General features: G+C 39.6%; 1 protein-coding gene across 2 annotated transcripts; it reads right to left on the reverse strand.

Annotated features, from left to right (window-relative positions):
- Positions 1-39,999: 39,999 nt before the first annotated feature.
- SPAG6 (sperm associated antigen 6) lies at positions 40,000-114,659 on the reverse strand (the record flags this gene model as incomplete). Of its 2 annotated transcripts, XM_081228449.1 has the most annotated exons (10): positions 114,576-114,659; positions 96,719-96,885; positions 92,867-93,050; positions 77,992-78,197; positions 76,935-77,108; positions 75,161-75,313; positions 64,756-64,947; positions 57,550-57,666; positions 53,848-53,993; positions 40,000-40,164 (listed from the first exon to the last, which is right to left on the reverse strand). In XM_081228449.1, exons 1-10 carry the CDS (start codon positions 114,628-114,630, stop codon positions 40,095-40,097), a joined length of 1,464 nt encoding a protein of 487 aa, XP_081084575.1. In that variant the 5' UTR covers positions 114,631-114,659. The 2 variants fall into 2 exon arrangements, with proteins under 2 accessions (XP_081084575.1, XP_081084576.1); XM_081228450.1 differs by lacking the exon at positions 53,848-53,993 and having other exon boundaries at positions 40,102-40,164.
- Positions 114,660-122,187: the final 7,528 nt, after the last annotated feature.

Consider the following 122,187-nt stretch of genomic DNA (forward strand, 5'->3'; position numbering starts at 1 on the left):
GAGCCCAGAAAATTAGGGCATGAGGAGCCTCTGGTGCAGACTCTTGGAAGAAGCCACCTAAATTCTCACTCTGTCACCTGGACTTCATATGGAGTAGTTCAGGTGAGGGCCACTGGTTGAAAACAATGAGTTCTCCGTAGGAAAACAGACCATCAGTGAACATCAGTTCCTTTCCTTTTATGCCCTTTCCCAACATGTGCAGCTGGGTCAATAAGAATCCAAGCCCAATCCCAACTTCCTGCACAAGAGATTCTGTTTCCATAGAGGCACACTATGCACTTTTAGAATCACAAGGAAACCATCACGTGGCCAGGATCTATGGTCATCATTAAGTCCATGGCCCTGCCCTCAGAAGACTTTCTCTAAATCATTCCATATGTGACCTGAACAGCAACACAAGGACAGAGGGACACCAGGCAAGGGGCAGGAGGGTTCATTCTACAATACAGAATGGGCCCTCTTGGCTTTGCTCGTTGGAGAGATTGACTGTGGTTCCCACTCCTCAATCTGTTGGCCGCTTCAACGTGGGCAAGTCATATAACCTCTGTGTGCTCATTTCCCTGCTAAAAAAATGGTTCCCTCAAGGTTGTGATGCGAATGAAACAAGATAAAATATGAGGGAAAGCCCTGAAGAATGTATGGGTGATCGCTACTCATGAGAATGGGGGGGAATTACAAAGGCACTTAAATCATTGTTTTTTCCCCTTTTTCTTCCTCTCTCCTTCCCTATTTCCTCCCTCCCTTCCTCCCCTCCTTCCTCCCCTCCTTCCTTCCTTCCTTCCCCCCCCCCTTTCTTTCTTAAAAATTCCAAAAACCACCCTGAGATTTTTAGCATGTTCCTTGGAAAGAGTCTCCTCACATTTTCAACAATTCGTTTATTTTTAAGTTTCTGGGCACTGTTAGTAAAGCACCCAGTACAGGGCACACTAGTCCTGGATGGATTCAAGCATCCATCAAATTCCCTGCTAGGGCCTATCACACTAACTCACAGTGCTGTCTTTCTCCTTCAATCTCCCTCTAGCCAATCAAATTCAATACTTTATCATGCATGTTATTATGCTGTGTCTCTAAAAACTGCCTACACAGACAACCTGGAAAGCTAGCTAACTGGAATTTCATCTACTCAATCGAGAAGTCATCTTTATTATGGGAGTAATGAAATGTTTATTTTGGCTGCGTCAACATGGAGGGTTTGTTTTTTGTTTTTTGATGTTTCCTCAACACTTGGTGCTGGCTGCAAGAAACCCCCGGCATCCTGCTTGGCATCAGGCATTCAAAACATTTTTAAAGTGATAGAACGTCTGTGCTGGTGTGTATTTTAATATAGCTCTGTGGTTTTGAACAGGCTGTTTTTCAAGAGGCTGCTTCTGTTCTCCGTTTTTTTTTTTTAATTATTATTATTATTTCAGGTAGAAATGCTGACAAATGTAAACAGTTCTTATTTAAAGCCTTTTTTTTTTTTTTTTCTTTTCACTCTTGAAAACAGTCCTTCCCAATCCTGTCTTTGGTTTTCAGAATGTGTGATGCTTGTCAGGCCTTTGAATGGTATGTTAATTACAAATTGATTGAGCATGTCTTCATTTAGTTACCGCAGCCTGCTGGCTGTGAGAAGGGAGACACATTCTCCTGAGAGCTCCCCATGGGGCAGAGGCCCCAGAGCAGAGAGGGGCTGAGGCATGAAATGTAGTACACATGGCAGGGGAGCCTGCGTGAGGGAGAGCGGGGACCAAAGTCTCCGGTGAATCCAAAAGGCAATAGGGATCCACTGTAAGTCCTAGAGCAGTGACACGAGAGCCTGTTGAGAGCCATCATCTTTCGGTCTCCTCTTGCTACTTAGGTTAAGTCTATAACAATCCAATCAGATCATAAAGCAATCTGCTTGATGGCCAGGCAGTCAAATGGCAAATAATGGTCTAGATGGGGCTCAAGCCCACTAAATCTAAGATGTGTCCATATTAGACAAAGGAACTAACACACTGTGAACATACTCAACCCAGTTATTTAAAAATAGCAGTGGAACACCTCCCTCATTTCTAGGAAAAATATACCAAGGATTTGTTAAGGAGAGGGTCATCTGGAACTAAAGAGCTTTGTGAAGAAGATTCCTCTCTCAGTCATATTTGCCATCATGATAGAAAACAGACAAATCGTTGAAATTCATGCAACACTTTGCAAAATCCTGTACAAAGAAGGGGAAGCCTTTGCATGAAAGAAGCTTGAACTCCAACTCAGAAAATACCTATATAGATGTGAAAAAGATACAAGACCCATCAACCAAGCAAACTATTCCCACGCTGTAAATGCAGGACTGACTTCCCAGGCCCACCAGTTTGGGAGTAAAAACAGTGTCCAGTCAACAGTCGAAATCTCCTGTTTCTCAAAACACAGTATCACTCACTCAGCAGGGGCCCCAGCCCTCCCCTCAGACCCCCAGAATCCTCCCAAACACTTCCAGGACTTGGGGATGGGGGAGGGATGGCTGGGGAAAGTGGAAGTTCTCTGTCTTGGTTCCCGTGCCACTTGTACAATTTTCCTTCTCTTCTGACCTCACAGCAGGCTGTCATGTATGGCTGGGTGTGGTGGATGCTGGGAGCTGCAGGGCCAGCTCAGTCCACACGTGGCTCCCTGAGGCTCTGTGTTAAGTGTGCCTCCACCTCCATAGCCACTGACACTGTTTTTTTTTTGCTCTCTGGTTTCCGTGGAAACTTTAGTGAAGCAGCTCTTCATTTTTATCCCCTCTTATCATCTACTCTAATTATTATAAGCAAGGGCTCTGAAGCCAGACAGACTGGGGATTTGGGTCCCAGATATCCTTCTCTCTCTTTGTGGTCTCTTTGTGAAGTCACTGAGTCTCGGTTTTTCCAGCTGTAAATTGGGGATTATCATAATAGTGCCTCTGTAATCGGGATGTCCTCAGGGCTGAACTAATTGATCCATGAAAAAGCTAATCCTGTGCCTGATCTTGGTCAAGCTCTCAGTAACGTTACCTGTTTCTGTCCATGTTGCTGTAGTTTGATGCTGCCGTGGTTGTTGTTCGGGTGACAGTGCCCTTCATGCGGGCATTCGGCTGAGTCCAGGGGCACAGGCAAGAGAATGATGTGTGTGACCCCCACTATGCTATTGGAAAAACCCAGCCCCATAAAGCACCCAGCACAGTGCCTGGCACATGGCATCTGCTCAACAATGCTGATTTCCCCAGTGGAAATGGTCCTCCCCTTCCTTAGATCATGTCTGTCACCTGTGTTCTGAAGGGCACACTTGATTATATATTCTCTCCTTGGGGTCTTTCTTTCTTTCTTTCCTTCTTCTTCTCCTCCTCCATTTTTAAGCTTTTCGGAAAGCTTTCAAAATATCTATCTGTGTTGTTGTTGTTTAACCTTTGTGTCCCTTGAGCACCTCGCTTGCTCTTGGAGAGCTCCCCCTACCCTGGAAACAGACCTGCTCTGCACTGTGTGAACATCTGCCTTCCGGCTCCACCAAGGCCACCGGAAGCGTGTAAAGTCCTCAGCCCCAGCAGCATCTACATCGGCCTGCTCCGGGCTCTCTGCTTCCCAGGTTCTCTTCTGTCCAACACACCAGGCCCCAGCTTGTCGAGAGTCTTCATGACACTGAAAGGAGTCCTCAGACTTTAAAAAATATCTCCCAAAGTCCAACAGCCTTCAACATGGACCTGCTGTAAGAACCCTGTGTCTGATTAAAATGCCATGAGCCATGGCATTTGGCTAGAACAACATCAGTAATTTGGGATAATATTTGTTCTGCCTGCTGATCAGGTGCTCTGAACCTAAAAAATGGAAAACCAATTAATGAATACTTCTTTTTTTCTGTGACACTAAAAAGAGTACTTGGTGGTAAAAGGCTGGATGCCTCTGCTCTAGTCAATTTCGTTTTACAGATTTTCACGAAAATTAAACCAGAGGGGGCAAAACAGGTTATACAAGAATGTGAGAATATGATGAGCCTTTAAGGGCGATGCCTGGTTTCCCGGAAACCCAAAAATCTGTTGCTGTTTTTTTTAGGCTGGGAGCTCCTAGGCACCAATGCTTAGCTTCCTGGGGAAAATGCACTGTTGCTTTCCAAGAGCAGTATACCCCAAAGTCCTTTTTAGATTTTTGGCCACCTTGTCAGTGGAGGGCAGAGTATTCCCCAGCTCTTTTCCACTGCCCTCTAAACCCAGGTCCACTTCTGCCTCACTCTTGCTTGCCAGCTGGCTCCTCTGTGCTTGGCCAGTTATGGCAAATGTGTGGAAATCCTCTCCCGTCCCAGAGCCCTGTGGGGAGCAGGTGGGGACCAGACTCCTCATCCATCCCTAAACCACAGAGTAGGGTATAAGATAAGCTATTCTGACCATACTGGAACCTTCTGTACAAAAAACTTTCATTATAGCTTTATATTTTTTCTATGATGACTCTGACCACATTGTTTGACGAGCCTTAGAATCAATACCATGGTCAAACCACGGACGAGGTGGGAAGCCTGGAGGGACTATTTCACAGTTTAGGCAAAGTGATGGCTATTTTTTTAAAAATAAATTTATTTATTTATTTTTGGCTGTGTTGGATCTTCATTTCTGTGTGAGGGCTTTCTCCAATTGCAGCGAGCGGAGGCCACTCTTCATCGCGGTGCGCGGACCTCTCACTGTCACGGCCTCTCCCGTTGTGGAGTACAGGCTCCAGACGCACAGGCTCAGTAGTTGTGGCTCATGGGCTTAGTTGCTCCGCGGCATGTGGGATCTTCCCAGACCAGGGCTCGAACCTGTGTCCCCTGCATTGGCAGGCAGATTCTTAACCACTGCGCCACCAGGGAAGCCCAGTGATGGCTATTTTTAATTTTGTGCCCTAGGTCTCATTAGTGCTCATTCTCTTAATACTTTATTATTCTCTAGATTGGTCATATTAATAAATATTAATATTAATAAATAAAGCATGTGTAGGGAGGGATCTCTCCTAAAAGAGGAGTTCATTCATCCTTGAAAGTGTGTAGGATTTTTTTTAAGTGTCTACTTGGGGAAATGCTGTGGCGGCATTAATAGACAACAGCATTTTAATTATGAATCTGATATATTTGTATCACAAAACCTGGTAATTTCAACAATAAAGCACTGTGATTATACGAAGAGTTTTAAGAAACTGCTGAATATACTCATGAACCACATTAAGATTCAATTTCAGCTCTTGTTAGCCATATCAAATAATATTGGGTGAATTGGTTATTTTAAGTGTATTTGATGTGGACTGATTTTGTATTATCAGAAAGAATATTGAGGGATGTTCTGTAATTGCCATTATGCATCCTGCCCTGGATCCTGACCTGTAGGTGTCTAATCATGAAAGATTTATATAGCATTTGATTTTTATTACGTGTTATCTTGAATGACGGATAGATACTTGCTATACTTTCCTTCCCACCAACCTTGGACTTGTCTGTTCAATATAAGCCAGGGTCCCAGAGGGGATAAACACTGTGTACCAGGCCCAGGGCAGAGCTTGGGAGACTGCGGCAATGTCCCAAGTGCACGCTCATCAGGGGCTGCATGGCTTCCAAATCCCTTTCCTCACATGATCACTGGTTCTGCTACCACCAGTGCATCTAAGTCGCAAATATGAGTTTGTCATGCAACATGAGTTAAGACTTTTCAGACACAACTTTATTCCACTTTTGGATGGATCACTGAGCACTGATTGCAAGTTTCCCTGGGACCTGCAGCAACAGATCTGGGTATCTGAAAACAGAGCTACCATATGATCCTGTAATCCCACTCCTGGGAATATATCTGGAGAAAAACATAATTCAAAAAGATATGTGCATCCCTATGTTCACAGCAGCACTATTCACAATAGTGAAGACATGGAAACAACCTAAATGTCCATCAACAGATGAATGAATAAAGAAGATGTGGTACATGTCTACAATGGAATACTACTCAGACGCAAAAAGAATGAAATAATGCCATTTGCAGCAACATGGATGGACCTAGAGATTATCATACTAAGTGAAGTAAGTCAGACAAAGACAAATATCATATGATATCACTTATATGTGGGATCCAAAAAATGATACAAATGAACTTATTTACAAAACAGAAACAGACTCACAGACATAGAAAACAAACTTATGGTTACCAAAGGGGAAAGGTGGGGGGGAGGGATAAATTGGGAGATTGGGATCAACATATACGCACTACTATATATAAAGTAGATAACCAACAAGGACCTACTGTATAGCACAGGGAACTCTACTCAATAATCTGTAATAACCTATATGGGAAAGAATTTGAAAAAGAATGGATATATGTGTATGTATAACTGAATCACTTTGCTGTATACCTGAAACTAACAGAACATTGTAAATCAACTATACTCCAATAAAAAAGAGAGAGAGAGAGAGAGAGATCTGGGCATCTGTAACTCTTAGGTTTGCTCATGAAATGTACTTCAGGGTATGTTTAGTAAATATGATACAAAAATCACATGCCTCCTAGAAGCTTTCCTATTCTTAAGTACTTGCATGAATATGCAGAAAATGAAAGCACAGGAGAAATTAGAGCAGAAGGCAAGACCTTAAAACATCAACGTATAGCATAGAAAACACTTGTCAAGGAGGACTGGGGAATGCACTGAGATGAGGAAGAGAGAAGCACTTTCTGGGCAAGAGAACAGCACATGCAAAGGCCTGGAGGCAGGATGCACTGGAGAGCAGGCTGGGCTAAGGGAAGCGGAGCAGTGTGGGAGCAGAGGCGAGGCTGGGCCCAGCTGAAAATTGCAGCAAATTTCAGGGCTTTTTCTGAAGGCCCTGAGCAGCCAGTGAAGGAAGGAGGTGAAAGAGAAACACATTTTATACATAGTTTATTTTTTTTAACATAGTTGCCGCTGCCTATACTCTGTGTTATAGCCTGCTTTTTCATTTAGCTGTATATCATAAACCTTTCCACTGTTCTTCATTAGAGCCATTTTTCATTGCAATATGGCCAGTCATTCCATGAGTCTCCTTTAATCAGATATTTAGATTGTTTTCAACTTTTTTTATTATTATTATAAAGTAGAGTAGTGCTGAGTAACTTGTACATAAAACTTTCCCTCCTATTTAAAAGTAATTCTGTGTTGGGATACATTCCTAGATGTCACACCAGCAATAAGTGGCAATATTAGTTTCTTTGCTATGATGACTCTCTGATGGGGGAAAATCATTATCTTCGAGTTTTAGTTTACATTCCTTTGATGACTAGGAAAATGTAAAAGTTCTCCATATTCATCAACAAATATTCTTAGGGCAATAGGTAAAGTCATAAAGTAATTTAGTGAACAGATAAAGAGAAGATCAGTTTACCCCAGTAAATCTATGGAATGTGCAGAGAAGCAAAACAATTTTAGACTAAGCTAAAGTTATTTTATAAAACAATACTATTACTTAAAAATCAATGTGTTTTCTAAAGGCTAAATAAATTGTTCTTTGGAAGAAAGGCATTAAGACAAGCTAATAAGTTACATATATAGACAAGTATAGATAGTGAAATCAACTTATCTATATGGCTTAGATACCAGAGTAATCTGTTCATGTGGTTTAAGCACAAATCTATGCCTAAATCAGTGTCCAAGTATCTGAGAACTTGTCTATTCCACTAAAAGAAACACAGGCTCAGCTTCTTTTTATTGACCTCAGGAAGTGTCTGGAGCGACCTCGCTGGAGGGGGTCTCTGTGTGGGCCTCCACTGGTTTTTAAAATAGCTGCTTCACTGAGCCACCCCCCACAGGAAAGCTGTGTTTTCCAGCCCATTAGGAGAAACTCCCAAATCAATGTACAACTGTGTTCCTGAAAAGCCCAGAGCAAGAGAGCCGGCAGAGTGCACTTCAAAGCTCACATTCTAAGAGGAAATCTGTCCCCCTCCAGCTGCCCCCAGGATAGGACCCTACTCTTAAAAGATTTGTTTAAAATCTATGCAAAATCAGACTGGTCCTCAGTGAAATAATCACCACCATTGAGCCTCAGATGGCGTAGACGCCTGAGGTCTACCTGACTTCATCACAAGGAAAGCTGTCGGCCAGGAAAGGCTCTGGTGCTGGGTAGAACCACCCTCTTCCTGGGTCTTGTTTCCCAGAGTTAAGTTGACACATCCCAGAGGCCAGCCCTGGAGGGAAAGCCCTCGCAGACCGGTATAGAGCTGGCCACTGGTGGGCACGCCCAGTACAAATCAGAAAGTGGCTTCTCAGGGACTGGAAGACTCTGTGCTGAGGGCACTGACTGAGTCATGGGCAGGCAAAGCCTTTGGAAACCACAAATTGCTGTGGTAGGAAGTACCCCTCAGCCCTGATATTAGCCCAGGCTGTGCAGAAACACACATGGGCTCGTCTCTGTTGCTGGGCTCTTCCCGTAGGTGGTGTAGACCAGAGACCATACCCTCCTGCCATCAATGCTCTGCCCTGCAGTCATAAGTTCAATGCCTATTTAATACCCTTGTGAAAGCCAGTCGTTTAAAACTGGTTTTAGAAAAGGCAGTCAGAATTCTGTGTGTCACTCCAAGCTAAAACCCTGAGGATAATTACTTAAGTCCAGTCAGCATAGAGCTACTGGGGATAAGGTTTAGTCTCTTAGCCACAGCAGTTTGTTCTTATCTTGGAGCCTCTGTTGTACTATTTTGGGCAACCTCCATATGCATCATATTGAAGAACAGAGAGCATTTTGCTGAAACCCTCCATGTGGAAAGCCAGTGTGACTGGACCAATGATTTAATTATTGGTCCTTGATTTAATTATTATCTTCGGTAGAGTCAGCAAGTGGGGCAGTGAGCAAAGGACCTGAGGAGGGATGAGAAATCTCTCTGTAGTACTTTCTGCCTCAGGAAAGAGGGGCTTTTCATTTGTGGGGGGGGGGGGCTTACTATTCTCTTCCAAGCTCCTGAAACTGGACACCACTGTGGTGAGGGAAGAAGATGGAGCGCTGGGACAGCACAAATAAAAGGATAATTAATCAGGTTGCTATTTGGCTTACAGCCATAGCTTCCTTGGCAACATGGATCCTTCAGCTGTCAGCAATCAGTCTACAGGCAACTTTCAATTATCAACGCTCTTGGAGGGGGCAATGATGTGGATCATCCAAGACATCAGACAATCCCTCCAAATCATTTAATTTATCTTTTGCATGGTTTTCACATGTACACACACGCAAACACACATGATTCTTTCCTTCCTCATTATGTTCTGCTTAGGCCAAAAATCAAATTGATATGCATTCCTGGGCGTACACCAGTTGATAAGAAGGTTGACTGAAGGAAGCTAGTCCTCAGATTAAACATTTTCTGTGGATCATCCACTCATGGATAATCAAGGGTTTAATATATTGATTTCATTCATAGACTCATAGGACTGGAAGGAAACAGGAAATTATTCAAGTCAAACCCTTTGCTTTGCAGATGAAAAAACTAAGTCCTGAGGCATTTGCCTAAAACCTTTTGGCTGGCTGATGCCCATGAGTCGTCATTATTTCATTCACAAGATTTGTCCTTCCATTGACTTTTAACCAATTTGTACCCAAAGGGGAAAATCAAGTTACAGTGTCTCCTCAAGAGTTTTTCATGACTGCATAGGAGGATGCTAAGATGCCAGGCGCCAGACCAGAGGCCCAACCCTGGCCACCCACTAGAATTGCCCAAGGAGTATTTTTTAAATCCCTGAAAAATTAAATTAGGATCTGGAATTGGGGTGGGGCATGGGGTGGGGACACTGCAGTTGAGACCCAGGCATCAGAGTTTAAAAAGGTCTCCAGGTGAATCCATCATGCAATCAACGTTGAGAATCACCGTCCAGAGCCAGAATCCTGACTCCTTCACCTACTAACTACACAGTCTTGGACAAGTCCCCTCCCCTTTCTGTGCCTCAGTTTTCTCCCCTACAAAATGGAACAATGATGATGATGGTTTAATAGTTGCCTTTCTGTGTTGTTGGCAGAATTAAATGGTTTAATATATAGAAAACACCTACAACAGTTCTGTTATGGACTAAATGTTTGTAGCCCCCCAAAAGTCACATGTTGAGGTCCTAACCTCCAGTGTGATGGTATTACAAGGGGGTCTTTGGGAGATGATTAGGTTTTGAGGGTAGAGCCCTCATGAATGGAATTAGTGCCCATATAAGAAGAGACATAAGAGAGTTTGCTTTCTCTCTCTCTGCTCCCCGACACATGAGGATACAAGGAGAAGTCAGCTGTCTGCACACCAGGCAGTGGCATCTCACTAGACCTTGATATTGGACTTCCCAGACTCCAGAACTGTGAGAAATAAATCCTTGTTGTTTAAACCACCTACTCCATGGTATTCTGTTGCAGCAGCCCTAAATGACTAAAACAAGTTCCCAGTACACAGAAATCATTATATAAATGTTAGCTGTTATCGTTGCTGTTGTCATTACTACCACTACTACTACTACTGTTATGACAGAAGGAACATGCTGAGGGTGCTTCTGGAAACACTGGGCTTTTTTTTTTTTTTTTTCTTTGCGGTACGCAGGCCTCTCACTGTTGTGGTCTCTCCCGTTGCGGAGCACAGGCTCCGGACGCGCAGGCTCAGCGGCCATGGCTCACAGGCCCAGCCACTCCACGGCATGTGGGATCTTTCCGGACCGGGACACGAACCCGTGACCCCTGCATCGACAGGCAGACTTTCAACCACTGCGCCACCAGGGAAGCCCGAAACACTGGGCTTTAAAAGAGGCCCCTTTTGAAAAGTTGGCTTGGGACCTTGAGTTTTAAGGTGACTTCCCTACTCAACAAAACATCCAAGGAGAGGAACATAAGTGCAAGGCCTGGGAAGAAATAAATCAGCTTCTGAAAACAGATTCACCATTCAACTTGCAGGAAAGGAAGAATATTCTAATGGGTTGGATTTGAGTGCTATCTCTGTTTTTTAAATTTTAAATGCCATTTGGCCATTTTTCACTTAACACTTACCATATTGATTTTAACCATGCAACAGTATATGGTCAGAGTCTGAATTTAAAGCATTACAGAATCTATATTACATGTAGTCAGAGCTCCCTTTGAGCCCCTGTGAGGCACCCTACATTGGGATGAATATTGAAATGTGTATTTGCTTCCCTAGACTCACAGTGTCAGGGAACACTTTTGATATCCGTGTACTGGTGGTTTTAAGAAGTTTTATATTATAAGTTCACTCCGATGCCAAGAATTTTTGAATTTCCTGTGCTTGATTTTATTAGCAAACTAATGGGTTAGAAATTATCAGCTACTGGCCTTCAGAAATTGACCTACTTACTGTTCCTTAAAAAACTGGCAATCAGGGGCTTCCCTGGTGGTGCAGTGGTTAAGAATCTGCCTGCCAATGCAGGGGACACAGCCTGCATTGTGTCCAGGGTTCCAGCCCTGGTCCGGGAAGATCCCACATGCCGCAGAGCAACTAAGCCCATGTGCCACAACTCCTGAGCCTGCGCTCTAGAGCCCGCGAGCCACAACTCCTGAGCCTGCATGCCACAACTACTGAAGCCTGTGCACCTAGAGCCCATGCTCCGCAACAAGAGAAGCCACTGCAATGAGAGGCCCGCGCACCGCAACGAAGAGTAGCCCCCCGCTCGCTGCAACTAGAGAAAAACTCGCATGCGGCAATGAAGACCCAACGCAGCCAAAAATAAATAAAATAAAATAAATGTATTTAAAAAACTGGCAGTTTTGTTCTATGGAAACAGAAGATGTAAAAGCAGTTTCAGACTAGATGAAACTCATATGCTTCTCATTAAATGATTCCTACGTAAGTGTTGGCAAACGGGCTTCTTTCTAAATAGAAAACTACTATTTTACAGAACATATTTGAGACTAAACATTGCTAGTAACACAAAGCGTCATGATATTTGTGTATTATAAATGATACAAGAGTTCAGAATTGAGTTCACTTCTTGTGAAGAAACAATGTCAATTGAGTTCACTTCTTGTGAAGAAACAATGTCAATTGAGTTCACTTCTTGTGAAGAAACAATGTCAGGGTTAACCCACAATTTAAAAGACTTTCTTTAGTAAAGAAGTTTCAAAGAATTCACTGCACTTTTTTTTTTTTGGTAAATTGCATTGACGTATAACACACATAGAGAAAAGTGGACCAATCATAAGTGCACAGCTTGACGAATTTTCACAAAGTGTATAAAGCCATGCAACAAGCGACTTTATCAAGCAGCAGAGCATTCCCAGCACCCGAGAGTCCCGCCGCACCCAGTGCCTCCCCCCACACACCACGTAACTATGACCCGCAGTCGTAATGCCACAGGCTAGTTTATCTTTAGGAAATGTTTTCTTTTTTGCGGTACGCGGGCCTCTCACTGTTGTTGCCTTTCCCGTTGCGGAGCACAGGCTCTGGACGCGCAGGCCCAGCGGCCATGGCTCACGAGCCCCGCTGCTCCGCAGTATGTGGGATCTTCCCGGACCAGGGCACGAACCCGTGTCCCCTGCCTCGGCAGGCGGACTCTCAACCACTGCGCCACCAGGGAAGCCCTGTTTTCATATTTTAATGTAAACATCTTACTGTTATAGAAATGGAATCACAGAGTATGGATTCTCTTGCATCCGGCCTCTTTTGTCCAACATGTGAGATTCACACATACAGTTGCACGTAGTTGCAGTTTCTTCCTGTCATTGCCGTGTAGTATTCCCTTGCATAAAAATGCCACAATTTACTTATCCATTCTACTGTAAATGGACACTTTGTTTCTAGTTTGAGGCTAATACACACTGCTGTGAGGATCCTAGTACGTGTGTACACACTTCTGTTGGTCTGTACACCTAGGAGTGGAATTGCTGGGCCTTAGGGTAGAGGGCATGTATGTGTTTAGCTTTACTAGGTACACTCAGTTTTCCAAAGTGGCTGCAGTAGTTTATACTCCCACCAGCAGAGTATGATCATTCCAGTTGCTCCACGTCCTCACCAACCCTTGCTATTATACACCTTTTTCATTTTAGCCATTCTCCCATTGGACGTTTTAAGAAAAGACAAAATTAAAGGACCTTATGAATTACGATACTGGGGAAAGCTAAGCGTGTCCTCACACCAGGCCACGTTAGTCCATCTGCAGTAGGAGTGAGAAAGGAACTGGCACAGCAGGATGGCAGCCCTTGTCCCACACACTCCATGGCAACGGGAAAAAGAGGATAACGAAGGTGGCCCTAGTTCCCACTCAGCATGCTCGGGTCCCTGGAACAGTCGGCAAAATTTGCTGAGACTCTCCCAGATCGGAGTCTCATCGCGACCCCAGGACCTGCCCTCAAGGAGCCTACAATAGCCTCGGTTCTTTGGAAGAGCGAATCTGCTAGCTGTGCTGAGTTATCACAGCACAGGGAGGAGCTGAGGCAGGAAGTCTAGACATAGAAGAGCAGGCGCTAGAAACAGCAGGGCAAATTTTCCAATAGCTTCATCTACTCAGCTTGCCCCTTTCCTGAAAGTGCGTCTCCGTTCTTTGAAAATGCAGACTCCACCTTGAAGTTAGTTTACTGTTTGGCTTTGTATTCTGAATGTTAAATAGTGAGCTGCTGCTCAAGAGCTCCTTGGGGGCCTTGCGCCAGGCCTCTGTTCCTAGGCCTGTCACCTTCACGGTTTTCTCTACGTCTTTCTAGGGCACAGCTCCTCAGTAACTTTGAATGCTTACAAACTTTTGCCACAAGAGCTCGTTAAACACAAATCCACTTTCATGGCACGGCTGGTCATCCTCACCCAGCATCACAACTGCAAGAAAAGGCCTGGGCTCTAGAGTTTGACAGACCCAGTTTTGAAACTTCTAGCTGAAAAGTCACAACTCCCTGAACCTTAGTTTCTTCATTTGGTTCTTTAAAGATTACATGAGATAACTTGTGTAAAATGTTTAGTACTGCCCCTGGCAGATACTGGCATGCAATAAATGGTAGGTAGTATCATTAGCTATTATTTAACATCTCACCTGTTGTATTGGTCCTGGGTTTTCCAGGATAAACAGAACCAATGTGATATATACAGAGTGAGACAGAGAGAGAAAAAGAGACAGAGACAGAGATTTATTATAACTAACTGGCTCACGCAATTATGGAGGCTAAAAAGTCCCAAGGTATGCAGTCTGCAAGCTGGACACTCAGGAGAGCCCACGGTATAATTCCACTCTGAGTCCAAGTCCAAAGACAGAAGACCAATGTCCCAACTCAAAGACAGACAGAAAGAGAGAAAGTTCTCTCTACACCCTCTCCCTTTGTGCTCTATTCAGGCCTTCAATGGAGGATGAAGCTCACTCATACTGGAAGGGCCATCTGCTTTACTCGGTGTACCAATTCAAATGCGAATCCCATCTAGAAACACCCTCACAGACACACCCAGAATAATGTTGAACCAAGTATCTGGGCAACCCATGGCCAATGAAGTTGACACACAAAATTAACCATCACATTTGTCAAAGCATACGGCAGTTTGAGTTAAGTGCCTCATCTCTGATGAGGCTGCACTGATACCATAGATAAGGCCACATTAGGGAAATATTCCTTCTTGGCCAAGGGAAGTCAGGTAGACACCCACGGGCTGAGGAAGGGAGTTCAGGGAGTGATCTATTGTATTTTTACCTCTGAAAATCCTGTCTTCCAGAACCATCAGGTGTATTGACTTGATCCCAGTGTTCCAGGAATTTTCTTCCATAGGTTGTTAATTTCTCTACTTGTTCTGAAGTAAAACTATAGAGTGAAGACCAAACTGTATCAACCTTTCTGGTCGATTTGTCATTTTCCAAATTTAAACCTCAATGTTTTTCAACCTGGACCCTATTCTTTGGAATCATTCCTTTTTGCACTTTTTCTTTATGTAGGTTTAAGCTTCCAGGTATATTCTCAAACATTTTTCTTAGGTGGTTATTGTATAATCATACACAGTCCCAAAGGCCAACTTGGAACATATGGGCCAAGAACCCCAGCTCCTGGCCTAAGGAGGTTACAGCTGTATGGTGTTGACACTTGGATGACTTGCTGAGATCATCTAACAAATATTTATTAAACATCCACTTCCATGTTTAGACTAATGAAAGACTGCTCTCGAGGGGCTCACAACCTTGAGGAGAAGATAATTAAACAGAGCGCAGGGCAGAAGAGTATAAACCAGGGTAGCCAACACTCGACGCCCTGCACTGCTTACAAGCTGTGACCTTAGACAAGTCTCTTAGCCTCTCTGAGTCTTACTTTTCCCATTTGCAAAGTGGAAACAATAAAACTCTTCCTGAGGCGTATGGGGAGGTTTAAATGAATGAGTTGTGACTTTTCAAAGCAACTGAGCATGTTAGGGGGCACAGGAGACATTCAATAAACTTCCTGGTCATACAGCAATACTCACAAACACCTTAAAAAATCTCAAGATACATTAAAAACTGAGGAATGTTTTTAATTAACTTAAAAACTAAACTTTTACATATAAAAGTGCTATGTTAACTAAACACATACTTAATGGCGACCATTGGTTCCAAGGACCAACTGACTGAGTGTCCGTAATTCACAGGGTGAGAGTTGCAGAAGGAGTAGGAAAATGACCCCTCATCCCTAGATTATATTAGGCAAATCTGACAAAAAAAAATCCAAATTTTTATTTATAATATTTAAGTTTCAGAAGATATTTCTCGAAAAAAATTGAAGGCAATATTATGTTGAAGATACAGATAATAAAATGTTCTCTCTAAGTAACCAATATTGTGCAAGCTGACTCAATGAAGGTTATTTTCTTTTTCTTTTTCTTTTTTTCAAAAACTTCCCGTCTGAGTATCACCACACCTTGTTTATTCACACCGATAAGCACCCTTGGAAACTCACTGTTTAACTTATAGAACTTTGGACTTTATGGAAGTGAACAAACTTTAAAATCTACTTATTGCTAAAGTTGTTGGAGATTGTGCTTAGAAACTATTTTTCCAAATTTGCTTTGCACCTGAGAACTGCCTGCAAGTGGCAATAAATATTAAAATAATATAGTTTAGTAGTTGATTCAACTATATATGTTGAAAAACAGATGTGTTCCCAAAAATTGGCTAAGAAAGTGAATTTCTGAAGGGAACCCTCCTACACTGTTGGGAACATAAATTGGTACAGCCACTATGGAAAACAGTATGAATGTTCCTCAAAAAACTAAAAATACAGTTGCCATATGATCCAGCAATCCCGCTCCTGGGCATATATCCAGAGAAAACTATAATTCAAAAAGATACATGCACCCCTACGTTCAGAGAAGCACTATTCACAATAGCCAAGACGAGGAAACAACTAAATGTCTATCGACAGATGAATAGATAAAGAAGATGTGGTACATATATACAATGGAATACTACTCAGCCATAAAAAAGAATGAAATAATGCCATTTGCAGCAACATGGATGGACCTAGAGATTATCTAAGTGAGGTAAGTCAGAAAGAGAAAGACAAATACTATACGATATCACTTATATGTGGAATCTAAAATATGACACAAATGAACTTATCTACAAAACAGAAACAGACTCACAGACATAGAGAACAGATTTGGTCACCAAGCAGGAGCGGGAGTAGGGGAGGGATGGATTGGGAGTTTGGGGTTAGCAGATGCAAACTATTATATATAGAATGGATAAACAACAAGGTCCTACTGTATAACACAGGGAACTATATTCAATACGCTGTGATAAACCATAATGGAAAAGCATATGAAAAAGAATGAATATATATGTGTAACTGAATCACTTTGCTATACAGCAGAAATTAATACAACATTGTAAATCAACTATACTTGAATAAAATAAATTCATAAAAAAAGAAGAAAGAAAGTGAAGTTCTCAATATAAGCCCTCTACTTTCTAACTGGCTTTACTTATTTTTTTAAAATAAAGATGTTCCTTTGGAAAATATTCTAGCACAAATACACAATAAAACCACAGATACGCATACATTAAACAAATTTTTTTTCACACTGAAGTGAGGAGTAATCATTTCAATTCTGTTATTTAAAATAGTTACTGTACAGCAAAGTGTACAGCAAATAGTTACTGTACAGCAAAGTATAAACGCAAAACATTCAAGAATTTTAAAGACTTTTTATTGTTTTTAAAAAATGTAATAACAATTTCAGGCATACATAAAAATACGTATAGGGTGATTCTTTCTGTGTCCACCCATCACTCAGCCTCAGCCCCATCAACCCCATGGCCAAACCTGCCCCATTCACACTCTCATCCACTTCTTCCCTCCCATATTATTTTGAAGCAAATTCCAGACATATAATTTCACTCATGAACATTTCAGAACTTATCTCTAAAATATAATGACTACTTTCTTTTCCAAGTAAACATATCAACACATCACCATTATCACATCTGAAACAATTAACAATCAGTCCTTAAAGTCATCAAATGTCCCACGTTCAAATTTCCAAGGTCTCATACGTGTCATAATCTAATATTTTTAAAAAATCAAGATCTGAGTAAAGTCCATACTTTGCAGTTGTTTGATGGGTCTCCTAAGTCTCTTTTAAATTATTGGTCCTCCTCCAACTCTCTTTCCCCCTTTGTAATTTATTTTCCAGGAAACTGGGGTATTTGTCCTAAAGGGGCTCTCCTCTCAGGATTTTGCTGATTATATCCCGGGGTGGCAGGAAAAGAAAAACATCTTTTTCTGTACTCTATTTTCTATAAATTGGTAGTTGGAAGCTTGATCCATATGTATGATTTTTATTTTAATGTTTTCTTTGGCTTTTTATTCATTTAAGTTTTACCGAATACCTACTATGTACATGTCTGTTATGGCTGGTTGTTATGGAAACAAAGATGCCTCAGGAATTTAGATAAGAGTGAAGAAAATGCATGCAAAGAGAATTATAATCAATTCTTCCTTCTGGCACTCCACCAGAAGGAAGAAACTAGCTTGCCAGAGGGAGGCTTCTTAAGGAGGTGACTTTTGAACTAGGTTTTGAAAGAAGAGTAGGAGTTTTCCAGATGAGAACCTAGGGAGAGATGAAGGGAAGGCAATTTCCAATCCAAGATATCAGCACATGTGAAAGCAGAACATTGTATAAGAAAATGAATACAGCTTGAAGATCTATCCATCTAAAGTAGGACTGCTGATGGCAGAGTTCCTGAACTGGATAAAAATACCTTTAATTCCCTCTACCTTATTTCTGCTCTGGGAAAATTAGCTGCTTGGTTCCCGCCTCCTCAGTCTCTAGAGGAGTCTGTGGCTTTTACAGAGTTGACCGTCATGGCCAAGGAGAGCAGGAGCAGAGCGTGGAGAAGATGCCAAGAGCAGCAGCAGGAGAGAGAGGTCAGGTGACCCGAGCGCTCGTGACAGAGCTCGGGCAGTGCCCAGCTAGCCTGGCCTGTGCCTGGGACCTTTGGCACAATATGCTGCACATGTATTCAGAGGCAGCCTTTGGCGAGATGGTCAGGAGCGTGAAGTTTATTCTGGTCCCCTTAGCACACGCCTCTCTTCGCCTCTCATCTTGCTCCCATCACCCCCGCCCCCAGTAAGATAAGGGCAGAATCTGATTCTGCAACAAGATGACAAGATGCCTGCAGGAGACAGAGGACTGGAGGGAAATGTGGGGAAGGAGGGTGACAGAAGCAGAAGCTTCCAGGGCGGCCCTCGCAGTACAATGTTCCTGCCTATCCCAGGCTGCCTCTCTGAGGCTGTGTCAATCCTGTCCCAATCACTAGGCTAACAACACCCACCCCTCCCCCTGCTTGCGGGACTATGTGTCACTTATTTTTACCATGTCGTGACCATTTCCACCTTTGGTCATGCTGGTCCCTCTGATAGGAAGCCCCCATCTCTCCCTTCTCTGACTGGCAAACCCCTACTCATCCTTCGAGGCCAGCTCAGGGGCCACGGGCCCTCGTCCCTGGATGACCTGCCCCCATCACTGTGCTCTCACAGCACAGGCACAAGTCTTGGCTCCTGCATCTGTCGCTCAGTATGACCATCTGCTCATGTCCTCCGTTTGTCCTCCATTTGACTTTTTCAAAATAGGACTGGGCTCCATTCACCTGTAAGTCTCAAGGCCTAGTCTAGCGCTGGCACATGAAGATATTCAGTGAGCATTTGCTATGTGACTAACTGGAAGTATTAACTAGAAAGATTTGGCTTGCACCCTTTGCCTCACTCCATCTCTTTTTTCCCTCCCAGTTATAAGAGGACATTGTAGATGGTGGTCTAGATTGAAATATCTGGATTACCCAAAATGTAGTAACCCTTGTAGCTTTTACCGAGGTCCATGCACATTTTGGTAAGGTTTTTTTGATAGCACTGGGAACCACGGACAGATCATGGCTATTGTGGCATAAGGCCTAAAATTAAGGCCCAATATTATGCATGTCTTGACATCTGGGGAAAAATGGGAGACCTCAAATGGCCTAACCACAAGTTCCCCTCCCCACTCTGCTCCAGAGGATAAGGTCCCCCAGCCAAACAAACCTCCTTATTAAATGGACCAGGAGCTAATCCCTGAGTGGTGGGTTTCAGTTCCCTGCCAGCCCTCAGAATTCAAATAAGCCAGTCACATCCTCCCATGGGAATCAGGGGGCACTTCACCCTCTTGACACTACAAAGAAGTCTGCCTTACCCACACAAGTCATGGTTGTTCATTCCATCCTCGAGTGCAACCTGCACGTGGCCCTGTGCGCAGTGTCCTCCTCCTCCCAGCTGTGAGTGTAGGTGACCAATAAACTACTGTCAATCTCTTCTGTCCAGTGTCAGGGGTTGTGTGTCTGGCCATGCTCATAACTCTAGGGTGCGAACACCTCCCTCACCAATGGCGTGAATAGGAGGTGATTAAAACCACCATGGGTTCCAGAGGAACAGTGGTGATGGTGGGAAGTGGAGCCAGGTTGGCAGGGATGTAGAAGACCTAGCAGTCTTGGTTGACCTCCCTCGTGAGTTTCCTATCATGCTGGGTTCCTGAGCTCTTACGGTAGTACTGGTGATCTGTCCATGGTTCCCAGTGCTATCAAAAAAACCTTACCAAAATGTGCATGGACCTCAGTAAAAGCTACAAGGGTTACTACATTTGGGTAATCCAGATATTTCAAAACATGGCAATCATGGAGTGAACGTGTAACTTTTAAAAAGGTCTTTAGTTGAGAATGCCTGACCTAGACCAAGCTAAGTTTTATAGGATTGCTGAGGTTAAACTCTAAGAGAGCCCTGGGCTGATTCCCTTATATCCCATATTGTTTTGCCCTCTTTAACCCAACTTAGCCCAAGGGGAATCCATTCAGGAGCAAACTGCTGCCCAGCTGGGGTAATCCAAACGAGAGTAGATTTCTTTGGCTTGAATTCTTTCCATAAATGCATCACTTTCCACCTGGCACTAGTGTTAGGCCAGTGGAGGTATTCTGCAACTGCCCTTCAAGTCTGTGAAAGAACAGGCTCCTCTCAAACAGCAGCTCTGAGAGAGGAACCACAAGTTCAAGATGAAAATCAGTGTCCCTTCACTTAATAAGATGCTTACTATATAATAATTTTTAAGATACAGGTAACAGAAAAATGGGGGAAATGACAACTTAAAAGTAAAATGAAGAAAACTCCAAGCTTCAGAAATCTATCAGAGTGATGTTCTCTTGAAAAAACTTCCCTTGCTGAATCATTCATTTTTAGTGTTATGGTAACTAATTCCAAAAGTGACTTAGTGTTAGCAAAAAGTTCAGAGTCCCTCCACAGTTCAAGTCCGTAGTTCTCTGGGTAACTGCTCAAGATCAGCAGGGTATTACTCTCTTATGTACCAGCCACAAATCATTTCAGGCCACAGCATTCTGCCGTCTCTCACAGATAATTTTTAAAAGGTTCTTTGGCATCCAAAGGAGTTGGATACATCTGATAAATGTCTGAGACACTTTGGACAAGGTTTGAAATAACTTTTTCCGAGTAAAGACAGTAAAGGTAGAGCATGAACTGTATTCATTTTTTCACATTCCCTAAATATGTTCTAATATTTGCATATTACTACGAGTGGCAGTACTATTTTTTATTATTTCAACCTTATCTTACTCTGTGGAGCACTTTATGAAAGCTAGCAATAATTCTTACCTTACAAGCCTAAAAGGTGGGTTTATTACTTTAGTAAGATCTAAGTGAATAATAACGTTTCTCTTGCTCCACAGACCTCCTTGCCCTTTCCCAGGCAGCAACCTCGCAGAAAACCCAGAGGCAGCACAGTAGACAAAGCTAGCTGTGGCAAAGCTGCTCTTCTCTTGTTTCTTCCACACAGTGTTCATGTCTATGTATAAATATTGCTCCATTCATCTTTATTACAGGCGCTGACTTACAGAGGACTTACAGGAACTTGTCCATAGTCTCTCAGAACTAGGAACAGAGTGCAGAAATCTGAGCACTGGAGACTCCTGGAAACTTTTCTGGAGTACAAAGGGATACTGACAGCTCTCACGGTACAGCCTTCACTTTCAGACATGCTTACGTCTAAGTGAGCCTCAGTGGGACACAGGCCTGGGGAATCCTTTTCCCCAATTTGATTAGAGGAAGACTGTGGTCAAAAGACTGGGTTGCAATCCTGATGTTGTCACTAACAGAGTATCCTTTGGTAAGTTCCTCTTTCTAGGCCTCATTTTCCTCCTCTGTAAAGTGAAGACGCTGGCTCAGATGATCTTCAAAGGTTCCTTCAGATCTCAGCTTTTATATACAGCAGATTATTTCTGAAGATGGCCCCACAGTCCCTCCTACCTCCTACTTTTTTGCTATAGTTTACCAAATAGTTGTCATAAAATGCACACATTTTGACAAATGTTCCCTGTGTATACACCACCACAATCAAGGTACAGAACATTTCTATCATCCCCAAAAGTGCCCTCATGCTTTTTTGTTGTCACCAGCCTTCAGCCACAGGCAACCAGTGATTTACTTTCTTTTCCTCTAGATCAGTTTACCTTTTCCAGAAATTCACATAAATAGAATCATACAGAATGTACTCTTTTGTGTCTGGCTTCTTTCAAACAGCAGAACCACATCCCCTTTGCAATGTGCCTGTATCATTCTCCCACCAAGAGTGGAATCCCAGGGCTTCCCAGGTGGCGCAGTGGTTGAGAGTCCGCCTACCGAGGCAGGGGACACGAGCTCGTGCCCCGGTCTGGGAAGATCCCACATGCCGCGGAGCGGCTGGGCCTGGGCCCGTGAACCATGGTCGCTGAGCCTGCACGTCCGGAGCCTGTGCTCTGCAACGGGAGAGGCCACAACAGTGAGAGGCCTGCGTACCGCAAAAAAAAAAAAAAAGAGTGGAATCCCAATCTTTTGACTCTGTGCTGGCCCTTGGACTTGCTTTGACCAACAGAACACAGTGAAATTGATGCTGTGTAATCTCTTTCACTCCTTGGAAGACATCCACCATGTAAAAATGCTTGGGCTAGACTACTGAATGATGTGTGACCACATGGCAGGGAGAGGGAGAGAGAGAGAGAGAGAGAGAGAGAGGAAGCATGTGGAAGAGAACCAAGGTGCCCCACCCAGGTATCAGCACCAAGGCCCAGACAAGTGGATGAGGTCACCTTGGATCCTCCAGCTGAGGCACCCCAGTCAAGAGGAAATGGAGCAGAGAAGAGCCATCCTCACTGAGCCCTGCCTGAATTCCTAACCCAAAGAATCATGAGCAAGTAAAACGGTCTTTCTTTAAGTCACTAAATTTGGAGGTGGCTCGTAACACAACAGTAGTTAACTGAAAACATTAGTCTTCTGCCCTGTTTTCTTTCAAGGTCCATCAGAATTTCTTTCAGGCTCCAGGACTATTAGCTACTATACACGTGTTTTACCTTAAATCTCTTCTACTTCTCTTACTCCCCTTTCTTCCTTCCTTCCTCCATCCCTCCCCCCTTCTTTCTTTCTTTCTTTCTTTTTTCTTTCTTTCTTTCCTTCTCTCTTTCTAATTGAGGCATATTTGGCAAACAACATTATATTAGTTTCAGATGTACAATATAATAATTCTATATTTGTATATATTGTGAAATAATCACCACAATAAATCTAGTTAACATCCATTACCACACAGTATAGAATTTTTTTCTTTTGATTAAAACTTTAAAGATTTACTATTTAGCAACCGTTAAATATGTAATACAGTACAATTAACTATGGTCACCATGCTGTACATTACAACCCCTGACAATTACTTTATAACTGGAAGTTTATACCTTTTGATCTCCTTAATCCATTTCTCACACTCCCCCATCCTCCACCAATGGCAACCAATTTGTTCTCTGTTTCCATGAGGTTGGTTTTTGTTTGTTTCTTTGTTTTTTAAAGATTCCACCTATAAGTGAAATCATATAGTATTTGTCTTTCTCTTCCTAACTTATTTCACTTAACATATTGCCCTCAAGGTCCATCCACGTTGTCATCTTACTCCCGTTTCAGATTGTTCTTCCCTAAGGTATCATAAATTGCATCTAAATTCTTTCTAACTACACATTAACCCTGTTACTTACACGGACTTGAAAAATGTAGGGTGTTTTTCTTAGATTTCACTTCTACGTGATAAAAAAAAATCTCAGATTCTTTCCCTCTTTCCTTCAGATCCAGTGTTCTGGCATTTGAATTACAGCATATTCTAGAGAAAAGAATGCAGAGCTTGGGAGCAAAGAGCTCTCACTTCAGACCAAATGAGCTGTATGGTTCTGGGCAAGTTTAAAAGCTTCCTGCACCTGATTTTCTCCATATAAAGTAGAAATATCTCATGTGCTGGTAGACAGAAGATAAAGTGCAAAAACAGATGGAAGAGTTATTCAAAAGCAAAAGTACCTTTCATTTCCATAACTCTGACAGGTCCTCTTGCAATGATATTTGCATGCCCTCCATAGGTCAAGTTCTCTGTCACAGGGTTGAACATGCAAGATACATTCACCTATCACCTGGAAGACAAGATAAATACTATTTCAGCCTTACAGCTTTTTGTTGGGAAAAGTGAGGAGTGTGTGTGTGTGTGCGCGCGCGTGTTTTACTTTGCTACTCTCCGTAAATGCTTTATGGTGGGCTATGACTCATTATGGTCAGGGAAAATCTGGTGAAGGAAACATTCTCATGGAAGGGTGAAAGCTGTGGTTTACATGAAGAGATGCATTGGCTTGTGGGGTACTTAACTGTAGGGCTTAAGACTTTTAGAAGTCACTTCTAGCAAAGAAAGAATTATGGGAGTCCTATCTCCCCAAGTACAACTCTAAATCAAAAATAATACTAGACATAAAATAAAGGTAAAGAAACTAAGAAAGGTTCTGATTTGCACCGTGATAGTTACTTAGAAGCTTCGTTTGAAGTATCAGATACAATCCATCTGGTTTTTTTCCCCCTCATTTTTTCTTGGTGCCCCTGTTTTCCTCGGTGTCCTAGGACAGTGGTTCTGAAAGTGTAATCCCTGAACCAGCAGTAGAGCAGCATCACTGGGGAGCTTGTTAGAAATGCTAATTCTCTGCCCCAACCCCTAATTTACTGAATCAGAAACTCAGGGTGCAGGACCTCGCAATCTGCGTTTTAACAAGCCCTTTCAGGTGTTCTGAAGCACTGAAGTTTGAGAATAGCTGCCTTAGACAGATGCTTGAGCTGCCCACTGCACTGTTTCTCAAACTAGCTTTCATTAGAATCTCCTTGAGAGCTTTATAAAAGTACCAATGCTGGGACTCTAACTCCACAGATTCTAATCTCATTGGTCAGGGGTAGGCCCTAGAAGTCAGTACTTTTTAAAAGTCTGATTCTAATATGCCAACCAGGATTGAGAATCACTAGCGTGTTGGGTAATCCAGCTCTAACCCCCAGGCTTGAGCAGTTGGGGGTTGGCAGTGGGGATGGGGGGAGGTGAGGGAGGACAGAGAGGTCTGCTTCCTCAGTTCAGGCTGAAGGGAATGAGCAGGAATATAGGGATTGTTCAAAAGAATGTTTAAGCAAGTTTGAAACACAACAGATTTAAATGTGAAACGGGGAAAGGGAAGTATTATAGTTAAGCCATTGTCTTCAGGTAACGTTTGGGTCAGTAAGCATTTTGGATTGAATCAAAGGGAGAAAATTTAGAGAAAACTGCTGAAAAAGAGTAGAGTTAGTACAACTAAGAAAATTCCTTCTGGTGCTGTGTTGTGCACTAGAAACTTCTTGCACCTTTATATTCCAAATCTCTAGGCCAACATTCAGTTTACTCCTTTTAAAAACATCTGGAAAAGGAACACCTCTATTTTTAAAAATTTAATATTGCTATTCTCCACATAATGTTTTACTGTATGATTTATTGTAAGATTAGTATGGTCAGGCAAAGTCTGGGTGAAGGAAACATTCTCAGGGAAGGGTGAAAGCTGACTGAATAGTAATTATCTTTACTTATACAATAGTCAACTGAAGGAAACCAGGAAAATCATTTTTAAACTTTTAAAAATTATAGCCATAAAAGGAAAATTTTAGAAATGAATTCTTTTCGGTAAAAGTTAGGTTTTTTAAAAGACTTGATTTTTAAAATATATTTCATCATGTATTTTTATTTGATATGTTCATATTTTGGATGAAGTGAGGGGCAGAAAATAGAAATGTTTTGAAAAAAGTGGTAAAGTAGATGGCAAATGAAAGGTGAAAACAAGTAAAGAAAAAAGATGTAGTGAAAAGACAGAAGGGGTCTGGGAGTAGAACAATATAAAACAGGAAAGGGATTTTTGTCTTTTTTTTTTCCCACTGCTATATCTGCAGCATCTAGAACAAGGCATGACACATAATAATATAGTATACTTGTTGAATGAATGAATGATCTTACAGAATACCTCCAGTTTTGCATACCAGGATGATATGATTACTGGTTGGTTGAGGCATTAATATATGAGATCTTAAACTTATTTTTTTTGTGTGAAGGACTTTCCAATCTGTCAGGTATACTTTGACATATATTATAAACTTTCCTGGCCAAGGTGTGGCTCTTTCACAACCAAAAGTTCCAAAGAAACAGAGGTTGAGACAGGGGTAATTCCTTACAGCAGCTGGCTGTTCTGATCCTCTTCACTCTCAAAACACCCCATTTTCACTTCCTTCAAAACTAATCCATCATTTATGCATCAGCATCCTGTGGGGATGAAAGGGTGTTCAGAGAACAGAAGGATTTAGCCGGCTAATTTTCATGTGAAACACACTCCCCAGGTGTGTCTTCATGTACTAGACATGACATTGAGGGTCCAGCACAGAAACATAGTTACGTGGGGCTCACTGATGTCCGTCTTGTGTTCTGAATGTCCCAGAGCCCCATGTCTTGCTCAACAGACTGGCCACCTAAACTCCCAGATGGGGTTGAGCATGTGTCCGAGGGTCACCTACGACTAGTTTAAAAAAAAAAAAAAGACTTCCATTTTCCTCACAGATTTTTGTTGGGCTCACCTCAGAGAATTAATCTCTAGAATGAAGTGGAAAGCACCCTAGACATAAAAGCTCACTTCTTTCATTATTCTCCTTTGGAAAACCTAATAGTGGGGTATCACTATCTCTTGGCTATTCCTCACCAATGATTGCTCCGAAACGAAAAGAGCAGGTCTGAAGAGATCAATTTTTCTTTTGTCACGTGGCTTGTAGTTCCGTGCTTCTCTCACGATGCCTTTAAATAATGTGCCATGTGTTTTTCATTCACTGAGTCAGTAACTATTTAAGAAGCGCCCCCCCCAGTACTTTGCCAGGCACTGTGCTAGGCTCCAGGGAACCCCAGTGAACAAAACACCTCCCGGCTCTCCCAGGTTTAGATCAAGTGGCGGAGAGAAGCCAAACAATAAGTATGTAAAGTATGCAACGTCTAGCAGGTGGCAAGAAAGGCTACGAAGGGAAACAAGAGGGGAGATCAGCAGTCACAAGCTGCGAGCCCAGGCTGGACTTCGGTGCTCTCAAAAAATACCCTCCTGCCCTCTCTTCCGTCACTGAGGACTGTCGCGTAACCAAACAATAGACGCCTTCGCCGCGGACTGGAAGCCCCTTTCTGAGGTTCAGCTGCCTCCACCTTCTCTGGTCAGGCAGTTTCCCTGGATATTCATAAAAAACCACAGACTAACGGGATCCCCAAATAACTTTAACCCGCACAGCCCTCTCCTGAGGCCTGCGTCTGAGGTACCAGGGTGGACTCAGCAAAACATATCTCAGGACTGTAAGCACGGGTGAGCCTCGCCCACCTCCACGGTTTCCCAATTCAATTCTTTCTGAGGGACGAGAACTCGGTCTCATCTGGTTTCAGAATCGCTAAAGGAGATGGAGTCAGTTTAGGCGGAGGGCAGTCCTCAAACTCCAAGACTCCAGTCAGAATGAAAATGTCGGGAAGGAAAAAGCAGACTTCCCCGGGTTTAACTGACACGGAAAACATCGCCAGCGGAGCCCGCGCGGGGGCGGCCCGGCGGCCATTAAAGGGGCGCCGCTTCGCCACAGCTCTTTTCCCGCAGACAAAGCCTCCTCGTCAGTCCCTCCGCTGCCGCCGAAGGGGCAGCACGTTCGGCAGAAGAAAAGGAGAGCCACTGCTCTCCGTCAGGCAGCCAGACAATAGCGGCGGCCAGGCCGCGCCTCGCCGAAGGGCAAAGGACCGGCATCTTTGTTTCCACCCTATCCTTCAAACCCGGTCTCCGCGGGCTGTCGTAGCGAGGAGAGCGCGGAGGAGGAGAAAACGACTCGGGACCACTCTTCCCGCTCGTTCCTTTGCAGCGGCAGGGACGGGGCGGCCTCGCCGGGCCGTGGCGAGCACCAGCCGAGCCCGCGCTCCCCTCGTCCACGACACTACCCCTCCGGCCCCGCGGGAAGTAGCGCCGTCCGCGCGGAGGGAAACGGCTCCCGGTGAGACGCCCGGCCGCCGTGACGCGTCCGCGGAAACGCGGCTTCCTCGCGCTCGTGCGCGTCGACCGCCCGCGGCCCAGCCTTTGCTGGTGGTCGGAGGTCCCGGCCCGTCCCTCGAGAGCAGGCGGCCCTGGAGGCCGGCGGCTGGAGGGGTACGGCCTCTCCGGCCTCACGGGCGCCCTGGCAGGGCCTCCGTCCCGGGAGTGGGGGTTTGTCTGGCCCGCGGCTGTACACGGCCGGCCCCGCTGTCCCCCTCTCCAGCCGGACAGCAGGTGCCGCGAGTCGGGCCCCGGACCGCGGCGAGCGTGGCAGCCTGACTGGCCGGGGTCGGCCCGGAGCCCCCTCCCAAGCTCCCCCGCCGGGCACCGCCAGCCTCGTGTCCCTGTGCTGGGAAGCAGGGTGGTTGTGATGGCTCCCAGTGAGCGAATGCAGGTAAAATGCCCTGCGTTTAGCACACAGAGTGAAGTTCTCCAACAGAGCGAGCGGTGAAAAGGGACCCAGTATTAATACATGCGGCAACGCGGATGGATCTAAAAAAACATTATGCTCGGGGCGGGAGGAGAGGTAAACGCGGAAGACCTTAGCGAGTCCGATTGCGTTTATCTGGAATTGTAGAAGAAGCAAAACTGTGGTGATGAAAGAGGCGAGAGGATGGGAGGCAGAGGAGCAGGAGGGAACTGTGGGCGTGATGGCGCAGTTCCACGCCTTGATGGGAGTGGATGTTGAGGACGTGTGCAGCTGCCAAAATTCAACGCTCTGCAGCCTTCACATGGGTGGATTTTATTACACTCAAATTACACCTCAAACGATCTTGGGCGGGGGGAGAGTTAAAGTAGTGGGTAAGGGTAGTCGAGGAGCATGGGACCGTTTGGTGGAAAATAATTACATTTACAAAATCTGAGAGCTGAACGCGTGCTACCTCTGAACTGAGTGGCTCCTCCTTCTCCAGGAGGGAGTGAACATCAGCACAGGACCAGCTCCGGCCCTCGAAGGAGGCACGGTACCAGACCCAGCTTGTGCGCCTCGCCGCTTTGCTCAGTCCCACCTCCACCCTCTAGCTCGGTGCGGAGGCCTGGCCTCCACTGCTGTGGTTTCCTCTCAGAACAGCCTCCCCGTGGGTGAGGGTCAGGCTTCAGCACCGTCTCCCCCGCAGCCCCATTCTGACGGTCGGTCGGTCGGTCGGTCGGAGGCACTGGCTCCTCCCACCAGTCCCAGACTCAGGTGAAAAACCCTGAGGTTCGGCTTGTTCCTGTCTCCTTGGCAATTGCTGGGAGGGTCAGAAGACACACCCAGAAAAGTGGGGCATTGGAGCCCCACGAGGCAAACTTACACCACAGAGGACAACCTAAGAGGGCAGAGAGCAAGAAGTAGCAAACATATAAACTCCTCTCCCCTTTTCTCCATAGGCAGATGGTCCCAAGGCGTGATGGTTCTGCATGGCTTGTCGGGAAGGTGTCCCTGGGGACTGAGCAATCAGCTGTACTTCTCTCGCGAAGCACCGCTTTCCATTTGCTTTCCTTTGCCCTTTCCCCTCACCCTTGCTGCCCTGGAATTGCACCTCCTAATAAAATCTTAGCGCTTAAACTTGGCCTCAGGCTCTGCTTTCTAGGTAATCCTTTAGCAGCCTTTGGTCTTTCACTCTGTGCTTTACTGAAAATTTCACAGCCACAATAGCAAACAAAATTAAGATTCTTTTTGGCTTAGGACAGGACTATTAGTCCTGAACTGCTACTTGAAAAAGCAACCAGCTGAAACCAATACTAAGTACATACATTTATATACACATACCTCTGTGTGAGTTAGTAGATTAAAAATTTGTTTTTCCATTTATAGGTTCCTAGTGGTTCCTCTCAAGAGTAAGTTCCTAGAGCACAGGCACTTGTATGTTTTGAACATTTGGAAGCTTAAAAAACTTGAGATGCATATGAGTGCAAAACCAAGAAAATGCTTTTCAATCATGATCATAAAGCTGTCATTTTGTCGGGGGGAGGTCTGGTTATGTTTTTTGGTTCATTCATAAAGCCATGTTCTATCTTTGCTAAAATCTTATTATTAGGGAAGGATATGTTAAAGCCACTTGCAGGAACATCTTCTGTTCCTGAATGCTTTGCAGAACAATTTTTCTTTGCCTTACTTTAAATACTGAAGACGAGTAAGTTTGTATTTTTAATGATAACAGCCACTGGCTTTGTGGCCTCCTGTTTCTTGCAGGGTTGTCAGACCTTTTTCTTCCCTCCCACTTGGCTTGCCAACCATCTGTAACTTGATCAACAGTAATTTGAGATGAGACTGGCCAGGGTCATATGTTAAATAGGACATTTCCACTTTCTTGACCACAAAATCCTCCCTTTCCTGGCCACTTAAACACTGTTACATAATCTACAAACATGTGGCTCTGATGATGATCTGCTACATATGCTGGCAGAGGTCACACCTGCAAATCTACCTTTCTATTGGCACAATATTTTTTTTATTAGAGACATTTTTATTGCTCATAATATGGTGTACCAGAGCATTTAAAAGTTATTTTTAAAAACATGTTCTGCCTTATCTACATCATCATAATGAATTGATTTTTGCAGAGTAAACTTTGTCATCCTATCGTGAACAATTTTTAATCTTTACATTTGAAAAATGTTTTATCTGGGGTTAATTTCAATCACAAACAAACACAAAGCCAGGCCGTACACATAATGTATTTAAATAAATTTTCACAGAAAGAAAAAAATATCTTAGGTTATAGACATGCGGTATCAGAGGACATCCCATTAAGCAAACGTGAGAGCTTCTCTTTAAATTCTAGCACTTGATTCTTTCCGAATATATGAGGGCAGATAACGTTCTAGGTTTTATATATACAAATAGGTCTTGGCCTTTTCAGAATAGGTCATAAGCTTTGCTGCAGTTGTCGTTACTCAAGCATTTTTAGAATTCTTTAGAGTTCTGAAAGAGACTGAGTCACATTCTTTTAAATAACATCATCAGTGATAGCAAATCTTTCTCTTTTGAGAGTGGATTTAATTTTTAAAAATAACCCTACAGTCATTTGAAACCAGACCAAGCTGAGGAACATTGTTTAGCAGGAGAAAACTGAACACGAAAAAATAATAAGTGAACGGAGTGATACTTTTTTAAAAATTAAACTTTTAGAAAAGGAGAATTAAGGAAAAGATTGAAGCAGAAATTAATGAATGAGAAAACAAAAAACACAATTATTGATCAATTCCAAAAGTAATTCTTTGGAAAAAATAAGAAAGTAGAGAAATATCTGGCAAATCTATTTAATTAAAAAAAGAAAATATAAATAAAATTATAAAGGAGAAAGGAGACAACAGATATGGAGACGTCTGAGGGGATTATATGAGAATACTATGTATAGTTAGCTACATGCCAATATATGTTTTTTCCAGGAAAAACATAAATCACCCAAATTTAATCAAGAAGAAGTTAGAAAAACTAAGTAGATCAAAACTAGAGAAGAAGTCAAAAAAGGCTCACCCTAGAGATTTTATGGGCAAATTCTTGGAAATTTTGAAGGACATGTAATTCCCTTTCTGCATGCATAAATATATTAAAATTTAATCCATTTTATGAAGCAAATATAATTATTATAAAACCTATCAACTGTGGTACAAAAAGAATAGCCAAAAAATATAAAGTCACATAAGAAATCAAATGCCAGAATTCCCCCCAGAACTATCAGCAAATTACATTCAATGAAATAAGTAATTTTTAACATGATCAAGTAGCTTTTATCCTAGAAATGCCAAGATATTTTAATAATGGGAAAATAATTGAAATAACAAATCATACATTTAGGCCATATAAGAAAAAATTTTGTTATCTCAATAGATGATAAAAATCTAACACCTACTCCTGATTAAAACAACTAAAGTTTTTAAAAGACCTCTTAGTAAATATTAAACCAATAGCCAGCATCATATATTTTAATAAGGTTTTATAAAAATAATAATGCTAATGGTAAGAGAGCCAAACTGTAAGGAAGAAGAGAAAGTGTATAGTAATTCCTCACCCTCCCATCATCACTCCTTATTCTCCTTCCCAGACACAACCTTCATTAACAGTTTCTTACATGTCCTTCCAGAAATCTTCCATGAACATAAAAGCATATGACCATCCCTTTGAAAAAAATCAAATAGAATCTTACTATACGTATTGTTCTGCACTTGATTTTTTTCATTGTATACAATAACTTGGACACCTTCCCATATCAGCACATAGATCTACCAAAAATTTTCATAACTTATTATATGAATATGTGAATTATGTAACAGTTCACATATTATATGAATGCGCCATAGTTTTTCACTCTCCTATTGGGGAACATTTTCTAGTTTTCTGCAATTCTATACAGTTACACTGAGCATCCTTGAGTATAGGATTAATGCCTAGCAATGGAATTGCTGGATCCATTTCTGAATAGATATTTCCAAATTAGCATCTAAAAATTAGTCTGGATTAATTTATAATCCCTCTAAAAATGTTTGCAAAAATATCGATAATTGTTGAGGGTAGGTGATGAGCACGTGAGAGTTCATTTTACTATTCAATCTACTTTCGTGTGTATTTTTAAATTTCCATACTCAATGATATGACAGGAGAGACATTCTCATTAAAATCAGGTATAGGGGCCTCCCAGGTGGCGCAGTGGTTGAGAGTCCGCCTGCCGATGCAGGGGGACACGGGTTCGTGCCTCGGTCCAGGAAGATCCCACATGCCGCGGAGCGGCTAGGCCCGTGAGCCATGGCCGCTGAGCCTGCACGTCCGGAGCCTGTGCTCCACAACGGGAGAGGCCACGCCAGTGAGAGGCCCGCGTACAGCAAAAAAAAAAAAAAAAAAAAATCAGGTATAAAGATGCCCGCTATCAGCACTATCCTTTAAAATTATGCTGAAATAATTCTGACAAGAAACAGAAATAGGTAAAATATTGAAGGCAGAAGAAAAGTTACCTTTATTTGCAGATGATACTTTTGCCTAGCAAGACATGATTAAAAAGCTATTATAAAATAATTAGTAAAAACCAGTAACTTTTCCAGATCCAGTAATAACCTGTAGGGAAATATGTATTTTTAAAAGATTCTATTAAAATATAAATAATATTGGCAACACCTGGAAGGGATTGATACAAAAAAAGAGAGGAGAAAAAGCATGAAAGCAAAAAGATTTAAATAGTTTGAGAAATCTGTTATGCTTCTAGATAAATGTATCTATTCCTTTATTTGTGATTTTAACCCAAATTCTAATAAGATTTTTTTTAAGTTGAAAAAAATTAATTTCCGTTTGGAAGAAAAAGCAGGAGTAGCCAGAATACTTTTGAAAAGGAAGAATAAATAATAGGAGATTCACTGTACCAGATGTTAATACATGTTATAAAGCCACAGTAATTACAATGATTTTGAACTACTGAGAAAAGCTTGACAAATAGATTAATAGTTCAGAAAAAGCCCTGAAAGAAAATTTAATATGCCAATAAATGAAGCATCACCAACGAGGAGGACATAGATTATTCAAAACTGGCCAGTAATTTAGTCGATTAGATGCTCACTTCATACAATTTACTGAAATACATCCCAGATGGATCAAAGGGACAAATGTAAAAACGAAACTGTGAAAGAACTAAAAGAAAATATGAGTCCCTTAAATAAGGAATTTTGTGTGGGAAAAAAACTACGAAATAGAAGATATATAGATGTATTTGCATAAGCATTTAGACCATCTGTGTGTCAAAAATTACAAACAATATTAAATAAAAAGTCAAGAAGTAGAAAGATATTTGCCATAAGAGTTAGTATTTGCAACAAGGTCCTTAAAAGCCCTTTCAAAGAAGAAATCCCAACACCTTTTGGGCAAAAACAGCATCACTGTATTATGGGTTATGTCTTAATGAGTTCAGAGGGAACCACTTTGAAGAAGAGAGTTCATTCGGAAGAATCATTTGTCCCAGTTTTAGAATGCAAGGTATTTGCTTTTGGTATGTTTTTTGTTTGTTTCCACCTCATTTCATGTGTACAAAGTGATGATACTTGGATTACAAATGCTTTTTTTTCCATTTTCTTTTTCAAAAGCACCCCTAGAATATTGTGCTTCCCTCTCTCCTCTGAAGGGCTTCACTTGATTTATCTCATTGCAAACGCAGGGGTAGATACTCTTACTATCCCCATTTTCCAGATTAGGAAAGATGTATCTTTGTGGCTTTAAGTACAAATAGGCAGCAAACTGAAATATCGACATAAACAAGTCATTAGAAGAGAAGCGACGCCGAGGGAACACGATTTAGAGAAAGAGAGGCAGTTGTTAAAAGTACCTGCCGATCCTCAAATGCGTGTGCTCAACCAGGAAGGATTCTTACATCCTGCCCCAGCTTTGGCTGTCACAGACCACGCCCAAGGGATACAACCTAGCTTTCTGCAGTGCCTGAATGAGAACAGGTCGCAGAGGCCCCGCTGGAGAGAGGAGGCTGTGAGGAAGCTCACAGATGCCTGCACTTGTGCTAACACCTTCTGGGGGCTCAAAACAGAGACTGTTTTGAGCATGTACCGACTTCACAATATGCATGAATCGTCTCATGTACCCATCACCAAACAACCTCAGGACTTAGGTACTTTACAATCTCCATTTTCCACATTAGGAAACTGAGGCACGGAAAACGTTAAGCAGCTTGCTGAAGCTCACACAGCAAGGGAGTGGTCAAAACTGTATTTGAGCCAGGCAGCTGGGGCTGGAGCCCAAACCCCTTGGCCACAAGTAACCATGTATAAAGCCCTTTCATCCACAGGAGCACATTTGTCCCTCACAACTTTGTAAGGAGGTCAGGAAATATTCTCCCTGATTTACACTAAGGCAGTGGGAAGCCAGAAATGGGTCACTGGAATTAGTCATCTTTTTTTTTATATATATACTCTGAAGAAAGAGCATGGATGGACATGTGATAAGGAATGACTGGAGGGAAAACAAAGACTTAGCAAGGCTTGGATCAGAGAAAGAAGTGCCCCAAACTTTAAGTAGATTAAACGCAAGCTGCAAGGAGGGGAAGGGAGCTGGGGAACAGGCAAGGGGAGGTTATCCTAGCATGGGGAGAATGAAAATCATTCTAGCTCACCAGCCATCAGGTGTGTCATGATGCTGGATGATAAACAGTGAAAGAAATCACACCCACGGCATTCTCATCATGTCGAACTCGTTTACCTTCCTGAAATACTAGCTCTACTCTATGTCACTATTTGTCTAAGAATACTGTTGTTAATTCATGTCTCTGTTTACTTACCTGGCCTTCGTTAGTTAACAAGACTAGAAGTTATGTCTAAACAGCCAAAATGAAGGTCCATTGCACAATAGGATTTTCATGTAGTTTTCAAATACAATCATGGTAATAAAGTTTATGCAAATACTTTTAGAACTTGCTCTCATAGAACTAAAACAGTATTATTAGTTAACCTCTGAACTTGTTGCTTGTTTTTTGATCACCTTATTTATTTCCCAGTGTTGTGAACACAAAGGAACTTCGCAAGAAACTCTCATGTTCTGATAAACTTACATCTATAAAATGATCCATGTTAATTAAATGCACTGGAACTAACTCTATTTAAAAGTAGGAAAATAAAGAATTCTTTTACTCTAAGACTGTTACCCACTCATTTATCTGTTTTTGTTCATCTCAAATGATAGATATCAGAAAATATATACTCTGTACTCATTTCAAAATGTTCCTAAAATTGATATGTGTCATCAACTGCAAAGGGAATTCTTTAACCTATTGTAAATTACAGCATTAACCTCAAGTTGCATGTAATGTTATATCAGTGTAAGATTTTTCGTAAGAACATTGTCTAAGTATAAACGTTTTCATAAATAAATCTGTCTAAGTCCTCTCTCAAAAGTGAGTAAATTTCATGTAATAAGTCCTTCCTAACTTCCTTTTCCTGCTCCAAACCCACATTCTTTCGTTCTATAACTCTTGGCCATCAAAATCCTTCAGTGAGCTGTAGCCACCAAACAGGTTTCCAGGATTTGATCTCAAATAGTTTTTAAAAATGGGGGGATTGTTCAGACTGAAATATTTGGCTATGCCTCAGGGGAAAAAAATAAAAGGCACTCTTAATCCCTGGTTCTGACAGCACTGTTCTGATTTTTTTTTAATTGCCAGTGCTGGCATGAATGACATATAGAATGATTCATCCAATGATAATTTGAATGCTGGTAGAAAACCGTACAGAAAATCCAGGTGAGTTGAAGGAGAAAGAGATCAGGGACTTGTGAAGAAAATGCAATCAGAAAACGAAAAGAGAGGTTCTATGAACGCAGGCAAACAAACATAGCAGGTTTGAACTCTAATATTTAAAGCCTGCTAAAGGCCAGTGACAGATGACACCAGGATGGGAGAGGAGCCAAGGGTGACAAGTTTCTAAGCTGACTGTTAAATAGATGTAACTCACTGATGAGAGTGCCCATGTGGGATTTTAATTACTCAGACATCTGTTTAGTGAAGTGTATAGTAAATAGGGATCAAATACAGAGATCAAATTATGTGGGGAAGAGAGTGGAGATGACATTCATGACTCAGAAAGGAGAGCTATCAGCCAGGGGAAAATCAATCCCGGCTTTACATCTCACCAACAGAGAAGCAATTATTTTAGATGTGGGGCTGGTTAGCATCCTAGGTCATGAATTTAATTAAATAACCCTCGAGAGGCAGAAAACAGAACAAACCACTGTATTTAACTGTCAGTAAGACACACTGCAAATCAATGGTCCAAATTCCTCCTCTTCTTCTTCCCTCCTTACAGCTGTCAGGGACAAACAAGGTAAAAGAAGCTAATAGTTGATGTAACAACATGGATGGACTTGGAGGGCATTATGCTATGTGAAATAAGTCAGACAGAGAAAGACAAATACTGTATGATCTCACTTATATGTGGAATATTTAAAAAAATAAAGAAATAAATACAACAAAACAGAAACAGACTCACACATATAGTGGTTACCAGTGGGAAGAGGGAAGGGAGGAGGGGCAAGTTAGGGGTAGGGAATTAAGAAGCACAAATTACCATGTATAAGACAAATAAGCTACAAGGATATATTGTACAGTCAGGGAAGATAGCCAATATTTTATAATAACTTTAAATGGAGTATAATCTGTAAAATTATTGAATCTCTATGTTGTACACCTGAAACTAATATAACACTGTAAATCAACTATACAATTAAAAAAATAATTAAAATAAAAGCCAGTTTTAACCTAAAAAATGTCCAAAGTGCCTTAACCAATGGGTAAATGCAATAGTTACAATTAAGACTGTCATTTGATCCTTTTAATCTCTGAAACAGAAGAGCTACAAACCGGTATTTTCTATACAGTGAATTTTGTGGCAAAATAAGCCACAGTATACATAAGCCTCAACATTTGCTAGCACCTATCTTAAAGTTAGATGATTTGAAAACACAACAGACAAATCCTTCATGCTTTCAAGGTCAGTTTCTAAATTTGACATCTTAGATTGGAGATGGCCTTACCCAGGAATTTAAGGTCAGGGTTTATGAATTTAAGGAAAGGGTTGGAGATCTAAAAACACAACAGACAAATCCTTCATTCTTTCAAGGTTAGTTTCTAAACTTGACATCTTGGATTGGAGATGGCCTCACCCAGGAATTTAAGGTCAGGGTTTATGTTAAGCAGGACCTCAAATCAAGTTTAGAAACAAGCAGATCTTTAATCCTGTCTTTAAGGGGATAATTCAAGAGAAAAGGTTAGAAAAACAGGTCAACCTCCTGTAACTATGAGGTTGTCATTTGTTTTTACATACCGAATGAAATATGCCTGTTTGGTGTTCAGTGTCTTGTGCCTATTTTATTCCCTGTGTCTGGGCAAATGTGTTTATATTAGAAAACTCCATGAGGGCAGGAAATTTAGCTTTTCTTTATAATAAATCATCTGGAATAAACTCCACTGATCTAAGAGTATGGGGCCTGGTGTGCCCAACTGCTGGCCAAAATGTATAATCTGTCACTGACTGTCAGATTGCCCATAAATCACATATTGGTTTGCACAAAAGAGTTTACAAAATTGTTACATGCATCATTGCAAGTTATCTTCATAAGCATCTTATGAGTCTGCTGAGCAAGTATTATCACCTTTACTATTTAACAGACATGATCAGAACCCAAACTTTCACCGTCTCCTTTCAGGTACCACTGATACACACCTATTTCCACAACAGGTGAACTGAATGAATAATAATAAGGTTCAACGAATAATAAGATTCAACCATTCTATTCCTGAAATGATAAAAATAAACTGTTGTTCATGTAAGCTAAATGAGATATCCTAATGATAGTTGAATTTTAAATAAACTGCAGGGGGTGGGGAGGGGAAACAGAGGATTGGAATTGACAAAATTCAAACCAGGAGTGAAAATAACAAGGAATACCATCAGTGAGAGACACTATTTTTCCTCTAGCACAAATAGAAAATATTTTTTTTTAAGTCTCATAATAGACGTTGCAAAGAATAAAGAAAGCTTCATTCTGCTTTAAGTGTTTTATGTCAAGAAACATTTCATAGCATATATTTTCTAAATTGCATATGAACAACTTAAAGCACCCATTCAAATTCCACTAAATATTTTTATTTTTCTTAGCTTAAAACTATTTGATAAGTATGAAATGATTTAAGAAGTGAAAAATTTCAAATACAACATACAATAGCAAGAAGTACCTAATAGGAAATTCACCATTCCCATAACATTTGAGGAGATCTTATAGCAGATGGACTAATTTCTGTCATTATTAATGAAGAAAGATGGAAACCACCTTTATTTTCTCAGTTTGTTAAAAGGTTCATAAGAGAAGCTGGGCAGGCAGGAAGGAGAGAAAGGGAAGCTACAAAACTGAGGATAAAGATTACATTTTCTTATGCAATGGATCTAAGAGATTACTGCAAGGAAACAAAATAGGCCCTTTTCAAAAAAAACTGCAGGCAATTCTAGACTGATACAAGGCAAAACGAAATGGGGTAATCTTGGGTATGATGAAATTTAAAAATATACAACAAAGCTATGTACCGTTAGGAAATGATGACAGAGATGAATCCAGAAAATACCAAAAATAAATGGGTAGGCTTCTTTTGAGAGGGGGAAAAAAAAAGAGTCTGAGAAGGAAACCTGAAGGCCAACCAGACTGGAAACAGTGTGTCCAAGGGGCTCTCTGGTTACCATTTACTTCCTCTCAAGGCCTCCAGGGGAGATCACTGTAAGGAATGTCCTTTAAATTAAAAAAAAGACACAGTTGCCAACTAACCAAGACTCCTCAGTCTAATCACATATTCCCCAAGGTCAGAAACACTACATAGGAAAAATGAAAAGGACAGTTCTAGTGCTGTTCTTATTTAAAATTTTATCACAACTCCCTTTTACCCTCCTTTCAGCTCTGTTTGTGAAAATGTAAAGTCTGAGTCGGATAGTATTCTTTTCAAATTTTTCCTTAAATCCCTGAAAATCTGACTTTTGAAACCTGGGAATGTGAAGCTAGGACAAGGGAACACTGAGGACCCATTTTATTTGCTTGCTTCCTTGTTCATTCATGAGCAGGGCTAGACTAAGAAGAAACCTTTCAATGAAAATGGAACGCATGCCTGCAATAGTATAGTGTTTAATATTGACTTCTACCCCGTCCAGCCCCAGGAAAGGTAAGGAACAGTTTAGGCAGGGTAAGAAGAGGTTTAGGAAGCTTAGGATGAAGGGGAGACTTCCTAAATTTTAGGAAAACCTGGCAGGTTATCGATAGATTCCATGTGTTCGGCTAACACATTTGTGTAACCAGCATCAGTATGTCTTTCAAATGCCCTGTACTTTGTCATCAGTGTCCTCTTTCAGCTAGTACTTCCCTTGGATATCCCACTGTGGAATTTGCAAGGCAAGCCTTCCCTGCCTGTGCCTGTGAGGAATTGGCAAAATAAGAGTTTTTGAACACCATCTTTCATCTGTATCTAGTTGGAAGGGTGTGTGTGTGTGTGTGTGTGTGTGTGTGTGTGTGTGTGTGTGGTCTTTAATGGAACAATAACTAATGCCTTAGATCCTTTAATGTCTTTTTAAAACTTACCTTTAGAGCATATCCTATGCAAACGACCATGAATAGTTAGTTCCTCATACATTCAAGCCACTAATTTTTAAAGTATTCCATAAATATAGAAAATATCCAAAGGCTTTTCACAGTGAATAAATCTAGAATGAATTTAATTCAAATATTTAGAAAGAGCTTTAACAACTGTCATTCATAAATACTCTGTTGTGAATTTGAGTATAAAAATGTAACTTTGCTCAGTTATTAAGTGGTTGATAGCTGTCCACTCTCTGCAGAAGTGTATCTGAATATCCAGGGGAAAAATACCTGAAAAAGAAAATGTTCTATTAGATCTTTGTGAAAAGATTTGGCACAGTAGGCAAAAAAGATTTAATATAAGGTATTTATCTGAAATAATTCTCTGAGTGAAACCTCTAATACACTGACCAGGTATGCTCCAGGAATGCTTTGTGCATGAGGGTAGAGATGATCAAGGAAGAGAACAACAGCTCACAAGACTGCCAGATAAACAGCAAACATTTAAGGGATATCAGTGCAATGACAAAGAAGGTGTATTTTCAAAGCCAGGAACTTGGATCCAGTAACAATATTTTATTACAGAGACTGTTTTCATTATGTCAAGTGACTGATGTTGCTTTCATGATCATAGCTAATGGGTTTTTTTTGTAAGTTAGACAACACAGTCTATCATTACTAATCAACTTCCACATTCTGACTACCCTACAGATTATTCTCAACGTATGTTTTTTTAAATTAATTTATTTATTTATTTTTGGCTGTGTTGGGTCTTCGTTGCTGCATGCAGACTTTCTCTAGTTGCGGCGAGCGGAGGCTACTCTTCATTTCGGTTCACGGGCTTCTCATTGCGGAGGCTTCTCTTGTTGCAGAGCATGGGCTCTAGATGCACGGGCTTCAGTAGTTGTGGCACAAGGGCTCAGTAGTTGTGGCGCATGGATTTAGTTGCTCTGCGGCATGTGGGATCTTCCTGGACCAGAGCTCGAACCCATGTCCTCTGCATTGGCAGGCGGATTCTCAACCACTGTGCCGCCAGGGAAGCCCTCAACGTATGTTTTAATCAGATCTGGCTACCCATAAAAACAAAAATTTCTGGGAGTATAATTCACATTAAACAGCTATTTAATAAATAGTTTACAAATACTTCATTATACTAACCTAGGAAATAAATCCTTTTAGTTGGTTTTGGGCATCTATAGTACTATAAATTTACATTTATAAATTTATCATTTTATAAAATATACAGTATAAAAGTATTATATATATTGATTAATGCATTGTGAGATGCTTCATATACCATGAAAAGAATTTATATGCATATAAAAGTATGTCAAATAAAAATTGGCAGACATTCTGGAATACACTAAAAGGATTAAAAAATCTAGTAAGTGTAATTTAAAATTTTCTAAAACATTCAAAATAATTAAACCTCCTAAGGTGTTTTCTCCAAATAAAACCTAATGTTCAAGACTTGCTTTATCCTTTGTTAATAATCTTTATCTATCCTCAGATGCTTGACTTAAAAACTCATAATTTATATTACATTAATTTCTTCCACAATTTGTCAAGTTAACGTGGATAAAACTGTGTTTTATCAAGTGGTTTCTCAACAGTGTGCTTATAGGCGGTCATAGATAAACAGATACATACATGCATACATAAAGAGCTACCTTAAAGAATGTATCTCCACCAAAGGCCTCCTACCCTTGAAAAAAATTGTCCCTCAACAGTGAGTCTCTTCAAAGTATTCCTAAACCAAGGAAGTTACAACTGTTTCTCTCTGAGTTAGTCACAAATTTTAAGCAGGCCTCACCTTCCTGGGTCTTATAAATGTGTTAGACACGAGATAGGTAGTACTTTTTTTTTTTTTTTTCTTTTCTGCGGTACGCAGGCCTCTCACCGCCACGGCCTCCCCCGCTGCGGAGCACAGGCTCCGGACGCGCAGGCCCGGCGGCCATGGCTCACGGGCCCAGCCGCTCCGTGGCACGTGGGATCCTCCCAGACCGGGGCACGAACCCGCGTCCCCTACATCGGCAGGCGGACCCCCAACCACGGCACCACCAGGGAAGCCCTAGGTAGTACTTTTTATTGAAATGGTAGAAAGTGGATTTAGAAAAACCAAAACTTTAAAAATTGTGCTGTTTCATATGGTAGCCACTAGCTACATGTAGTTCTTGAGCCCTAGAAATATGACTGAGGAACTGAATTTTTATATTTAATTTTAATTAAAAATATTAATAACTGATATTCAATTCGTTATTAGAAAAATTTTAGGTGTGTTTGGAACAACCTGTGAATCTACTTTTTCAACTGTAAACTTTATATAATCTAAATACATATCATGTATTTCCAATGAAATTTAATATCTGAATTGAGATGCACTAGAAGTAATAAAATACCCACCAGATTTCAAAAACTTAGTATAAAAATGTAAAATAGCTGATTGATAATTTTTATACTGATTACAAATTGAAATTATAAAGCTTAGATATATTGGGCTAACAAAAATATATCATTAATATTTATTTACGCTGTTTCATTTTACTTCTTAAAATGTGGCTACTAGAAAATTTTAAATGACACATGTGGCTCATATTATATTTCTGTTGGACAGTATTGCTTTAAAATAAAGGTCCCCAATAAATAAATTAGGACCTACCTATAATTCTTGAGGTTTTACCTGGCTAATTGCCAGGCTAATTGCCACTGTATACCTGTCTCCCCAGGGACCTCAGCGATGCCACAATCTCCAGGATTCCCCACGGGGAGGGAAATGTGCTCAGGACTTATACTTCTCACCCCTTCAGCAGGGTGTACACTTATCACTACCTAACTTCTCATAAATGCATACAGACCACGTATGTAACTCAGTGTATGGACCCATAAATAAGTACATCAAGTTACCCATTAACTGTCAGAAATCCCATTCCAGCTAGAATCTGTCTGATGCTAAGGAATTCCTTTTGGTTTTTTTTTTTTTTTGGTCTATTTTTATTTAAGGAAACCTCATACTGTTTTCCATAGTGGCTCCACCAATTTACATCCCCACCAACAATACACGAGGGTTCCCTTTTCTCTACACCCTCTCTAGCATTTATTATCTGTAGACTTTTTTTTTTGATTCTTTGTATATTTATTTGTCTTCAGAATGTACTCCAAAAATGGATTTATATTTAAAATATTGTATTCTTAAGTCACTTAAGATAATTACTTTTACAAACAATAAGAAATTAGTAAAATTGGCTTCTGTTCTAAATTCGTAGGAATTCCTGGGATTTTTTTTCTATTTGATTTAATTTATTTTTAATTTTTTTAAAGTTTTTAATTTAATTTTTTTATACAGCAGGTTCTTATTAGTCATCAATTTAATACATCTCAGTGTATACGTGTCAATCCCAATCGCCCAATTCATCACACCACTACCACCACCCACCCGCCACTCTCCCCGCTTGGTGTCCATAGGTTTGTTCTCTACATCTATGTCTCAAATTCTGCCCCACAAACCGGTCTACCTGTACCATTATTCTAGGTTCCACATATATGCATTAATATACAATAGTTGTTTTTCTCTTTCTAACTTAACTTCACTCTGTATGACAGTCTCTAGAACCATCCACATCTCAACAAATGACCCAATTTCATTCCTTTTTATGGCTGAGTAATATTCCATTGTATATATGTACCACTTCTTCTTTATCCATTCGTCTGTCGATGGGCATTTAGGTTGCTTCCATGACCTGCTTATTGTAAATAGTGCTGCAATGAACATTGGGGTGCATGTGTCTTTTTGAATTATGGTTTTCTCTGGGTATATGCCCAGTAGTGGGATTGCTGGATCATATGGTAATTGTATTTTTAGTTTTTTAAGGAACCTCCATACTGTTCTCCATAGTGGCTGTATCAATTTAATTCCCACCAACAGTGCAAGAGGGTTCCCATTTCTCTACACCCTCTCCAGCATTTGCTGTTTGTAGATTTTCTGATGATGCCCATCTTACTGGTGTGAGGTTATACCTCATTGTAGTTTTGATTTGCATTTCTCTAATAATTAGTGATGTTGAGCAGCTTTTCATGTGCTTCTTGGCCATCTGTATGTCTTCTTTGGAGAAATGTCTATTTAGCTCTTCTGCCCATTTTTGGATTGGGTTGTTTGGTTTTTTACTATTGAGTTGCATGAGCTGTTTATATATTTTGGAGACTAATCCTTTGTCCGTTGATTCGTTTGCAAATATTTTCTCCCATTCTGAGGGTTGTCTTTTCATCTTGTTTATGGTTTCCTTTGCTGTGCAAAAGCTTTGAAGTTTCACTAGGTCCCATTTGTTTATTTTTGCTTTTATTTCCATGACTCCAGGAGGTGGATCAAAAAAGATCTTGCTGTGATTTATGTCAGAGTGTTCTTCCTATGTTTTCCTCTAAGAGTTTGATAGTGTCTGGTCTTACAATTAGGTCTCGAATCCATTTTGACTTTATTTTTGTGTATGGTGTTAGGGAGTGTTCTAATTTCATTCTTTTACATGTAGCTGTCCAGTTTTGCCAGCACCACTTATTGAAGAGACTGTCTTTTCTCCAGTGTATATCCTTGCCTCCTTTGTCATAGATTAGTTGACCATAGGTGTGTGGGTTTATCTTTGGGCTTTCTACCTTGTTCCATTGATCTATGTTTCTGTTTTTGTGCCAGTACTATATTGTCTTGATTACTGTAGCTTTATAGTATAGTCTGAAGTCAGGGAGTCTGATTCCTCCAGCTCCGTTTTTTTCCCTCAAGACTGCTTTGGTTATTTGGGGTCGTTTGTGTCTCCATACAAATTTTAAGATTTTTTTCATCTAGTTCCGTAAAAAATGCCACTGGTAATCTGATAGGGATTGCATTGAATCTGTAGATTGCTGTGGGTAGGATAGTCATTTTCATAATATTGATTCTTTCAATCCAAGAACATGGTAAATCTCTCCATCTGTTGGTATCATTTTTAATTTCTTTCATCAGTGTCTTATAGTTTTCTGTACACAGGTCTTTTGTCTCCCTAGGTAGGTTTATTCCTAGGTATTTTATTCTTTTTGTTGCAATGGTAAATGGGAGTGTTTCCTTAATTTCTCTTTCAGATTTTTCATCATTAGTGTATAGAAATGCAAGAGATTTCTGTGCATTAATTTTGTATCCTGCAACTTTACCAAATTCATTGATTAGCTCTAGTAGTTTTCTGGTGGCATCTTTAGGATTCTCTATGTATTGTATCATGTCATCTGCAAACAGTGTCAGTTTTACTTCTTCTTTTCCAATTTGTATTCCTTTTATTTCTTTTTCTTCTCTGATTGCTGTGGCTAGGACTTCCAAAACTATGTTGAATAACAGTGGTGAGAGTTGACATCCTTGTCTTGCTCCTGATCTTACAGGAAATGCTTTCATTTTTTCACCACTGAGAATGATGTTTGTGGTGGGTTTGTCATATATGGCCTTTATTATGTTGAGGTAGGTTCCTTCTATGCCCACTTTCTGAAGAGTTTTTATCATAAATGGGTGTTGAACTTTGTCAAAAGTTTTTTCTGCATCTATTGAGATGATCATATGGTTTTTATTCTTCAGTTTGTTAATATGGTGTATCACATTGATTGATTTGCATATATTGAAGAATCCTTGCACCCCTGGGATAAATCCCACTTCATCATGGTGTATGATCCTTTTAATGTGCTGTTGGATTCTGTTTGCTAGTATTTTGTTGAGGATTTTTGCATCTATATTCATCAGTGATATTGGTCTGTAATTTTCTTTTTTTGTAGTATCTTTGTCTGGTTTTGGTATCAGGGTGATGGTGGCCTCATAGAATAAGTTTGGGAATGTTCCTTCCCCTGCAATTTTTTGGAAGAGTTTGAGAAGGATGGGTGTTAGCTCTTTTCTGAATGTTTGATAGAATTCACCTGTGAAGCCATCTGGTCCTGGACTTTGTTTGTTGGAAGATTTTTAATCACAGTTTCAATTTCATTACTTGTTTGTTGGAAGATTTTTAATCACAGTTTCAATTTCATTACTTGTGATTGGTCTGTTCATACCTTCTATTTCTTCCTGGTTCAGTCTCGGAAGCTTATACCTTTCTAAGAATTTGTCCATTTCTTCCAGGTTGTCCATTTTATTGGCATAGAGTTGCTTGTAGTAGTCTCTTAGGATGTTTTATATTTCCACAGTGTCTGTTGTAACTTCTCCTTTTTCACTTCCAATTTTATTGATTTGAGTCCTCTCCCTCTTTTTCTTGATGAGTCTGGCTAATGGTTTATCAATTTTGTTTATCTTCTCAAAGAACCAGCTTTTAGTTTTATTGATCTTTGCTATTTTTTTCTTTGTTTCTATTTCATTTATTTCTGCTCTGATCTTTATGATTTCTTTCCTTCTGCTAACTTTGGGTTTTGTTTGTTCTTCTTTCTCTAGTTCCTTTAGGTGTAAGGTTAGATTGTTTATCTGAGATTTTTCTTGTTTCTTGAGGTAGGCTTGTATAGCTATAAACTTCCTTCTCAGAACTGCTTTTGCTGCATCCCATGGGTTTGGGATCCTCATGTTTTCATAGTCATTTGTCTCTAGGTATTTTTTTATTTCCTCTTTGATTTCTTCAGTGATCTCTTGGTTATTTAGTATTCGTTTAGCCTCCATGTGTTTGTGGGTTTTTCCCTGTAATTCATTTCTAATCTCATAGAGTTGTGGTCAGAAAAGATGCTTGATATGATTTCAATTTTCTTAAATTTACTGAGGCTTGATTTGTGACCCAAGATGTGATCTATCATGGAGAATGTTCCGTGCACACTTGAGAAGAAAATGTAATCTGCTGTTTTTGGATGGAATGTCCTGTAAATATCAATTAAATCTATGTGGTCTATTGTGTCATTTAAAGCTTCTGTTTCCGTATTTATTTTCATTTTGGATGATCTGTCCATTGGTGTAAGTGAGGTGTTAAAGTCCCCCACTATTATTGTGTTACTGTTGACTTCCTCTTTGAGAGCTGTTAGCAGTTGCCTTATGTACTGAGGTGCTCCTACGTTGGGTGCATATATATTTATAATTCTTATATCTTCTTCTTGGATTGATCCCTTGATCACTATGTAGTGTCCTTCCTTGTCTCTTGTAACATTCTTTATTTTAAAGTCTATTTTATCTGATATGAGTATTGCTACTCCAGCTTTCTTTTGATTTCCATTTGCATGGAGTATCTTTTTCCATCCCCTCACTTTCAGTCTGAATGTGTCCCTAGGTCTGAAGTGGGTCTCTTGTAGGCAGCATATATATGGGTCTTGTTTTTGTATCCATTCAGGCAGTCTGTGTCTTTTGGTTGGACCATTTAATCCATTCATGTTTAAGGTAATTATCGATATGTATGTTCCTATGACCATTTTCTTAATTGTTTTGGGTTTGTTTTTGTAGGTCCTTTTCTTTCCTTGTGTTTCCCACTTAGCATTTGTTGTTGAGCTGGTTTGGTGGTGCTGAATTCTCTTAGCTTTTGCTTGTCTGTAAAGCTTTTGATTTCTCCATCGAATCTGAATGAGATCCTTGCCAGGTAGAGTAATCTTGGTTGTAGGTTCTTCCCTTTCATCACTTTAAGTATAGCATGCCACTCCCTTCTGGCTTGTAGAGTTTCTGCTAGAAATCAGCTGTTAACCTTATGGGAGTTCCCTTGTAGATTATTTGTCATTTTTCCCTTGCTGCTTTGAATAATTTTTCTTTGTCTTTAATTTTTGCCAATTTGGTTACTATGTGTCTTGGGGTGTTTCTCCTTGGGTGTACCCTGTATGGGACTCTCTGCACTTCCTGGACTTGGGTGGCTATTTCCTTCCCCATGTTAGGGAAGTTTTTGACTATAGTCTCTTCAAATATTTTCTCTGGTCCTTTCTCTCTCTCTTCTCCTTCTGGGACCCCTATAATGCGAATGTTGTTGGGTTTAATGTTGTCCTAGAGGTTTCTTAGGCTATCTTTGTTTCTTTTCATTCTTTTCTCTTTATTCTGTTCCGCAGCAGTGAATTCCACCATTCTGTCTTCCAGGTCACTTTTCCGTTCTTCTGCCTCAGTTATTCTGCTATTGATTCCTTCTAGTGTAGTTTTCATTTCAGTTATTGTATTGTTTATCTCTGTTTGTTTATTCTTTAATTCTTCTAGGTCTTTGTTAAACATTTCTTGCATCTTCTCGATCTTTGCCTCCATTCTTTTTCCGAGGTCCTGGATCATCTTCACTGTCATTATTCTGAATTCTTTTTTCTGGAAGATTGCCTATCTCCACTTCATTTAGTCGTTTTTCTGGGGTTTTATCTTGTTCCTTCATCTGGTACATAGCCCTCTGCCTTTTCATCTTGTCTATCTTTCTGTGAATGTGATTTTTGTTCCACAGGCTGCAGGATTGTAGTTCTTCTTGCTTCTGCTGTCTGTCCTCTGGTCACTAAGGAATTCAGAAGTAGCTTCTCATCAGGAAAAAGTTTGGAATCCCTACCTTAGCAATTAAAAGCAATTTAAATCTAATCAGAACAATCTTTATTTATGTCTTTTATACTTGCAAAAATGAAACAAATATTTGCTTGCTATGCATTTATCATCAAAACAAATAGTGAAAAAATGATAAGTGGCCATGTGCTGCTACATAAGTTTCTCCAGTATTATTATAATGTTAAGTTTGATCTAGCTAATAATGTGACTTAACATGGATAGAAAAAAGAACAAGAATAATATGCCTTGGTGTAGGTGTGTGTGGGTTCATCTTGTTTGGGACCCTCCTGTACCTGAATATCTGTTTCCTTGGTGTTGGGAAAGCTGGACAGCCACATGTAAATCAATAAAGTTAGAACACTCCCTCACATCATACATAAAAATAAACTGGAAATGGCTCAAAGACTTAAATATAAGACATGGCACCATAAAACTCCTAGAAGAGAACACAGGTTAAACATTTTCTGACATAAATTGTAGCAATGTTTTCTAAGGTCAGTTTCCCAAGGCAATAGAAATAAAAGCAACAATAAACAAATGGGACCTAATCAAACTTATAAGGTTCTGCAAGCAAAGGAAACCATGCACAAAATGAAAAGTCTATGGACTGGGAGAAAACATTTGCAAACGATGCTACCAACAAGGGCTTAATTTCCAAAATATACAAACAGCTCATATAACTCAATAACAAAAAAACAAAAAACCCAATCAAAAAATGGGCAGAACACCTCAATAGACATCTCTCCAAAGATGACACACAGGTGTCCAACAGGCACATGAAAAGATGTTCAACATTTCTAATTATTAGAGAAATGCAAATAAAAACTACAATGAGATATCACCTCACACTGGTCAGAATGGCCATCATTAAAAAGTCTACAAATAACAAATGCTGGAGAGAGTGTGGAGAAAAAATCCTCCTACATTGTTGATGGGAATGTAAATTGGTGCAGCCACTGTGGAAAGCAGCATGGAGGTTCCTTAAAAACTAAAAATAGGGTTGCCTTACGATCCAGCAATAACACTCCTGGGCATATATCCAGACAAAACTATAATCTGAAAAGATACATACACCCCAATGTTCATAGAAGCACTATTTACAATAGCCAAGACATGGAAGCAACCTAAATGTCCATTGACAGATGAACAGATAAAGATTTAGTACACACACACACACACACAATGGAATACTACTCAACCATATAAAAGAATGAAATGATGCCATTTGCAGCAACATGGATGGATCTGGAGATTATCATACTAAGTGAAGTAAGCCATAAAGGGAAAGACAAATACCATATGATATCACTTACATGTGGAATCTAAAATATGATACAAATGAACTTATTTAAAAAACAGAAACAGACTCACAGACATAGAAAACAAACTTATGGTTACCAGAGGGGGAGGGGATGGGGAAGGGATAAATTCAAAGTTCGAGATTAGCAGATACAAACTACTATATATGAAATAGATAAACAACAAGGTTCTACTGTATAGCACAGGGAACTATATTCAATATCCTGTAATAAACCATAATGGAAAAGAATATGAAAAAGAATATATGAATATATCTGAATATATATATATATGAATCACTTAGCTGTACACCAGAAACTAACACAACATTGTAAATCAACTGTATTTCAACTTCAAAAAAAAGAAAAAGAAAAAAAGAACAAGAAGAGGGACAGATATAACAGATATTTACTGAATTGAATTCTTCCTATCTGTAAACCCTGTGGCTAATCCTAATAGCCTCTCACTTAATCCTAATAGCAACTCTGTGAAGTAGGTAATTATTCACATTTTACAGATGAGAAAACTGGTTAAGAGGGTTAAGTAATATCTTCAAAGTCACAGTTAGCAAGTCGTTTGGACTGAGATAGGAACTTAGATCTGTTTGATACCTAAGTCCGAGCTTTTAGCCATATTCCTCATGAAAGAACCAAAATGAACCTCCAAAAAAGAAGTGGAAATGCCTTTCCTCTGGCTATCACCCTACTTTTTCCTGGCCTTTAAGAATATAGGGGAGTTAACTCATCCTAGACCCATGTAGAATTTAGGTTACTGTAATAGCTGTTATCACACCAGAAATGTGCTGAATGGAAGACTGTATGCATGCCTTGCACCCCAGTTTAGGCAGAGATCCAGAAGACAACAGCTGTGGAGTGGCCCAGGATTAGAACTTAGGTCTTCTAACATCTCGTCCTGGGCGCCTTCCCTCTCATCATACCAACCACCTTTATTAAACATTTTTAAAGATTACTAAAATTAGAAGGCAATGTGAAATAAATGTTTAGGCTAAAAACAGCTGAGAGAAAGTATCCACTGATAATCTGTCTTATAAAGAATCATTCTAAAATAGTCACCAAGTCATTTTTGAGAATTATGATAGCAAAAATTAAACAATTTTGAGATTATATTTGTCTGCTTTCATAGAAAGGCAAATTTTCAGAGATTTCTATAAAACTCCTCTAAGTTCTATAGAGCTCAATGCTTTAAAAAATATATGTCAGAAACTTGAAAAAGTTAGCCAGCTAACCAAAATTCTTCATGATGATTAGCCAGTTTTCAAAATGAAATCCCAGATCCCAGAATATGAAAAGTGGAAATTTTACAATGGTATTTTGACAAAGAACCAGGTCAAATTCTAACATGACAGAGTTTTTTATTTCCCCTGGTGCCCTGTAAAATAATCCTAGAAATTAGTGGAAAGAAGACTTCTGTTCAAGAAAGCACCTTACCATTGGTTAATTCTAATAGGTCACTCCATTTGGGGGACCAGTTAGTTTGCTTTTTCCATTTTTCTATAATTCTGTTTATGTTAGAAAATTGCATAGAAAGTTATTTTAAACTTATATAAGATAGCATTCTTCCTGAAGGGACATACATTCTATGCACAAAAATTAACTTTATTTTCTTCATAAAAGGTTTTCACATTTCCTTCATTTAGTGGGTTCACACATATTTATGTTATACAACCTTTTTGATATGTTATTTTATTTACATATTATACATAGTGTATATACATGTTATGATATACTACTTCTTTGATGTATTTTATATATATTAATATTGTCAAAGCTAATTTATTGGAACTCTTTTGGTCAAGAAGTTCTCATAAACCTCCCCAAAGTGAATGAACTTGTACACCTCTGGAAAGAACTTACTGGCAGAGTATATGTGAATATAAAACAAATTTCAATATTAAAATTATTTTCGTGCTTTTGAATCAATGTTACCATATGTATTAAAAACCACTGATATTAAATAGGAAGAATACTCCCAGAGTAATGGAAACAAAAACAAAAATAAACAAATGGGACCTAATTAAACTCAAAAGCTTTTGCACATCAAAGGAAACCATAAACAAAATGAAAAGACAACCCACAGATTGGGAGAAAATATTTGCAAATGATGTGACCGACAAAGGATTAGTCTCCAAAACTTATAAACAGCTCATGCGGCTTAATATCATCAAAACAAACAACCCTAGTCAAAAAATGGGTGGAAGGGGCTTCCCTGGTGGCGCAGTGGTTGGGAGTCCACCTGCTGATGCAGGGGACGCGGGTTCGTGCCCCGGTCCGGGAGGATCCCACGTGCTGCGGAGCGGCTGGGCCCGTGGGCCATGGCCACTGAGCCTGCGCATCCAGAGCCTGTGCTCCGCAGCGGGAGAGGCCACAGCAGTGAGAGGCCAGCATACTGAAAAAAAAAAAAAAAAAAAGGGCAGAAGACCTAAATAGACATTTCTCCAGAGATGACATACAGATGGCCAAGAAGCACATGAAAAGATGTTCAACATCACTAATTATTAGAGAAATGCAAATCAAAACTACAATGAGACATCACCTCACGCCAGTCAAAATGGCTATCATCAAAAAATCCACAAACAATAAATGCTGTAGAGGGTGTGGAGAAAAGGGAACCCTCCCACACCATTGGTGGGAATGTAAATTGGTACAGCCACTATGGAGAGCAGTCTGGAAATTCCTTAAAAAACTAAAAATAGAGCTACCATATGATCCTGCAATCCCACTCCTTACCATATATCCAGAGAAAAACATGGTCCAAAAGGATATATGCACCCCAGTGTTCACTGCAGCACTGTTTACAACAGCCAAGACATGGAAGCAACCTAAATGTCCATCAACAGAGGAATGGATAAAGAAGATGTGGTACATATATACAATGGAATATTACTCAGCCATTAAAAAGAATGAAATAATGCCATTTGCAGCAACATGGACCAACCTAGAGATTGTCATACTGAGTGAAGTTAAGTCAGACAGAGAAAGAGAAATATCGTATGATATCACTTATATGCAGAATCTAAGAAGAAATGACACAAATAAACTTATTTACAAAACAGAAACAGACTCACAGACTTAGAGAACGAACTTATGGTTACCAGGAGGGAAGGGTGAGGGGAAGGGATAGTTAGGGAGTTTGTGACTGACATGTACACACTGCTGTATTTAAAATGGATAACCAACAAGGACCTACTGTATAGCACAGGGAACTCTGCTTAATATTATGTAACAACCTAAATTGGAAAAGAATTTGAAGAAGAATAGATACATGTGTATGTATAACTGAATCACTTTGCTGTACACCTGAAACTATCACAACACTGTTAATAAACTATATGCCAATAAAAAATAAAAAGTTTAAAAAATAAATAAATAAATTGAAGAAAAATAAATAAATAGGAAGAATAGTTTACATAACATATAAATTATAACAAATTTTAAAAATTGGAATTTGTAATCTCTAATATTAAGAGAAAATAAGAAATGAGTGTAGTATTAGAAAAAATATAGATAAATATAGCCTTTAATTCTGCATGTTTTGTGGACATTTTTCAAGATTCAGTTGCTTAATAATTCTATTTGTACTTGGTAACTTTGTTTTTATTTCTTTGGGGTTTAGTGGTATAGTTCTCTTTTAGGCTTACAGGGACTGAGGCTTAGGTTTAATGCTCTGAAACCAACCTCATTAAAAAAATTAATCTTGAGAAAATCTTCCTGCTACATTACTATGAAGCATCTGCATTTCATAAAAACATTATTTATTTAATTATTTCAAATATAGATAGTAACTTTCTTTTTGCCATTCAACATCTCCTTTTTATTTGTAATACTCTCACCGATATGAATGGAGCTTAAGGCAGAGAAATAATATGCAGGGAACTATGAAAATCAGACTCTTTCTAAATCAGGTTCATATTAAAGATTGTTAATTTACTTTGAACTCTGTATTTGGGTACTCTTTAAAAAGAATGTATTAAATTAGTACAGAAATATCTCAAATGGCATCCCAGTTTGATGTGGAAATGTATGTGTCAATCAGAACATCATTTAATTTGAGGGATAAAAGAGATCAAGAGAGAAGCAGAAGTATACACTGGTCTTATGTGCTATTTCAAAGTCCACATTTTGACACAGTAGATATAAAATCTAGGTTTGAGAACAGAAAAACTACATTATAACTTTGACCTTCTCAAAGTCCATTTTTCCCACCTTACTATTTCTTCTGGGTAACAGTTGTTAACACTGTTGATGTATTCTTGAAGGAGAGATCCAGGTTCTGCTTTTATCTCTTGAATCTTTTTAAGTCCACCACTTGTTACAAAAAGTCGTCGAGCTTTGCTATCATGTGGCAGCACCTTGTAAAGTGAAGCACATAAAAATGTCAGCTTTTCTTTTCCAAGTTGGATTTTTACTACTGAAAAGCAATAATATATCTCAGGAAATATATAAGAGAATTTATGTCCAATATACCTGTAACATAATGAGCCTAAATTTGCTGATCATTGGAAGTAAAATGCAGCCTTTTTAGAAATTTGTTAACTTTTTATTTATGTCGTGGAGATGGAATAAAGGCAATGAACAGGAGCAAAGATAATGGAGAGCCACTCATATACATACAAGGTAAAGCAGTATCCGTTCTTCTCTTATACAAACTGAAGGTCTCTCCAATCTCCTTAACAAGGCACAGAGGGCCTTCTGTGACTCAGGTCCTAAATACCTCTCCAGCATCCTTCCCTACCGATCTCTATGCTAAATTTTATTTCAATAATCTCAAAGGGTGTGTCCAAACCATTTCTTGCCTTTGCCTATGCTGTTTCCTCTTCCTAGAATACCCTTCCACCCTCCACACACCTCCCCCATTACTGGCTCACTCTTGCTTATCTTTTTTTTTTTTTTGGCCACGCCACGTGGCATGCAGGATCTTAGTTCCCCAACCAGGGGTCAAACCAGTGCCCCCTGCAGTGGAAACTGGACCATCAGGAAATTCCCACTCTTGCTTATGTTTTAAGACTCAGCTCAGATGTCACCTCCTTTAAGAAACTTTCTCTGGGATACCCCTATTCTCTTTTCCCAGGATGAGTTGGGTACTTTTCTTCTCTCATGGAATTCTGTTAAACCCCTATCAGTGCACTTGCCACATAATATTTAAATTATTAGTTTATATGTCTATCACTCATAAATGTCATTGAAGGTAGAAACTATTCATTCATTAATTTCTCTAGTGCCTGGTGCCTAATAGATGCTCAATAAATGTTTAGGAAATGAAAGAACATACTAAGGAGTAGGCAGAGAAAGGAAATGGAGGAGGTGTTAGACACAGAAGAAAAACCAGGGAAGTAAAGAACCAACAAATGAGAGAGAAGACTTTAAGAAGCGACCAAGGAGAACTAAATAAAGTCACTGGGTTTGACAATGGATGTTAGTGTGTTGAAAGGAAAGAGCCAGTGGAGATGAAGAGGTTAATCATGCAAGACAACACGACCACCAGACAAGGAACAAATAAGGAAGGTCCTGGGGGCTGGGGATGCGGTTCCTGCTTTCTTCCTTCCGTGGCCATTGCTACCATTCCCTCTGACAGAAACACCCTTTCTTTCTTCCTCCATTCTTACTCTTTCTTTAAAGACCAGCTTTGTTTTCACTTGTACTTCTTCCACTGAAGTCCTCCCTGAATATCTCAGGCTGCATTCACTCATTCTTCTCAATTTTTTTTTTAAGTTTATCATGAAGTCTAGTACATAGAAGTGTTTTCTGATTGTTCCATCTGGTCTCCCAGCTGGATTATAAAATTCCTTGAAAAAGAACTTGGTCTTATTCTTTTTTTGCCTATCCCTTAATGCTTAACAGAGTGCTGGGTACATGTAGGCACTTTAATACTTAAAACTACAAAAGGATCTTGCTAATAGAATGATAATACGCATCAACTGGACAGTAAAAGCTGGCACTAGTGTGTATATCTAAAAATGGAAAAGCCTATAGATGTGTCGGTTTTAAATATTTTGTTTGGCCTGGAGGGTTTTTATTACCTCCTATCTGTCTGCAGCCACGTTAAATTCATACCTTTTTACCTTCTGCCTTGCTTTCCCATCTCTTTTCTAGTGCTCTGGATCCTTAGATTAAGAAAATGCAAAATTCTGCCTGAAGAAATATTCCCAAAGGCACATTTATAAGAGTATGTGATATGCAGTATTGTCTTTATTTTATCTTGGCTGTCTAACTTCCACAAATCCCACTGATTTACTTTAAAACGTGACTTATTTTGAACTCAGTTCAAGCTAGTGTTCATTTTCATAAAGTTTAGTAAAATTCAAGTTCAAGTTCAATAAAACCAGAATATCTCACTCCCTGTAGCCGAAAAGATTAGATGATAAAATGAAGCTTTCAGAAATCATGTCAACTACTCACTTTCAAGAGCTGATGACTGTGAATGATCCACTCATCTCCTTACATCTCCCTCCCTCTTAGCTGATCGAATTAGCTGGTCACTTTCTTACTTAGCACCAAGAAAACAAAGTTCAATTATTTTCTTAGAAGGAGGAAGACAGAGCATAGGTGTTTGACACACAGAATTGTATCCTGAGGGACCTTCAGCAACTTACAACCTTCTACCATCCAGTGACTATGGTGCTTGAGGGGCAACCAAGCTGTTGGAGATCATGGGAAGGATTCAGAGAACTGAGGGCTGTTAGCAGACAGTATGATCTTTCAGATGAGTATCTAAAACTAGACCTATTTAGCTGTAGGGCCTAACCTAAACATTACAGCAATATATAGTTTTTGTTCATTATTTGTAGAAATACAATGTACAAACAGTGGTACCTCCTTTATATAGCGTTATAACTGACTATTCAAATGAATTTGGCCTGCCATTCATTTTTATTATTTTTTAAAAATCAGCCTTAACCACCTCCATGTTTTATTTCTTAAAAACAACTTTTTGGGATTTTGTGGGGTTTTTTTTTTTTTGAGTGCTTAGTATATGCCTGGGATTAGGCTAAACTCTTTATATATAACATCTCATTAACCTTTACAATGACCCTATAAATAGGTTCTTTTATTAACCCCATTTATGGGTAATCACACTAAGGTTTTAGAGAGGTCAAGACTTGCTAAAGGCATTGCTGCTGGTACATGGAGAATCCAGGCACCCCAGCTCCAGAGCCTGGGCTCACGGACACAGTGGGATACTAACTCCAAAGACCCTGTTTTCTTAAAACCAACCTCCTGAACACAGTTGACAGCTCAGGGTCCCCCTCCTGGCCATCCACAGCTGTGAGAACCCACTCACTCTCTCTCAGCCTCTGCTTTCAACAGTCAGTCCCACTGCCTGAGCCCCTCCAGCAGCTTGACCTTTCTACCTTACTACCTTGAATCTGCAGTGGTCTAAGAAATATGACAGCCACGTTTGTTAAAACTGTTCACAGAATAAGTCAATACACTCCAAGTGACGTCTCAAAGCATTGCCGGTAAAGTGCATGCACGTTGCAAAAAATATTTCAGTGACTCAGAGACCTTTTTCCTTTTCTTTGTAATATCTTCGCAGTGTTCCCAGATGAGTGAAACTAACAGACACTGGGAAAATTACCAAAAGTTACTTCTCAGTATAAATTATCTGCGCTATGAGGTTTTTATATGTTGACTCTTTACTCTCCAAGAACATAAAAAAGACAGTACAGAGGCTGTGAGGAAAATGTGAGGAAGAAGAAAGTGTGAATTATTTATGTGTGAATTTTATTAGCTTATGTTAATTTTATTAACCTATATTACCTTCCATGTCAATATGATAGGTGAAAGTTAACTAGTAAAACCCTGCCCCCATCTTATAGAAGAAAACATTGACCCAGCAGAAGAAACAAGTTAATACCCCATTTCAATTTTCTTCCCCCACTTGTAGGCTAAGAGAGCATGTCTTACCTTACTGAACTGTCCAACCACATACTTCAGAATATTGGGAGGAGCACCATACAGAAATGGCTCGAGAGCTGGTAAATAGGTGCATTTTTGTAGGATATTCTTTATGGCTTTTTTACTCTATTGAAATACAAAGCAAAATACATACCAAAGTAAGTAATCAATGAAAGCTTGACAAGAATTCATGTCTTGTGTTCCTGGAATTTGAAAATGAAGTGAAGAGCTTGTGAGGAACTTAACTGCTGTTGGTGACAAGGTCTACCAGCGGCATCCACTGTATCATGCAGACAGCCTTACTCCAATTTTAAAGGTTCCAAGTTGGTGATAGACTGCCAACTTATTAATCAAGAACTCTAATTACACTAGAAATCCACTGAGCTTCACTATCCTTCATCAAGAAATATACTTGAGGGCTTCCCTGGTGGCGCAGTGGTTGAGAGTCCGCCTGCCGATGCAGGGGACGCAGGTTCGTGCCCCAGTCCAGGAGGATCCCACATGCCGCGGAGCGGCTGGGCCCGTGAGCCATGGCCGCTGAGCCTGCGCGTCCGGAGCCTGTGCTCCGCAACAGGAGAGGCCACAACAGTGAGAGGCCTGTGTATCGCAAAAAAAAAAAAAAAAAAGAAATATACTTGATTTTTTACTATAAACTTCTAGATCAGGATGTATATCATGATTAATAATCAGTTGTATTATCCAGCATGAAAGAAATATTAGCATATTAGTTAATTAAGATTTTGTTTACTTGTCAATTTCTGGGTTTAAGATTTTTTTAACAACATTATTGAGATATAATTTACATACCATAAATTCACTCATTTTAAAATCCATAGATTTTTAGTAAATTTACAGAGCTGTGCAACCATCACCACAATCTAATTTTAGAACATTTTCATCACCCCAAAAGAAACCTTGTGCCCGTTTATAGTTACATTCTTGTGGGTGTAAAGTAATATCTCATTATGGTTTTGATTTGCATTTCTATAGTCACTAATGATGTTGAACATCTTTTCATGTGCTGATTGATCATTTGTTGGTGAAATGTCTATTCAGATCTTTTGCCCATTTTTTAGTTGGGTTGTCCTCTTGTTGAGTTTTAAGAGCTCTTTATATATTTTGAATACAAGTCCTTGCTTGAATATATGATTTGCAAGTAATTTTTCCAAGTCTGCGGCTTGTCTTTTCATTTTCTCAGTGATGTCTTCTGAAGCATACAAGTTTTTCATTTTGATGAAACCTAATTTATCAATGTTTTCTTTTATTACTTGTGCTTTAAGTGTCATTTCTAAGAAATCAATGCCTAATCCAAGGTTAAAAAGATTTCCCTCTATGTTTTCTTCTAAGAGTTTTATAGTCTTAATTCTTATATTTAGACCTATTATCCATTCTTAGTTAATTCTGGTATATGGTATGAGACACGGGTCCAAATTAATATTTTTGTCTGAGGATATAATAATTATCCTAGTACAGTTTGTTGAAAAGACTAACATTAAATTGCCTTGGCACCTTTGTGAAAAATCAATTGACCATAAAAGGGTCTATTTCAGATTTTCAATTCAATTACTACATTGATATATATATGTCTTTCTGTAAGCAAGTACCACACTATCTTGATTCCTGTAGCTTTATCATAAATTTTGAGGTTGGGCAGTGTAAGTCTTTCTTTTTCAAGATTGTTTTGGCTAGTCTGAGTCCTTTGCATTTCCATATGAATTTTAGGATCAGCTTCTCAACTTCTGGGGGGAAAAAAGCCAGCTGGGATTTTGACAGGAATTGTATTGAATATGTAGATGGTTTTCACAATATTGAATTGCCATTTTAACAATATTGAATCTTCCAATCTGTGAACATGGAATGTCTCTTCATTTATTCAGATCTTCTTTCATTTTTTTCAGCAACGTTTTATAGTTTTCAGTGTACGAATCTTATACTTCTTTTGTTAAACTTATTCCTAAATATTTTATTCTTTTTGATGCTATTGTGAATGAAACTATTTTCTTAACTTCATATTTGAATTACTCATTACTAAGATATGGAAATACAATTGATTTTTTTTTTTTTTTTTTTTGCGGTACGCAGGCCTCTCACTGTTGTGGCCTCTCCCATTGCGGAGCACAGGCTCTGGACACGCAGGCTCAGCGGCCATGGCTCACGGGCCTAGCCGCTCCGCGGCATGTGGGATCTTCCTGGACGGGGGCACGAAGCCATGTCCCCTGCATCGGCAGGCAGACTCTCAACCACTGCGCCACTAGGGAAGCCCAATACAATTGATTTTTATATTGATCTTATACCTAGTGATTTTGTTGAACTCTTATTAGTTCTAGTATTTGTGTATGTGTGTGTCTGTGTGTATTCCTTAGGATTTTCTACATATAAGATCACGTCATATTTTGGATTTAGAATGAATAAGCCTTTAGAAAATGTGCCTTATATTTGGTTATTTATGGCTCTGAGTGAAATAAAATTGTTCCTACAACTTCATTCTGTGAATTGTACAGAAATTACATGGGGTCAACAAACCCTTTTATTTACCTAATTCAGGAAATCAAGTAATATGTTACTTTGAAATAATGAATAGGAGATTATGAATTTTGCTAAATGTCAGAGCATTTAGTAGCTAGTGCTTATCCTTAGACATATATAATACATGATGATGTGAGGGAAGGAGTCATGGGCTATCTACTTATGGCAACTTGAGTTTGAGCCTGGTTTTCCTATGAACTAGCATAGCATCTACAGTTCTACATTCATTAATTTTTCTGATATTTCTAAAAACTGACTTTAGCCACACTGATCAAAGCTATTGTAAAAACCACAGTAAGTGACTAGCAATACTATTTTTTTTTATCTCAACAACACACATAAGTGTAGTAATTAACAAAATACAATTGTCAATTCTAGGCAAACACTTGGTGCCACTTCAGTTGTCTTTCACAGAAAATGAAAGGAGTAACAAAAAATTATTCACTGTTGCTTTCCTTAATGAATGATCTCTAATGAAAATTGCTTAAAATGAAAAATGTTTCTTATTCAAAAGTTAATTTTATTCTGAAAGCATTCTGACCCAAAGAACTATAGTTATTTAAATGAGGGGGGCACATAGGAGTAAATCTTCATGACCTTGTGTTAGGCAAAGTCTTCTCAGATATAGCTCTAAAAGCACAAGCAGCAAAAGAAGAAAAATAGACTGAACTTCATTAAAACTTTTTTTTAAATGTGCTCTAAACAATACCATCAATAAAGTGATAAGACAATCCACAGAATGGGAGAAAATATTTTTAAATCATACATTTGATAAGGATTTGTATCCAGAAATATATAAAGAACCCTTACAACTCAATAATAAAAAGATAAATAGCCCAATTTTAAAATGGGCAAAGGGTCTGATTAGACATTTCTCCAAAGACGATATACAAATGGCCAATAAGCACATGAAAAGATTTTCAGCATCATTAGCCATCAAGGAAATGCAAATCGAAACCAGAATGTGATACCAATTCACACCCACTAGGATGGCTATAATAAAAAACAAAGACAATAACAAGTGATGGCAAAGATGTGGAAAAATTAGAACCCTCATACATTGCTGGTGGGAATGTAAAATGGTACAGTCACATTGCAAAACAGTTCGGCAGTTCCTCAAAATGTCAAAAAGAGTTATCATATGACCTAGCAAATTCCATTCCTAGGGACATACCCAAGAGAAATGGAAACATACATCCACACAAAACTTGCACAGTAATGCTCATAGCAGCATTATTTATAATAGTCAAAGAGTAGAAACAACCCAATGTCTAAGCAGTGAACAGAAAAATAAAATGTGGTATATCAATACAATGGAATATTATTTGGCAATTAAAAGGAACAAAATATTGATATATGCTACAACATGGATGAACCTTGAAACTTTAAGTGAGAGAAGCCAGGCACAAAAGGCCACATATATTGTATGGTTCCATTTAAATGAACTGTCCAGAAGAGGCAAATCCCCAAAGACAGATAGTAAATTAATGGTTGCCTGGGGCTAAACAGGAAGGATATGGAGTGACTGCTAATGGGAGAATGAAAATGTTCTAAAATTAGACTGTGGTGATGTTTGCACCTGTGAAGATACTAAAACCATTGAATTGTATAGTTTAAATGGGTAAATTATATGGTATATGAGTTATATTTCAATAAAGCTGTTAAAAATAAAGGGAAACAACCAAGACAATAAGAATACAATAATTAAATCAAATAATTATCTTAGAAATAGTTTTATAACTATTTGAATAGTTTTATAACCATCCAAATGCCAAACTAAGATGATGCATTTCGATATGATACCTCTGAATCAAAACAAATGAAAATGTAGTTGCCTGAATATTATCAAAATATATGTAGGTAAGCTGATTATATAAAAGATATATATATTTTTTCAGTTTTTATAAGGTATTTGAAATTACATAGGTGTGAAAATGTGCACGAAATTCCAAGGGGCTGCTCCTTGGCTCTCTCTCATGGATCAGAACCAATTAGAGAATGCATACAGAAGCTGACATGCCTTTGGGACAAAATGAACTTCAACATGGCCTTATAATTTGAAAGCTGCTACAGAGTAACAAATGAGAAACACCATTAGACAGTTCCTAAAGCTCTTGTATACATTTTCCCTACTGAGATAGTGTCACATCAAACAGATTTGGGCTTTCACTCTAAAGCCTTTAAAACAACAACTGAGAATCCAAGAGACCTTGGGGAAGAAAAAAAAAGGAATGATTAAGTCCCTACAATAAGAAAATATCTGGATGGATTTAAAGCCTTGGAAAGATTGTTGACAGGATAATGATTGATAAATCACTTTTAATTTAATACCCACTGTATTTCCTGAAAGTAAATATTATATTAAATAAAGGCAGAAGGAACCTTCTATTAGTAAACCTAAATGTTTTAATAAAACCACTTTTATTAAACTAATACAAGATAAAAATTATCTGACTTCAAAAAGTAAAGTTATCAAACTTATTTTACTCTGGTGATATTTATACAATATAATATCATAATAACTCATTAAAAACCAAGTTATATAAACTTGGTAGTATGTAAATAGTATATAGTACTCCCTCAGAGGCTATTTGCAAGGGTTTCTCAACTATAATTACTATTGACTCCACTATTAATTATTCATGCTCTAGCTGATGTATTCTTTTATTTCCCTGGATTACTAGAGGTAAGGGTGGGAAGGATGAAAAGTGAGGAGGAGGGAGGAGGGAAGAGGAGGAAGTGGGGAAGGGAAGAGGGAGGAAGAAAGACAATTATGATAATGGGTTAAAGAAATATGCCGCAAAAAGAGAACTACATACACAGGCTAAAATTATATGTAGGGCTTCCGTGGTGGTGCAGTGGTTAAGAATCTGCCTGCCAATGCAGGGGACACGGGTTCGAGCCCTGGTCCAGGAAGATCCCACATGCTGCAGAGCAACTAAGCCCATGGGCCACAAGTACTGAGCCTGTGCTCTAGAGCCCATGAGCCACAACTATTGAGCCCTCACACCACAACTACTGAAGCCCGTGCACCTAAAGCCCACTCTCCACAACAAAGAGAAGCCACCATAGTGAGAAGCCCACCCACTGCAATGAAGAGTAGCCCCCGCTCACCGCAACTAGAGAAAGCCCGTGCACAGCAATGAAGACCCAACACAGCCAAAAATAAAATAAATACATTTTTAAAAAATAAAATAGGGCCTCCCTGGTGGCGCAGTGGTTGAGAGTCCGCCTGCCGATGCAGGGGATACGGGTTCGTGCCCCGGTCTGGGAGGATCCCATATGCCGCGGAGCGGCTGGGCCCGTGAGCCATGGCCGCTGGGCCTGCGCATCCGGAGCCTGTGCTCCGCAACGGGAGAGGCCACAACAGTGAGAGGCCCGCATACCGCCAAAAAGAAAAAAATAAAATAAAATAAAATAAAATAAAATAAAATTATATGTATGTAAATCAGATGTACTTGGACAACTCAAAACTGGAAATGGAGTTGTGGTTTCTCACCAGAAAGTCAAAGAATCACACAATTGTTAAACAGGAAAAGACCTTAGCACATTGTCAATCTTACTCTCTACCAAGCATTGCCAAGGAATGGAGTCAACATTGGAGACAAGTAAGGGAAAAGCCCTAAATCTACTAAATCATTGCTTTGATCTAGGAAGTCTTATAAAAACGGAAAAAGCGTTAATCTTAGAAATCAACTTCCCCCAATGAATCTGTAGAGAAAAAAACATGTAAACATAACCAAATCAACATAAACTCACTTTTATAAAATTTATAAACCAAATAAATGACTCACTACATTGCTTTCAGAGTCTCTCAACTGTAAGTTCAAGCAGACTTCCTGCCTCGTTAGAGCATCTAAAGTTGTTCCAGCAAATCTGTTTTCCTATTTGTTACTTTAGTGTTTTAATTAAAATTTAAAAGTAATTTAATTTACTGTTATTTTGATTGTCTTTTCTGTGTACTTCTCTCAACCCAAGTCAATTCTGAAAGCTGTTTTCCAAAAGTTGCATGTTTTCCTAATTGGGAGTATGCTGGGAAGCATTTTTCTTTCTTTGAAATTCTAAAATTATTTCACAAACCCATCCTACTTTATATTCATGTTTTATGAATCATGTCAGTAGCTAGTAACATTTTTTTTAGAAATCTTTATTTTTTTTTAAATACATGATTTAAAATGTTTAATTTAGTGAATCTTACAGTCATTCAGTCACTTTTCCTTTTAGGAACAAATGTAAGACATAATTAAAAGATCAGGCAGACTTGGAGTTAGGAGAGGTAGCTCATGCTTCAGGAATACCTTGAGAAAGCAGCTTAAATTTCTTTAGACTCAATTTTTTAATGTAAAATGGACTAAAGTACTCTCTGGCCAATTCCACCTCCAAAATCCTATTATTCAATAACCTATTTCATAACAAAAGTCAATCGAAATGTAGAAGGCAACAACCAGACATTCATTTTACAAACAACTTTGTACCTACAGAGAACTTTCTTTAAAATATATCACTGATTTTTAGAGACAAAGGTAACTCATTTTCAAAGAGTCACCTCACTTCTGATAAATTAATTTCTTGACTCAGAAAAGCGATATTGTCCGTGATGAAAATTAAAACATTTTAAATTACACATTTTAAAGAATGAGTCAAAATCTAACAAATCTTCATTAAAACAGTCAAGAATTAAGCACTTACTTTCATTTGAAGATCCTCAGAACTTTCGGTCGACATGTACAAAGAAAGCAGGACAGGCAAAGTGTTTGTGACCGCGACAGCCCGGGCGTGCTCCGGAGTGTGCCTCCCAATCTGTCCCAAGGCCCAGGCAGCAGCAGCCTTAATATGATCTTCTGGCTCTTCCGACAAGCAGACTGACAGCTGGGGCACACCCTGCAGCGTTGATCAAAAGAGCAAGAGTTATGAATCCAGAGCAGGATTAAAGAGTCTTCCCTGTCTCTCAAACATTAGAAGGAATCATTTTGGTCTTGATCCTTTTCTTAAACGGTTCAATAAATGAGCACTTCACAGGGGCTGTCATTTTTCAAGTCAATAAAATGACTAGAACTAATTTACCTTAATTATCTGTAACAATCCAACTAAACTAAATATCTCCACTAACGTTTACTCCCCAAACAGAGGCGTTTAACCAAAAAACAGATGCCACAGACTAGTATTTAGGCAAAACCAGATTCCACTGTGACAAATTAAAAATGTGTAGGATTTTAAAACCTTTTGCTTGAGGGGAGGCCGGCTGGGGCCGGCGCACACATCCCAGACGCAGCCGGGCGGGTGACTCAGCTGCAGGTGGCGCCCCAGAGTCCCGGGAAGCGGTGGGGGGCGCAGGATGCTCTCCGAGGTCGCCCCCGGGGCAAAGGGTTTCCAGATCTGATCAGGGAGCTGGACTCCTCTGTGTCACCACTTAGAACACACATCTTTTCTTTGTTATCAACATCACTGATCATCAACCACCCCAGACATCTGCATGTGTGACTTTAAAAAGCCAATGCAGCAGCATTTTGGTTGAAGGAGGAGACCTTCAAGATGACAGAAGAGTAAGACACGGAGATCACCTTCCTCCCTGCAAAAACATCAGAAGTACATCTACATGTGGAACAACTCCTACAGAACACCTACTGAACGCTGGCAGAAGATCTCAGACTTCCCAAAAGGCAAGAAACTCCCCACATACCTGGGTAGGGCAAAAGAAAAAAGAATAAACAGAGACAAAAGGATAGGGAGGGGACCTGCACCAGTGGGAGGGAGCCGTGAAGGAGGAAAGGTTTCCACACACTAGAAGCCCCTTCACAGGCGGAGACTGCGGGTGGCGGAGGGGAGAAGCTTCGGAGCCACGGAGGAGAGCACAGCCACAGGGGTGCGGAGGGCAAAGCAGAGAGATACCCACACAGAGGATCGGTGCCGACCGGCACTCACCAGCCCGAGAGGCTTGTCTGCTCACCCGCTGGGGCGGGTGGGGGCTGGCAGCTGAGGCTCGGGCTTCGGTCGGAGTGCAGGGAGAGGACTGGGGTTGGCGGTGTGAACACAGCCGAAAGGGGCTAGTGCGCCACGGCTAGCCGGGAGGGAGTCCGGGAAAAAGTCTGGAGCTGCCGAAGAGGCAAGAGACCATTGTTTCGGGGTGCACGAGGAGAGGGGATTCAGAGCAACACCTAAACGAGCTCCAGAGACGGGCGCGAGCCGCAGCTACCAGCGCAGACCCCGGAGAAGGGCATGAGACGCTAAGGCTGCTGCTGCCGCCACCAAGAAGCCTCTGTGTGAGCACATGTCACTATCCACACCTCCCCACCCAGGAGCCTGTGCAGCCCGCCACTGCCAGGGTCCCGTGATCCAGGGACAACTTCCCCGGGAGAACACACGGCGCGCCTCAGGCTGGTGCAACGTCACGCCGGCCTCTGCCACCGCAGGCTCGCCCCGCACTTCGTGCCCCTCCCTCCCCCAGGCCTGAGTGAGCCACAGCCCCCGAATCAGCTGTTCCTTTAACCCCGTCCTGTTTGAGCGAAGACCAGACGCCCTCAGGTGACCTATACGCAGAGGCGGGTCCAAATCCAAAGCTGAAACCCAGGGAGCTGTGCGAACAAGGAAGAGAAAGGGAAATCACTCCCAGCAGCCTCAGGAGCAGTGGATTAAATCTCCACAGTCAACTTGATGTACCCTGCATCTGTGGAATACCTGAATAGACAACGAACCATCCCAAATTGAGGAGGTGGACTTTGGGAGCAATGATATATATATTTTTTTCCTTTTTCTCTTTTGGTGAGTGTGTATGTGTATGCTTCTTTGTGTGATTTCGTTTGTATAGCTTTGCATTTACCATTTGTCCTAGGGTTCTGTCTGTCTGTTTTCGTTTGCTTTTTTTTTTTAATTAATTAATTAATTAATTTTTTTGTTTGCTTTTAAGTATAGTTTTTAGCGCTTGTTACCATTGGTGGATTTGTTTTTTGCTTTGGTTGCTCTCTTTCTTTTTTTTTTATTACTTTTTAATTTTTTAATTTTTAATAATTATTTTTTTGTAATAACTTTATTTTACTCTCTCTCTCTCTCTCTCTCTCTCTCTCTTTCTCTTTTTCTTTCTTTCTTTCTTTTTTTCTCCCTTTTCTTCTGAGCCATGTGGGTCTTGGTCCTCCAGCCGGGTGTCAGGCCTGTGGCTCTGAGGTGGGAAAGCCGAGTTCAGGACACTAGTCCACCAGAGACCTCCTGGCTCCACGTAATATCAAACGGTGAAAGCTCTCCCAGAGATCTCCATCTCAATGCTAAGACCCAGCCCCACACAATGACCAGCAAGCTACAGTGCTGGACACCCTATGCCAAACAACTAGCAAGACAGGAACACAACCCCACCCATTAGCAGAGAGCCTGCCTAAAATCATAATAAGGTCACAGACACCCGAAAACACACCACCAGACATGGTCCTGCCCACCAGAAAGACAAGATCCAGCCTCATCCACCAGAGCACAGGCACTAGTCCCCTCCATCAGGAAGCGTACACAACCCACTGAACCAACCTTAGCCACTGGGGGCAGACACCAAAAACAATGGGAACTACGAACCTGCAGGCTGCGAAAGGAGACCCCAAACACAGTAAGTTAAGCAAAGTGAGAAGGCAGAGAAACACACAGCAGTTGAAGGAGCAAGGTAAAAACCCACCAGACCAAACAAATGAAGAGGAAATAGGCAGTCTACCTGAAAAAGGATTCAGAGTACTGATAGTAAAGATGATCCAAAATCTTGGAAGTAGAATGGAGAAAATACAAGAAGTGTTTAACAAGGTCCTAGAAGAACTAAAGAGCAAACAAACGATGAACAACACAATAAATGAAATTAAAAATTCTCTAGAAGGAATCAATAGCCAAATAACTGAGGCAGAAGAACGGATAAGTGACCTGGAAGATAAAATAGTGGAAATAACTGCTGCAGAGCAAAATAAAGAAAAAAGAATGAAAAGAACAGAGGACAGTCTCAGAGACTTCTGGGACAACAGTAAATGCACAAACATTTAAATTATAGGGGTCCCAGAAGAAGAGAAAAAGAAAGGGACTGAGAAAATATTTGAAGAGATTATAGTTGAAAACTTCCCTAATATGGGAAAGGAAATAGTCAATCAAGACCAGGAAGTGCACAGAGTCCCATACAGAATAAATCCAAGGAGAAACACACCAAGGCACATATTAATCAAACTATCAAAAATTAAATACAAAGAAAAAATATTAAAAGCAGCAAGGGAAAAACAACAAATAACACACAAGGGAATTCCCATAAGGTTAACAGCTGATTTTTCAGTAGAAACTCTGCAAGCCAGAAGGGAGTGGCAGGACATATTTAAAGTGATGAAAGGGAAAAACCTACAACCAAGATTACTCTACCCAGCAAGGATCGCATTCAGATTCGAGAGAGAAGTTAAAAAACTTTACAGACAAGCAAAAGCTAAAAGAACTCAGCCCCACCAAACCAGCTTTACAACAAGGGCTAAAGGAACTCCTCTAGACAGGAAACACAAGAGAAGGAAAAGACCTACAATAACGAACCAAAAACAATTAAGAAAATGGTCATAGGAACGTACATATCAATAATTACCTGAAATGTAAATGGATTAAATGCTCCAACCAAAAGACACAGATTGCCTGAATGGATACAGAAACAAGACCCATATACATGCTATCTACAAGAGACCCACTTCAGACCTAGGGACACATACAGACTGAAAGTGAGGAGATGGAAAAAGATATTCCATGCAAATGGAAATCAAAAGAAAGCTGGAGTAGCAATTCTCATATCAGACAAAATAGACTTTAAAATAAAGACTATTACAAGAGACAAAGAAGGACACTATATAATGTTCAAAGGACCAATCCAAGAAGAAGATATAACAACTGTAAATATTTAAGCACCCAACATAGGAGCACCTCAATACATACGGCAAATGCTAACAGCCATGAATGGGGAAATCGACAGTAACACAATCATAGTAGGGGACTTTAACACCCCACTTTCACCAATGGACAGATCATCCAAAATGAAAATAAATAAGGAAACACAAGCTTTAAATGATACATTGAACAAGATGGACTTAATTAATATTTATAGGCCATTCCATCCAAAAACAAGAGAATACACTTTCATCTCAACGGCTCATGGAACATTCTCCAGGATAGATCATACCTTGGGTCACAAATCAAGCCTTGGCAAATTTAAGAAAATTTAAATCGTATCAAGTATATTTTCTGACCACAACGCTATGAGACTAGATATCAATTACAGGAAAAAGTCTGTAAAAAAGACAAACACATGGAGGCTAAACAATACACTACTAAATAACCAAGAGATCACTGAAAAAATCAAAGAGGAAAAAACACCTAGAAACACATGACAATGAAAACACAACAACCTAAAACCTATGGGATGCAGCAAAAGCAGTTCTAAGAGGGAAGTTTATAGCAATACAATCGTACCTCAAGAAACAAGAAGCATCTCAAATAAACAACCTAACCTTACACCTAAAGCAATTAGAGAAAGAAGAACAAAAAATACCCCAAAGTTAGCAGAAGGAAAGAAATCATAAAGATCAGAGCAGAAATAAATGAAAAAGAAATGAAGGAAACGATAGCAAAGATCAATAAAACTAAAAGCTGGTTCTTTGAGAAGATAAACAAAATTGATAAACCATTAGCTAGACTCATCAAGAAAAAAAGGGAGGAGACTCAAATCAATAGAATTAGAAATGAAAAGGGAGAAGTAACAACTGACACTGCAGAAATACAAAAGATCATGGGAGATTACTACAAGCAACTCTGTGCCAGTAAAATGGACAACCTGGAAGAAACGGACAAATTCTTAGAAAAGCACAACCTCCCGAGACTGAACCAGGAAGGAACAGAAAATCTAAACAGCCCAATCAAAAGCAATGAAAGTGAGACTCTGATTAAAAATCTTCCAACAAACGAAAGCCCAGGACTAGATGGCTTCACAGGAGAATTCTATCAAACACTTAGAGAAGAGCTAACACCTATCCTTCTCAAACTCTTCCAAAATATAGCAGAGGGAGGAACACTCCCAAACTCATTCTACAAGGCCAATATCACCCTGATACCAAAACCAGACAAAGATGTCCCAAAGAAAACTACAGGCCAAATCACTGATGAACATAGATGCAAAAATCCAACAAAATACTAGCAAACAGAATCCAACAGCACATTAAAAGGTTCATTCACCATGATCAAGTGGGGTTTATCCCAGGAATACAAGGATTCTTCAATATATGCAAATAAAACAATGTGATAATGCCATATTAACAAATTGAAGGATAAAAACCATATGATCATCTCAATAGATGCAGAAAAAGCTTTCAACAAAATTCAATACCGGTTTAAAATAAAAACCCTCCAGAAAGTAGGCACAGAGGGAACTTACCTCAACATAATAAAGGCCATATATGACAAACCCACCGCTAACATCATTCTCAATGGTGAAAAACTGAAACCATTTCCACTAAGATCAGGAACAAGACAAGGTTGCCCACTCTCACCACTATTATTCAACACAGTTTTGGAAGTTTTAGCCACAGCAACCAAAGAAGAAAAAGAAATAAAAGGAATCCAAATCAGAAAAGAAGAAGTAAAACTGCCACCAGTTGCAGATGACATGATACTATACATAGAGAATCCTAAAGACTCTACCAGAAAACTGCTAGATCTAATCAATGAACTTGGCAAAGTAGCAGCATACAATATTAATGCACAGAACTCTCTTGCATTCCTATACACTAATGATGAAAAATCTGAAAGAAATTAAGGAAACACTCCCATTTACCATCGCAACAAAAAGAATAAAATACCTAGGAATAAACCTACCTAAGAAGACAAAAGACCTGTATGCAGAAAACTGTAAGACACTGATGAAAGAAATTAAAGATGATACAAATAGATGGAGAGATGTACCATGTTCTTGGACTGGAAGGATCAACATTGTGAAAATGACTATACTACCCAAAGCAATCTACAGATGCAATGCAATCTCTATCAAACTATCAATGGCATTTTTCACAGAACTAGAACAAAAAAATTCACAATTTGTATGGAAACACAAAAGACCCTGAATAGCCAAAGCAATCTTGAGAAAGAAAAATGGAGCTGGAGGAATCAGGCTCCTGGACTTCAGACTAAACTACAAAGCTACAGTAATCAAGACAGTATGGTACTTGCACAAAAACAGAAATCTAGATCAATGGAACAGGATAGAGAGCCAAGAGATAAACCCATGCAATATGGTCACCTTATTTTTGATAAAGGAGGCAAGAATATACAATGGAGAAAGGACAGCCTCTTCAATAACTGGTGCTGGGAAAACTGGACAGCTACACGTAGAAGAATGAAATTAGAGCACTCCCTAACACCATACACAAAAATCAACTCAAAATGGATTACAGACCTAAATGTCAGGCCAGACACTATAAAACTCTTAGAGGAAAACACAGGCAGAACACTCTATGACATAAATCACAGCAAGATCCTTTTTGACCCACCTCCTAGAGAAATGGAAATAAAAACAAAAATAAACAAATGGGACCTAATGAAACTTAAAAGCTTTGGCAGAGCAAAGGAAACCATAAACAAGATGAAAAGACAACCCTCAGAATGGGAGAAAATATTTGCAAATGAAGCAACTGACAAAGGATTAATCTCCAGAATTTACAAGCAGCTCATGCAGCTCAATATCAAAAAACAAACAACCCAATCCAAAAATGGGCAGAAGAGCTAAATAGACATTTCTCCAAAGAAGACATACAGATGGCCAAGAAGCACATGAAAAGCTGCTCAACATCACTAATTATTAGAGAAATGCAAATCAAAATTACAATGAGGTATCACCTCACACCAGTCAGAATGGCCATCATCAAAATATGTACAAACAATAAATGCTGGAGAGGGTGTGGAGAAAAGGGAACCCTATTGCACTGTTGGTGGGAATGTAAATTGATATAGCCACTATGGAGAACAGTGTGGAGGTTTCTTAAAAAACTAAAAATAAGGCTTCCCTGGTGGCACAGTGGTTGAGAGTCCGCCTGCCGATCCAGGGGACGCGGGTTCGTGCCCTGGTCTGGGAAGATCCCACATGCCACTGAGCAGCTGGGCCCGTGAGCCATGGCTGCTGGGCCTGCATGTCCGGAGCCTGTGCTCCACAACGGGAGAGGCCACAACAGTAAGAGGCCCACGTACCGCAAAAAAACGAAACAAAACAAAACAAAAAAAACTAAAAATAGAATTACCATATGACTCAGCAATCCCACTACTGGGCATATACCCTGAAAAAACCATAATTCAAAAAGAGTCATGTACCACAATGTTCACTGCAGCTCTATTTACAACAGCCAGGACATGGAAGCAACCTAGGTGTCCATCAACAGATGAATGGATAAAGAAGATGTGGCACATATATACAATGGAATATTACTCAGCCATAAAAAGAAACAAAATTGAGTTATTTGTAGTGAGGTGGATGGACCGAGAGTTTATCATACAGACTGAAATAAGTCAGAAAGAGAAAAACAAATACTGTATGCTAATACATATATACGGAATCTAAAAGAAAAAAATGGTTCTGATGAACCTAAGGGCAGGACAGGAATAAAGACACAGACTTAGAGAATGGACTTGAGGACATGGGGAGGGGGAAGGGTAAACTGGGACGAAGTGAGAGATTGGCATGGACTTACATATACTACCAAATGTAAAATAGATAGTGGGAAGCAGCCGCATAGCACAGGGAGACAGCTCAGTGCTTTGTGACCACCTAGAGGGGTGGGATAGGAAGGGCGGGAGGGAGACGCAAGAGGGAAGAAATATGGGGATACATGTATATGTACAGCTGATTCACTTTGTTATAAAGTAGAAACACACCACTGTAAAGCAATTATACTCCAATGAAGATGTTAAAAAATATATATATAAATAAAACCTTTTGCTTTCCCTTGTTAAAAATGTTAATTTAGAATCCTTCTGAAAATTGACTTTTCACCAAGTATAACAGATCTGAGAACAAAATACCTACTATAGATCTAAAATCAAATGAATAATATGAGCAAGAATCCTATTTAAGTAAATTTTAGGTGAAATATAGTCACTAAAATCTTTTCTGAAAGAGTAAATTTCCATTAATTTTGGTCAACATTTAAATGATAGTTTTGCCCATTTTAACATGATTGAATGTCAAAGTAGGGATGAGTACTTTTGTTACACGGATGGCATATGCTTATATCTTGCGCTTCAAACTTCAATTGTATCTAAATAATCAAAACAGAATTAACTAAAGGGCCTCAAATGCATCACAGTTTATATACCCAAGGAAGAGCCAAATAACCAAATTGAATTATAATTCATTCTGTATAGGCATAATTTTCTAACTAACTTGAGCCTAGAAGAATTATCACCTTGAATTTAGTACCACAAAAGCCACTATCACATGGGTCATGCTACCACAGCAAAGGCCAAATGATCATATATACTTTTTTTCCCTCCACCATTAAATTAGGTTTTTAAGACCAATTTCTTAAAGAAGAGATCTGCCATATTTCTTTGACTTCTTTCTTACGACTGAAAATGTGTCTGCCCATACCAAAAAAAAAAAAAAAAAAAAAACAACGGTCAGAATCTTTCTATCTTCAGAATGAGGCAACTCTCCAGGAAGTCCATACTTCTGAGACATACCAAGAGTGAAGAAACAGGAGGAAAAGAAGACAGCCCCCTTTACCCCATGCCCAACACTCTGACTTACTGGTCTCAGTTGTTTTGAACAGCAAATGAGACAAGGAGCGTTGGATGTGCTTTGCACATTAGAAAGTATTATTTAGATTGGAGGTGCTGTGAGTCCTGAGAGTACTACACGGAACGGGAAAGGATGAGGCAGTGTTGCGTGGTCTGCCTCAAACTGCTGCTGCCCCAACCTTGATCTTCAGTTAAGTGGAAGACAAACCCGATGGGAGAGGCCAGAAGCAGCCCCAGACCAAAGGCAGGGAGCACCTCCTGGTTAGTCTGGGGAAGAAACACAGGAAGCAAAAGCAATTGCTGCTTCAGCAAAAGCAATTGCTGCTTCCTTCCTCATCCTTCCTACAGTAGGCTTTCTGACTATCCACAAAAGAACCGAGAATCAAGAATCCTGATCACATCCCCATGGTGACCCTTCAGAAAGCAGCACTACTGCTCTAGTCAGTATCAGAGTCTTTGCTAATAGAAGAACAAAAGGAAAAGCTAGAGATAAAAAGGGAGTGAAGTAAAGAACTATCAAGGAATAGGTAGAAAATAAAGATCTGAGGCTCATTTTTATTCTGAGGATTAGCAAAGATAAAAAAAAAATCCACACTTCTGTTTAACATACAGCAGCAGATTTTCCATGCTGATAAGAAACCCACATCCTAGAGGGTTGCCAGAGACACTGGGAGCACACAGCCTTTGAAGCATGCTTCAGGAGATCAATATTCATTCATTCAACAAATATTTTTTGAGCACCTACGATGAGCCAGGGCTACATGATCTGGTGGGTTAATTCCAAGTTGTAAATTGAGATAAGGCCAAATCCCTAGAGCAAGGACACAGCATATCAGAAACATGCTATCCAACATGTGCTCTGAATTGCCCATGTCTAAGAAGAGAAATTAGCTCATGGAAGCTGAAGGAGAGATGGCCATCCATTGTCATATCCTGCCCAAATGGCAGGAAGGGAGAGAGTGTACGGAATAATAAAAATGACCACTGGGCACGTCATCTATGACAGCTGTCTTTAATCAAAGTATGCTTTACATACTTGTAAAGCCAATCCTTCAAGATACAAATACATGGTATTTAGATACAGGTGATACTAACACTCAGAGGTGCTGACATTTTATTGATATTAAACACTGAGTAAAACTTTAAACTTCCTGCCAAGTAAACTTTACTTCAAGCACTGCTTTGGGAAACTTACTAAAAAGCCTTGAAGAAAGCTGGTAGTTCTTTGACTCTGGTCAGCTATATTTTACACTCTGTGGGATAGTATTAATCTGCGGTTCTGCCTTAAAGTATCTCTCTGCAATAACTAGAGGAAAAGGAGGCAAGAACAAACCTTGGACGTGATGACCGCCATTGCCAGGTTCTCAGAATGAGCTGCCACGTAGCCAAGAGTCATGATGCCTGGCAGCTTTACGTTTCCTTTGCAGGACCCAATGCAATCGATCACGGCAGCAACTCCCCCCATGTTCACCAGCAGCTGAGAAAGCTAAGAGAAAAGAAGGGGAGCTAGATCACCATGGCCCTAAAGTGTATGATGATCTTTAAATATTACTTTAGCATTGCCAAATTTTAAAATTTAGGACCTAAAAAGTGTCTGGTAAAATCTGAAATATCATTTAGTGAAATTATTATATTTATCAAAGAAGTGTACAAGGGTAACAGTCCTGCTATTTCTAATGTACACAACATGCTCACTGTGAGGACCCTCTCTGTGGTTCAATTTTTCTTGCACAACTCTATCCTTATCATAATGGATGTCAAAATTCCTCACCTAAACACTAAGCCTAGGGCTAGTTCATAACTAGCTAACTGCTGAAACCCCCCATCACAAGGTGTGAGTAAGAACTGGATTAATCACTGAATGCTGAAAGGTGAGATCAGACTTGAAATAGTCTAGCCTCATTATCCTTCCTTTGCTAGCAATGATCTCTAGCTGACTGCACTCCAGTCTTGAAAAATCTCAACCAGATAAAGATGTTGGGTGAAATTAAGAATGAGGACTTGGGACTTCCCTGGTGGTCCAGTGGCTAAGACTCCGAGCTCCCAATGCAGGGGGCCCGGGTTCGACCCCTGGTCAGGGAACTAGATCCCATGTGCCGCAACTAAAGATCCCCCACGCCACAACAAATATCCTGTGTGCTGCCACTAAGACCCGGCACATCCACGTAAGTAAATAAATATTAAAAAAAGAATAAGGACTTAAAAGTTTAGTGAAATGAAATTGATTAGTGAAAATTTACACAGAAAAAGACATAACTTCAGAAGCTACCCAGGTTCGCTTCGTCTCTATTCCTTCGTCTCTATTCCTTTCCCACCTCACACCTCAGAGCAGGAACCACTGTGCAAGAGCAGCTGTTAGAGCAGTTACGCCAGGTCAGGGGGCCTGATGGTCTCTCCCAACCTGGAGGGGCACCATCTCTCACTACGCCCAGCTGACCTAGAGTGAGAGGACAACAAAGGTCCACGGTCCCTACAATCTAGAAATGGAGAGCAGAAAATGATTAAAACCTGAGATTTCAGACTCAAAGTCCATCGATATAACCCAGTGGTTCTCAACTGGGGCACTCTTGTACCCTAGGAAACATTTAGTAATATGTGGGGACATTTCTGATCGTCACTTGGGGGAGGGGTGCTACTGGCATCTAGTGGGCAGAGACCAGGGATGCTGCTAAACATCCATCCTACAGTGTACAGGACAGCCCCTCAAAACAAAGAATGATCTGGTCCAAAATGTCAACAGTGCTGAGGATGAGAAACTCTCAGAACATGTGACACTGCCCCTGAGCCCTGTGAACAAATTGATGTTTTACTTTAAAACTAAAACTAACTGCATACTGGTTGTTTTTTTTTGTTTTTTTGGGTTTTTTTTGCAGTACACGGGCCTCTCACCATTGTGGCCTCTCCCATTGCGGAGCACAGGCTCCAGACGCGCAGGCTCAGTGGCCATGGCTCACGGGCCCAGCCGCTCCGCAGCATGTGGGATCTTCCCGGACCAGGGCACGAACCCATGTCCCCTGAATCGGCAGGCGGACTCTCAACCACCATGCCACCAGGGAAGCCCCATACTGTTGTATTTTGAAGCTGTTTTTTTTTTCCCCCTGTTTTACCTCAGGTGTATGTTTCACAATCTCTCTAATTAAAGTGGAAGCATTTTTCTTCACGTGTTCATCTTTGTCCTTCAGACAGGTAAGTACAGCTGGAAAAATCTCTGCTTCAACCACCATTTCTGCTAGATCCACAGAATGTTTCGCAATCTGACTGAGAGCTGAAAGGACCTGACGCTGTTGAGCAAAAACCAAACCCAAATGTTACACAGACTCCACTGTGGAGTTCAGACATAATTTAAACAGCTTCATACACACTCAAATTCCTTTATAAAGAGGAAAAAACAATCACACATCCAAAATAATCTAGGAGTCTCGAGGCATTCACATCCTAGTCTTCTTATACCTAAATACTCAATTTCTTAAATTCCCTAATTTCCAAGTTAAACATCTTAGTTCACACTATTGACTATTTAAATCTCTTATCAATTGAGGCTGGTCAAAGAATATGACCCTGGGATGAATACTATTTCTTAATTATGCAATACTTAAATTGTTAATTTATGATAAACACAGTAATGTAGTACAGTAACAATCAAGCAGAACTAACATTTTGGGATATTGCCAATATCATTTTTAAAAACTTTACATTGCTTAATTAACATTAACAATTTTTAAATCTTATAGAATATAACTATTAGAATATAAAAGTATAATTGGTGACTATTAACTGAAAATTAGATTTTAGAAAGCTATAAAAAAAGACTACTATAAATCTGGCAATTTTTACAGGAAACATACACAACGGGCTAGAAAACCTTTAGGTCCCTTCTAACCCTGAGATTTAATCATTACATGATTCCTTATTTTAATTATTAGTATTAATTCTGATGCTACTTCTAGTTTTCAGCGTTGCACATACTTTTTCCCAGTCACATCTTTATTGTCTAACCCTTACAGCACAGTTTTCACATATTAAACAACCAAATACATAATATATTCATATGTTTTCCATGATAATTTACTAATTATTTTAAAATGTATAATATTAATCTGCACACATTTCCATCTGCTTAGATTATCGAAATCCTGGTTTGTTTTTTTCTTTATTTTTAAATACCTTCAACCCAGCATTATGGTTCAGGATCATCTGGGCTAAGTGAGCAATTGCTCCTGCATCCACCACTGTCTGTGCCAACTCTGGAGAATGCTTTGCAATATCACTGAGGGCCAAAGCACCAATCCTTTTCAAAGCAGTTTCTGGCTCTTGGATATAGAGCACTAAAAGAGGAATGGCTCCCGTGTCCACCACAGCTTGTGACAGCTCTGTGGGTCCAAGAAAAGTAATTAAGTGAGTATGGGTGACTGACCCTTGTACAAGCCACTTTTCACCCTGACAGATACAGCAAAGGGAAAAGGGGAGGGTGTACTTCACTGTCTCGACATCTGCATTTCTAATCAGGCTTCCTGGTTTCATGAACCATGTGGACCAATCCTGAGCTGAAAAGAATACAGGTCAATAGATGGACCTCCATTTACATGAACACATTTGAGGTAGATTAAGCTGAAATGGCTTCCTATTCTTTTTCCTTTTTTAAGAGAGTAAGCAGATGTCAGCTGTTTAAGCTCTGACAATTCTGCACTTCTCAATAGGCAAGCATTTTATGCATGGTTTACAATAACAGAGAAAATTAAAGTACCAAAAATTTACCAACCACACTAATTAGGCAGTATTTTGTGCTATTTACATGAGTAAACATTAACATGAATCTTGTGCCAATAATGTCGATTTTTAAATTCCTTTCCTCTTACTGTACTTTTAAAAGATTTTTTAAAAAACTTTGTACAATATTAAAAGGTGTATTTTCATTGTACATACAAAAACACTTTCAAAAATGAGAACTACAACTGAACAGGCTTTAATATATATAAATGTTAATGTAAGATAAAGAAATAAATTTATCTTAAGCATTTTACATGTCAGAAATAGTATCTTTTGTATATACATGTTGATTCACTTGTGTGCCCAAAAATAACAGCTATTAAAAAAACACATTTTAAAATTATAGAAAACAGGAGACAAGCAGGCAGACCCATATAATATACGTGTAAAAACTATCTGTTGAGAAGCATAAAACAGTGCATAGTTACAGATTCTACTCTCATTGTACTCATGGCCTTTCTTGCTGAATCACGTAGACCCATTTCTATAATCTCTTCCTTTCAAATTATGCTCTCATTTTCTCAGATTTATAGTGCCTTGGCAATTTATATCTTAATAGCCAAGCTATCAATTCAGCATATCTCTTAGTCTTTAAAGAAAATACAGTCTTTAATTTTTCAAAAGATTGGTAATATCACATTTTCTAAAAGGAAATAATGTTAGAAAATACAGGTTAGTGTCCAACACTTGTTTTCCTTCAATTATTATAATTATCTTAAAAGTCCCGATATTGCATAAACGATTCATTCATTCTTTCATTAAACAAGTATTAATGGAAGGTTATTATGTGTCAGACTTATTCAACACGGGTGCAGATGAGACACTTCTACAAATTAACACTACACTGATTAGCAAATATGTTTCAATTAAAAAACCCAAGTGTGAAATATGAAATACAATGAGAAGTTCACCTATTTATGTATTTTCACTTTTATACAGTTTCTAAGAGTAAAGAATCTGCAGTAAGCAACTGTTTAAAAAACAGTTAATATGGGCTTCCCTGGTGGCACAGTGGCTAAGAATCCGCCTGCCAATTCAGGGGACACGGGTTCGAGCCCTGGTCCGGGAAGATCCCACATGCCACGGAGCAACTAAGCCCGTGCGCCACAACTACTGAGCCTGCGCTCTAGAGCCTGTGCTCCACAACAAGAGAAGCCACCAGAATGAGAAGCCCGCACACCATGAAGGCTTCGAAGAGTAGCCCCCGCTCTCCACAACTAGAGAAAGCCCGCACACAGCAACGAAGACCCAATGCAGCCAAAAATAAATAAAATAAATAAGTTTTTTTAAAGTTAATAAACTATTAATAAACAGTTAATAAAACGATTAATGAAAACAAAGTATTAATAAAACTATTAATAAAAATAAAGTTCTTTTTAAAAAAATTTATCATCTTTGTAATTCCCATACATTTTATTCTTTCCTTGAGTAACTGAGTACCGTATCTTCCTTTTCCTGAACTCTATAATGTTAATAATAAAGCAAACTCAGTTCTTCTGACTTGTTACCCATTTCCATCCAAAGCTGTTTTCCATTCTTTCTGGATCAGTGATGCTAAATGAGGGGAAGGCTGGGGAGGGTACCAAAGAAAGGATTGCCTGAAGGTAATGAAGCTTCCAGGGACCTGGATGGGGCCTAGCAATTTTGTACTTGCAGTTTCATATACCTTACATCTCCAATTTATATGGTCCTACAAAACCCAGCTCTGTTCTTGGGTGGCACACACTGTAATTCATAAATGATACTGTTCTACCACTTTCATTCATATATTGGGTATAAGACAGTGTATATAGAGGTAAGAGTATAATAGACCTAAATAATGCACACCATACTATATTACTATATTACTATATTACACATTCCACATTCACAGGCTATTTCATCCTGCCTCTTTTTCCTGTGGTATACCCTTCTCCTCTTCCCTACCGTTGCTTCCTCTGGTATTTCTGTGCCAGTCACCGTTGATGTCTACCCCATAGCCTTTGTCGGTCAGGGTGTGGGCTTGTTAATCAATCCTGGTGAATGGGACCTGAGTAGAAGTCAGCTAGAAGCATCTCTGAGTGGTTTTCCTCTGTAATAAACAGAAATACACAGGAGGAAACACCACCTCTTCTTTGCTGGACATGGGCGTATCTGCCTGCAAATGACATCTGGAACTCCTACAGCCATCTTGCAACTATAACAGAAGAAATTGCCAATATGCTGAGGATGGCCGAGTACAAAAATGAAAAACATCTGGGTCCTCCAAGACACTGTTCAGCTGCATAACCAACCTTGGAACTGCCCTGACTCTGAATTTTGTGTCATGTGAAATAAAAAAATGTCCTCATTGCTTAAGCCACCTGTAGTTGATATTCTGTAACTTACAGCCCCAAACATATTGATACAATTCTGTCCTCTCTCAGGCTTGGTGTATGTGCTTATTTTCCTCTCCTTTCTGGTCACTGAGTGTTCATTACGTGCTTACTATGTGCTAGAAACTTGGCTAGATCTTGGGGAAGCAGAATAGAGTAAGAACATTGTTCTGTTCTAGTAGACTCTGCTCAGGGTGAATATGTGAACAGACCACAGCACAGAGTGGAGCTGGGAGTCAGGTGCGTGGAGAGTTTGGGGAAACACACGGGGTGCCGTTTCAGGCAGTGCTTCCCATCCTCCTTCCTGCTCCCCTTTTCTTCTACTTTTCTACTCTAAAGAAAGCAGTAGTAACCAAAAACACATACAAAAATCTGGTACACTTAAAAGTTACTCCCTATAGGAGAAATCTCAAAGAATTCATTTTTAACTCTAATTTGGAAATGAGTCTGGGTTGTTTAATTAATTATTAAACTTAGGGAATCAAAGATTGATATGTACAGATGCTCATAAAAGGTTTGATCAAGAAAAAAAAGAGCCAATTAATTTATCTTCAGTGCCTGAAAATATCTTAACCTCATTTTTTTTCCTTAACCCCATTTTAAATTTTAAATGAATCTTCAAAAAACAAATTTTTTAAGACTACATCTTCTTTTATGCAAGAACATGTGACATAATCATATACTGTTAGGTAACCAGCAAAATTAGAAGTAGTTATGCAAAAAAAAAATTCAGAGAAAGAAGGCTTTATGTTATACTAACATACTAACAAGATTTAGATGGGGTTGATGGTACTTTTGGTGATATTTTCTTCTCTATTTGACAAATGTTCTTCAATGTGATTGTTTTTAAAAAATAAAAGAAATATGAACATGTCCTTTGACCACACATATAGCTATTGCTGGGGCTAACTATACTAACATTACTATTCTAAAGAAAAATAAACACTTTAGCTTATTTCTCACTATGGAAGAAAGTTTCTTATTTTTAAAAATGGTGGGAATATGTCTCCTTAAAACAAAATATTAGGAAAGAATGCATAATTATTCTTTGAAGAATTACTAATATACACTAGAAATATTATCCATTTACTTTTTCACACTTCCCCTCATCTTAATTCATGCCTTTATTAGTTAAAATATTACATTTTTTAAATGTTAAGGCTTATTCATTTTTAACAATTTTTTAGACTTCAAATTGTCAGTAGAAATAAAACTATCCAACAGCACCTTCCTTATTCATAAATAATAATTAAAGCCATTGACTGCATGCATGTAGACAACTGGTATGCAGTCCTCAAATCTGATGGTCAGCTGTTTTCAGTAAAGGAATAACTAGTTCTCTTTGGCCTCCTGAATACCTCACTGCTGAGTGAAGGAATTGAGGCAGCCACCTCTATTGGACCATGACAAGCTCAATACAACTTTAGATTTAATTTTTAAAACAAAAGGAGACACAGATAAAAGGGAGGACATTTAAGATCAACAACATTCATAAAATTGCTAGTATCTAAAGCTGGATGAATGGAATATTTAGGGATGACTTTATGTTGACCAGAAGGGAAGAGCACAGAGAGTAAAGTCCATCAGCGTATAATAGGCACAGCTGTAACACGTAAAAGTAGGTGCGTCAGGCAAAAGTAATTTTGCTTTATTTTAACAGTGCTCACAATGGCCTTAACCCCCTCTTTTTTTTTTTCAGTACGTGGGCCTCTCACTGCTGTGGCCTCTCCCATTGCAGAGCACAGGCTCCGGACGCGCAGGCTCAGCGGCCATGGCTCACGGGCCCAGCCGCTCCGCGGCATGTGGGATCTTCCCAGACCGAGGCATGAACCCGCGTCCCCTGCATTGGCAGGTGGACTCTCAAGCACTGCGCCACCAGGGAAGCCCCCAACCCCCTCCTCTTAATTGTTATGACTAGTGGTTTGTTTAGATCAGAAGCGGTAAACACAGGGCCCAGACAAGTAATTAAAATAAGTGAAGCCAGCAGGTGTAAGAAAAATAACTGAGTAGGAAGCACAGTAAACTGGAAAACTATATGCAGCAGCTACAAGGAGCAGCAACTACTCAGCTTCAGCCCAGTGCAGCCACATAGGAATATAGGCCAACCGTTGTCAGATCCTAGGATTTTTCAAGAGAAGCCTGACATCTGATTTTTAATGTGAAATTGCCTGGTTTTTAAGTGTTGGAAACTTAAAACACACTGTGTAAGACAACATAGTGCAGGCTAAATAAAACACGTCCATCATTTTACAACCCTAGGCTTAAACCTTACACCTTCTAAAACGAGCTGTGGGGACTTTCTGGATGTAGAAAGGTGACATTCTTTCTACATTTGATTCTTGAAGACACACTCTAGAGTCATAAAGGAAGAACCACTATAGTGGTTACATAAGAAAATTCAGAGGTGAATTCCAAGAAATTGATGAAAACCTAAAAATTGGCCTGCAAAAAAAGGATTAATCTAAACATATATTATGATACTCCACTAATTTTTCTGCTCATAATGGAGATGTAAGAGGGAAGAATGTGAGCAAAATTAAGTGATCCATCATGAGAACTCATAAAAAGGACTCAAAATGAAGAGGTTCTCCGAAAGGAAAAAAAATACATATATATATATATTTAGCATACTAATTCAAAAATAATTAGGCAAATCAAACACCTCAAAAACTCTAATTCCTTTTAACTTTATTGCTTTTTAATTTCGTTTTCCAAACACTGCTTTTAACTCACTGGTTTTAAGCCCTACAAAAATTTCTATTCTATTTTTTCATTAAAAATAAAATAAAGTTATGAATCATAATTTCTTTGCATTTAGGTGGCCCTATTTCTTAGTTTAAAGATAGGCTGGGGCTTCCCTGGTGGCGCAGTGGTTGAGGGTCCGCCTGCCAATGCAGGGGACACAGGTTCGTGCCCCAGTCCGGGAGGATCCCACATGCCGCAGAGCAGCTGGGCCCGTGAGCCATGGCCTCTGAGCCTGCGCGTCCGGAGCCTGTGCTCCGCAACGGGAGAGGCCACAACAGTGAGAGGGCCGCGTACCACAAAAAGAAATAATAATTAAAAAAAAAAAAAAAAAGATAGGCTGGTTTTGCATCTGGCTGTAAAACACAACTATATCACTTCAAAACCTTTGTGAAATAAAGCGGGTTAAAAAATACATTTAAGATTTGGCTATCACTTATGATGTCAATCTTATGTTATATAATCATCCCATTCAACCAAATTTTTCATGATTTGGTGAAGTTACAGTAAAAACAAATATGGAGGTGTAATCGCCAAAACTGGTTATATACTGACCATACGCCAGTATGATTTTAGGAATGTCACTTTTAAAGTGGAAGAAATTTCTCACCCAGCTGTTTACAACTGGTTTAGTTACCTACTGCTACACCAAACATAGCTGCTTAAAACAGGAAACGTTTATAACCTTACAGTTTCTGTAGGTCAGGAATCTGGGAGCGGCTCAGCTGGATGGTTCAGGCTGTGACCTCTCACTAGGCTGCAATCAAGCCATCAGCTAGGGCTGCAGTTATCTGAGGCTTGACCGGGATACACTGGGTCTACAGGATCTTCTTCCCAGCGTACCCACGGGAGTTGGAAGAAGGCATCAGTTCCTCCCCATTTCTGGGCTCTTTCATAGGCTGCTCATGATGAGGCTTCCCCCAGAGTGAGTGATCCAGAGGACAGAACCCAAGACAAAAGCCATAGTCTTTTATAATCTAACCTCAGAAGTGACATGCCATCACTTCTGCTATATTTCATTGGTGCAACGTGGACGGAGACTACACAGGGATGTGACTAGGAAGAGGAAGGCATGGAAGCCAGCTACGAAAAAACCTTTATTCTACACCAACACATCTGAGAGAGGCAATATCCTTCTACAGGTTATGATGGCTCACTAGAGCTATAATTCTGAGCTGAGAAACTGATATCTCCAATCGCATGTCGGAGTGAGAAAAGGTGGCGGGAATTTGCATATTATTATGAAAAAATCTAATGTATGATTTTTATTTATCCCCTGCTCCCACAAATGTCATTTTTCCTACCCATTATCTCCACGCCACTTCTTTCCACCCCATCTCCAGAGCCATCGGTCTAACCCTTACATATGGATTGAGTGTCTGAGAGATTAAGGGTTAACACACATACATACATATGCTTTGAAGGTTAAATAATTCTAGCTTCTTTAAAAAGTCAAGTGAGTCAAATAAGCCATTGATCTGGAGTTAACGGGGCCTTAGTAAGAAATTACAATCAGCTGGATGGATGGCGCACTTATACAAGGCTCAAGTATAAAAAACAGCTTCAAAATACAGAAAGGAAAAGTCAAGAAGTGGAGATGAGAGAAAGAGAAGGTGGGAAAAGGTAGAGTTGGGTACGGCCTTGGAAGATCATAGGTAGCATAAGATACAAAGCCATTTTTAAAACCTCGATTTTAGCAACTTTTAGTTTTATACTTTACTCAACAGCTGAGACTAAGCTGAATTGGAAAAGGCAAAGTTACAGAGAGGGTCTGGAGTGCTCTTGTAATGAAGAAAATAATAAATTACTTGGAATCAGCTTTTTACAAAATACGCTTTTTGTATCTAGACATGTTTCCATTCATTTCTACTTGCTTTATATAATATTGCAGCAATCATTGTAGTTTCATTCCACCTACAATCTGCATTCTGCTGGGAGGAAAAAGAAAATCCTTAGATGGAAAATGAAGATTTTATTATTCAAACTTTCGAACTTCACTGGCATTTGTTCTTTGTTCAAGCCCAGTTTTAGGCAAGTCCCTGCCTTTGAGAAGCTCAGGCTGACGGAGGAGGCTAAACAGTAAAGGGTTAGCAGTGCCCCCGTGGAATTCTCTACAAGAACACACAAAGGCCAGAGGAAACAGAAACGAAGCACTGGATGGTTAGAAAGTTTACAGGGTGTTTTTATACAAGTGGTCCCCGGTCAGCAGTTCTCGGGGTGACTGCCTCTGGGTGGTTAATGAAGCTACCTGTGGGCCTCCACTGTCCACTTTTATTCCTGAGGATGAGCCAGCCCAACATTGTTAATAACTGCATGATATCCCACTGAGTAAATGTTCCATAATTTACTTAACCTCTCCCCCCCACCCCAGCTACTCAGGGCACTTAATTGTTTTGTTTGCTTTGGGGCTTTGCCATTCTTAAGTTCAGTACAGTGAACTTCTTTGTGCATTAAGATTACGTTTATTTATTAGTTATCCATTGCTACATACAAAATGACCCAAACTCAGCAGCTTAAAGCATCATTCCTTATCTCATATTTTCTGTGGGTCAGGAGTCCACAAGCAGCCTAGCTGGGGGGTTCAGGCTTGGAGTTTCTCATGAAGTTTCTGTCACACTGTCTGCTGGGGCTGCAGTCATCTGAAGGCACAATTGGGGTAGGATCTGCTTCCAAGCTCACTCGTGTAGTTGTAGGAAGCTCCGGTTTCTTGCTGGTTGTCGAAGACCTTAGCTCCTCATGACATGGGCCTTTCCACAGGCTGCCTGAGTGTGTCCTCATGTCACAGCATCTGGCTTCCCTCAGAGTGAGTGATGAGAGAACCCCACAACAGAAGCCTCGATCCTGCAGAGCTGGTCACCTACTCTCAGAAGTGACAGGCCGTCACTTCTGCAGCATTCTGGTGGTAACACAGACCAATCCTGGTACAATGTGGGAGGGGACTGTACAAGGGTGAGAATGCCAGGACATGGGATCTCTGAGGGGCATTTGGGAGGCTGGCTACCACGGGTCCTACATTGATACATATATACACTACAGGTTAGACAAACATACACACATTCACACATATGTGTGTGCATGTATGTGTTTACTTAAGATAGAGGCTCAGAAGTGAGGGTCCTGAGGGGAAGAATGTTGACATTTTTTGAGGTTCTTGATATTTTTAGATTAAACCACATGAAACTTCTGTTTTTGTTAAGTCAAAACCAATCAAATATAGGTAATTTCATAAGGTCAACCTAATATGAACGCAATATTGTTTTCCAAAGGGGATTATCAGTATGTGGCCCCATCAACAATGTGCGAGTCTGGTAGTTTGGCCACTTATAAAGTACATTTCAGCCCTTACATCAGTAAGTGATTGCTTGAAGTTGACCCATCATTTACTTGTCCCCAAATGGTAAGTTTAGTTCCATATTCCTTAACTTACTACACATATTACTGTTCAGTTATACTGGTTAATAAGCATGAATATTAAGTGTGACTTTTTGAGACCACAGCATCACCACTACATTGCCTTTTAACAACAACAACCCCCTCACACACACAAAACACAGAGTGCAGGCACAGGAACTCTAAGTCAGTGCTGTGAGATGGGAATGTGTACCATGTATATAATTTAAAATTTTCTAGGGAATTCCCTGGTGGTGCAGTGGTTAAGAATCCACCTGCCAATGCAGGGGACATGGGTTCGAGCCCTGGTCCGAGAAGATCCCACATGCTGCGGAGCAACTAAGCCTGTGCGCCACAACTACTGAGCCTACACTCTAGCCCGCAAGCCGTAACTGCTGAAGCCCATGGGCCCTACAGCCTGCGTGCCACAACTGCTGAGCCTGCGTACTGCAACTACTGACAGATGACATAGAAAAGAATCAGGCCAGCCAGCTCTGTCTGGATTCCTTCCTTACATTATCTATTTGGTAAACAGTTTGTAATCTACTCGATGTGTCTGTAGTATCAGAATAAGCCAATTACTGCACTGCTCACTGTGGCTGCAGCAATCTCCTCTCCTGACTGCTACTGAGCTGGAAGGGAAATTTCTCATTTGATTTAGGATATAAATGATATCCCTGAGAGAAAGAATAGTCACACATGTGGAAACCAGTCATCAGGGATTAAAAACAGAGGTATCTGGCAAGACTATCCGATACTACAAGGAGCTTAAAATGAAGAATGATGAGCTTTCATACACTTGCCTTTCTCACATTATAAAAAGGAAGACTTTCTGAAGGGTTTTGAGTAATTGCCAAGCAGTTCTGTCATAAATTGCTGTCTGACCAGAATAAATCATTTAACCTCTCTATTTCAGTTTCCTCACCTATGTTAATATTATATATATATATATTATAATGTGTTAATAATTTAAATGTTTTAGAACACCTAATCAAACGTATTCCTCTTTGTCAGGACTGAGAACAGCCAAAGTTTATTCTGAGACAGCAAAGGTTTACAGGAGGCAAAGTTTACAAGAGACAGAATTTTTAGCTAAAGCTCCTAAACACTGAAAACTTAGTTTTCAGCCCAAATGTGGAAGATCATTCCTACAAAACACTTACGTGGCTCCTCCTTCCTCAGGCTGCGGCCAGGCCTCTGCTCTCACCTCTGTCCCAAGTACTCTGATGACTGCCACATGCTGCACACAAGTTCGCTGGCGGCGCTCCACCACAAAGCTGCTGTGCCACCGACGGGTGCAAGGCCAGAGCCAGGCTGCCAGGCAGAGCGAGGAAGGAGGGCCCTGAGCGTGAGGAAGCCCCCGCCTGGGCCCTACCAGTGGGAGCACCGCAGCCGCAGAGCCCAGTGCTCCTCCTGCCTCGCGCCCTGTAGCTCCAAAAGCAAGACCAGTCCTCGGAAAGAGTGAGAGATTTGACGCCGATTAGGTAAATATGTAACCAGAATAATTCTGCTGAGTGGGAGAATGCAGCAAGACGGAGGAAGAGGGACAACCAGTCTGAGAAGAATGCTACCTCGACCTTTATTAAGGAGCCCAGAGTAGAAAGAAGTAGCTTATTTATCTTCCGAGCAAGAGGTACATATTACCAATTGTATTCCGTACCTGGTGAGTCAAGCGTGGACATTTAATGAGACCATTTGCCCCAAGTTAAAACCACCACCACCACCATTTCTGGTAGATAGCCCCCAGTTTCCCTTGGTTATCTGTAAAATGCTTTAAAATCTATACATAGAAGTAACTTTTAGAAATTGCATTTTTCAAATAAGGAAAAGTCAGAGGATGCCCATAGATTTCCCTCTTCTACTAATTGTATGCTTACTTTATTTTTGTTTCCTATACACAAAACGTTTTTCCTTAAAGGTTCCTTTCTTATTGCCCTTAAAGGTACATTTCTTTTGCACCTCCTTTAAGGTTTATATTTCTTAAACTATCTAATCAAACAACTCACCACGAATACCCAGAAGAAAACACTGAATGAATCCCTTTAATCTCAATATATTCCATTTTTAAGAGATCATCAAGAAAGAAATCAGGTTATTTGGAGGTAAATCTTCTATTTTCACTGATATTCAGGATATGAATGATGACTTACTGCTTACTAGATAACAATTCCCTTTCCTTCTGAGAAATCTATGCAGTAATCTCTTCTGGGAGCTTCTGGGTCCCAAGCCCCTAACTACTGTGAAATATTGAAATTAAACTGGGAATTCCATGTGGGAGCCAGATTATAGCAAAAAATTGGAATAGAATCCCGAAGACAGAGCCTATTTATGAACTATAATCATTTAGCCACAGATTCAACAAAAGGGAGGTATGGAAAGGTTACCTATGGGCACCTGCCTCAGAGCGTGTCTGCATGGTTGTCCTCAAAGCTCTTTTGCACCACTCTTTAAAATACTCATGTTACAATCTGTTTGCCGTAAAGTCCTCTGACATTAAAAAAAAAAAATTACTAAATATACTCATGTAGTTTCCCCGTGATAACCATCTTCTAATTTAAAACATTGCTTAAGTTTTCTCAATCAACATGTGTTAAACAATAGTCCTAAGGTGAAGCTACTTGGAAAACCAAAATCCAGATATTAAAGAAATAATTTTCATATACCAATTCTGAATCATTCTAAGCATAACAATAGTTTTCCTTCTCAATTTACTTTTATATCATTTTATTATTTTGTCTCCAATACTGTCACCATTTAAAAACCAAATTAAAGGACTTCCCTGGTGGCGCGGTGCTTAAGAATCCGCCTGCCAATGCAGCAGACACGGGTTCGAGCCCTGGTCCGGGAAGGTCCCACATGCCACGGAGCAGCTAAGCCCGTGCACCACAACCACTGAGCCTGTGCTCTAGAGCCCGCGGGCCGCAACTACTGAGCCCATGTGCCACAACTACTAAAGCCCACGCGCCTAGAGCCTGTGCTCCACAACAAGAGAAGCCACCGCAATGAGAAGCCAGTGCACCGCAATGAAGAGTAGTGCCCGCGCACCGCAGCCAAGAGTAGCCCCCGCTCACCACAACTAGAGAAAGCCCATGCGCAGCAATGAAGAACAAACACAGCCAAAAATAAATACATTAAATAAATAATTTTTTTAAACCCAAATTAAACATAACCATGGGGCTTCCCTGGTGGTGCAGTGGTTGGGAGTCCGCCTGCCGATGCAGGGGACGCGGGTTCGTGCCCCGGTCTGGGAAGATCCCACATGCCACGGAGCAGCTAGGCCCGTGAGTCATGGCCGCCGAGCCTGCGAGTCGGGAGCCTGTGCTCCACAACGGGAGAGGCCACAACAGTGAGAGGCCCGCGTACTGCAAAAATAATAATAATAATAATAATAATAATAATAATAATAATAATAAAATAAAAAACATAACCATGGGACAGCCACTTCCTGTTTCTGTTTTGAGTTTCTTCTTCAAAACTCTTTCAAGGAGTACTTAATGAAACTGTATGGTACAGGGGTTGACATATGGCTTTGGAGTCAAGACAGATTTAGACTCAAATTTTGGTTCCACCATTAACATGATTTCAGGTATCCTAAGTTCCACTTTCTTCCTCTTTTTAACAAGGAGAGTAATACCTGCCCTAAGTGTATCTGTAGCCAAAATGAGATAATATCCTAAAGCATACTGCACAGAGCCAGGCACACGGTAATTACTTGATAAACGGTAGCTATTATTTTATACATGCACACACACTGAAAAATCTGGAAAACAAATTAAAAACATCCTTAATTCTATCACCCTAGTAGCACAAACACGTATGTCCTTGTAATTTACATCCACATAAAAATGTATTTTTATATTATAATTGTAATGCACAATTTTGTCTTTTTTTCACATTATAATCACTTTTCCATGTTATCATGTAGGATTCATAATTACCTTTTATTTGTTGAGTGAGATTCCATTAAGTAAACGACTATAATTTAACCACTAAATTCCTGCCAAATATTTGAGGGGTTTTGATATTAGATAATAATACTACAATAACATTTGCATGAATGCAGCTTCTTCATTCTGTGGGATTTTTCCTTAGGAAGAATTCCCAAATCAGGCTTTCTAGAGTAACCATGAACTCTTTCATGGCTTAGATTAGTTTTGCCAAATGCCTTTGCACAAGTTTATACAATTTGTAGTGCCTCCATCAGTGGACAGAAACATCATCATGCCCTCTCAAACCTTCAGAATTAATACAGTATTCATACCTTGCATTTATTGATTACTTACCATGTACCAAGCATTGGTCTATCTCATCATCCTCACAACAAATCTCCGAAGTAGTACTTCCTCTCTTGCAGATGAAGAAGTTAAGTTTCAGAAAGTTTAAAAGCCATGTCCAAGGTTACACAGCAACTAAGTAGTAGAACTTGGACTCAAACTCAGATTCTGTCCTAAGGCCACAATGCTCTTAACCACTTGGTTATATTTCTGCTTTACTCTTTTTTCCCCCCAAATAATAATAGGTAGGAAAAGATACTTTCACTGATGTTTTAATATGCAGTTCTTGATTACCAGCAAAGTTTACACTTTTACATATGTTTGTCTTAAAACTGTTATTTTCTTGTTGTGTTGTTTGTTCATACTATTTAGCAACTTCTGTAAAGCGGTGGGGGCAATTTTGTTCCCTATGTATTTTTACCGATCAGGTGTGTCAGCACAACCTTCACACAAGAGGCCCAGGCCCCTTCTTTTTCTTTTTTTTTTTTTTTTGCGGTACGTGGGCCTCTCACTGTTGTGGCCTCTCCCGTTGCGGAGCACAGGCTCCGGACGCGCAGGCTCAGCGGCCATGGCTCACGGGACCAGCCGCTCCGCGGCATGTGGGATCTTCCTGGACCGGGGCTCAAACCCATGTCCCCTGCATCGGCAGGCGGACTCTCAATCACTGCGCCACCAGGGAAGCCCCAGGGCCCTTCTTGATGGCTTCATTGAGCTCAGTTTATAAGAAAAGGTGCTCCTTCTCTTTCTCCTCCTTCCTGACTATTATGGGCTGAATACAAATATGTTCTAGCAAGTTACCACATCCATATCTTTTCAACAATATTCACTCATACAACATGGCTCCTGGCTGGCTTGGAACACCCTACCATAAGTGAGAGTGAAGACCCAATGTCCCCTGAGGGGTGACAAACAATTTTGTAACGGAACCAATTTACCAAGGTCCTTGAATCTAATCAATATCTCATTGTCCCCACATCCCCCTGATTCCCTTTCTGTCTTCAAATTTTTCCTTTGCTAACTAACATAAAGACTGAAATGTATAGGTTTTTTGGTGAATTTGTGATCCAAACAACTTGACCATCATTCAAAACTTATCTCCCATAATGTACAGAAACATCATTAAGACATCATATCTGGGACTTCCCTGGTGGCATAGTGGTTGGGAATCTGCCTACCAATGCAGGGGACACGGGTTCGAGCCCTGGTCCGGGAAGATCCCACATGCCACGGAGCAACTAAGTTCATGCGCCACAACTACTGAGCCTGCGCTCTAGAGCCCATGCTCCGCAACAAGAGAAGCCACCGCAATGAGAAGCCGGAGCACCACAATGAAGAGTAGCTCCCGCTCGCCACAACTAGAGAAAGCCCGCATACCACAACAAAGACCCAATGCAGCCAAAAATTAAAAATTAAAAAAAAAAGACCTCTCATATCTATGGTCTACTAAGCAAAACCAGATTTACCTAATTAATCTAAACTTTAACAATCCTATTTTATAATAAGGCCCATTACCTGCATTATGTCTTGCAATACTGTCAAATGCACAGGCTGCAGCCTGTTTGACTCCAGGGTCAAAATCTTCCAAGCATATCACCAGCGTATTCAGTGCTCCACAATCCACTATCGCCTGAGCTAGTTGGGGAGAATGTTTACCAACTGCTTGTAACACAAAGGCAGCTCCTTTCTTGTAAAAACGCTACAAGGATAAATAGACAAAACTCAAAGTGAATTGAGCTAAAAGTTAAAATAGACCAAAACCAACATTAAAATGACATTGATATATTTTTTTTAAAAAGCTCAAAAAATAAATAAATAAAATAAAAAATAAAACTAAGAAAAAAAGCTCAACAGCTATTAAATATAAGAGATGAAAAACATCCTGCAATATCATTTTGATTTTTTGATGTTTCCCCCATTGCTTTTGCTCAGTAACTGAACTGAAAGGATTTAAGTCTTAAAATACATTTCAAATGTTTTACTCTGAAACATGCATTTGGAAATTGTATAAAATAAAATATAAACATTATATTTCCTACAAATTCATAAAATAATGAGATTTCATGTTTGTGCATTACAGTGAAAGGTATTTGTTTGCCCTATGGGAACTCTTAGATTGTTAGCGCATGCAACTAAACTGTCACCTAACAAATTCGTTTCCTTTACTTGCCCTCAGTCTCTAAGCATGACCTTAACTAACCTTTCTGGTGTCCCACATTATCCTGAAATAACAACTATGTTCTGAGGCTCCCTTAGCAATCATCAGATAAACATAAAGGCAAAATATTCATGATACATTTTAAAACTCCTCCTGGCAAATAAACCAGCCCAACAGTGGGTTATGTTATTTATCCCTTCTTAGAAATGCTTTTTTACAAAGATATAAATGACGTACCATTATGTGAATTTCAAGTAATGCTTCATACTTATAATATGTTCTATCTGTAAATTTTATCAGATTAAGAAATAAAACTGAAACCCAAGACTAACCTGTTTTTCTTCATATTGCTAAAAAAATAGATGCAGAGGAAGTATTTGGCTATAACACTCACTGTTTTATGGTTAGCATAATGACACAGTAATAGTCTCCTAACTCTTTCATTAATAGAGCCCAATTAATGCCCTATTTTAGATTCTAAGTTTCTATTTCTTTATAGTGACTACAAAAAAAAGCGACTAGGTAACTATAGCATCTGTTTTGAAAGCATTCTATTTATGCAGGCTAAAATAGTAAGATTCAATAAAAAATTATGTAAGAGAAAATACATCAAGTATACTTTAACATATCGTATCTCCAAAATCAGTATATATTGACAAGATAAGAAATATGCTATGTTAGTAATGATGTTTTGATTTGATATATTTCTTTAGTTTCTTAAATGTCAACATATACAGGCATTAAGATATTTGTTATAAAGTCTAATTTTACATGTCAGTAACCAAAAATCTCCTACTTTATTATAAAAATTAGAATAGTTTTAGAGTAGCTTCCCATAGATCATTTTCTCATAATTGTGGAAAAATAACGGTGACACATTTCTTGTCATTACCTTAAGCTAATTTGACTTTTTATATTGCAGAATTTTCAAATTCACACTTTACTGGGCATCAATAGTCAGTACTAACTACAGTGCCTAGAATATCACTCTCTGATCTCATTCCAAATCCCTAACTCTCTTCTCTCCCGGAATTCCCCACCAAAAGAATTACCCTTTTAAAAAAAAAAAAAAGAAGGAAAAGCAAAACCAGAGGACTTTGTACCTCATAAAGAAGATATTAAATCTCCTGTGAGAAGTGGGCTAAAGGCCTGGTAGGGGAAGGAGACAGAAGCCTGTGAATGATGTTTCACATTCTCACTTTCTCCTCACTTCTGCCCTAGGACTTTTTGTCTCTTTACAGCTAATGGGTACTCATTCACACTTAGAAAACTTCTGTTGAGAACCTTCTATGTGAGACACCAAACACAGACCCTGCCCTCAGAGAAGGAGCTAAAAGCCTAAGCATTTGATGATAGAAGGAATGCCTACAAGAAAAATAAAATTTCTGTAACTCCTCCCAGGGATAAGACAGTTATTAGCAAATTACTCTCCAATCTAAAAAAATAAGGCACATTTTAAAACAATTAGGATTTTTTTTGGTAAATACACATAACATAAAATTTACTATTTTAATCATGTTAAAGTGTACAATTCAGTGGCATTTAGCGCGTTCACAATGTTGTGCAACCATACCTATCTAGTTCTAGAATATTTTCATCCCTCCAACAAGAAACTTCCTACATGCTAAGCAGCCACTTCTCACTCCCTCCTCCCCCCAGCCTCTGGTAACCATTCATCTGCTTCCATCTCTATGGAGCTGCATATTCTGGATATTTCATATAAATGGAATCATACAACATGTAGCTTTGTCTGGCTTCTTTCTGTTAGCACAAAGTTTTCAAGGTTCACCCATGTTGTAGAGTGTATCATGATTTCATCCCTTGTTATGACTGATAATATTCCATTGTATGGATACCTAACATTTTGTTTATCTAGTCATTCTTTGGGCTATTGTGGATAATGCTGCTATGAACATTTGTGCACAAGTTTTGTTTGAACACCTGTTTTCAATTCCTTCAGAAACATAACTAGGAGTAGAACTGCTGGGTCATATGGTAATTATTGTTTAACTTGCTGAGGAAGTGCCAAACTGTTTTCCATAGCAGCTGCACGATTTTACAAAACTTCTCCACATCTTCACTAACACTTTTATTATTATTTTCCTTTTTTTCTTTCTCTTATTTTTTATGGCCATCCTAGTAGGTAGAGTGCTTTCTCATTATGTGTGGTGTTTTTTTTAAAGATTTTATTTTATTTATTTTTGGCCGCATTGGGTCTTCATCAACTGCGCGCGGGCTTCCTCTAGTTGCGGCGAGCAGGGGCTACTCTTTGTTGCGGTGCACAGGCTTCTCATTGCAGTGGCCTCTCTTGTTGCAGAGCACGGGCTCCAGGTGCACAGGGTCAGTAGTTGTGGCTCGCGGGCTCTAGAGCACAGGCTCAGTAGTTGTGGCGCACAGGCTTAGTTGCTCCGCGGCATGTGGGATCTTCCCAGACCAGGGCTCAAACCCGTGTTCCCTGCATTGGCAGGCGGATTTTTAACCACTGCGCCACCAGGGAAGTCCCCCCCTTTTTTAAATTGTATTGTTTGTCCTTTGGTTACAACAAATAGGAATTTAATCTTAAAGATATGTCAAGAAAGATACATCCCTAGGTTATGATAAACTAGGAGGATGGAATGAACAGTCCAAGACCCTATGTAGAGGAAGATCCTTAACTATTGTTAGAAACATAGAGGGAACCAGACAGGATGAAAAAAACAATAGAGGTACTCTTATATGGCCCTTAAAAGGGCTGACATGCTTGCATCCTTGGAAAAAACTGCTTTGTCAAACCTTCCATTACATGTATTCTCTTTCCTTTTGGATGCTTCTCTCCCCCTTGCTTCAAAGCTGTCTCTTACATTGTCCATTAACCAGATTTCACCATTGTATATAACTTATTTGCCCAGGGCTCCATACACCTTTCTAAGACTGATCCTACAACTTGAATAAACCCGTGCTGAGAAATACTGCTTTATGTATAATTCCATTAAAAATTGTAATATGTTTTCTCCTTATATTAACAGCAATGGAGAAAAGCTGCCTATCAGCCCCAAAGTAAAATACCCTAAAAGTATTATTACATGCAGTTCAAAGAATTGAAGGTTGTATTAACATCCTAATAATTCTATGCCTACAAACTTGCAACTGTACCCAAACTATCAATTTTTTTTTTAAATCCAAAACAAACAAACAAAAAAACACATAACTTAGTTTTTAAAACTTCTTACGTCCCGTTCTGCCAAGGAATAAACAAGCTGGGGAAGAATGTTGCCCTTCACGACTGCTTCTGCTAGGTCCTCATTATAACTAGCCAGTCTCCCCAGAGCCAAGGCAGCAGTCTGTTGAATTGTTGGGGCCACATCCAGAAGAAGAGGCCTCAGCAAAGACATTACACCTAAGTTATGAGAAAACAGAAATCAGCAAATTTTAAATTAAAAGGCAAGCATACCATTCAGCATATACGCAGATAGGAGAATTCAGGGGAATATATCAGTAAAACAACAACAAAATCATCCACTAAAAACTAAAAAACTAATGGGATATCAAGCAGCACCTAACTGGCTAAGGCACAGAAGAATACAACCTGTAATTATCAAAGTAGCAACTTAGCATGGAAATAAGAAAGGCTTTGGAGAACCAGAGTTTAAATCCCTGATTTGGCAAACACTAGCTGCGTGACGTCATGAACGCAGAGAGAGGTTGTAAAGCACAGAGTAGAATGCCTACCTAGCACGTGGCAGGGAGGCAGGTGTTGGGGAGCTGGGTCCCTCCCACACAGCCTTTGCACATCCTATCTTTCAGGGCTCAGTTCAGTCCTTTCCTCTCAATCAAGTCTTCCGATGTTTTTTTCTCTGATTCCAACTGAACTTTACTTCAGGGCTAGGTGAGCTAGGAGGGCCATTTGGCTAGGGCCTCCCATTCATAAAGGGCTGCAAATTCAGATTTCTGACATTATCTCCAAATAAATCAATCACAATACTAGTTCTCATAATATTCATTCTAGGCTTGAATACATAGTAGGAATACCATCATAACAACAACAATAATAAAAGTAGCTTATATTATATATTATTTTGTGCATGCATTGTTTTAAGAACTTATTTTCCATATTAATTCACTGAACTCTCATAACAAACCTAGGAAGTAAGCCCTATTATCATGTCTACTTTACAGATGTAGAAATGGAGGCTGAGAAAGGTTAGGGAAATCCTCACACAGTGGTGGAGCAAGGTTAGCAATTCAGACATTCTTTTTTGATACTAAATAAGTAATATGTATGGAAAATTGAGGAGGTGGGGAAAAATGATTGCATTTGGGCCATTTTACTGGATACTTCCAACTCTGTATTAACTTTGCCTTACTATAAAATATGCAAAATAGTCAACTGCTATTTGTGCTTTAATGATGGTGTTTTAGTCTAAGATTACAAAAAAGGTAATGACGAGAGTTCAAATTAGAACAAGTTTAGAAATTTGACTTTCTAAACTTAATTTACAGCAGGCTATTCAACTTGATGTTATTACATCTTTTCTTTAAAAACATACCCCAGTGACCTATAAAAGCAAATACATATTACCAATATTCTTTTATAAGAATCCAGAAACAGGTGAAATAGAAATAAAAGGAAAACATTTACAATAACATTTAGGATTAGACCAAAATAAGATAAATAGTACTACCAAATAACATAAGCAGAGAATAATGATGCTTATCACAGGAACATTTAATGATGAGACCTGTGGCTTTTCGCAGCTCCCAATTTCCTTTAGTGATCATTTTTACGTCTAAGTTGGTTTGGTTAGATCATTTTACAGAAGGCCACCATTGCAAGTCTGCATCCCACTCAGGCTGGTTAACTTTGCAGGCACATAAAGTGTGCCTAGGCCCCTCCTCAGGCCTAGGCCACAGCTCATGTTAAACAAATCAGCATGTCCATGTGCATAAGTGTTGCTTATATTATTCTCTATACTATTTACAGAGATAATTTCTGTAATATCTCACAACAAAAAGTTTAATGCACAGAATAAGGTATTAGAATGACTACCAAACGTTAACATGGGTTCCTTCTAGAAAGTTGAATCTAAAACAATTTGTTGATCTCTTCTTTGTAGTTGCTTTATTACTCAATTTAAGTTTTTTAACAGTGGTAAAATATACATAACATAAAAATTACCATTTTTACCATTTTGGGATGTACAATTCAGAGGCATTAAATACATTTACAATGGTGTGTAATCATCACCACTAGCTATGAGCCATTAAACTGCTTTCCACAGCGGCTACATCATTTTACACTCCCACCAGCAAAGTACAAGTGTTTAAATTTCTCCCCATCCTCACCAACGCTTGTTATTTTTTTTTAGAATAACCATCCTAATAGGTTTGAAGTAGTATGTCCTTGTGGTTTGATTTTTATTTCCCTATCACTAGTGATGGTGAATGTGCTTATTGGTCATTTGTACATCTTCTTTGTTGAACTGTCCATTTAAGTCCTTTGCCCATTTTTTTAACTGGGTTGGTTTTTTTGTTTTGTTCTTGAGTATAACTTGGTATTTTTTATAATGAATATGCACCATTTTAAATAAAACAAATCAATACAAATAGCTAAATTTGTTAACATATATTTAAAGTTTCATAATAAATACGTTAATGAGGATGCTCAGAATAGTTTTAAGAGAATCACAAATACGTTTCATGTTATTTTTCCCTGATGATTCGGGTATTTCCTTTTCTCCTCACTTGATATAATTATGTGAAGGCAGTGGCTTATTGTCTTTTGAAATATAAATGGAAAATCAATCCATACTGGGTTATTCAACCTAGAATTTTGAATTAAACTGCAAGAACTCTGAACTTTTATGTTACGAATTTGAAGAATGAATTTGTCTAAGTTTATAATATTTCTTATTATATTATTATTTATTATTACTTACTATATTTAGCTAAGACACCACAAGTCTCCCAATGTTGGATATTTTCAGTTTGCCATTTTAGCAATAAGATATTTTACCCCCAAAGATGTATTTCACTTGTCCATATACTCAAAGGAATTTTCTGCTTTGTACATTTTCTCCTCCCTTTTTCTACTGCACCTGGCCCAGGAAAAATAAGGTCAATAAAATGACACACAATTCCTTTCCTTCTACTCCAGTATTCAAAATCCAATTTAGACTTCTATGCAGATGCTTCTGCTCTATCATATTCCTTTGTTCAGGCAGTAAGAATTTTGAAAAATTTTAAACCTTTGAATATAAAAGTAAAAGCTAAAGTTTCCATTTAAAATATCTGTTTAAATAAGGTCATTCTGGGGCTTCCCTGGTGGTCCAGTGGTCAAGACTTTGCCTTCCAATGCAGGGGGTGCGGGTTTGACATCTGGTCGGGGAGCTAAGATCCCACATGCCTCGCAGCCAAAAAAACCAAAACAAAACATAAGCAATATTGTAACAAATTCAATAAAGACTTTAAAAATGGTCCACGTCAGCAACTAAGCCCGTGCACCACAACTACTGAGCCCTCGTGCCACAACTACTGAGCCCTCGTGCCACAACTACTGAGCCCTCGTGCCATAACTACTGAAGCCCATGCGCCTAGAGCCTGTGCTCTGCAACAAGAGAAGCCACTGCAATGAGAAGCCCGCACACCACAACGAAGAGGAGCCCCTGCTCGCTGCAACTAGAGAAAGCCCGCACTCAGCAACGAAGACCCAATGCAGCCAAAAATAAATAAATACATTTATTTTAAAAAATAAATAAACAAAATAAAAATGGTCCACATCAAAAAAAATATTTAAAAAAAATAATAAGGTCATTCTTACTAGAGAAAATATTACCCCAAATTTCTAGTCCTTGAATTGCCTCTTAGTGCTTCATAGTCCTCAATCCCCAGGGACATGTTTTTATCTCTTACATAGGCTAAGCACACTTTGTTATTCTAATTGCAGGTTTGTCCTAGATATACAGATAATGATGCAAAAGGAACTGAGGAAGGAAGGAAGGAAAGGAGGGAGGGAGAGAAGGAGGGAAAGAGAAGCATATATAACATAAAAAGAAAATTTTCCTTACTTGTCTGTCCATTAGGAATTCATGGTGATTGATCCTTGGTGAGTGAATGCATGAAAATGTAGAGTCCATAAGTTAAAACAGTCTGAATTACCGCTACAATATCTGATAGACAAGGTCTCTAGTGAGCAGCTAATGATTCATTAGGGTCTCCACCGAAGGAGTCAACACGTACTAGCTAATATTGGGTTGGCCAAAAAGTTCGTTTGGGTATTTCCATAACATCTTACAGAAAAACCCAAACAAACTTTTTGGCCAACCCAATATTATATCTAATAGTAAATATTATTCCTGTATTATACTCTAATATCTATAAAACAATTCTGTTTTCTCTATATAAATTGATTAAATGGTGTGAAAATGTTTCTGAAATTTAACCTACAGGCTAAATCTTTACAATCTTTCCCATCCCCAACTTTATAGCTTTGAGTTTCTTTTCTGTATTTCTTGTTCCAGTGCCATACTGGAGACACTGCTTCTAATACTTACACTGTAATCCAGTTTTGCAAAAAACAACCTCGCTAATCCTACCCACCATCATTCATTCAAAAAATAGATCAAGGTTTACCGAGTGGCAAGAAATAAGACCTCATACATGAGTAAAGGCAGTTCATGCTCTCAAAAAACTAATAATCTAGTGGAAGAGATTATAGAATAGCCTCAAAATAATCACAACTCTTTCCCTTAATTCCTTTTAATACAACATAGGCCTAATCACTTTAATTTTGCATGCCAATTGCATATGTAAGTCAGGAAAAAAAGGTCAAACATTTCTAAAGACAAAAAAATAACTCACTCATTCTCATATTACATGTGTATAATTTATATAGATATTACTTTAATCTGAGGTGTTTTATAAAGATATTTAACATCTCAACTTTGTTCCATTAAAAACAATTCTTTGGGTTCATTTAAGTCATAGTAAAGATTTCTGGTTGCCCTGGTTACTTTTTTGTTTTGTTTTGTTTTGTTTTAATTGTGGTAAAATATACATAGCATTAAATTGATCATTTTAACCATTTAAAGTGTACAATTCAGTGGCATTAAGTACAGTCATAATGTTGTGCAACCATCACTACTGTCATTTCCAGAACTTATTCATCATTCCTAACAGACACTCTATACCAATTAAACAATAACTCCCCATTTCCCCCTACCTCCAGCCTGTGATAGTTTCTGTTCTGCTTTCTGTCTCTATTATTTTGCCTATTTTAGATACATATAAGTGGAATCATACAACATTTGTCCTTTTTCATCTGGCTTCTTTCACTTAGCATAATGTTTTTAAGGGTCATCTGTATTGCAGCATGTATCAAAATTTCATTCCTTTTTAAGACTGAATAATATTCCATTGTATGTATACACATTTTGTTTGTCTATTCATGTGTTGATAGACATTTGGGTTGTTTCCACCTTTAGGTTATTGTGAATAATGCTGCTGTGAACAGTGGTGTACACATATCCATTTGAGTCCCTGCTTTCAATTCTTTTGAGTATATACCTGGGAGCGGAATTGCTGGACTAAATGATAATTCTATGCTTAACTTTTTGAGGAACCACCAAACTGTTTCCACAGTGATGGCACCCTTTTACATTGCCACCAGCAAATTACAAGAGTTCCAATTTCCCCACATCCTCACCAATATTTTGTTGTTGTTTATAACAGCCATCCTGATGGGTGTGAAGGGGTATCTCACTATGGTTTGATTTGCATTTTCCAATGACTAGTGATATTGAGCTACTTTTCATGTGTTTATTGTCTGTTTGTTTATCTTCTTTGAAGAAATATAATTGATTTAAATCTTCTGCACATTTTTGAAGTGGATATTTTGTTGGTGGTGGTTATAGTTCTTTATATATTCTAAATATTAAGTTCTTATCAAATATATGCTTTGCAAACATTTTCTCCCATTCTCTGAGCTGCCTTTTCACTCTCTTGATAGTGTACTTTGAGGCCCCTCCTTGTTTCTTAGACTTAAAATGAATATTTTTTACTTTCCAGTTTTATTCAAAATTATCACAAACATAAAATATGTTAAAGATTTGTTACAAATTTTACAAAGCTTTAAAATTTTAAACTCAAACAATACGTTTTATTTTAATCTAAAACTACTTTCCATGTATCCATTTACTATGAAACTGCTACTACAGTTCATTCAAGTTTTGGCAGAAGTAATTTCTGCATACTCAGCAAAGGATTCACCCTTAACCGTCAATGTCAACGTTACTCAGGCATTCTGTTGGGGCCCAATTAAAATATGAAAGAAACTTCGTGCTTTAGAAATAGAAGGAATCTTGCCCTACTTGGTACCTGACTGCCTATGCTGAGAGACAACAGACTGAGGTGGTTAATAGCATGTATCTGGAGGGAGATTGTTTGGGTTCAAATCTGGGCTCTTGGGCTTCCCTGGTGGCGCAGTGGTTGAGAGTCCGCCTGCCGATTCAGGGGACACGGGTTTGTGTCCCGGTCCGGGAAGATCCCATATGCCGCGGAGCGGCTGGTCCCGTGAGCCATGGCCGCTGAGCCTGCGCGTCCGGAGCCTGTGCTCCACAACGGGAGAGGCCACGGCAGTGAGAGGCCCGCGTACCGCAAAAAAAAAAAAAAAATCTGGGCTCTGCCACTTCCTGGCTGTGGGGCCTCAGCGAGATTACTTAACTACTCTGTGTCTCAGTTTCCTCATTTGTAAAATGGTGACAAATTCTAGGACCACCTTATAAAGCTGTTGTGAGAATTAAAATGAGCTAAAATTTCTAAAGTGCTAGGAAGATTATCTAGGACAAAATAAACACAGTTGGATGCTTGATAAATAAAAGTGCTCTAAAGGAATCAATTCCCTATGTTGACCATATTTTTCATCAACATTGTATTATTATTAACGTAGATGACTCATTAATCAATCAGTACCTTACACTGTAATGGAGAAATATTTAAGGTCGCATGGCCCCACAAACTGAGCCTTTTCTACGATGTATTTTAGAATTACTATGGAATGAATAGCTCATTCACCATTCATTTAAGAAATAGTAAGAATCTACAGTGTGTTAAAACACAATTGTCCCTGACCTCAAGGAACTCATAAAGGGGTCATGAGAGATAAACAACACATTATGATGTGTGCAACTAAAGGAGTACAGGATGCTCTGCAAAAACACAGTAGAGCATCTAACCCAGGCTTTGAGGGACAGAGGGAAGGTGCAAAGGCTAACTGACATCGGAATTGAGATCTGAAGGCTCTCAGGCAGATTGTCTGCTGAAAAAATTGGAAGGCGTAGGGATTGGAGAGAACTCCAACCAGAAGAAACTGTATAAATGAAGCTCAGAACCAAAAAGAGTTTGATGTGATGACAAAACTGAGAATACAGTTTGACTTTAGTACAAGAGAGGAGAGAGGAGTTGGAGAAAAAAGCCTGAGGTTAACAGAGACAAAAGTCCTGAAGGGTCCAATGAACTGTTTTAAGGATTTTAAATTTAATCTGAGCATTAATGTCAGTGCAGTGACAGATCAGATTTGCACTTTGTAAAGAAGGATCTCAGATTACACTGGGGAGAAAGGATGAAAAGAGAGAAGACCACTTAGGAAGCTATTATAGGAACCTAGGCCAGATGTGAAGATAGCCTGGAGTACAGTGATGGCAAAAGGGAAAGAGAAAAGTGAAGGGTCTAAGGAGATATTTAAAAGACAAACTGATTATTGTGAAGAAGACGGAGGAATCACTGATACTTCCCAGTTTCTGGCTTGGACAAGGGATGCATGATTGTTGCAGACTGTTGAAGAAGCCATGATAAATCTATACTGGTCTGAAATGTGAAGTGGGAGGGGTGACGTGGCAAGGGATAAAGCTGGAGAGGTTGGTTGGGGCCAGATAAGTTTAGCTATAGGTTAAATGAAGATTTTTGTTATGTTGTTCTAAGAGAAATGGGAAGCTATGGGGAGCTTTATTGTTTGCACTACTCATTCTCAGGGAGGTAAATAAATGAAAATAAAGACTTTGAATAATTCCCAGGCCCACCATGTATGGCTGGGCAGGCTGCATACTGCACAAATCCAGGCGATGCCATTCACGTAGATCATGGTATAAATGGCATTCCCGAAGTTGTGCAAAGCACAGTAGCCATCCTTGATATTTATGTGGTTCTCTATTTTATGTGAATAAATATCTTACCTCCTCAGTATAATAATGAACATCTCTAGAGCAGTGCTTATGTTTTACACTTTTCTTCTGTTTCTCAAATTACCTAGCACAGTTCTGAACGCACATCTAACTCTTATTGAAACACTTTGTGGTCCTGATTCTAGAGACCACTATCCACTTGGATTTTACTATTACAAGCACTACCTACTCTCCTATCACAGAGTAATTCCAATTACACTCATCAGCTTTCCTCTGATTTTAGTTTTTTTACTTCTTTAACAAGTTATTACATTTACATGTCTATATTTTTACTGAAGCAAGTTTTATGACACTGATGAGTTTTAAAGCATGTTCTCGTTTCCCTTCACTGGTCATTTTTCACTTGAAAATATTTGTGTTCCTCCCTTGCTTTTCTTTAGAGAAGAATTTTCAGGCCTTGATTTGATTTCTTTCATCCTCTATGATTATATACCTCTGGCCACTATTCTTTCATTTGATTAAGAATTAGTAAGTTTTGGTATCACATATCTATTTGTCTTGCTTTCTGTGAAACACTTTTTCACTGCCATAACTATAAAGTCAATTATGATTTTAGGTGTTATATCCCTTACAACATGCAAAGATCTTTATAATTTATTTAAATGGTCAGAGTGAATCACAAAATGTATATATAGTTTTTTTTACATAAAATTCAATTGTAATCATAAATGATTCAAGAAGCTCTTATGATCAAGGGTAGTATATTTTCTCCTTTTAAATTTATTCTCATTAACTTCAGTATCCTTTGAATTTTGTTTGGTGATTCACTGTCAATTCAGTCGTTTGTGAGTGAAGGACTACCACACCTGACATGTCACTGTTGAGTGCAGAGGAGTGAGAGGAAGATGAGACAGAGATCACTGACCCTCTCACTGGTAGCCAGCAACTCTTCTAAGAGGGCAAGGAAGCACAGTATGTATTCACTTATTTAACACATACTTCTAGAGCATCACCAGGCACTCCTCTAAAAAAATCTACAAATATTAACCCATTAATCCTCATTACAATCCTACCAGGTAGATGCTATTTATAGCTCGGGAGTCCATGCCCTCCTATTTCTCCAATGTCAGTCAGCCCATTTACCAATGAAAACTGGCCTCTGTGCTAGGTTTAGAATGCATACCATCTGTTGAATTCACATGATTCTGCCATTAACGTTACTGTAGGTCTCTTCCATGATTACTGCATTAAACCGAAATTCCATTGATTTCTCCAGTGCAACTGTGACACTTGACTAGGTCACTGCCACCACCGTCTATATGTGAGATTTATACTGAGTATGTAGACCATAAAAGTTATGGCAAGTTCAATTTACATGATACTTCAGATAAAAATGATTAGAACTTACGTGTTTATAGTTACATGAAGAAATATAAAATGGGCTTTTAACATAGTTTTCAAATGAACATGTAAGTTCCACATATCCAAGCCTTTATTTTCATTTCAGATCTCTCTCCTGAGCCCCAGAGCCCTATCTATCCAAACTGCTTACCAGAGTCACTGGCACATAGATCTCCCAGACACACTTCAACCTCAGCACTGTTACAGAGTGAAATCGCCATTTCCCCGAGCTGTTTGTATCCCTTCTCCATTAATGAAGAGTGCTAATTTGCCTAAGTAACCAGAAGCCTTGGAGTCATTTTGTTTGTTTCTTTGTTTCTTTCTAAAAGTCATTTTATTGTGAAAGCATGAAGGACTGCCTTTCATCAGGCAACAAGTTTGCCATTCCAAAGCTGTTTCAACATTTATTGAGTGCCTATGTTGTACTGGACCCTCTGCCAGGTGGAGGGCTGTAACAATTTTTAAAAACAATTTTATTGAACTATACTTAATTTACAATGTCGTGTTAGTTTCTAGTATACAGCAAAGTGATTCAGATGTGTGTGTGTGTGTGTGTGTGTGTATCCCTGTGCTATACAGTAGGACCTTGTTGTTTATCTATTTTATATATAGTAGTTTGTATCTGTTAATCCCAAACTCCTAATTTATCCCTCCTCCACCCTCTTTCCTCTTTGGTAACCATAAATTTGTTTTCTATGTCTGTGAGTCTGTTTCTGTTTTGTAGTTTTGTAAATGAGTTCATTTGTATCATATTTTAGATTCCACATATAAGTGGTATCACATGGTGTTTGACTTTCTGTCTGGCTTACTTCACTTAGTATGATAATCTCCAGGTCCATCCATGTTGCTGCAAATGGCATTATTTCATTCTTTTTTTATGCCTGAGTAATATTCCATTGCATATATATACCACATCTTCTTTATCCATTCATCTGTCTATGAACATTTAGGTTGCTTCCATGCGTTGGCTATTGTGAATAATGCTGCTGTGAACACTAGGGTACATGTATCTTTTTGAATTAGAGTTTTCCTTGGAGTCATTTTGAACTCCTCTCTCTCCTCACCTGCACCTGCCAGCCCCCTTCTACTAAGTCACAAGTCCAGCAGACCTCTTATCCAGCATGACTGCTATAGCAAAAATGGATACCTGGTCTTCCCGATCCTGTTTCAATCCCCTCCAATCTATTCTCCACACTACTGTGAAAATCATCTCCCTAAAACACAAAATGAATCCCTCCATCCCTCTAGTTAACACTTTTCAATGGTTTTCTATCAATTTTAGGATAAATCCAAACTTCAGATGAGGTCCTTCGTAATTAGGGCTATTTTCCTCTCCAGCCACTGACGTGCCTCTCCCCTGTCCTACTACCCCAAGAAGTTCCAGCCATACCTAAACATCTGCCTTTTCTAGCAAGTACCATCTTTTCTCTTGCCTATTTGCCTTTGCACCTAATGTTCCCTCTACCCAAGTGCAGTTTTCCTCTCCCATTTCTTCATCTAGCTAACTCCTAAGAAAGTCAGCACAGATAACACCTCCTCCTAAAAGTCTCCCATGACCGGCACCCCTCATTCCTAAAACTTGGTTAGGTACCCTTCATATGTGTTCCATATGTCTATATATCAGACACTTATCAAAAAGTATGTATTTATATATCTCACCATTAGCAAAGAAGCTCCTTACGGGCAGAGTCTATGCCTTCAATTTTTGCATGATCAGCATCTAAGCATGTATCTGGCACTTGGACACTCAGTAAATGTTGAATGATGAACGAACAAACTCTGAAAATTAATATGCAATTTTCTCTTTTTAGGTAAATTTTAGTTAAAATAAAATGGATAACGTGCTCATAGTTCTTTTGTTAGGTACACGAGGTCAGGTACATAAGTGTCAGTATTATAAATTCATAAAGCTTTTAAGGAACTCAAATGGGTCATTTAAACTATCCCCTCACCTAAAACCAACACACATACATATAATTCTATTTTAATTTAAAGCCTTCTAGAGAGCTGCAAATTTTAAATTAGTTCTGTCTTCTTCTGTCAATGTGTTTTCTCTTTTACAATATATACCTATTACACCCATCTTCCTGGAGAAGATTGGAATGTTTAGGAATGGGGTCAGTATAGAGAATAAAGAGGACAGTTCTAAAAGGACTGTCTGCTCCAAGAGGTTTCATGGGTAATATCTGAAGGGAAACTTTTGGAAGGCAATCAGTTCAAAAACCTATCTTCAGATGAAATTCTTTGTTTTAATCATACTCTACCTAGTTTACTTTTTTTTGAGATAGTTTACTCTAAAAGATATGTATACAAAGATAATAATTAAGAGCCATGGAGTGGAGACGGGGGCTGGTTATTTTTTAAATCAGAAATATAGTGATAGTTGCTACAGCTGAACTCTGAACACAGCACTGAGTTCTGTGGCAGCAAAAGTAGAACGAGAACCACTTTGTGAAATAAAAGGAAGCAGGAACAATTTTTTTTTCCTGAAATCATACCTAGGCCTGACTTGAAACATAATAGTTAATAAAAGATTGGTTGGATAAAAGAGTATATCTTTGTATTAAAAAATTTAACAGCAAAATGGACATCTTCAATGATAGGTTTTTAAAGTTATGGGAAAGTCTAAGTATCTATTTTTAAGTAAGCCCTCAAAAAAAAAAAAAAAAGAGGGACTTTTAGAATTATTAGATTAATTCTACAAAGACATTTTAATAGAAAACTAATGTAATCTAGTCTACTTACATAATATAATAGTGATTCTAACTTGACACAGAGATACAACTTAGAATATATGGAAAAGTGGAGAGAGATCATTTCCTTTGGAGACACATGCACACATACACAAGCACAAATATCATTTGTTTTCACCTAGATTTTTTAACAGAACTTGAATAAACAATAAATTTAAAATTAAGCCACCCTTATAATAGAAAACTGGGGTGTATGGCAAAACGATTACTTCACTTTGAAAATTAGGGAAGTCTGACCTGTGTTCAAATGGGCCATTCCACCCACTACAAGACAAGGCCAATTTGTTTTCTCAAGGTATGGCCCTGGATTTCTCCTAGGGCCAGTAAATCTACTCAGTAGAAATCCCAAAGTTCTGCCCCCAATGAACATGGAAGAAAAGCCCTTCACACCAAGTGTGATTAAATAAAGAACAAAGGGAAGTGTTGAGTATACACTCACAGCAACCAACCAACAAATATCAAGGGCCTCCCTCTTCACTGTACTGTACCTCACATGTTCTCAGAAAACCCAGGAGAGCAGGCAGTCAGTCACAGGGCAGCTGGCCTCCCTGGGCCCTGAGGAAGTCTCTTGGGCACTCGTCCTGATAACAGCAGGTCTCAGTCCAACAACTCTCTCAAGTACTCTATTGGTTCTCAACTTCCAGTGGATTACACACTTTCCCCAGGTGGTTTTAAAGAGCTTCTGGTTTGATAAGACTTTCCTTAGAAGCCAGAGGAAACCAGAAGGTCTTCTAGAGCTCTGAGGCCAGTTTAAGCCCTAAATACAATTTCCACTCCCTCAAACCTCCAGGTATTTACCAATTAAAGTTAGTCCTCTGCATCTGGGCCTCCACTCAAGATCCCATAATGGTACTCAAGGAGACCTCAAAAGCAGTTATGCACAATTACTGGACAGTCACTGGTACCCAAAGGCCTAAACAGATGACTTGTTTTAACAGTTAACACTGAGGTTTATCTGGAACTCCTAGAACATCTAGGAATAGTTTCCTGATACCCCTGAGGTAACACAGAAAGAGTACAAGGTCAGACAGCAATTAAGAAACAGGTCCTAGCCCCAGATTGGCCACTAACTCACTTTGTGATGAGGGCAATTACCCAACCTTCTTTGGGCTTTAACCACAGTGAACAAGATACCTTACCTGAGCTGTTATAAGAATCTAATCTTCTAAGAGATGTGAAAACACTTAGAAAAATAGTTACTCCTTCCTTCGTTCTATTTAAACATGTTGAACATCTGCTCTATGCTAAGCATTATGCTAGACGTGAAATTTACATCTGGTAGAGAGAGCAGAAACTAAACCATTACAGTTGTGACAAGGACTATGAAAGAGAAATATTAGAAGCAGGGAAAGATAAATCAATAAACTCAACCCGCTGGGAGGGCTCAAGGAAGGTTTCCCTGAGGAATCAACATCTGAACAGAGCCATAAAGAATGAGCAGGAATTAATCAGGCAAAGAAGTGTAGGAAAAGGTTCTAGTAGTCAGAGGAGCAAAGGTCTTGAAAAAACATTCAACGAATGTAAAGTGCTTTTAGGAAACACTTAAGTAACTTTTCAAAAACATTTAATCTGTGACATTAAAATGTAACCCCACAATCTGCCATTTCAAAAACCCACTCTTACAGGTTTATCTACCGCTTGGATTTTTCTTTTTAGTCATCAAACTTTTCCTAAGAAAACAGTGAGATCCCAGCCCTGGTTGCATTATTTTCTACTTATGTACCAATGCTTAGAAAACAAAACAGATAAATGTCCATGTAGGAACAACGATTTGGGACACAGAATAACATTCTGAAAAATCTTGTTTTTAGGACATATTGGTAGGTGCATAAAAATTCAGAATTTTTATAGTTCCCTGGAACATTTTCCACTTAAGTATATGGGGAAAAAAAAAGAAAGAAAGAAAGAAAGAAAAAGCCCTCTATCCCTACCCTATCCTTAAAAAAAAAAGTCAGTGCTTTGAATTAATTATCATACATTCAGAAGTATGACTCCTTTTATATTGGCAAATACATCAAATTTAAAGGGCATAATTGGTTAAGTTTTCTGGAGTTGCTTTACTAATTATCTTTTCAGTTCTAATATCCTTTGGAACAATAGTTTTTGTAGAAGAATCATGGTATTGTACATGTACCTCCCAGGATGTGTTTTAAATACATTATAAATGTTTACTACAGGCTTTTCCTTCTCATAGCAAATTGAAGTTCTAGATCATTAATATGAAGATTTTCACCCTGCCCCAGACACATGCAATTTAAAATCATTTTATGTCAACATATATTACTTATTTTCTTGAATTATGAACCAAATAAATTGCCTCAATTTGCAAATTAGCTTCATACAGGTGCTTATTTAAAGTGATAGGCAAACTTTTCTATTCCTACTCTTCTGAAAATGTGCATAACTATGATTTGCCATGTTTACTGTTTGGCTATATATAGGTTACAAGCAAAATATTACAAAGTATTATTTTAAACTTTACCCCCACTTTTCTTATATAAATAGCTGCTTCAGAAGAAATTTATTTCGTGCAGCTAACAGTTTAAAAATCATGTTCTTTGGGCTTTTACTGGCTTATTTTAAAAGACCTTCTAAACAACCAAAGAGTGGCCTGGTACTCCAATATACCACAAAACACCTTTCTTATATTTTATAATTAAACAACCACCTCCAATTGCTGAAATTCCACAATTGGTACAAGTAACGATGTATTATCACTACCATTGAAGCCATGTATTATTATTCAAAGAGAGGAAGTATCCAAATTCATTTTTAAATAGCTGCAAGATGTAATGGCTCAAACATACAGGGTTTGAGGGAGCATAAAGAGATTTTATAACAAACATTAAACTTTTTAATGTTTTCATGTATGTCCTTTTGATTTAGAAGGAACAAAATCTCAGTGAGGAAAAAAAATACCTCTAGGTTATAGACACATTGTACACAGTTCTTTCTAGTAACAATTTTGAGTGGAACTCAAACTTATTTTTGTCCAAATACTCTGAAGAAGATATCTTGCAACACTCTGTTTTATAATTACTTTGGACATATTTAATAGAACAGATTCTCTCATTAGCACATCAAAAACACAATGAGAAAGATCAGAGATTTTAAATGAAATAAAACTTCATTGATAACTTTCACCTTTAAGATTCCTTTCACACTGAATGAATTTAAAAATTCTAAACCAGTGAACTACTGATTTATCATGATACCTATATGGAAACTTTTTTTCACATTATTTTGGATCTATGATACATATTTATTTAAACAGTTTATTAGGGGAGACAAGGGAGACAACAAAACAAAACCCTCCCAGGTATGCAGACAGTATGTCAAAGTCAGGAATAAAATGCACTGGTATCTTATGATACCAAAATGAAGTCACTTGACTGAAAAAAAAAAAAAGCTTGATCAAAATATATACTTTATGAAAAAAAATATATATATATATACTTTATGACACATACTGTGGCTCACTCAAAAGTATTTTTAAATCCATGGTGATGTTTTAAAAATAAACCATTTAAATGGTTAAGTTGACTATTAAGAGAAGTTTTCATAACAAAGCTTACAGGGTTTTTTACATTAAAAGAATAAATATATTGGAATACTCATCTGTCCCTATTTAAAGTTATTAAAGGGGGGCTTAAGTTGCATTTAGATAATATGAAATACATTAAAATAAGTTCCTCAGGGGAAAGAAAAATCTTACCATTCCATCAAGATATTAGGCAAGTGCAGATAACTTCAAAACATTAAGTTATATTCCTTTTGTATTCCATTCCTTCATAAGCCAGACCATAAGTGGAAATAGATGGCTATTTAAGAATGCCATACCTAAGTCACTTATACTTTGATGATGACTTAGCCTGTTTGGATTGATTAAATTCCACAATATATTCTACATCGTATACTTATGGGAAGAGATAATCTGTCACTATTACACTAAAACATGATATTCTGTATCTGAAGAGTTATCTGTACATCCATATTTCAGTATCAAATTTATAAAAGAATGTCAATCATTTTCCCTTTGTAAGAAATCATGTTTTAGTTTAGCTGTATACATACTGTCCAGAAAATTAAATATTTGTAAATAGCAAGTGTCCATTCATGAAGGCCACTGAGTAGGACTGAAAGGGAAAAAAAATCCAAAAATAAGCACATTCAAAAAATGTAATATGCTCTAATGAAGTTAACATGGTCAGTATATATGAAACTCTGTGTGTCCAGCACTGTTCTGGGCACTTTGAGGAGTATACGTGCATGCATACAAGCACACACACACGTGCAGAAGAAAGAAGATGAATTCACATGAAACAACGGTAGAGCAAAAGACTATCAACTTTTTCAAAATGGAGAACAGATTAATGGTTGCCCAGGGTTAGGAACAAGAGCGAGATAGGTGTGGCTATAAAAAGGCATCACAAGGGATCCTTGTAGTGATGAAAGTAGTACCTTGACAACAGTGGTGATGGATACACACGGTATAAAATTGTATAGAACTAAACACACATACACTTAAAGTACAAGGAAAACTGAAAAACAAACTGATGCATTTTTATCAATGTCAATATTCTGGTTGTGATATACTACAGTTTTGAGGTACATTAGCTCTGTATATTATTTCTTACCACTGCATGTAAATCTACAATTATCTCAAAATTAAGTTTTTTAAATGATTATAAAATACACTTTCCCTATTCTAAAAACATCCCCCTCCCAAAATAAAAACATGCAATAATAAACACCAGAATCCCTCCCAGTGACAAAAGAAATTGCCAGCTAGGTGCAGTAGTAATTCCCTTCAAAGAAACCCAGAGTAAACATTATGTCTAAACATTCTTGCCCTGAAAATATGTTCTGAATTTTCTTCAAATCCGTGTTAATTTAATGAGTTTTAAAGATCACATCCCATAAATTGAAGATTTCTCATGACACAGTAGCAATAAAATTCTACCTTCAGATGGTGGTGGACTCATCCTTAATCAGAGACAGAGACAGAGGTGGGGGTGGGTACCACCATTTTCTTCTCTGTTTATGTTAAAAGATAAGAAGCAAATCACACACACAGGCACACACTCTTCCTCTCCCTGTAGAGTGTACATGAGTTCGGATCGAGACGTGGAATAAGAGCACCACAAGGATTTCTCAAAGCTAGGTCTCTGCCTACTTGGAATCTCTTGGGAAATATTCACGCATATCTTTGCTCTTTCGCTAATGCAAGACAAGAAATAACGGGTCAACTGCTCTGGAATTCCTTTGGTGTGAGAAAGTCAAGTCGAAGATGATCAAAGGCAGGGCATCCGGATAAAATGGGTCTGATTAGGGTAGATTCAGACAACCTGACATTTGCTTGGTTGCGATAAAGATGGAAATAGGGACGTCGGGTCCCTCTCACACCAACCTGGAAACTTGACCCGCTAAAGAGACCGAACGCTTCTACAGCCTCCGCGGTGGATTGGAGGAATTTAGGGACGCTGTCCTCCTGTCCCCATCCTGCCGCTCCCCAACAGCTCAGCCGGCTGGGGAGCGGGGCGACGGGGTCCCGGGGCGAGGCGAAGCCAGGGGACACTGGGCGACGAGGGGCAGGGGATACGGGGTGAGGGGCGAGGCAGGGCCAAGGACCCAGGGAGACTAGGAATGGAGGTGCGGGGCGAAGCCGGGACAGCAAGGGACGCGGGGCCGGGGTGCGGGGCGACGGGCGAGGCGAGGTCAGGGGCGTGGAGCGACGCGAGTGCGAGGTGAGGGCTCACCCGCGTTTTGCAGCGTCTCGCTGTTCTGCGGTCTGGTCGCCAGCTCCGCCACCATCTGCACGAATTGGGTCCGGGCTTTCCGGTACTCCTCGAACCCTGCGGGGAGAGACACGCTGGAGCGGGCCGCCCGCGGCCCCCGGGCCCCGCCGCCCCCCGTCGGGGCGCCCGGACCTACCTTTCAGCACCTGCCTCTGACTCATGGCGCCCTCGCCACCAACTAGGCGGCGCCCGGCTCGTCCGCGCCCAGCCTGCGAGTCCGCGGAGGGGGCGACCGCGGGGACCGCTCGGACTCCGACGGGAGCCAGGTCTGTGTACCCGCGTCTCCCGGGCAACCGACCGGAACCGGAACGTGGCCCTCTCGCGTCAACGGCCGTCCCGGGCGTGACGTCAGGGCGCGGTGCTCGGGCGCCCCGTGCGCGGTCGGCGTCCACCAGGGAGCTCAGCCTGCGCTACTTCCCCGACGTGCGGAGCTCGCCCGGCGGCCGCGGGAGCCGTGCGCCGTCGAGGGTCACACCCCATGGGCACAAGGCGTCTGCCAGGAGGTCAGGGAGTTTCACAGACCGAACCCGGAGGGAGCCCCACGCGCCCAGGAACCTGGTTCCAAGTGCGGCGAGACAAGCAAACTGCTACGATGGAGTCGCCTGGGCTTCGACGGTCGAGAAAAATCTCACATAGGACACTGTGTAGTCTGATAAATACATTACCGTCAGTACAACCTTAAAGTCAAATGTTTTCCCCTTTAGTCCAGATTTTATATACCCGGCAGTTCAGGTTTCAGGATTCCTGGAGGGTCAAGACAACTATGGTCATACATTTAATTATACTGTATTGATAGCATTTAATAAGCACTCCTAGAGATTCAGTGAGAAAAGCAGACGAGGAAACAATATGATAAACGTCCTGTCTTCCTTGACTTTCTCCAAATTATTACCAACTTTGCTGTTTCCTCACTTTTATTTGATTTTTAAACATGTTGTCTTTGTCTTTTAAATTTAGTCTTCATTCTGTTGCTGAAGGACATTTCAAAAGAAACTGAGAGAATCTTTACCTGGAAAGTCTTGATTGAAATTATCTTAACCAGACTTCCCTTGCTGACATAACTTTAATTCTTTACCCAGTTTCTTTTGACAAGTTAGGTAGTCTATCACTGGTTTCTAGTTTGTCTGAAAACTGTATACCAAATGTTTCAGTGACAGGTGTCAACGTTAAATGTTCCTCCATCAGAAACTACAATTTCGCCAGATGTCAAGTGAGCGGATAGTCACAGCTGCTGCTGAGTAGTGCCAAGACAGGAAACCTCTTGATACCTCTTCTTTAATAGACGGGAGCATGCAAACTTAGCTGGGGTGAGTCCTATATAATAATCTTTCAAATCTCACTCTGACTTGAGCTCTCTGATAAAGTCCTGGTATTTTGTGAAGCCCCACATAGTTGTGGAATGGACTAACAATCAGAGGGAGGAATAAGTATGTTCAGCCGGGTCCCTACCACCCCCAGAACAGGTGCATGTCTTTTGCTCCGGAGTTCAGAAGCCAATGATACCCACAATCCCTTTACTTAACTCTGAGGCATAAAGTTTAACAGTGATCTCCACATTTCCCTAAGGAAACAGGTCCTTTAGAATTAAAGTTTTTGTGTGTACTAATTTAGAGATTGGGTGGGGGGGGGAGGGACAAGTTGAACAAATAATTAAAATGGCAAATACACCTTCACTGTAATTTTATTTTCAGTTCCTTTTTGCATTGAGAAAAAAGAAATCCCCTTAAAACTAAAAGGTTCCATATTTGGTTTCAGTCCTTTAACAATTAAAACTCCGAAGTGACTACAGCTGCCATTTTTAGCAATTCTTTTTACTATGTATTTTCTACTTGAAACGTGTTGAGATAAGAGCTCAATAGTGAAAAAAAGGCTAAACCTATAAACATAACAGTCTACTTACGGAACCCTACAAAGTTTGAAAACTTAAGTTCAAGTGGTATATAAATTATTTTTAACTATAGATTCTGAGTATTTGTCATTAACAGTGTCTGTGGGTTAAACTGTATTGTTCCTGATGAAACACAATATAGAATCCCTACTTTATATCTGAAACTGGACATACTAAAGAAGCTAGATCTTCGCTCTTTATTCTAGCTTTCTTTTTTAAAATCCTTAAAATTAAATGGAGAACTGTAACAGATTAATTGTAAAACATAAATGAATTGTTAGTAATTCAAATATAGGATATGGCAAAACTGAAAGATTACTTTTACTGACAGAGCCAATCTATATTTTCTGACTCACTTTTCAACTAACTACAAAATAAAATACCATTCTGTTTTACAAAGCTAGTTGAATGCCCCAAGATGACATACACACCTCTAACAGTTAAGCAGTGAGAAAGAAAACTATTCAAAGGGATATTTCAATTAAAAAAAAAAAGGAAGAAAAGGTGCTATTTAAGATTACTCTTCTTAAAGTACCAGCTGACTTTAATACAGATATACAGTGTACTTGACACATTAAACTATACATTTGATTGAGAATGAAACTTATCTGAATAACTTGCAAAAATGTTTCCAAGAAAGATTTGTGTGAAGACTTTGTCCCCTTTTGTATAAAGCTAATCACATGTAATTTCAAAATCATTTTTGCATTTATCTTTTTATGAAAATGAGACTCAAAAAAGACAACATTATAAAGCCAGTTTAAAAATCCTGTTCTGTTTCTCTTTAAAAATCTGCTCTGGGAATTCAGAAAAACCCATTATCATGGGAAGATATTCTGCACATGCCTAAAAGAAATTTTACTAATTTTAACAGACATGTTTTCTTTTCCTTCAGCTTCTAGAAGAATTTTAAAAGTCAAAGCTTTATATGTTCTAAGTAGATATTAATATACACATTTAAAAAACTGCTGTTGAATGAATCAAGTGTATATATATTCCTCTCCCAAGCCAAAAACATTAAATATCAGTGTGTGCCAGACACTACTACTAACAGAATGTGCTTGTCTTCTAGGACATGAAACTTAGTGGGAGATCGACATCTAAAGAAAGTTTAATTCATTAAATAAGCATATACTGCAGCCTGCCCTGTTTTAAGGGCTGTTATTGCACTCAGCACTGTTAAGTGCCTTAGGAACAAAGAGGGACTTAGGATAACCTAGGGGAAGAAGTGAGAATATCTAAAACATCACTTAACTAATAAAAGGTGTCTTGTTTTTAAGAAAAATTAGCTGACTTTTGCCTAGATATGAAATCTCCTTCCCTCCTCCCCCAAAGAATTAAAACATAATGGTAGTATTTAAATATGCATTCATTTGGCAACTGCATGTAATTATGCAAGTCATAAGAATACAATAATCATTTTGCCAACATCAAATCTAAAATTAATATTTACATACTTGAATGAAAAATAAAGGTATTATATACCCCATAACCAAGTTAGTGGACTCAAAATATGACCTATAATGATGAAAGCAAACATATGACATCTTAAATGTCGCTCTGCTCTTTTGAGTAAAAGCCTCAGGAGTTTACATTTGGGTTTTAGCAGACCAACCGGTTGTGCCATCAAGTTTGTCAGCAGAGCAGAAAAGACTCGGACAAGTCCATCCAGAAAGGGAAGATTAACATTTCTATGCTGATGTTGTGTTTGTGTCTTGTTTCCTATTCTTTACTTTTCAAGCCTTTTAAAGTCAACTCCTTATATTTCAGACTTTAAAGTTTTTACGTTTCTTTGAGTGAAGGCCAATAAAATGTTGAAATGACAGTGATTTTGCTGGCCCCAAAGTTCTAAAGATATGCCTGTACATAGCTTCCTTTCCAGGAATTCAGTGGATGCATAGATTGAACTCATCCTTTCCACTTCCAAAGTAAACCGTGATTAGGGGGATTCCACACACGAATAAGTTCACCTCCAAAGCCACCATATAGCACAAAGTGATTGATACTAAAAATTGATGATTCTAATGTCTGAAGTACAGCATAACATTTTCGAAGGGAATGGGACATGCATAAAGACCGATTTATTGCTGCTTGGTGTGCGTGTGTGTTATGTGAATATCTTTTTAAAGACTTAATGTGAGTATTCCTTTAAAGACTGTACCCAAATCCCGCACCACCAGATACCCTCTAGGCACCCTGCCATAGAAGTCTGTCAGCCACTCCTTCTCAGAGCTCCACAGGCCCCCCACCCCTTTAAAATCTTGGCCCTGTTGGACTTCTCTGAGACAAGGTCAGTGCTATTCCTTTCCCACGTTTTTATTAGTACAGGACACAAGAGACAAAAGATGGAAGGTGCCACATAGGAAAAAAAACCCGGAGCCCACCAAGCGCGCATCTAGGCCAACACCCAGGAGGACGCGGCTCACGCATCCCCCATGTGCGGGTCCCGCCAGGGCTGCGCTGCGGCCCCGCCCGCCGCAAGCGGAAGGTTCTGGGCCGACGCCGAGAAGCTAGACGTAGGCGGGTTTCCGCGCGAGCAATGGGCACGGGGTCCCCGGCTCGACGGCGCTAGCCTCGGGCAGGCAACTGCGTTCAATGTGGACGGGGTGTCGGGGCCCCAGGAAAAGGGAAGAACGCGATGCTCCTCCGATGTCCTCGGCTTTTCCTTTAGGCCAGAGTTTCTCAGACTCCAGCGGGCACCTCCGCGGACTCCGCGCAGTTCTCACCGGGGAGGGGGCGTGGGAATCTGTTGGGGTTGGGGTCAGACCATCGTTCGAATCAGAAACCCGCTAGGACCCCGCCGTGGGTCGCTGGGCTGGGCCGAAAAGGGGGCGCGGGGACTGCAGCGCCAGGAGCGCCGGCTGGAGGAAGAGGCGGGGGCGCGCGGCCCGAGGGGTAGAGTGCGGAAGCGTGGCGCAGGCTACGCGCGGGCGGCCCCCCTCCAGCGGGGCCTCCGGGGGCGGCCGCTGGCCTGCGGGTGTGAGCGAGGGGGGTGGTCCCAGCTTCGGCTTGCTCGTAGCCCTGCGGGCCGCTGGCCTGGGGATCAGGAGGGAAGGGGCCGCAGATGCCGCAAGCCGGTGTCTGCTGGGGGCGGGTTGCAAGATGAAGAAGGCCTCTGTCCTTTCGCTTTGCTTCCCCCGGCCAGGCCTCCATCAAGCACCGCACCGCCGCGCGGGCTCTAGCGGAGGGGTCCCGGCCCGAGCCTCCCCGCGGCGCGGCTGACCCGTGGGCCCGGGAATGGTGTGGCCAACTCGCAGGGGCGAGCCCGGAGCGGGCGGAAGCTGGAACCCCTGGAGCAAAGGCCCCGCAGCGTTGCGCAGCCAGAAAAGCTCGCGGCGGCCGCTCCGTTCGGCCCTGCTTCCCCTGACTTGCTCCTCTCGGGACTTAAAAAAAGAGAGCCCCGTTGGCGGGGGAGGGAGATCAGACTCTCTTGGCCGGGAGTGGGGTGTGGGAATCCTACACCACCTTACATCAGACAGCTCCCTAGACCCCGGCGGCGCAGGCCGGATCCCAAAGGCTGAGTGAGAAGCCCAAAGCTTACTTTAAAAAAAGGAAAGAAAAAAGAGCTGCATGTCACTGCGCATGTGCGAGCCTCGTGTTTTTGGTTTGTTTTTTTTTTAATTTTTGACGTCATTTCGCTACATCAAATCTCAAGCCAAAACTTCTTGCTCATTGATTACTCTGAAAAATAACTGACTGTATGCTCTGACTCCTAGGAAATATTGCAAAAGTACAGATAGACGGTGTTCAAGGTTTCTGCTTTCACAAAAATAGTACAGGCTGTCTATCCACCCTGCACGTCGGTTCCCCCTACACATTATCAGAGCCGAGAGAGAGCTCCGCTAAAACGTAGGCTAGACTTGGAAGACTCAGTGGCACAGCTTCCCATTTTTTAAGTGGTGATAACTTGCGCTATGATTTGCATCCTCCTTAGTCCAAGTAAGCTATACAACACAACTCCTGCCTTTTTTTTTTTTTTTGGTATTTCTGAGGAAACATCTGAATATTGCTAAAGCTGAACTACTTTACGTCCTACTCCAGTGTTACCTCATATTTATTTTTTAAAGCGAAGAATAAAGGTTTATATGGACAACATAAGAAAAGATTAATGATTACCAATATGAAGAAAATACTAATGCCTTTCCCATTAATAAGACAGGAAATGAATAGTAAAGAAATGCTTTTTATTCTAGGAGTGCTTTTTTTTTCCCGGTGAAATAATACGTAATTGCTTATCATTTTGATTATAAGTCAAGGGTAAAGGTCTTGGAAGTTTACAGATAAAATGAGATGTATACAAGTAATGTCAGTATATTTATGGTCAAATCCCAGAGAACCAAACTTACTAAAAAACTTTTGGCTTAAAGATTGCCTTGCAATACTGAGGACACCAAATGGGGACAATTAAGATAGAGACTTCTTGTAGCACAACTGGTTAGAAAAACCTTGATTTTTAAAAATATCATGCTTATGCATAATGCTTTAAACGTATGGCAAACATCTAAGACTGATACCAATTAAGATATCAGTTTTCTTGGAAAGTGTATTCTCAGAACCCATTGCAGACCATGATAATATAATAGACTTGGTTGCACTAAGGTCTGTCTTTAAGTTTAGAGAGCCTATACGAATTGTGTATATTAAGTTCATGAAAAAGGATTTCCTTAAGCCTATTTTAAAGGTTGCTTATATCATTCTGTTGTAAACTTACTTTATTCTAATGAATTTCCTTAGAAGTGGTCTCCAAAGTGATAATTTTAATTGGTGAATAATTTGAGCAGAATGATTATTTAGTAAAAGTGAGTGGAGTCCTTCAGGTCTCGTAACCTCTTTCTCATTAGAAAATGATGGCATGGTTTGAAGAGAACCCAAATGAATATATTTTAAAATAATTGTCATGAGGCATATTTAGAAAGAAACAGCTGGTAAACACATTTTCCCAAGCTTACCCTGACTGACTTCCTCAGTTACACTAGAAAACAAACTGTAATATATCATGTTCAAAGGAAAAACACTCTTCTGAATTAATTACTGGTAACATTAATTTTCTGATTCATGAACAGCTAGATGCTTTCTAAACAGCACTCCATTTTCCCAGTATCATTTATACTTAAGTATTTTGGATGAGTGTTTATTGAACTTAGGAGTCTTGTTCAGGTTGGAAAGGAGTCAAAAATTGCATGGTAAGATTCTATAGAAATGTAACCAATTCCAGTAAAAAATCCTTTGTATGGAAGTACATTATGGAAATGACGTGGTTGTCAGACCTCATTGCTTGGCTTTTGAGTCCTCAGAAGAAATTCTACAGCCTTAGGGGTGTAGACTCAAAAGCAGCAGCATTTCTGGTTTCAGTTTAAATAAAACAATGAAATCCATCATTATTCAAGTCAATAGAGGTAATTCACATGAATATGAATGCACTTTGATCTTATCCTTCAATTCATTGAAAGACACAGTCGTAATGAAAAAGGGAGATAATCTCTTTAACTTGGTCCAAAGCAAGTTGTTGGAGCTTCTTTCCTGAAAGACCATAGAAAGGAACTTTTCACTAAAGCCTTGCTTTCGTGTTTTTCAGGTGGAGATGGGGAGTGTTGGGCAAGCTACAGGTCATTATGTTGCCCCCAGGAACCAAGTAGTGCTAACTTTCTTCTTTGAAGTAAACTGTCTTATTTAATGGACTTGACG

The sequence above is a fragment of the Mesoplodon bidens genome, assembly GCF_964165515.1.
Source record: "Mesoplodon bidens genome assembly, chromosome: 3".
In the NCBI taxonomy this organism is placed as follows: domain Eukaryota; kingdom Metazoa; phylum Chordata; class Mammalia; order Artiodactyla; family Ziphiidae; genus Mesoplodon; species Mesoplodon bidens.